General features: G+C 35.8%; 21 protein-coding genes, 1 long non-coding RNA gene, 1 other non-coding gene and 1 pseudogene across 36 annotated transcripts in view; 16 read left to right on the top strand and 8 right to left on the bottom strand.

Annotated features, from left to right (window-relative positions):
- The window catches only part of LOC133674435 (uncharacterized), a 7,898-nt gene extending 7,475 nt beyond the window's left edge, over positions 1-423 (top strand). For all 3 annotated transcript variants that reach the window (XM_062095533.1, XM_062095532.1, XM_062095534.1), the window contains one exon: positions 1-423. This exon is cut by the window's left edge and continues 656 nt beyond it. In XM_062095533.1, coding sequence (XP_061951517.1) covers positions 1-255 — 255 coding nt within the window. In that variant the 3' untranslated portion in view covers positions 256-423.
- Positions 424-491: 68 nt separating this feature from the next.
- On the top strand, positions 492-1,848 carry LOC133674624 (putative pentatricopeptide repeat-containing protein At1g10330). The gene is given in 2 exon segments (XM_062095838.1): positions 492-510; positions 597-1,848. Coding segments are annotated over 2 exon segments (996 nt in total). The 3' UTR covers positions 1,574-1,848.
- Positions 1,849-3,639: 1,791 nt separating this feature from the next.
- On the top strand, positions 3,640-6,498 carry LOC133674623 (putative disease resistance protein RGA3). Its single transcript, XM_062095837.1, has 2 exons — positions 3,640-4,675; positions 4,949-6,498. The coding sequence occupies exons 1-2, from the start codon at positions 3,640-3,642 to the stop codon at positions 6,496-6,498; spliced, it is 2,586 nt and encodes an 861-aa protein (XP_061951821.1).
- Positions 6,499-16,463: 9,965 nt separating this feature from the next.
- On the top strand, positions 16,464-27,558 carry LOC133674122 (L-arabinokinase-like). Its single transcript, XM_062095108.1, has 29 exons — positions 16,464-16,731; positions 16,948-17,055; positions 17,155-17,223; positions 17,379-17,462; positions 17,628-17,704; positions 18,396-18,462; positions 18,873-18,930; positions 19,056-19,123; positions 19,203-19,265; positions 19,450-19,503; positions 19,594-19,696; positions 19,790-19,899; positions 20,048-20,167; positions 20,255-20,311; positions 20,729-20,901; positions 20,998-21,166; positions 21,451-21,534; positions 22,046-22,171; positions 22,390-22,520; positions 22,599-22,680; positions 23,053-23,140; positions 23,935-23,978; positions 24,059-24,154; positions 24,247-24,323; positions 24,905-25,105; positions 25,718-25,883; positions 26,008-26,079; positions 26,615-26,818; positions 27,256-27,558. Exons 1-29 carry the CDS (start codon positions 16,627-16,629, stop codon positions 27,370-27,372), a joined length of 2,973 nt encoding a protein of 990 aa, XP_061951092.1. The 5' UTR covers positions 16,464-16,626; the 3' UTR covers positions 27,373-27,558.
- Positions 27,559-27,910: 352 nt separating this feature from the next.
- Positions 27,911-30,551, bottom strand: LOC133674123 (AIG2-like protein D). The gene is made up of 5 exons (XM_062095109.1): positions 30,357-30,551; positions 30,102-30,174; positions 29,799-29,891; positions 29,231-29,314; positions 27,911-28,228 (listed from the first exon to the last, which is right to left on the bottom strand). Exons 1-5 carry the CDS (start codon positions 30,479-30,481, stop codon positions 28,082-28,084), a joined length of 522 nt encoding a protein of 173 aa, XP_061951093.1. The 5' UTR covers positions 30,482-30,551; the 3' UTR covers positions 27,911-28,081.
- Positions 30,552-32,717: 2,166 nt separating this feature from the next.
- Positions 32,718-35,427, bottom strand: LOC133674953 (gamma-glutamylcyclotransferase 2-1-like). 2 transcript variants are annotated; one of them, XM_062096261.1, is made up of 9 exons: positions 35,130-35,427; positions 34,573-34,694; positions 34,393-34,469; positions 34,169-34,225; positions 33,845-33,901; positions 33,688-33,728; positions 33,495-33,566; positions 33,309-33,388; positions 32,718-33,196 (listed from the first exon to the last, which is right to left on the bottom strand). In XM_062096261.1, the coding sequence occupies exons 2-9, from the start codon at positions 34,679-34,681 to the stop codon at positions 33,018-33,020; spliced, it is 672 nt and encodes a 223-aa protein (XP_061952245.1). In that variant the 5' UTR covers positions 34,682-34,694; positions 35,130-35,427; the 3' UTR covers positions 32,718-33,017. The 2 variants fall into 2 exon arrangements, with proteins under 2 accessions (XP_061952245.1, XP_061952246.1); XM_062096262.1 differs by lacking the exon at positions 35,130-35,427 and adding an exon at positions 34,802-35,106.
- A 5,973-nt stretch (positions 35,428-41,400) lies between these two features.
- On the top strand, positions 41,401-43,837 carry LOC133674115 (uncharacterized). The gene is made up of 3 exons (XM_062095101.1): positions 41,401-41,645; positions 41,959-42,495; positions 42,806-43,837. Exons 2-3 carry the CDS (start codon positions 41,967-41,969, stop codon positions 43,621-43,623), a joined length of 1,347 nt encoding a protein of 448 aa, XP_061951085.1. The 5' UTR covers positions 41,401-41,645; positions 41,959-41,966; the 3' UTR covers positions 43,624-43,837.
- Positions 43,838-43,950: 113 nt separating this feature from the next.
- On the bottom strand, positions 43,951-44,023 carry TRNAR-ACG (transfer RNA arginine (anticodon ACG)). The gene has a single exon. It is a non-coding gene; the product is annotated as a tRNA-Arg (tRNA).
- A 245-nt stretch (positions 44,024-44,268) lies between these two features.
- LOC133674186 (uncharacterized) lies at positions 44,269-46,190 on the bottom strand. The gene is made up of 3 exons (XM_062095200.1): positions 45,095-46,190; positions 44,742-45,015; positions 44,269-44,538 (listed from the first exon to the last, which is right to left on the bottom strand). Exons 1-3 carry the CDS (start codon positions 46,052-46,054, stop codon positions 44,402-44,404), a joined length of 1,371 nt encoding a protein of 456 aa, XP_061951184.1. The 5' UTR covers positions 46,055-46,190; the 3' UTR covers positions 44,269-44,401.
- Positions 46,191-47,976: 1,786 nt separating this feature from the next.
- Positions 47,977-50,776, top strand: LOC133674622 (probable LRR receptor-like serine/threonine-protein kinase At4g31250). Its single transcript, XM_062095836.1, has 4 exons — positions 47,977-48,006; positions 48,148-48,844; positions 49,131-49,694; positions 49,917-50,776. Exons 1-4 carry the CDS (start codon positions 47,977-47,979, stop codon positions 50,591-50,593), a joined length of 1,968 nt encoding a protein of 655 aa, XP_061951820.1. The 3' UTR covers positions 50,594-50,776.
- A 1,760-nt stretch (positions 50,777-52,536) lies between these two features.
- LOC133674621 (probable nucleoredoxin 3) lies at positions 52,537-58,572 on the top strand (annotated as a pseudogene).
- A 369-nt stretch (positions 58,573-58,941) lies between these two features.
- Positions 58,942-63,573, top strand: LOC133674620 (U-box domain-containing protein 52-like). Its single transcript, XM_062095832.1, has 10 exons — positions 58,942-59,436; positions 59,800-59,882; positions 60,084-60,205; positions 60,594-60,802; positions 60,891-60,948; positions 61,188-61,482; positions 61,806-61,907; positions 61,983-62,411; positions 62,704-63,423; positions 63,514-63,573. The coding sequence occupies exons 1-10, from the start codon at positions 59,244-59,246 to the stop codon at positions 63,571-63,573; spliced, it is 2,271 nt and encodes a 756-aa protein (XP_061951816.1). The 5' UTR covers positions 58,942-59,243.
- A 722-nt stretch (positions 63,574-64,295) lies between these two features.
- Positions 64,296-69,135, bottom strand: LOC133674063 (RNA-binding protein 208-like). Of its 2 annotated transcripts, none has more exons than XM_062095022.1 (12): positions 68,946-69,135; positions 68,705-68,769; positions 68,479-68,581; positions 68,077-68,153; positions 67,663-67,724; positions 67,482-67,569; positions 66,824-66,899; positions 66,344-66,374; positions 66,121-66,240; positions 65,400-65,488; positions 64,930-65,103; positions 64,296-64,846 (listed from the first exon to the last, which is right to left on the bottom strand). In XM_062095022.1, the coding sequence occupies exons 1-12, from the start codon at positions 69,018-69,020 to the stop codon at positions 64,526-64,528; spliced, it is 1,281 nt and encodes a 426-aa protein (XP_061951006.1). In that variant the 5' UTR covers positions 69,021-69,135; the 3' UTR covers positions 64,296-64,525. The 2 variants fall into 2 exon arrangements, with proteins under 2 accessions (XP_061951006.1, XP_061951008.1); XM_062095024.1 differs by having other exon boundaries at positions 65,400-65,485.
- Positions 69,136-69,617: 482 nt separating this feature from the next.
- On the bottom strand, positions 69,618-72,718 carry LOC133674525 (uncharacterized). 2 transcript variants are annotated; one of them, XR_009835253.1, is made up of 6 exons: positions 72,450-72,718; positions 71,575-71,692; positions 71,396-71,453; positions 70,945-71,118; positions 70,766-70,861; positions 69,618-70,666 (listed from the first exon to the last, which is right to left on the bottom strand). It is a non-coding gene; the product is annotated as an uncharacterized LOC133674525 (long non-coding RNA). The 2 variants fall into 2 exon arrangements; XR_009835252.1 differs by having other exon boundaries at positions 69,618-70,861.
- Positions 72,719-72,843: 125 nt separating this feature from the next.
- Positions 72,844-77,573, top strand: LOC133674524 (uncharacterized). 2 transcript variants are annotated; one of them, XM_062095682.1, is made up of 4 exons: positions 72,844-73,015; positions 73,248-74,199; positions 76,060-76,343; positions 76,541-77,573. In XM_062095682.1, exons 2-4 carry the CDS (start codon positions 73,268-73,270, stop codon positions 77,293-77,295), a joined length of 1,971 nt encoding a protein of 656 aa, XP_061951666.1. In that variant the 5' UTR covers positions 72,844-73,015; positions 73,248-73,267; the 3' UTR covers positions 77,296-77,573. The 2 variants fall into 2 exon arrangements, with proteins under 2 accessions (XP_061951666.1, XP_061951665.1); XM_062095681.1 differs by having other exon boundaries at positions 72,845-73,015; positions 73,263-74,199.
- A 2,988-nt stretch (positions 77,574-80,561) lies between these two features.
- On the top strand, positions 80,562-84,687 carry LOC133674582 (serine/threonine-protein kinase STY13-like). 3 transcript variants are annotated; one of them, XM_062095772.1, is made up of 5 exons: positions 80,562-80,723; positions 81,205-81,286; positions 81,404-81,473; positions 81,808-82,778; positions 84,022-84,687. In XM_062095772.1, exons 4-5 carry the CDS (start codon positions 81,859-81,861, stop codon positions 84,359-84,361), a joined length of 1,260 nt encoding a protein of 419 aa, XP_061951756.1. In that variant the 5' UTR covers positions 80,562-80,723; positions 81,205-81,286; positions 81,404-81,473; positions 81,808-81,858; the 3' UTR covers positions 84,362-84,687. The 3 variants fall into 3 exon arrangements, with proteins under 3 accessions (XP_061951756.1, XP_061951755.1, XP_061951754.1); XM_062095771.1 differs by having other exon boundaries at positions 81,797-82,778; XM_062095770.1 differs by having other exon boundaries at positions 81,794-82,778.
- Positions 84,688-85,295: 608 nt separating this feature from the next.
- LOC133674583 (serine/threonine-protein kinase STY13-like) lies at positions 85,296-89,566 on the top strand. Of its 6 annotated transcripts, none has more exons than XM_062095774.1 (4): positions 85,296-85,521; positions 85,848-85,923; positions 86,392-87,405; positions 88,877-89,566. In XM_062095774.1, exons 3-4 carry the CDS (start codon positions 86,486-86,488, stop codon positions 89,214-89,216), a joined length of 1,260 nt encoding a protein of 419 aa, XP_061951758.1. In that variant the 5' UTR covers positions 85,296-85,521; positions 85,848-85,923; positions 86,392-86,485; the 3' UTR covers positions 89,217-89,566. The 6 variants fall into 6 exon arrangements, with proteins under 6 accessions (XP_061951758.1, XP_061951757.1, XP_061951760.1 ...); XM_062095773.1 differs by having other exon boundaries at positions 85,828-85,923; XM_062095776.1 differs by having other exon boundaries at positions 85,296-85,532.
- A 304-nt stretch (positions 89,567-89,870) lies between these two features.
- On the bottom strand, positions 89,871-91,147 carry LOC133674584 (uncharacterized). The gene is made up of 2 exons (XM_062095780.1): positions 90,206-91,147; positions 89,871-90,125 (listed from the first exon to the last, which is right to left on the bottom strand). The coding sequence occupies exons 1-2, from the start codon at positions 90,950-90,952 to the stop codon at positions 90,078-90,080; spliced, it is 795 nt and encodes a 264-aa protein (XP_061951764.1). The 5' UTR covers positions 90,953-91,147; the 3' UTR covers positions 89,871-90,077.
- Positions 91,148-94,774: 3,627 nt separating this feature from the next.
- Positions 94,775-96,391, top strand: LOC133674052 (acetylglutamate kinase, chloroplastic-like). Its single transcript, XM_062095012.1, has one exon. The coding sequence runs from the start codon at positions 95,178-95,180 to the stop codon at positions 96,237-96,239; it is 1,062 nt and encodes a 353-aa protein (XP_061950996.1). The 5' UTR covers positions 94,775-95,177; the 3' UTR covers positions 96,240-96,391.
- Positions 96,392-101,065: 4,674 nt separating this feature from the next.
- On the top strand, positions 101,066-103,732 carry LOC133674619 (uncharacterized). Its single transcript, XM_062095831.1, has 7 exons — positions 101,066-101,108; positions 101,206-101,312; positions 101,468-101,638; positions 101,762-102,063; positions 102,346-102,409; positions 103,396-103,526; positions 103,684-103,732. The coding sequence occupies exons 1-7, from the start codon at positions 101,066-101,068 to the stop codon at positions 103,730-103,732; spliced, it is 867 nt and encodes a 288-aa protein (XP_061951815.1).
- LOC133673824 (uncharacterized) lies at positions 103,723-106,608 on the top strand. The gene is made up of 4 exons (XM_062094725.1): positions 103,723-104,101; positions 104,787-104,879; positions 105,712-105,836; positions 106,189-106,608. The coding sequence occupies exons 1-4, from the start codon at positions 104,006-104,008 to the stop codon at positions 106,280-106,282; spliced, it is 408 nt and encodes a 135-aa protein (XP_061950709.1). The 5' UTR covers positions 103,723-104,005; the 3' UTR covers positions 106,283-106,608.
- Positions 106,609-110,275: 3,667 nt separating this feature from the next.
- LOC133674184 (putative protease Do-like 14) lies at positions 110,276-114,637 on the bottom strand. Its single transcript, XM_062095197.1, has 9 exons — positions 114,369-114,637; positions 114,141-114,287; positions 113,890-114,059; positions 113,494-113,792; positions 113,213-113,318; positions 111,910-112,040; positions 111,446-111,566; positions 110,932-111,024; positions 110,276-110,620 (listed from the first exon to the last, which is right to left on the bottom strand). The coding sequence occupies exons 1-9, from the start codon at positions 114,460-114,462 to the stop codon at positions 110,489-110,491; spliced, it is 1,293 nt and encodes a 430-aa protein (XP_061951181.1). The 5' UTR covers positions 114,463-114,637; the 3' UTR covers positions 110,276-110,488.
- A 6,596-nt stretch (positions 114,638-121,233) lies between these two features.
- Positions 121,234-129,694, top strand: LOC133674618 (putative protease Do-like 14). The gene is made up of 10 exons (XM_062095830.1): positions 121,234-121,354; positions 121,452-121,578; positions 121,670-121,805; positions 121,897-122,171; positions 122,473-122,533; positions 124,584-124,714; positions 125,475-125,595; positions 127,272-127,364; positions 127,491-127,615; positions 129,468-129,694. Exons 1-10 carry the CDS (start codon positions 121,342-121,344, stop codon positions 129,478-129,480), a joined length of 1,095 nt encoding a protein of 364 aa, XP_061951814.1. The 5' UTR covers positions 121,234-121,341; the 3' UTR covers positions 129,481-129,694.
- Positions 129,695-135,007: 5,313 nt separating this feature from the next.
- On the top strand, positions 135,008-135,547 carry LOC133674616 (uncharacterized). Its single transcript, XM_062095829.1, has one exon. The coding sequence runs from the start codon at positions 135,008-135,010 to the stop codon at positions 135,545-135,547; it is 540 nt and encodes a 179-aa protein (XP_061951813.1).
- The last annotated feature ends 503 nt before the right edge of the window (positions 135,548-136,050 follow it).

Below are 136,050 nucleotides of genomic sequence, written 5' to 3'. Positions count from 1 at the left end.
AGATTTAGTTCAAGTGATGGGTCCTTTTATGGATTTGGGCACTCAGGTATGGGTGGATCCACAGGTTTTTGTGATATTAAAAACAGGTTCGCAATTGCAGTTACCTTGAACAAAATGTCACTCGGGACTGCAACAAGAAGAATTGTTCAGTTTGTTTGTTCAGAGCTAAATGTTCCGCTACCAGACGAGTTCTCTGTTCTTAGTGAAACCGCACCTGACGAAGAGTTAAGCATAGCGAGACCTCTGATTAACTGAAGAGACTCTTCTCGTTGTCACTTTATATCCACTTTATACTCAGCCCAAAAATACATAAATTATTTATACTGAATACAATCGTGTCAACAGGAAATTGTAAGACATTTACAGCCATCATTTATAAGGTTATACGAGCAGGTTTATAAACCTACAAGCTGCTTTTGCTCCTTTGCACACTTTGATACATTTGCGTTTTTAGTCTTTCATTGATGCCTGTTGTGTTTTTTAGGGCTTGCATGACTGAGTGTCGAACGTGTGATTGAAATCGTGTTTTTTTAAATTTACTCGCACCCATGTATTGTTGCGTGATGAGAACACACTAACATATGTGGCCTCATTAGGTTTGTACATACTGTTGTTGGGTATGTACTAGCAGTTTGGTGACATACTTAATGCCTGCAAGGTGTTTGATGAAATCTCGCACCCATGGATTGTTGAATATAATGCAATGCTTGATGCTTATGCGAAGAATGGTGACATGGGTTCTGCTTGTTGTCTCTTTAAAAGCATGCCTAAGAGAGATGTAGTCTCGTGGACTAGTGTTATTAATGGGTTTGCAAAGAATGGACTTTTTGGTGAGGCAATTAGGCTGTTTAGGGCGATGATGTTGCATGATGATGTAAAGTGTTGTTTTGTTAAACCTAATGAGGCCACATATGTCAGTGTGTTCTCATCATGCGCTAATTTAGATGAAAGAGTGGTCCTTTGTATTGGGAAGCAAATACATGGGTTTATAGTAAGGAATGAGGTTTTTGTTACTGTTTTTATTGGGACATCATTGATAGATTGCTATGGAAAAGTGGGTTGTTTGAGTAATGCCATTAGAGTTTACAACCAAATGGTGGTTAAAAAGGTTTGTACTTGGAATGCTATAATTTCTTCACTTGCTAACAATGGTAGAGAAGAACAAGCTCTGGACATGTTTAAAAAGATGAAAGGGGAAGGTTTGTGTCCCAATGAGGTCACCTTTGTTGCTGTACTTACTGCTTGTGCTCGTGCCAAGCTTGTAGAGATTGGGCTGGAGTTGTTTCAATCAATGGCTGGTGAGTTTGGCCTGGTGCCAATAATGGAGCATTATGGGTGTGTTGTTGATCTTTTGGGAAGGGCAGGGTTATTGGGGGAAGCTAGTGAATTTATAAGGAGGATGCCTTTCGAGCCAGATGCTTCAGTTTTTGGTGCACTTTTAGGTGCTTGTAAGATTCATGGAGCTATTGATTTGGCAAATGACGTTGGAAGCAGGTTACTTGAATTGCAGCCACAGCATTGTGGTCAATATGTGGCTTTATCTAGCATAAACAATGGTGGAGGCAAGAGTTAGGAAGGTTCCTGCCTGCAGTTTGATTGATTGCATATGAAACAGCAGCTTGGATTTGATGGAAGAATTTGATTGATGGATGCCAGGACCCCCCAGGCTTCAAGGATGCTGGTGGCTCTTGGATTTAACTGATTGCTTTATTTGTATTAGTCCCGTTCTCTCTTTGGCCGCTGTGTGCGGAAAGAAATGGTGAACACTGGAATTATGATTTATTTTTTTTCTTTAAATCGAACAAGTTACTTAATTGAAGAATATCAGGAACCTACAGGTTTTTGGGAGGTGTGCTGGGTCTAGGATTTCTCTTCACTGCTTTATTTGTTATCTAGCAAAACCTTCAAAAACTTTTCATCCTCCCATTCATGCCACCTCCAAAACTACTTAACTGCATCATTGATAATAGTACCACTTTTTCCCCAGCAATTTGCTCAATCTTCTTTCAGAAAGTCTTGCCACCAGCACAGGTTTTATCAACAAGGTCCTTCTTTTTGCTTGAACTTGTCTCTCGTGTTTTTGCTTTTGTCTTGTGATTCACAGGCCTTTTGCCTCTCTTTTATTAATCAAATCGTTCTCTCTCTTTCAATAAAAAAAGAAGAAAAACCATTATTAAAATATCCATGTAGATCAAAGCATGGCCAACCATGTAATAAATAAATACAGTAGTGGCAAAGAAGAGAGACTAATCAAAGCAAGAAACAGTGGATGTTTGTCAATTGGTGAGATTTGTTAGTTAGTACTGAAGGACTTAAAAATCTTAACCCTCAATTTTGATGAGTTGTTCGTTGGCTTTCACGTCACTTTCAATTCTTGCTACTGGGATTTAGAAGTTGAGTGATCACATCAAGTTGGTCCAGAATTAAGAACAAAATCAAACTAGTAATTTTCTACTTGATCTTTCCCTGCTTTAACCTAGGCAAGTTATTGTGAGTTCTGGCTAAGAACCATACATTAATCACCCAAAAGAATAGCGGCATTTATATTTTTTGACATGAAAAATAACTGGTACATAGTTGAATCTTGGAATGGCATGAACCTCATTGAGAAACCGAACGGCTCGACGTGATCTTTCATATATATTGCTAATCAAATGTTAGAGTTCAGCAAATTCTTGATCTACTTTCTATTTTTTGTGTTAAATTAATTACCTTTTACCTGTGATTGCATACATTAATTACTGATAATCTAATCTTTGTTTTTCTAACAAAAAACTTCTATGATAGTACAGAAGATCAACCGAGGTAAGAGGTTGATACACTGAACTACATTTGATAAATGAAGCACTCACGCTGCATAGACAGACCAACAATAATGTAAGAGAACATGCCAGCTTTGTCATGCAAGAGATCAATCAGATCAAACAGAAGTAATGATAATAAAATGGGAGTGAATTTGATCAACACCAAGGGTTTTACAAAAAGTTGGCGGAACAAGTTCACAATCAAAGAAAGAAATTCTAGTAAATGATACGTTGTTTCAGAAATCTTAGAACAAACTGTAGGCTGGAGATGTTTGCATTTGCATCAGATTCCATCCGTGTTTCCCTTCTCTTAGTTTACTTGGTTGTTGCACTTGCACAAGATTCTTGCTTAAACTACTATACGTCCCGAAATATTGTATGAATTGAATGGATCAAGGTCGCCATTGGCCATAAGCATTAAGCAATCTTAATGACTATAAGGGGGAAAAGAATTCCCATCCAAAGTAAAAAAAGAATGATTTACGGAGTAACATGATTAGCTTGCTCTTGTAAATATTGGAATATTTCTTCTGAGAACTCGAAAGGAAAGAATAAACGGCATTTCTTGGGGAAGACGAGTATCCCAAAAACCATCATGAAAGCAAAGCTCTTTTGCATCAGCACATGAAATTAAGAGATTCCATGGCCTTTTCCAATGCACTATATATACATCAAGTAATAGATCATATGAAGCACCATCAAATCATAAGCTCCCCTTTTTTATTTCTCCTCTTTTCTCAACCAATCAATTACTGCCTATATTGCACATTCCCAAATTTATAATCCTTTTATTTCAATTTTATCCTCTCTCAACCATTCCTTAGTTCTGAACAATATGGCTGATGCTCTTGTTTCCGTAGTATTGGAGCAGCTGAGCTCAATCTTTATTCAGGAAGTGCAACGAGAAGTGAGGCTCGTCGTTGGTGTCAAGAACGAGGTTAAAAAGCTTACCAGCAATTTCCAGGCCATCCAAGCTGTGCTTGCCGATGCAGAGGAAAGACAGTTGAAGGATCAGTTGGTCAAACATTGGTTAGATCAGCTCAAAGACGTATCTTACGACATGGATGATGTTCTGGATGAGTGGGGCACTGCAATTGCAAAATCGCAAAGCAAGGTAAATGAGCATCCCCGCAAGAATACAAGGAAGGTATGCTCTTTCATGATCTTCTCTTGCTTTCGTTTTAGAGAAGTTGGTTTGCGTTGTCGTGTTGCTTATAAGATAAAAGAACTGAATGAAAGAATAAATGGCATTATGGTTGAGAAAGATAGGTTCCACTTCAAGTTATTGGAAGCGGGAATTAAACAGCTTGAACATCATGAAACCGCTTCTGTTATAGATGTAGAAGAAGTTAAAGGTAGAGAAATGGATAAAGACAGGGTTATAAAAATGTTGTTAAGTACTGAGAGTAGTCAAGGACCAGCCCTCCGTACAATCTCTCTAGTAGGGATGGGAGGGATAGGAAAGACAACCCTTGCTCAACTAGTTTATAGTGATCATGAGGTGGTGACCCATTTTGAGAAGAGAATATGGGTTTGTGTATCAGATACCTTTGATGAGACAAGGATTGCCAAGGAAATCCTTGAAGCTCTTATGGGGTCTGCCCATAATTTAAACAAATTAGAGACTTTGCTGGGAAAAATACAACAATCATTTAGGGAAAAGAAATTCTTGCTTGTCCTAGATGATGTGTGGAATGAAGATTCTACAAAGTGGGAGCAACTGAGAAACTCCCTCAAGTGTGGTTGTTTGCCTGGAAGTAGTATTTTGGTGACCACACGTAATAGGAATGTTGCAAACTGCATGGGCTCCTCACGCACTGACATTTTAGAACTAGGACTTCTCTCTACAGATGAATGCTGGTCACTGTTCAGTTAGCTTGCATTTTTTGATAAAAATAGTAGAGAGAGAGGAAATTTAGAAGATATTGGTAGACAAATCGCAGCTAAGTGTAAAGGCTTGCCTCTTGCTGCAAAGAGTCTAGGAAGTCTTTTGCGCTTCAAAAGAAGCAGAGCAGAGTGGCAAAGTGTCTTGAACAACAACATTTGGGAGATAAAAGAAGCTGAAAGTAATCTTTTGGCTCCTTTATGGTTGAGCTACAATGACTTGCCCTCTGAAGTGAGACGATGTTTCTCATATTGTGCAGTCTTTCCCAAAGACTTCAGACTTCAGAGGGATACTTTGATCAAACTGTGGATGGCACAAGGTTTTCTTCGGGAAACACATAATGAAGAGGTGGAAGTAACGGGTGGTGAGTGCTTCGAAGCTTTAGCCGCACGCTCTTTCTTTCAAGATTTTGAGAAAGACGAGGGTGATGGCAGCATTTATGCATGTAAGATGCATGATATGCTGCATGATTTTGCTCAAAACTTGACAAAAAATGAATGTTTTAGTGTAGATATCGATGGTGCCACAGAGTCCAAGATAGACTCTTTTTCTAGAGATGCCCGACACTCCATGATAGTTTTTAGAAATGATGAAACCGACCCATTACCTGCAACTATCCATAGTTTCAAAAAGCTTCGCAGCCTGATTGTTGATGGTTATCCTTCATCGATGAATGCAGCCTTACCTAAATTAATCGCTAATTTGAGTTGTTTAAGAACATTGAAGTTGTCACGATGTGGAATACAAGAAGTCCCATCCAACATAGGAAAGTTGATACACCTGAGGCATGTTGACTTGTCTAAGAATGAGATCAGGGAGTTACCTGAAGCTATGTGTGAATTGTATAATATGCTAACTTTAGATGTCTCGGATTGTAAGAAACTTGAAAGGCTGCCTGATAACATAGGAAGACTAGTCAAATTAAGACATCTCAGTGTTCTTAACGATCAGTTTGTGAAGATGAGAGGATTTGAGGGGTTAAGTTCTCTTCGGGAATTGGATGATTTCCATGTGAGTGTCAGTGGTGAAGTGTCTAATATTGAGGATTTGAGAAACTTGAACCACCTTCAAGGATCTCTTACGATAAGTTGGTTGGGAGATGTGAAAGATCCTGATGAGGTTCGGAAAGCAGAACTTAAGAGTAAGAAACACCTCACTAGGTTAGATTTATGGTTTGAATCGAGGACAGACAGGAGGATAATTCGCGATGATGAAGTCCTTGAAGCCTTAGAACCACCTCTAAACATTGATTCGTTGAGGATAGGTGGTTACCAAGGAGTCATCCTCCTTCGGGTGTTTCCTGGATGGATTAATAAACTAAGGGTTGTTTCACTCAGGGAGTGGGGTAAGATTGAGAATCTGCCTCCTTTGGGGAAGTTGCCATCTCTTGAAAAATTGAGAGTAGGTCGGATGGAATGCGTGGGAAGGGTGGGGCGTGAATTCTTGGGATTGGGAGTTGATAGTGACATTAGTAATGGAGAAATGACATCATCATCATCATCAAATACTATTATTGCATTCCCCAAGTTGAAAAGTCTTTCCTTTTGGTGGATGGGAAATTGGGAAGAGTGGGAAGGAGGAAATGAAGATAAAACAAACATCTCCATTTCAACCATAATTATGCCCTCTCTTCGTTCCTTGGAAATTTTAAAGTGTCCAAAACTGAAAGCACTTCCGGATTACGTGCTCCAGTCAACAACTCTTGAGCAACTAGAAATCTATAAAAGCCCAATTCTAAAAGAGGAATTCAAAGCGGGGGGAAAGGGCTGGCCCAACGCCTCTCATACCCCAAACATCAGATTTTATTAGTTAATACCCACAGATTAGATGAGGTAAAGTGTTCTTTTATAATTAATTAAATCTGACATCACATTCTTTTTTTATCTATTTATTTATTTATTAATAGAAAAGGGTTGCACTTAATTTTATGTATAATTTTAGGAAACTAATCTTTAACTTAATTTCTCCTCTTAATTGGCAGTCTTCCTAATTATGGGGCAAGGTTTAATACGACAATAGATAATTGGCTGCAGGTAATTAACTTCTATATATGTAATTAGGAACTAACTTCCTCTTTTATTTATTTATTTATTTGTTTGTTTATTTTGGGTGTTCCTATTGGATTAATTGCCTATATTAATATATATCCATTAAGTAGACATCTTCAGCTAATAAGAACGTACGTGTGGTTGAACTGTATAATTAATTTTAATAAAAGAATAATAGCTTTGATCAATGAATTAAGAGTATATATGATCCATCAATTTCCTATATAATCAACTATAAGTATAATCATCTTTCGTGTTGCCATGCAGGCACCCGACAACTTGGGGAAAGGAAATATTGCCAGTGCTCAAATCCATCGGAGGAGGAGGAGATGTGTATATATCCTTTAATTAATTAATTAATTATATTGTTTCTGACTTTGCTTCTTTTTATTTTTTTACTTATTCTCTCTCTGTTTCTTATAATAGTTTGAATATTATCTGTACATTAAAAAAAAAAATTGTTACCTTAGCATTTAAATTAATAATAGTGTTTCCGTGATTCTCCCGTGGGTTTTCCCCTCATTTTGAGAGGGTTTTCCACTTAAAATTATTGTCTCCTTTCCCTTGTCTCCTGTTCTTCTATTTTTGTTTTTTTCCCCAGCTTTCTCTACAATGAAAACTTTACTTAGTCCGTTTATTTACCGAAAAGTAATTTTTTTTAAAGTAAATTTCAAAAAAGTAAAATATTTTTTAATATTTGATAGTATAATAAAAAATAAGTTGGAAAATATTTTTCAGTATTTGGTTATGTCATAAAAAATAAGCTGGAAAATAACTTATTAATGTTTTATTTTTTTCAAGTTTATTAAAATAATGATGAACAAATCTTACAAATTAAAAGGTTGAATGAGAATGAAATTGAAAAAAATATAATTTTATAAATTATTTCAAATAAAATAAATAATAATCAAAATAATAGAGATCAAATCTAAAAAAATAAAAGATGAAAAGATGAAGAAATTAAATTAATAATAATAAACATTTCATAAATTATTTCAAATAAAAAAAGTAACAATCAAAAGAATGAGGACCAAATTTGATAGATAAAAAATTTCAATTAAAAAATGATAAGGGAAAAGCAAAATAAAAATCATGATCAAAGTTAATATAAAAGTTAAATTCTAAGGGATGAAATTGAAAAATAAATATTCAAAACAAAATATATGTAGCAATCAAAAGTTTAAGGACTCAATTTGATATAATCAACAAATAATATGACTTTTCTAAATTTTTAACAACTTTCAGAAAGTGTTTTCCATCCAAAATAAAAGGAAAACATTTTCTTGAAAACCAAGCAAAATTTTTCTTTGACCGGAAAATGTTTTTCGTTGGTCAATTTTTCTAATATCAAACAAATATAGAAAAATTTAAAAAGTAATTTTTCAGAAACTACTTTGCGAAAAAAAAATACACCTTTAAAAAGCAGATGTTGCTTGATAAGAGCCAATTGTTGACATTAAGAGGATCAGACTCCATAAGAGTTCTAATTTCTACCATCGTGTGATTGCATTAAGCCTATTGGAAAGCAAAAGAGGCGTAAGAGCATGCCATCCGATTCTTTTACATTTCCTCCATCCCCATCTCTTAAAACATAAACATGTTTTGAGCCTTTCAATCAACATTGTATATACACCAGAGTTACTCAATACTTTCATTGACTTCTACCATCAATTGGGGCTTGATATGAATTTCTGCAACAATCAGTCGAATTTGATTTCCGCGGGTTCGTTAACAAGCACTACCAAAGCAATCTGGCTAGCTAGTTACAAATGCTTGAAGATGTTGATACTTAATTTTCTAATACAAGGATACCGATGGTTACAAGAATTATCACACCTGTGCGGCATAGGAATCAGCCTCGTTGAACACCAAACAGTTAATGAAATTATTAAGGACAGATCTCTGACACTCACAGCTTGCGGCATCGCTAACGATGCCCTTCTTAAGATTGCCATTGCCGATTTTCGTAGTTCCAAGCCCAAGTCCTTGGATTCTATTTAATTTTACTCGGCCAAACAAGAATGAAAAACAAGAGCAGTTGCAATCGCCATCACTGGAGTCACATACCTCATCAGTTTAAGTGGATTTCTCAAACCTGAATACATCCCAAAAGCACCATTATTTTGTAGGAATAACTGTATATCTCTTGCATTAAAATGTAGAGAGTTACTAACCAAGGCCAAAATGTTAGGATATAAATTGACACTTACAATCTATGAGACTTGATGCGGGCACTGTTTGTGGCCCGATGTAATCTTGGTGCGTAATGCCACAGTTGCTTCATCTTTGCAATTATAGAACCTGCAAGTATGTAGGCTCGTCGTGTTTAAGAATAAACTGTACTCAAATCAAACTTTCAGTTGGTGGAACATGACCCTCTTAAGATGCTCATGAACCTCATTGAGAAACAGAATGACTCGACTGTAGGAAAGCTGAACTTATATTCATGTATATTGTTCGTGCTTTTAAATAGGCATTTCATACATTACAGGTCATTGATTCTTACTATATATATACATGATTTGATGCAGGAATTATGAAAATCATGAAGTAAATAAAATGAAGAATTATAGCAGGGGATCTCTCAACAGAGTGATGAATGCAGAAGATCCATGCAGGATTTCTGCACTTGAATCCTGCATGGAATCTCTGCATATATTTTCATATTTCTTCATCCCCCCTCAAGCTCAAGGCGGGGCTGGACCGAGGCAGAGCTTGTCACGATTTAATGCAAACATTACAGCATAAAGTGATTTGGTGAAGATATCCGTAATTTGATCGGATCCTGGAACATAAGCCAAAGAAAGAGCTCCACTTGCAACTCGTTCTCTGACAAAATGGACATCTATTTTAATGTGTTTTGTACGATGATGGAATACTGGATTCTTAGCCATATGGATGGCACTAATATTATCACAATAGAGCTTAGAAGGAGGAACACAGTGACCAATATTTTTGAGTAAGTGGACGAACCACATGAGCTCAGCTGTAGTGGAAGCTAAGGCGCGATACTCTGCCTCAGCGGTGGATCGAGACACAGTGGCCTGCTTCTTAGCTCCCCAGGATATCAAATTGGGGCCTAAAAATATAGCAAACCCAGTAGTGGAACGTCTGTCATCCCTACAGTCAGCCCAATCTGCGTCACAAAAACCACGAAGTGCATGAACAGGAGTGCGAATGTAGTGAAGTCCAACATTGAGTGTCCCCTTCAGATACCGAAAAATCCTTTTTACAGCAATAAGGTGAGTATCATGAGGTGCTTGCATGAATCTGCAGACATGATGTACAACAAACGAAATGTCTGGTCTGGTCAGGGTGAGGTATTGCAGAGAACCAACCAAACAACGATAGTGAGAAGGATCAGCTAAGGGAACACCATCAATGGCAGACATGGAAGCACCTGATACTAGTGGAGTGCTTACTGGTTTGGCACCGTCAAGGCCAAACTTTTGAAGAAGAGATAACAGAAACCTTGTTTGAGTGACTGTGAGTGTGGACTTATCACAAGCAATTTTAAGTCCTAAGAAATAATGAATGTCACCAAGATCTTTCATATGGAAGACAGTAGAGAAATGGGCAATAAGCTTGGTAATCTGTGAAGATGAGCTGCCTGTTAAAAGAATGTCATCAACATAGATGAGTAAGAGGAGAATGTCGGATCCTTGAGTGCGATAAAATAAGGATTGATCAGAGGGGCATCGTGTAAATCCCATTTGCTGAATATAGTTACTGAATTTGAGGTACCATGCACGAGGAGCCTGCTTCAATCCGTATAGAGCTTTATGAAGATGACAAACATAATCTGGATGAGATGAATCTTCAAAACCTGGAGGTTGAGCCAGATACACTTGCTTCTGTAGATCACCATGAAGGAAGGCATTGCTGACATCTAGTTGTTTGACAGACCATCCTTGAGACAGGCCAATGGTGAGAATAAGCTGAATGGTGCTTGGTTTGATAACAGGACTGAATGTTTCATCATAATCAAGTCTTGGTTGCTGTGAAAATCCACGAGCCACCAGCCGAGCTTTATATCTTTCAATGGAACCATCATATCATGTTTTGATTTTAAACACCCATTTTAAACACCCTGTCTAGGTACCAAGGTCCAGGTTTTGTTGCTGTGAAGGGCATCCATTTCAACTTGCATTGCTTGAAGCCAATGTGGATGTTGGAGAGCTTGTTGAACTGAAGATGGCTATTGTGGTTGGGCAACAAGGTCAGCAACAAAACAGGCAGGGATGGGATGTCGTGAAGAAATAAATACCTTGGGTTTTAGCTTCCCTGTTTGAGTTCGTGTAATCATATGATGTTGTCGCTGTGAAGCTGGAGCAGATGGACGAGAGATCACTGGGGGTTCAGGAGTGATTTCTGCTGCAGTGGATGAAGATAGTGAAGCAAAAGTGGCAGGTTGAGGTGCTAATTCTTCTTGAATATGTTCAGCATTTTGAACAATTGTTGCTAAATCGTGATGCCTGACTGGTGGGGCTATGGCAATTGATTTTTCTGCCACAGTTTTGAGTAGTCGAGGAAGTGCCTTAATGTTAAACAACTGAGAGGCATGTGTATGAGGTTGCTGCATGGACTTGTAGGGAAACTGGAGCTCATTAAATTTCACATGGCGTGATATGTAAAAACGATGTGTTTGTGGCTCAAGGCAGAGATAGCCTTTGTGATTGGTGGAGTAACCAAGAAAGACACATCGTGTGGATTTAAAATCCAACTTTGATCGACCAAATGGTGCAAGCAAGGGATAGCAGGAACATCCAAATACTTGTACGGAGTCATAAGTAGGAGCAGAGCCAAAAACCACTTCATGCGGTGACTTGTAACCCAAGACTGAAGTTGATAAGCGATTAATTAGGAACACTGCAGTACGAAATGCTGCAGTCCAGAATTTGATTGGAACGAAGCATGTGATAACAATGTTAATCCTGTTTCTACAATATGTCAATGATGTTGTTCAGCTAATCCATTTTGTTCTGGTGTTCCTGGACATGAAATTCTATGAATGATGCCATTAGTTTTGAAAAGATTCTGCAGACTTTGATTAACAAACTCACCGCCTCCGTCGCTTTGAAATATTTTAACATGAGTATCAAACTGTGTTTCCATTTGCTTGAGAAAGGAAGGAAATATTATTGCTACGTCAGATTTTCGATTCATAGGAAAGAACCATACATGCCGGGAATACTCATCAATAATAATTAAATAGAATCGGTTTCCATCATAAGAGGGGACAGATGCTGGACCCCAGATATCAGAATGCAGTGTATGCAGAAAAGCAGTAGCATATGATTTTCTAGATTCAAACGGTAACTTTGTTGATTTTCCCAAAACACAGCTTTCACAGAAAACATTTTATTTATCCATAGATGGTAAACATAACTTTGTGAGAATTCTGGCTTGAGGGTGGCCCAGTCGTGCATGCCATAAGTTGCTGGACACTTTATTTGCTAAAAAACTGACTGGAATTGTGGAGAATTGCTGCAGATTGATCGGATATAACCCATCCTTCATGAAACCTTTAAGAATTACCTGCTTTGTCTTCATGTCCTTAAGAATAAAACCTCATGGATAAAACAGAAAATAGCAGTTATTATCTCTTGTGAATTGAGATACAGATAATAGTTCTTCTTAATGGCAAGAACCACAAGAACATCATTTAGCTTGAGATTGGTAGTGGGAATAGTAACGTTTCCAGTACCAGTGATAGGCAAGCCCTGACCATTTCCAACCATAACAGAGTCATTTCCAGTATAAGAAATAATACCTTGGACTTCATTTGTGTCAGACGTCATATGCTGGTTTGCTCCAGTGTTAGAATACCATGGATCTTCTGCAGTTTCACCAATTTTAATTACAGCAAAGGCCTTGTATTGATCAGCTTCTTCATCAGATGCAAAGCATCCATCTGCTTTGTGATTAGGTCCCCCACATCGAAAACAAGTGATGCTACCACGTCCACGATTACTGTTATGTGAGATTTGTTTCTGACGAGTCTTAGTGAAGCTTCCATTTTGGCGAGGAAAATGAGTCTCTTTAGCTCGTGATGGAGTGTTGTTAGTGGGATTTCTCCCAGTGAAGTTGCGATGATTGTGACCACGAGTGCTGGTGTTTATCCATGGCTTTGAGTTCGTGCGGCCATGATTTGTATAAAAAGCCACAGAAGAAGCAGTTGTCTGTGCTCCTTGAATTCGAATTTCAAAGTCACGGAGTTTGCCAATAACTCCTTCAAGAGATGGAAAGGTATCTCTAGCATTTAATGCTGCTACTATAGGATCAAATTCAGATCCTAATCCTCGAAGAATACAAATGATGAATTCATCATCATCCATTGGTTTACCTGCACCACAAAGAGACAAAGCCAAAACTTTTGCTTTGTGTAAATAATCTTCCAGTGAAGTGTTACCTTTTGTCAAGACTGTAGTTTGCCTTTGATTTGTTGGATGCGATCTTGAGTGTGAGTGCCATAAAGGGTCTCTAACACTTGCCATGCATCATGCGAAGATTCACTATTGATGACTTGAAAAAGAGGTCCATCAGAGAGTGAATTGTTGATCCATCCAAGGATCAATTGATTCGCACGCAGCCATATTGCTGCAGCAGGATTTGTTGGCAATTCACCATTCTCATCAATGATAGTTGATTCTGGGCAGAGAACTTCATCCTTCACATATCCAAGGAGTCCATAGCCACGTAAAACAGGAATAACCTGTGCTTTCCACAGAAGATAATTGTTTGAAGCTAGCTTGATGGAGATATCAGACAGATGTGATTTTGGGAGTGTAATCTCAAGAGAAGAAGCAGGGAACATTGTTTGAATTGAAGAAGAAAATGCCATAGTGATAGAAGGCTCTGATACCATGTAGGAAAGCTGAACTTATATTCATGTATATTGTTCGTGCCTTTAAATAGGCATTTCATACATTACAGGTCATTGATTCTTACTATATATATATACATGATTTGGTGCAGGAATTATGGAAATCATGAAGTAAATGGAATGAAGAATTATAGCAGGGAATCTCTCAACAGAGTGATGAATGCAGAAGATCCATGCAACCTAGGATTTTCAGAATCTCAGCACTCTTTCTGTTAGGTTCTAGAATATCTAGCTTTGTGTAAATGTACTGCTGTGTAAAACTGCATCAGAGGTGACGTTAGTGTTCACCAAAATTTCTTCTTTCTCAGTGAGGAGTGGATAAGTTTTCTAAATTCAAATTAACTAGACTATGCTGAATATGCTGAGAAGTTAGTGATGATGCTTGTCGTCAATCTTGTCAGTAGGGAGATCATTGAGGCATCCTCCCTGTTTAATCATTTGAAGGCATGTTGATATCCGTTTAATGATCCTTTTGTTTCGGATTAAGTCTTGTAACTGTTGTCTTCAAAGGTGGTTTTTCTATGAATTTATTATTATTATCAGAAATTCGACGTGTCTTTAACATTTTTTTTCTTCTCTTTATTTTTTATTCTATATGTTAATAGCTATTGGATTATTTTTGTTTATTTTATAGCCATTGATTCTTTATACAACATGCATGTTGACTTTTAAGAGCATAAATTAATTTGCTAAGAAAAATTAAAGTTTAAGATTGTGTTTAGAAGTATAGTTGCGGTTATTTTTTAAAATATTTTTTACTTATAAATATATTAAAATAATATTTTTTAAAAATTATTTTTAATATTAGCATCTAAAAAAACTAAAAAAATATTAATTTAAAATAAATTTAAATTTTTTAAAAATACTTTTAAAAATCAAATCACCTTCACATATTAAGTAATATGCTAGTTTTCAATCATGCTGGTTTGGAAAATATTAGGTAAAGCCTCGACACGCACTCTCCATTGTCTCCTTGTTGATAGAGAGAAACGGTTATTGTCGTTATCTATTAACAACGCGTGGGCAACGCCTCCTACTCACCGTCGACTCAGCATGACATGGATTGGGGTTAATAATGTAAAAGCACGCCATTTTTTATCGATCTCAATCGCCATTGATAGTCCTCCCAGCTGGTTTCGCTAATAAGAGAACATTAACATATTTGAAGCGTGCTAACATCCTCTGTCCACCATTCGATCATCTTACCATCAATCAATGTTGGACTCCAAAAAATCTCAACCTTCTATTTTTCTTTTCTTTTCTTATTATTTTGAATGTTTCAGCCAAAATTAAGTTTCCTTTTCTTTTAAGTTAAATCATCTTAATAATTTGTTTTACTCTCTTACTTATCATTTTACATCACCCTATTTCATTTTTTCTTTCTTTCTTTTCTGTTTATTAATAAGAATTTTGTTTGGTTTATTCTCTTACTCACCTATATATAAAAATACTTCATACACTATTTTTTTTATCAATACAAAGAATTCATGGATAGAATCATTTGCATCTTAATTAAATACGAGTTATGAAAATACATCTAATTAAAAATACATTAAATTTAAATGTATGAGCATTGATTTTTAGATATCTTTGATATTGTTATAATCAATAAAATATCATAAATGATATGCTTTCATTCATTTTAGAGATAAAACTAAATGTCATGCTTGCGCGCTGCTGCATGCTTGTGTGTTAGCGTGAACTTATAAAAAAAATAAAAAAAATATACGAAGAAAGACTGTTGTAATCTACAATGTTTTTAAGAAAAAACTACAAAAATAATTTTAGAAAAAAAACATAAAAAAACGAAAGGAAAAAAAACCATGTAGGGAAACATTGTAGCAATCTATAGTGTTTTGTGAGGAAATATACAGTTGTAATTCTCAACTAGCTTGATATTAAAAAAAATAAAATTGACAAAGATAATTTTAAAAAAATTCATAACAAAAAAAATATGTGGAGAATGATTGTAGCAATCCACAGTGTTTTAAAGAAAAAAAAATACAAAGCTAAATTCTCAAGTAGCTTAATATTAAAAAAATAAAAGCAACAAAGATGATTTTAAAAAAAATCATATAAAAACCCATGTGGGAAAACACTGTAGCAATCCACAATGTTTTGTGAGGAAAACTACAGTTGTAATTCTCAACCAACTCAATATTAAAAAAATAAAATCGACAAAGATAATTTTGGAGAAAATCATAAAAAAAACAAAATGTTTTAAAGAAAAAAACTATAAAACTAAATTCTTAACCATCTTAATATTAAAAATATAAATTCAACAAAGATAATTTTAGAAAAAAACATGTGGAAAAACATTGTAGGAAAGTAAAAACTATGTAGAGAAACACTGTAGCAATCGATAATGTTTCAAAGAAAAAAACTATAAAGCTAAATTCTCAACCAGTTTAATAGTAAAAATATAAAATTGACGAAGATAATTTAAAAAAAACATAAAAACATTAAAAAATAAAAAAAAAGAAGATAATTTTGGGGAAAAAATGAAAAAAAAATGTGAGGAATGAAAAAAAACAAAAAAAATGAAAAAAAAACATGTAAAAAAAAATACAGTACTTTTTCGACGCATTTTAAAGTATCGTTAATATGCTCTTATTTTTCACTGCTCCTTTCTTTAGTCCATCTTAATTTGTTAAATGTCCTTTTCAGTCTCTTGTTAGTACATATAAAAATAGGCCAGAAAAAAAAAATTATATGACGAAATAAATCGTCAAAAAAAAGAAAAAAGAAAGATAAGAATGCCACATCGGCCAAACATACTCTGACAGCTGTGGCTAGTCAAATCTAAACTTCTTGATCTGGAGGTAAACAACTCCAACGGTCCAAAATGCACAGTGCTCGTTTTGATTAAAATGCGAACGTTCTCTTTTGATCACTCCTGATCACACCCGCCATCAGCTTACTTTGCTGGCTTAAATTCCCGAAATCAAGGCAGCAATTTGTCTCCATCTTTATCAGTTTCTTTTGAAGTAGAAGGAGGTGAAAATGCGAATAGAGGAAAGCGATGGAGTATCGGCGTCGAGAAAGCACCTGGTGTTTGCCTATTATGTTACCGGTCATGGTTTTGGCCATGCCACTCGTGTTGTCGAGGTCTCTTTCACTGCTCTTATTTTTTCTCCATATTGCAATTCCTCGTGGTTCTCAAATTTTTTTTTTTAAAAAAGATCATCATTATTTTCGAGACAGCTTGATGTTGATGATCATAGCGTGATTGCGATGATCATGCATAGTATTTTTCTGTTTTATTTTTTATTTTTTTAGGAAATTTGGGTTTGAGCTTGAAACAGTGTGATTTTGCTGGAATAGGTTGTTAGGAACTTGATTTTGGCTGGGCATGATGTGCACGTGGTCACTGGTGCACCTGATTTTGTCTTCACCTCTGAAATTCAGTCGCCTCGTCTCTTCATTCGCAAGGTTTATTATTATTATTGTTATTGTTATTGTTATTTGGGAATGTGGAAGTAGAAAATTGATAATTCCAATTAATTTTTTTATTTGTGTTTGAATTCATAGGTATTATTGGACTGTGGAGCAGTACAGGCAGATGCATTGACCGTGGATCGCCTTGCGTCGTTGGAGAAGGTATAAAAACACTAATTATTACCCTTTTTCTTTCTTTTTTTCGCAATTATAGTTTTGGTAATTAGTGCTGGCTCATACTTCCTAAATATCAATTGAAGTGATGGAATTTTTCTTTTGCTATGCTAATTACACTTTCTTGCTTTTCTGGATGTTAGTATTCGGAGACGGCTGTGAAGCCCCGGGAATCTATTTTGGCTACTGAGATAGAGTGGCTGAACTCCATCAAAGCTGACTTAGTGGTATTGATCTTGTTTTTCTCATATTTGTTATTATAGTTGAACTCCTGCAATGGCTATTTATCTGGACTATGGTGTCAAGGGTTCACTTTAATTTAGTATTAAAAGACAAAAATGGTGAAAAATGAAGAGAATTGATGAATTGCTTTTTTGCTCATATGAAAACAGGTTTCTGATGTTGTTCCAGTTGCGTGCCGTGCTGCAGCTGATGCAGGAATTCGATCTGTCTGTGTCACCAACTTCAGGTAACTTGTTGCTAGCATTCTTGTTCATTTTACAGTTTCTAGAATTTCTTTTATCTGAGTCTAATTATCTTGGAGGGTAAATGTATTGAGTGTTATCAATAAGCACTATAGCCTTCGAGGACGAGAGATTTTAATGGATAGCTCCACAAGAATTTATGTCTTTTTGTTCTTCTTCTTTCCTTTTAAGGAAAAAAATACGAAATATTGGTTTGGTGAAAAAGCATAATTGCATGAAAAGATTTTAATTTTATCCACTGAATAAATATTCTTTATTGTAACTTACTTTTTTGTCATGTCAAAAAATTAAAACTAGATCATAAGGTTGCCTGACCTTAACTGAGATACTTGGATGTGAAATTTTGCCTGACCTTATCTAAATTTAAAGTGTGAAACAAAAAAAGTTTGCTTCTTATAGCCTATTATCTATTTTACTAAAGATGCTTCTTTCTAGATGAAGTTGCTTAGTGGAGTGGTTGATACATAGTGCTTAGGTCATGTTATAAACCCTAGACTTGGTTTGATGTTTGTGTTACCATTCCATGGTTGAAAATATGATATGATGTGCAAGGTCATTGGTATAACTTATGGAAAATTTAAAGCCCCTGCTTGAAATTTTGCTAGCCACATCATCAATCCTTGTGATTTTATGAAAACCTGTTATGATATGATCTTTGTCTTTTCACTGTTGCAGTTGGGACTTCATCTATGCAGAGTATGTCATGGCAGCTGGAAATCATCATCGTTCAATAGTTTGGCAGGTGACATATTGTTTTTATAGAATTCCTTTCCCCTCGTGTACTCATAATTGTCCAATTAGTGTTTCCATTTCCCTAGTTCTTGTGACCTTTTGCCAATGCCTTCTTTGTTTGATATGTTCTGGTCATAATTCCAATATCTTCTCCCATTATCTTTATTCTGTTGTATCCAAAATTCCAACCAAGTCAATTAATCACGCAAGGCATAGAAAATACTCAATATAGTGATTTTGCTGTCAAACCAATTGTCAATGACTCTTCATCTCAAGAATTTATATGAAATTTGAGATGGCTGTACTTTTTCTGTGTACCTGCACTGTTTTGGCATTCAGGATTTACCCTTTTGATTTGGAACTTGTTTTGGTGTGATTTTAGTAGTACTAAATTTGCTTATGCTCTTGAAATTATTACAGATAGCAGAGGATTACTCTCACTGTGAATTCCTAATCCGCCTCCCAGGATATTGCCCAAGTATGTTGGTTCTTACACAGCCTCAAGACGAATCTCCCTGTGTTTCCTTTCTCATTTCCATATCTGGTGCAGGAACATTGTTTGGTTGCTCTCAAAATATTAATTTGGTTCTCTTCTGTTTTCAGTGCCTGCTTTTCGGGATGTTATTGATGTACCTCTTGTTGTGAGGAGGTTGCACAAAACCCGCAAGGAGGTTTGGCTTCTGAACACTGTTGAAACCCTTCTTTATATCATTCAGATGTTGATCCAAGTCTTCTATTTTCTTAACATAGGCAAGGAAGGAACTTGGCATCAGTGATGATGTGAAGCTGGTAATCCTTAACTTTGGTGGACAGGTGAGGATATTAAAAGTTTTTGTAGATCTGATATGTGTGCTCAAATTTGCGTGAAGTAGATTTCTCTTTCTCCATTGAATGTCTACTGCAATGTTTGTCCCTGATATGCTTTGATGCCTTATGCATTGGTTGGAAATGTACAATAATTTCATTCTTACTACAAACTTCTTTCCCTCTTGTGCAGCCATCTGGGTGGAAGTTGAAGGAGGAGTACTTACCTTCTGGTTGGCTTTGCCTGGTACCTTTTTCAGTAACAATGTCTATGTCTTTGTAATGTATAAAAACACATTTTCATAATGGTTATTGAAGCATGTGAGTTTTGATTCAGGTTTGTGGTGCTTCTGACAGCCAGGAGCTTCCACCAAATTTCATAAAGCTTGCAAAAGATGCCTACACACCTGATCTTATTGCAGCATCAGACTGCATGCTGGGTCAGTATTGACATGATTTCATAGAGTCATTCGGTCGCTGAACTAAGTTAAATGGTTTGAAACAGAAACTTAATGGGATTTCCATTTCTTCAGGGAAAATTGGATATGGCACTGTCAGTGAAGCCCTGGCATTCAAGCTACCATTTGTCTTTGTGCGAAGAGATTATTTCAATGAAGAACCCTTTTTGAGAAATATGCTTGAGGTGCAATAATTGTTTTCAAGTGTCATCATAATCTTTTGTTTTCTTCCTTTCTTCCTCTTCATCTTATTCTTCAGTTCTCTCTGTGATCTTTTCATGTAGCTCCTTTCACATTATTTTGATACTAGTGAAATATGATGTCTTGAAACAGTATTACCAGTGTGGTGTTGAGATGATTAGGAGAGATTTACTCACTGGCCACTGGAAACCTTATCTTGAACGTGCAATTAGTTTGAAACCATGCTATGAGGGAGGCATTAATGGAGGCGAGGTACTAACTTCCTTTCCTGATTTCTGTGATTTTCTTGACATGTTGTTTCTCAACACTGATATGCTTTTGAATATTTTGAAATTGTAGGTGGCAGCTCACATTTTGCAGGAGACAGCTATTGGTAAAAACTATGCTTCAGATAAGGTAAGCAAAGTTTTGATATCTAGTTTTATGTGGGGTGTAATCAATAGTGCATGTGTTTTGCATCAACATCGTTGTGGACAAGGTTTCTGTAATGATAATGTAACTATCTTCAAAGAAAATGTACAAGACAAATGTTAAGAATAATTAATCCATGGATGTTAATCCTCGTATTCCTTCAATTTTCAACCTTTCATTCCTTTCTGCTGAGTTTTTGAGAGGTTTTGCATATGGCCGAGCTGCCTTGATTCTTTTCTCTGTGACAATTTTTGTTTTGTCAAACACCTTGTACATTGTTAAAATGGTAGAACTTTTTATGAAAAAAATTGAGTTACTAAATTCAGATTTACATTAAAATATCATTTCCTTGTCTTTGAATGGTCTAAAACAATTGTTCTGTTTTTCCTTGTGAAAGTGTAGTTCAGTGGAGCAAGAAGATTGCGAGATGCCATTGTCCTTGGTTATCAATTACAAAGGGTCCCTGGACGAGATATCAGCATCCCAGAATGGTATTCAAGTGCTGAAAATGAACTCAATAAATCTACCGGGTCTCCAACTACCCAAATAATTGAAAATGGATCCCTAACAAGCATGTGAGTTGTCTTTCTCCATTTAACTTGGCAGATTCTTAATTTTGATGAGACATTCAATTCTTTATTCTGTTGACATTTTTATGCGACTCTTTCCAGATGCACTGATGATTTTGAGATTCTACATGGAGATCTTCAAGGCCTTCCAGATACAAAGAGTTTCTTAAAGAGCTTGGCAGAGCTAGATACTGTATATGACTCTGAGAAGAACACTGAGAAGCGCCAAATGCGGGAACATAAGGCTGCTGCAGGACTCTTTAATTGGGAGGTCTGTATCGTGTCCAATAAAACACATTGATTTTAAATCGTGTAGTCTTTTAGTGTTTTCACAAACCAGAATGCTTAGCATTAATAGAAACTATGTACAAGGTTGACTCTAGGCATTGTAGTGATTTGCAGTTTCTTCTCATTCAGTTGCATTCCTGCACTATGAATCACTATCATCTTCAAAATGGATGGATTTAAATGTCATTTGGAAATTAAAGTAGGTCCTCTTTATGTGTTTGATACAAACATGGAAGGGGTTTATTTGCCTATGTTGTATTTGTACAGGAAGACATCTATGTGGCAAGAGCACCTGGGAGATTGGACGTAATGGGAGGGATTGCTGACTATTCAGGAAGTCTTGTGTTGCAGGTTAGACTTCTCTATTTTTTAGCTTTGCCATCACAGTAAAATTTTGTGCTGCCTTTGTTCCTTTTTTTTTGTATTTACTTAAACCTTACCGCTGTATTTTATCCTTTTTGATCCAAAAAGTTACTGATGCCTGGAGGCAACACCACAGTTCTCACCAAGTCTTGCTTTGGGTGCCTGAGCAATATCCATTTTGTGAAGGATTAATACACTTTATATTAATTTGGCTTCCCAAAATGCTTTGGTGCTAATCAATTTATCTATTTCTCTTTCTGTCTATCACATCTGAATCCTATTTCCTCCATATGTTGACTATTTCTTCCTTTCTCTTTGTTTTCTTTAGAAGAATCCTAATGTTGACCATGGTCCTGACAATCAAACCACTCCTATATCCTTAAGTGTATTATCATGCACCAAGTATGAATGTAGTCATAGTGAGGAAAAACTCCACTTCTTTCACATCAGATCTGTCACTATTGAGTTGATCAACCATCTTCCGTTTCTTTTGTCATAGATGCCTATTAAAGAAGCCTGTCATGTTGCTGTGCAAAGGAACCATGCGAGTAAACATAGGCTCTGGAAACATGCCCAGGCTCGGCAAAATGCAAAAGGACAGGGGCCTACACCTGTTCTTCAAATAGTAAGTATGACATTTGAATATTGAACCATTATTTCCACACACACTCATCCATCCATCATCCCCTCCAGTCACTCTCCATATACGATGTAGATTGTTGGTTTATGCTGTTAATTCAGCTGTGATGACTATGATTTGAACTCATTTTGTGCAGCTTAAAGCTTGATATGTGAGATAGATCTTTAATTGCTATTGTAAACATCTTTCTTTATCTCAATCAGGTATCCTATGGGTCAGAATTAAGCAATCGTGGTCCAACCTTTGACATGGATCTATCTGATTTTATGGATGGAGAGATGCCAATATCATATGACAAGGCAAAAACATATTTTGCCCAAGATCCATCACAAAAGTAGGTCACTGTCACTTTTGTTTCTTATTTAGATATATTGAGAACTCATTATCCTTACATTCATGGTCCCTCTTTTAGGTGGGCAGCTTATGTTGCAGGGACAATTCTTGTTTTGATGACAGAATTAGGTGTACGCTTTGAGGATAGCATTAGCATGCTGGTATGAGTTGCCTTCTTGCATTCTTTCTCCATTAGAAGATTCTATTGCTTCTTTTTTTATCTGTTGCTATATTGGCTTTCTTTGTTTTTTCCCCTTCCTCTTTCCCATTGACTTCAATATGCATGAAAATATAGACGATAAGATTGCTTTCATGTATCTTGCTGTCATATAACCATAAAACTGCTATACTATAGGTTTACAATGACCCAAAGCTTAAGGTGAACTAGGTAAACTGTGTCAAATTTCTGGTTATTGTCTGTTGCATGTGGACCTTTTTTTTCCTTTTCGTTGTAGATCATCTGTGTACCATAACCATGCACATTCTGGGCTTTGCTCATTTCAGATCTTAATTATTCCTACACGGAAATACAGGTTTCTTCAGCAGTCCCCGAGGGAAAAGGGGTATCTTCTTCTGCATCAGTGGAGGTTGCCAGCATGTCTGCTATAGCTGCTGCTCATGGTAACTGCTATTCTAATTCTCCTAAACTCATTGGCAGTTCATTTTTTCTTTTAATATATCTGTCATGTTATAATTTGGTCCTTGCGCTAGCTGCCCAATTAATTATCAAGACTAATGACCTTTATGTAAACTGTATTTTGAAATAATCAAGATGGTTCAACAACAGATCAATGGGATAGTGGATGGCTAAGTGGAAGCACATGAGTTTTAGGACAGAATACTAGGTAGGAAATAAATAAATAAATAAAAACTGTGAATTTGTAATTTTTTACCCTGAATCAATGGATACGAAGATCTTTCTCCATTGTTTGAGACTTTTTCAGGGTTTCTTGAAGATTAATTAATTTGGTTTTACTTCCAATTACCAGAATAAATGCCTTGACACTTTGGAGAACTTGCCAACGTTAAACAAAATGCTAAGCTTAAATAATGTAAAGCTTTGAATTTGTCACCATATATTTTTGTTAGGAATGTTCCTTGCAGAAGCTAATAATCTACTTTGTAAACATCTGCAGCTAATGAACTCTGTAAATATCTAACAAGGTTTAGTTCTTATTTTTCAAGCTGTAGTCTTGTTAGATTGAATCCCAGCAATTTATGAAGAATACTGCCTGCATCATACAAAAAATTCTGTTTCTTACAGTAAGCTGTTGTATAAAGCCACTATCATCTATAAAGCCACTATCATTTATTTTTTCACTGGACCATGGATACTCTTGGATATTCATGAACTGATATTCTTGATGTTGTTAAACAATTGACTTTAAAGTTCAACCTTCATGTAAATGTTGCAGGATTAAGTATCAGTCCAAGAGATATTGCTTTGCTCTGCCAAAAGGTTTGATTTTCAACAGATAGAAGAAAACTTCTTATTAGCAAAATATGTATATCAGTTCTGACATAAGAAGTGTTCAATAGGTAGAGAATCACATTGTTGGAGCTCCATGTGGTGTAATGGATCAGATGACTTCAGCATGTGGTGAAGCCAACAAACTTCTTGCAATGGTGTGCCAGGTAAGGATTATTCATGTCGCTGGCTAAACTTTTGATAAAGATGTTCCAAAGGATAAGAAACAATGCTATACCTGTGTTGATTATCAATGCAGCCTGCAGAGGTTATTGGGCTTGTAGAAATTCCTAGCCATATTCGTTTCTGGGGAATTGATTCAGGAATACGACACAGGTATCCAGCCCCCTGAATGCTTTTAATTAATTCTCCTGCCACTCATTTTACAAATTGGCATTTGCATGTAATGTTCATTCATTCTAAGCACTCTTTCATATTCTCTATTTCAGTTTTTTTCTTGATTGCTTTCACTAATTGATTGTTAAGTCTTCATGGATGTTTATCTTATTTGATTTGAGGATTTGGCATCTTTTCATTTTAGTAAAAGAAACTGTGTTGTGGCTCACTACCAACCTCTCCAATCTCTATTGGACATGGCATATTAGTTGTTTACAGATCAGGCATTATGGAACTTAATAATGGTTGTTAATTCTTGTTCTTGCCAGGCCCTTGACTTGCTCACTTTCCTGCAAGCAAGCAAATATTTATTACATGTTCAAGAAATTAATGGTCTATGAAGCTCCTTTTAATAGCTACATTCGCTTCTGGATTATTGTAGTAATTTTTTGGCATTGCTAATGGCTTAGATAATGTAGTAATTTCACCACTTTGATAACTTTTGTAGCAAACCACGCACCTTTATCTTTTGGCATTGCTTAGCTCCTATTTTAATGTAGTAAAATTTTTTTCTTCGGCAGTGTTGGTGGTGCAGATTATGGATCTGTAAGAATAGGTGCCTTCATGGGTCAAAAGATGATTAAGTCTATAGCATCATCTACTTTGTCCAGATCACTGCCCAGTGCTAATGGGTTAATCCATGACGAGTTGGAGGATCATAGTGTGGATCTAATCAAAGCTGAAGCTTCATTGGATTACTTGTGTAACTTATCACCACACAGGTAACGGTCTTTTGGGGTCCATTCCATAATTTGTGTAAGGTAGGTAGTAATCCACACAGGTAACAGTCTTTTGAGGTCCATTCCATAATTTGTGTAAGGTAGGTAGTAATCCATGTGATGTGTGGGATGCTTTGATTAATTTCTCTTATGTTGATAATGTTTTTATCCTTACATCCTGTAGTTATCTTACAGAGCCCTGTGACTGTTTTGATTAAAAAAACTCCCTCTCTTCTCTTTGTGGGATGAATTAAATACTCTTACATTGCTTAAGAAACATGGCCTCTTATTATAGTTGAAACGCACATTTTAAATAAAATAGAGGAAAAACAGTTTTTACTTGTCATAACCTCATGCTTCCACAATCGACAGGTGATTCCCCGCTTCTATAATATATTATCACAGTGTTAGATGGTTCTAACTTGATGTTCTCTTTACTTTCCATTCCAAATGCTGTATTTCTTTGTGAGTTTTACTTCTTAATGTTAGTTTTCTGTTGTCATTCTCCATTATCTTGTTTTATGATTATGGTTATGGAACATCTGAATCTTGTCCTGCAACTCTGAAGTAAATGTACGTGCATTTTTTACTTCTATGTTAAATCTGATGATACAGATATGAGGCTCTCTATGCTAAGATGCTTCCTGAATCCATCCTTGGAGAGACCTTTCTGGAGAAGTATATTGATCATAATGATGCTGTCACGATAATTGATGAGAAGCGCACATATGTTGTGAGAGCACCGGCTAATCATCCTATATATGAAAACTTCCGTGTCAAGGTCAGCAATAATTTTCATTTCATTGTTTCAAATATAGATTGAACAACTTTGGAAATTATGTTTGGTGGATACAGTTGTCCATGCTATTTCTAAAATCCTCTTTGTTCTGCGTCTTGATGTTTAGGCCTTCAAAGCATTGTTAACTTCCACCAGTTCAGATGAGCAACTTACAGCTCTTGGAGAACTATTGTATCAGGTATATTCAAATTCGTTTGACATCACTGTGATTGAGATTTTCATTGGTGGAAACTTCAGATTTGATTTGCCAGATATTCATGATCCAGCTATAGGAAATGTTACAAAGATGTTCACTGCTCTATATTTCTGCCCTGTAATCATGATAAAGTGACTGGAAAAACCATTATTAATGTGTGAAGCCAGCCATGTTTGGTTGACAGTGCCATGTCCCCTCTCCTTTAGAGGAACTATTGACTTATTGACCACAGTAAGCATTATTCTGAAAGTAGATAAACATCCTGATCGTTAACTTTTTACACCAAAGAAATCTTACTATTTTTTAACGTTAAAAGAAATAATAACAGCCTGCTCAATGAATGGAATCATGACAACACGAGAACTATGAAATAGATGAAAGTGGATTAAAAGTATTGTTAATGTGCTATGTTATTTTACAGTGTCATTATAGCTACAGTGCTTCATGACAACCCGAGAACTATCAAATAGACAAAAGTGGATTAAAAGTATTGTTAATGTGCTATGTTATTTTGCAGTGTCACTATAGCTACAGTGCTTGCGGGCTTGGTTCTGATGGGACAGATAGGCTTGTGCGGTTGGTACAGGAAATGCAACATGGCAAACCATCAAAATCTGAAGATGGGACTTTATATGGAGCAAAAATAACTGGTGGGGGTTCTGGTGGAACAGTTTGTGTAATCGGTAGGAACTGTCTTAGAAGCAGCCAACAAATTCTGGAGGTAATTCTAGACCAGCATGATCATAGAAAAATGTTAATTTTTCTCCTTTATGCATTTGTTCCTTTTATCATCGTGCACATGTTCTTGTTGTTCTTCGAGGTGGCCAATTACAAATAGAATAATCTTGAATTTGATATTTGCCGAGATACTTTCCTTTCCCTTTCCATACATGCCCTGTTTATTTCATGCTCTTGCACTTGATGATAGGCCTAGGACACCGAATTAACTAGAGCTTATATTTTTGCTTTCTATTGTCATTGCTCATATTTAACAAGTAATTACAATTGCAAGCCATTGTAGATTGATGAGTGTATTTCCTGTTGCTTATCGCTGCTAATCATTTAGAAGGGCAAAAAAAAGTAGTATTTTTCTTGTTCCTTTATAATTGCTATTGGATTTAACTTGTTAATGAGCAATCTGTCATTTTGAATTTCCAGATTCAGCACAGATACAAAGGCGGAACTGGCTATTTGCCATTTATTTTCGAGGGTTCGTCGCCTGGGTCAGGAAAATTCGGATACTTGAGAATTCACCGGCCGGTGTCCAGAACTTAGTCAATTGTCTCTCATTGTGGTTAGTGGTTACTATATTAAGAGACAGAACATTTCTGTATTAGTAAACTGTAGCCACAATCCAGCTGCATAAATTATTATCATTATTCCAGGAATTTGTATTTCGGATGTTAATTTATAAAATCCAACTGCTTCCTCCGAATAATAGAGCATGTTTCAGACCAAAAATTGTCACTGATTCACCAGTGTGCATTAGAATCTGATGGGATATCCCTTTATGAAGTTGATGTGAAGGACTCGGTACAGTAGTTTGGATCGCCTCTGTGCCATCTGTTTTTTACCGCCGCAATTTATCAATACGGAAACGAATCGTTTAATGACCCAAGACATACAGTTTTATTGCCTGACGCCCACCAGTTACTTTTTACCTCAGAATTATTCTATGTTGATTTATTTACTGGGAATTTAAACTTGATAGTTAAATTTGTCAACTTAGGAAAACGAAAGGGGTTTTCTAAAATGACTAGATACTTGTTCCAATCAGAAAAGGAATAAGGTGATAGCCTTTGAAGCCTACAGATTTACATCAAATGATTCTTTTGGTTATATATTGTCCAGCAATGGCTCCCAACATCCATTATAATGCACGTCTGGGATTATAAATCCCCACTCGCCTTTTATGAACAATTTACCATAAAATCATAGTACTACGCCTATGCCATTAATAATTGTTCAGAAAGAATGTCTGCTTTCAGGGGGCGAGGGGACTGTCGCTGCCATCCTGCTGATAGTAGGATTCGTAAGTGGCTATTCTTGTCTTCGACTCGGGCAGCTCCAGATCTTTCCTAAATTCAGCAGACATCTTGGCGAAATCCGACATCTGAGTCCTCTTCCATTCCTTTCGACAAATACAGTGAAAACAAATAAGCAAGAAACAGAGTTGAGGAAAATGATGGGATGAAGGCATCGGAAGTAAAACAGCAAATGCAAATGGTGGGGCTAAAAGGCGGGATTGACTGGAGCATTAAGAACATATCCAACAGATTTACAGCAAAATCCTAGATGCTCTTTTAAAATAGAAACATAGAAAAGAAGAAACCTGGGCGTGGGCTTGGTTACATGTTGGGCTCACTTCAGCTGAGACAGCACAGTGGCTTCCCACATAACCTAGCTGGCAGCGATGGCAAACCTATAGCTAACCCTGACCAGCTAATACTGTTGTTGGCCAGGCATGAAGCAATATAACCTTGATGATTCTGTGGTTGAGACGGGTCTCATACTTTCAATTATGAATTATAGGATTTATTATTAATGCTCCTCCAAAACCAGAACAACAAAGACTAAGAACAGGTAAGATGACAGGATTTATCATTTCAAGACTACTAGATTTCCAGAGCCTGATTCTCACAGATTTAGAGAGAAAGTACATTGAAATGAAGCACAGCAAAACCTTGGTTGGAGGCTTGAAAGTTCAATGGCTGTGTAAATTCAAGACAAGTGGGCAAAAAGTAAACATAGCTATCATGTAAGGAAAAGAAAAGACATGCAGTATATGAGAAATGTGTGGAATCTATTCCATTTTGACTTTGCAAACAAGGTTATTGACCTTGGCACTGACCAATTAATTAACTGATTTAATTACATGGTGAAACAAGAGGAAACTAGCTGAATCAATCAAGATTTCAACCATAAAAAAAGGGGTACGAATAGAGCCAAGCACAATTGCCTTGACCTTCTGATTTTTGAAGTTTGCTGAAAGCAAAAATGGGACTCTTGGTTCACAATTCATATTCTAACATTCCTCCGTTCTCGAACATCTTTTGCCCGAAACTACATTAAAGCATACAGTAGCAACCTATGCAAAGGAGATTTTCAAGAAAATAAAATATAGCATGTTTACCTCAAAATCCCACTCCCCGTACAAGTTGGGATCATTCTTGTCTGACCAAACATAAGCAAATGCTTGTGACTTGTTAGATGAATCCTGCAAAATATCATCACCGTCTATTACTTTCAGCAACAATATAGCACAACTCCATGAGAGCCACATGGGACGATCTTTCTCATCTGTTTGGAGACCTTCCCCTTGAAATGGACCATGCATTTTCAAGAGTATCTGGCTTTTCATTTGAATTTTAGCCCATGCATTCGTTTAAGATGCAGACTCAAAACCACAATACTTCTTTTGCATCCACCCATGAGACACTATTCAAATTCGAAACGTCCAAAGAAAAGTATGACAAAACTAAAAGAGCGACATGCCACTTAACCAATCGATCATGAATTAGAAAAAAAAAAGATAGTTGATGATCAACAATGTTCTTGACAGTCAATTCCTATCCTGCGGAGAAGGAATTGGCAGCTTACCTTCTTAGCAACAACAAGGGCATGCAATCAATGAAGCATGAACATCCCATTTAAATTCGTGACAAGAAAACATTGAAGATTGTTGAACCGAACTCACTTACCATCAAAGAAACATCAACAGTGACTCTTTCATATTCAACATCCTCAAATTCATCTAAAATATACAATTCCAGATCAGTGATGCCCTGGAGAACCTGCACTAACAAAAACTCATGCATTAGATGCAGCCTAAGACACAAGAATCAAAATCACTAAAAAAACACGTTCATTAAATTTAATATTTTTTTAAAAAAAACCAAATGGCAGCAACCAAAACTTGAGATTATACATAAGAAAGATTTCTGCTTAGATCAAGAAGTGAAAAAATTAGGACTTGAACATAAAAGTGAACCGATGAAACAGACCTTTCCAGTAACTTCCTTGTTCTCCACAGGTAGAATTGCAGGGTAGACACGCCCTTTTATGCTAAACCTGTGACTACAAAACAACAAAAACAAAAGGTAAGCAAAAATAAATTGTGGGTTATGATCAGTGATGATTGAGCATTAAAAAAACTGGAAAAAAGAAGAAATCGATACAATGAGAGGAAGAGTTAATATTGAAATGAAATCACAGGCCAATCTTAATTTAACGAAAGAGAGAGAGAAAAAAATACAGACTGGCCGTTGAGGATGGCTGGAGAAGATTGAGGGATGCGGCTCAAGAGGGCACGAACAACGTCATCAGCAAGAAGGCTTCCATACACGAACACGTTGTGGACCTGATTGCCTCCTACCATTGCCATTGCCGTTGTTGGCTTGTTGCTGACCAAATATCACCCTCTCTTTCTCTGAACAAGACAGGACAAAATGGTCTACTTATTGCCACCTAGGACAACTCATTTGTAATGTGAGATGTTCATTCTAGTCCTCAAATTAAAAACAAAAAAACAAAATGAAATGTTATCCAGTCAATTGCACACAGTCCATATACTTCACTGGTTCGATTGATTGAGGCCCTCTCGGGTGTTTTCATGTGTTTGATAGTTTTCGTAAGATTGGGATTTGTTTGAGTGAATTTTTTAGCCTAAATGGAGTATCTTTCTCTGTTGCGTCAAGATATATATAGAATTCCATCACTGGCAACATAACTTCATATGCTCATTGGATAAACACAGATGCATTTAACTCTTCATGCCACAGTGGTAGAGGGTCAACGGGGTAACAGTTTCTTATCGCTCCCTCAGAGTTAATCCTTGAAAACAATGAATAAAAAGAGCAATAGGATTGAGTTTGAGCAACTCTGTGTGCAATGCAATGAAGAAAAAATCTGCTAGAAATAACAAGTCATCAAGTCTCACAATGACAGCGCAAATAACAGCCCCATTTGAACCATATCGTGAACGGGAGGAAACTGCCTTTACCACCAATTGCTGCAAGAAAGTGCCAAAGAGCCGTTGTTACTCACAGCTCAAGCACAAATTCGCATGGAAGGAATGTGCGCTCTCTGTTTTGGTGCCCGCAGGTTGCTTGGCTATTGTAGATACCCCATTTTGTCAAATTAATTTGAAATCATATTTCTTGACAATTTTTTTGTAGATACATACCCCTTCAACACTTCAAAACCTTTTTCTTCAGCTCCCCTATGTATCCTATCAGGTTGTTTATGGCAGCTATAAAGCAAAAGGTTTGTAGGGGGTTTGAAAGCGTGGTAATATTGTTTTTTAAGATGATTTTGGTTTGAAAAATATATTAAAATAATATATTTTTTATTTTTAAAAAAATTAATTTTTACATTAACATATTAAAATAATACAAAAATATTAAAAAAAAATGATATCCATGTTTGGTCTATTTGACTAAGTTTCCGAGTCGATTCAAATCAAAATCTTTCCGATATGGAAGGAAACAAAATCTTTCTAAAAGCTATAAGCTATTAAGGGTCTGTTCATTATTAAAATCAATTATTTTCTTTTTCCTTTTTCATTTTCAATAAAAAAATTGAAAAACATATTCATTTATTAAAAATAAATATGAGTTTTTTCAACAAAAAAAATTCATCAAAATTAAAAGTTCTTTTCATAAAAAAATCATATTTTATAAGTCATCTAAATACTTTATTTCATTTAAACCAAGAAAATATTGCTAACTAAGAAAATATTTGTAGTTAAATTTATGATATTATTGAAACATGAAAATGTGAAAAAAATAATTTTAATCTTTTGCTTGCATTTACAAAATTATATTGTATGCTGTCTTTTTTTCTCATCTCAAAAACTTGTAAAGAATAAATGTGAATGTGGATAACCTCTAACATGTGTGGTTTTTCAAGCTTAATAGAAATTTGAAAAATTGAAAAACTAATCTTTTAGTTTCTAGATGGAGAAATGTTATATTAAAAAAAAGTTTACCTTTTTTTTTCTGATTTGAGTTCTTTTTTTTTTTTGTAATCTGATTATTACTTTGTTCAGAATTTAAGTACTGCTTTGTTTTTGCAGCAATAAATAAATGGATGGGTATTTTGAAGGCCTGGCGAGTTAAATGATTTCCTTTTTTTCTTCAAAGGCACTTCATTTTTTTTTTCTTTCCTCGTACAGATGACTCGCTTGTTCAGCGCTCCTAACCATTATCATGACTAGCAATAGTTTCGGCTGTGAATCTCACGCAAGTTAGGTTATGGTTGGGAGCTGTAGGAAGTGCTGACCATACGCTCAGTTATCCCCAAGGTTCAACAGTAGCAGTCTATGTACTTCGAATTTGTCATGCTGTTGGAAAACAAAGAAAAAACTTGGAAATTTTTGGCACTATTACAAGATCAACAGAATTCTACAACCAATATTCAAAGCTTCGACTGCTTTTCTAGTCTCCTGAATCGTCAACGTTATTGACCTGTGACCAATGACCAATTTGATGGCCTCCTTGTTTCATCTCCCGGGAAATTTCCAGCAAGAAAGCAAGCTAGGCATCTCAAAACATTCTACCCTTGATTCGATCAAAATCAAACATTCAAGACATGCTTCTGAAGATAAATTGGCACTCGCATGAAAGAATGGAATTGAATTATTCCTTGTTATTTTCATTGGAAATAAAAGGTTGAATAAAAGAAGTTGTTCCATCTACTTTCTGTCATTTGGCCAATAAGAACAAGCAAACATCTTTTGCCGTTTGGAACTTAATCTAATTGAAGGTTAGAGATGTGGCACTGTCAAGAGACTAGATAGACTGCTACAGACTCTACTATAAAAAACAGCTCTTCCTCTGGTGTGGAAAGGTCAACGGAAGATTCAGAAAGGTTGGGCTAACGAAGCTTGGTTTAATCTCTAATGTATAGGTCTTCGACTTTCAAGAGTCCATTACGACGGCTTCTTGGAGTGGACGAAGTTGATGGACTGGCATATGGGATATGAGCGCTTTCGGGGATGTCCCAGTTATCTTCTTCTCAGTGGGAATACCATTCCCTGTAATTCCAAGAACCTTCCTCACTTCTTTTGCTAGTTCTATCACCATCTCGTCCTCATGACCTGTGTACACATTTCAGTGCTCGATCATTAGCAAGAGCAATTCAAAATGGATATAAATAGTATGGTATATTCACGAGGAACGATCACTGTACAAAAAGAAATTAAATCTTACCAATAGCAAACATGGCTTTTTCTAGCAGGAAGAGATAGTCTCTGTTGTTCCCACATGGTCCATGAGCAGTTGCAATTTGCCTGAAATGGTGAGAAAGAATCTATAAGGTAATTGTTTATGGGCTGCACTTCATTCAAGCAGAAACAATAATGGTTATAAAGGGTTAGATTATGTCTTCTAACGTACCTAGCCATTTCCTCCAGCGGGGCAGGCCCTAGGTAGTACTTGTTTGACACCTTGTCTGGAGTCGATGTGAAACTGCACATGTGAACACATTCCTTTAAGAAAATCATGCCCAAAAGGAGGATGAATGTCATAAACATCGTCTCTTTTAACTAAAATAAATGCGAATTCATAGATGTCAAAGTGGTTAACTTACACTATAACTCCAGTTAAAGCAGGTTGTGAGGGTTCCCCTTCCTATATTGAGGAAAAGCACAAATGGATCAAAAATATGAGGACAATGAGCATAAAGACAGACCTAGAAATCTTTTGGCAAATTCAGACACTTCAACAAAAACAAACCATTATCTTACCTTATAAAAGTCTACGAGGGTCTTTTTATCATATTCGCATTCTCTCCTCTCCAAATACTACAAAAAAATTAAAATCAATGCATATCAATACATGTAAGAAATGACAATTCAGTAACTGCTTTCAAAAGAAGGGGAAAAGATTTCCCACTATAATAATATATGAATATGGCTGAATTATGTAAAAAGGCGTATTAATTGCAAATTAATTTCTTTTGTAATGCCACTCCATCTTAGATCATACCCCCTACATATCTCCCATCAAATCAGTACATAAGTCAGCTCTGCTCAGCAATGTTAAGCTAGAAATACTGCAACAGGACATACCTCCATAGCTAATCTTTCCCTTTCAGGACCTCCCCGTACACAATAGGCAGCTCCCCACTACAAGAATTGAAAAGAGAGGAATAAGAAACAAAACAAGGAAGAACGCAAGCCTATTGAAAGTGAGAAAGAGCAACAGTACAAATATTTAAATGAAAAGGAGGCCGACCACCGCCACCAACAAAACCAGGTCAAAGGCATAAAAGTTGCTAAAGAGTTGAACTTACGCAAATTGCTCCTTCAACATTTTCCAGCGTGCAAGTTCTTGCAGGACTCTCAGGTGTACCTCTGTGATCAATGCACGCTGACATCCAGAACATGAGATTTGTTAACAACAGCTTAACTAATTAGAGACCATGAATATTACTGTAATTGATAAAATGAATTCAAATTAACAAGTAACATACCAAGATCAAAGACACGCCTGTAGTCCTTGATAAATCCAATCACTTTCTCATCATATTCAAAGCCTGGGTTCCACACCAATGAACCATAGCCAAAAATCCAGAAAACCATTTTCGCTTATCTCCTGAGAAAGGTCACCATTCACATAATTAAAAACAAACTACAAGGCTAATCCCAAATCATAACATTATAATTCCCGGAAAAAAAAAAAAGAGGTTCAGGAATCAATACAAATAACGGTAGTTCTGATCGGCTATATTCTCCAAATTCAAAGAATTACTGCAAAAACACAAACCCCAGTTCCTATCCTACGGGATTGCATCTAAAATGTCGATCAGAAACATTTCCCTTGGTAAAAGATTCTCAGTTTTGGCCACACCACATAAGACTGAAGCAAGAATTACATTACATAATATAATCAATGTTCGAAAAGTAAAACGACAATAAACAACCGACACTGTTTCATGGACAGAAAATGGAGAGACAAAATAAAAAGAAAATGAAATCTTAAAGAAAAAAAGACGAGATCGAAAAGGAAAGACAAAAGGATGGTGATTACAAGGAGTGAAGCAAGAAGGAGACAATGTTGTGCGATCCAAGAGGGCAAAATGTGAGATTTATGATGATGGTGGCTGAAGGGCAATGGCCAGTCAGCTGGTTGGCGGGATAACAGAGAGGAAACAAAGAGGGGAGAGAGAGATGAAATCGGGGCTTAAAGGATCCTCTCTCTATCTCTCTCGCCTTGGTTTCTTCTGGTTTTTGAGGATGAAGCGATTGTTAGAGGGGCGAAGATAGAGCCTATTTATCGAGGAAGGAAAGGAGGGATGAGATTGAGAGGCCTCTTCAAGTTGTTGTGCGGCCAACTCGACCCAACCCCTCGACCACAATTCCATGCCTATGCCACCTATGTGTATTATGTATGTATGTATGTATGTATGTATCTCTCTTGCATGCATTTTTTTTCAAAAAAAAATCAATTTAATTTTCTAAATAAAAAACACTAACCAAAGTAATTTGAGGAAAAACATAACCAATTACTATGGATTTTCATGCTAGCTTTTATATAAGTAATGTCCGTGACCTAGTTCTTATACATTGAGATTAAGTCTATCTCTTTGATTTAATCAAAAGAAAGAGATTATATAATAAGATTAACTTAATTTCTTGAGTGATAATAACTAATAAATTGTATTTTTCAGCCAATCTTTACACACATAGATTAAGCCTACCTTTTGTAGCTTAGTGAACAAAAGGATATTTTGTATTTGTTTGATAATGCGATGTAAGATGTTTTTTTAAAGTATTTTTTAATTGAAAATATATTTATATATATTTTTATTATTGTTTTTTATATTAATACATCAAAACTATCGAAAATCACCTAAAAACATTAATTTAATGTTTTTTTAGATAAAAAAATAATTTTAAAAGCAAAAATACCACGATAACAAACCAACACTATCCATATACTATATTAGTACTTGGAATTATTAATATATTGATTGTATAATGATATTATTAATATATCCATGCATAAACTAACAAGATGACAAACCTTTCCTTTTTTTATCTTGAATTGCCAATGAGGTTTCAGCACCTCAAGTTTAAGATAAGAAGAACAAGTTCATGGTGGCCCTCTGCGAATATCCCATTAATTTCTCCATTGATCTTCTTGTTTTCTTTTCAATTTATTTTTTTATTTTTTATCTCAATGTATTATTATTATTATTATTATTAAGTGTCTTTGTAGAAGGTAAAAATGAGCAAGAAAATCTATGTATATTTAATAAAAAGATATTGCCTTGTAATATATATATATATATTTGTTTTTTTTCTCCAAATAAAAGTGTTAAATATTATTTAACAAAAACTATAGAATAATGCAACCAGCGATCATCATGCATGGCTTAATTAGCATGAAAGCATCCTGATAATGGGAACCAGTAAGTGTACTGGTGGAAGGCAGGGCAGATGCAATGAACGTGGACAGCATTTTAGATGGATGGGGTGTTTCTTCCGTTTTCCATTGAAAGCTTCAAAAACAAGTTGCTGCTGCAACAACGCGTGTTCTGCTCTTTTTCCAAGTCAAAGTCAAAACCCACGACGAGAAGCTACCACCGTCGAATGACGGTCATTCCTAAGGTTCAATGAACCTGGACGTGCTCTCCCTCTTTTTTGCGTTGTTTTTTAGCTTCTTAACCGTGTGTTTGGGATTATGGGTTATTACCTCTCACGTCCATTTATTAGTGGAATTAATTAAAATTAATTAGTTGTTTGGGACTATTTCTCTGTACTCTTAATATATTAATATTAAAAATAAAAAATATATTTTTAATTAAAAACCATCTTTTACCACAACATCAACTTATCCAAAAATCTCATGTTGGGGGGGAGGGGAGGGAGGGAGGGGCGAGGGAGGGAGCAGCAATAGCGTCATGATCAGAATTAAGATGGCCACAAAACGGACAAGATTTCACAATATCTGTAATGAAATGTAATTTAATAATTAAGATTTGTAGTTTAATGGCCCCACATAGCTAGCATGCATCTCTATATATTTCATGCGTTAATTCCTCGTCCTATCACTAAAAGTAATTACTACACTCCGGTTAAGTGTTTTTTATATATATTGATTTTCATGTAAAATTAAAATATTGAATTGAATTGATGATTTTTTTTAAAAAAAAAGTGTTTTAAAAAATGTTTTCAATCATCTTACCAAACACATAGTAAATATTGTATTAGTACTACAACATAAGCACAATTATTTTTAGCTATTTTTATTTAAAAATAATGCTTGTTTAATAGATTTTTTGTTTTGAAAACAATGTAGGTTTTGATGTCCAGTTGTTTTTAGCTATTTTTATCTTAAAACAATATTTGGTTAATGATAATAATTTAAAATTTAGAATATTTACAATTTTAAATCTGGACATACTAAGAATTTGAGCTCGAGCTCCACATTCAAGCAAAACAAGACATTAAACACGTTTAGCATTAGGCTCGAGGCATGATACCCGAGCTCATATGCTGATCATGGGACTATAAATTGAGCCTAACATCATGCATGGTTTGAATCCAAACCATGTTCTTAAAATCCATCTGGAATCTAAGTTATCTAGAACTTGAGTTGTTTGTTGAAATGATTTTGAATCAATTAATTTATATATATATATATATATATATATATATATATATATATATATATATATATATATATATGAAAACAAAGTAGGTGTAATTTAAAATAAAGCAGACACCTTTGCTTTAAACAAAAACATAATTGATTATAATGAGATTATTTTTTATTATTAAAATGACTTCTTTCTCCACTGATTTTTAAAATTACATACACATCAAATACCTTAGATTTTTATTGATTTTACTAATAACTTTTTCTTATTATTAAAATAATATGTGTGTCTTCTGTGTGTTATTATCACCTTAGTTTAACTTTTTTTAAAAAAGAAAGTTGAAAAAATAAACTCAAGAGCTATATATTCTAGTAAAGGATATACATGCATACACATGGACGACTCATGTAACATATAATATTAACGAGATATAAATCATTCGACATGACTGAAATATATTTATTAAATTATTTTAGATATGCGACAATCCGTTTTGATCATTTTATATATTAAGAACACGGCAATATAATTTAATATGAAATTACTTGATTGTTTCAAATATTACAAAACAATAAGTTGTCATTATCAAACATTATCTTCACCCCTTCGTACAGGCTTAACATAACTATCACAGTACATCAACATGTAATTAATAACACCAAATTGACCCTAGTTTTTGTGCAAATCTAGAAGAAGTCGACTTTTGACGGGATCTATTTCTTGAAATTTAGATTTTGCAATGCACGTTCTTGTGAAGATATTTGGTGTGGTGCCCTTGTCGCTTGGGTTGCCTGCAAGGGTGTTAATGATTCAGTATCCTTGCGAGCTAGATAGCAATGGAAGGTTCACTTCCCTGCCTTATAGCAGTACTATGGGTCTAATTTAACTAGTTAGGTTACCAGTTTAAATATCATAAGCTTTTAAATAACTGAAAATTTATATGATCGTTAACTTCAGGATCTCAGGAGATTAGTCGAGTTGTGCATAAACTAACCCAGACACTCACACGATTAACAAAAAAAAAAAGGAAAGGAAATGAAATTAAGCCACACTTGATTCCGTTAACTAATCATAGATCAATGTATTTTTATTTTGTGCTTGGATTTTTATTTAAAAAAATCAAAAACATGGTGATAACTTAATATAGTAGAGCTTAACTAAATACCGAACTCAAGTATATATGAGTCTGATATACAATCACATCCGGTATCCTTAGGCCCGGACAAGTATTGAAACTATACACACAAGCATATATGGCTCAGGCAAATTTCTAGATTCAATATCATTAGGCTCTGTCAAAGTGTCGAGCCCAAATATAAATGATTACAGAGAGCTACCAAACTCATCATTTTTATATAGCTACGACAATCTTGTTAGGCTTTATTTCGAATCACAAGATTCTAATCGGTCAAAAATGTTTTCTTTCTTTAACACATAAAGATTTGAATGCGATTAGAAAATAAAGATTTTTTAGTCATTTTCTTCGTTAAAGGGTAAGAACGATAGGTTATAAAAACTCATTGGATCCTTAAAAAAAAAGGTTTTGAATCTCCTTTTAGAACAACATATTTATTTTCAAAATCTCTCTAATATTATTGTTTTTTTTTCAAAACAAAAAATATTTACTTGAGCATTAGAGAGTCTCTAAATTTATAAAAATAAATCTTTTGTAGGTTTAAGACACCAACCACTAATAATCTTGGCTTAAAAAATAAATTAAATTATCTGAATCAAGAGATTGATGGATTATTCAACTCATAAATTTTATTTTTAATTCAGCTAGTTAGATTGTTTTTAAACGTCATCAACTACCATAATTAATCAGTTGAATTTTTATTACTTAATTTTTATTTTTAAGAAAATTAAGAAAATTAATTCATAATATATAGGTTCACAAGTGCACGATAAAAAACGAAAGATGTTACTTATACATCAAATGAATTCAGTTTCTTGAAACCCAAATGTCTAGAAGGTCAACGGCCTCTTCAAAGCTTCATGTTACTGACACGACGAGAAAATCTTTTTATAATTCTTTTTTTGTTTTTGCGCTCAACATGAATTAGGATTCAGATACTTTTCTTTCTCTGTAATTGTTAGTTAAGGTTTCATTTGAAAAAGAATAAAAATGTCTTTGACTTATTATTTTATAATTAATTTCTAATAAATAAATTGTTCCAAAGAAGTAAAAATTAGAAGCATATTTGCAAAAATAAATAAATAAATAAATTATATTTTTTAATAAACACACTATAAATTAGAATCAATTAAAACAAAATCTTAACTCAATTTCATAGTGCCCTTTTAAATATTTCAATCAAAATTTTCTTATAACTTTTACTTAATCATTTTGCACAAAACATATCAAAGGTAACCTTATGGGTTTGATTTGGATTGTTCGGCCAATCAACATCGCTAAGCTTTGTGGAAATTGAACTTCTTGGAAAAAGAAGCACGACGTCGGGCAAGAGCAAGATGATGAGCCGTCGGGCCATGGTCGGTCTCCTGCATGTACACGGAGGCAGGGGGCCGACAGGACCCCGGTCCTTACAAGAAAATTTGTTTTGCAGCCTCTTTCTTGAAACAAAATCTCAAAAAAATAATCCTTCCCTATAACATTATTTAATTTAATTCTTCTTGATTTTTTTTTTGCTCCGCCCCTGCACACAGGAGTTGATGTGCTAGCCTGAAGAAATGGTGGGCAGATGTCCTCGATACCGTCCATCAACAACAACATTTCAACTACCATGGCCTCCGGGTTTATTTTAAATTATAGTAATTTAATTTAAAAATATATTAAAATAAAATATATTTAAAATAATTTTAGAGTAAATTTTTATAACTTTAAAACAAAAAATACATAATTCTGTTTCATTTATCTCCATTAATTTTTTATTATTATTATAAAATAGTAACTATACATTACTTTAATAATCTACACCATTCAATTTTACACTTTAAGCCTCTAAAAGTTTATTTCATAAGCCAACATGTTCGGTTTTTTTGTCTTTTTATAAGTCAAAATACCATGAAAAGGTCGTGTTTCATATGCAATGTCAATCACGTGTCTTGACCATGATAAATGAGATAATAGCACTATGAAATATAAATACATTTTTGGAATTTGAATCCAAACCCAAATTCAATTTTTTAAAATAAAATGGGGAAGAGAATTTCTATCCCCGTCTAATTCAATAGATCCTCTATTAATAAAAATATATAATTGCCTTTTTAAATCAACTTAGCATAAAACTAAACTCTAAATTTTATTTAATCTTATTGCATATTATTGATAAATTTATTTTAAAATATCAAAATATACCATTAGGTTTTGCGAATTAAAACTTTGTATTAATATATATCAGCATGGTTATTCAATTTTAGAGTTAGATTTTAAATTAAATTGATTAAAAATTGATCTGAATGATTCAATAAATTAAATATTTAAAAATTATTTTATGTATTTTTTAAACATATTTTAAAATAGCATCTTTTAATATCAATCTTTTAATGATTGATATGATAAGTTAATGATTGATATGATAAGTTTATTGCTTAAAACTTATTATATATTTTTTTTTTCGAGTCATGTTTGGATAGTTTTAAAATAAAAAAAATATTAAAATGAAATTGTTTTAAATTGATCGGATTAATCCATATTAACCCATACAATTATGATTTGAACGCCGGCCGGGTTTAATAACTTTGTTTGCTAGAATCCATTGGAGTGGTAATTTTGCCATCGCTAGACCTGAGCAAGACATGCCTAGGATCACAAGACCAGAAGTGTCACGGGTGAAGTGTGCAAACACAACAGAAGAGAAGCTCCACCGCAGGTTCAAACCGAAGACCCTCGTCTCCGAACGTCCTCATTTTCTCCACCGCAGAATGGCCATCTTCACGGTCACTTTGAAACGCTGCCACGGATCACTGCGTCATCACCGGTACTTATCTTAAAGAAAACCCAAATGCCTCTTTTGCTTTTCTATTGAAAATTTAACTAAATATTTTTCTTTTTTTTTCTTGTTTTGCATTGAAGTTTAAATTCATATTTTTTCTATAACTCATGAACTGAAATTTAGATTCTTTAAATTATTCTTTGATCAGCATGTCTCCACTTATATTTGTTACAAAAATCCTGGGTTAGTTTCTGAATTACAAAAATTGAACTCTGGATCAAGTCTGGTTTTGCCACCATCCTGTAACAACTCGATGAGCTTTTTGGAATATGGGGTTTGATTGATTTTAACATGGCAGATATTGAAATGGAGGCAACACAATCAACCACAGCAATTAATAATAAGAAGCGGAAAAAGGGAAATCAAGACTGTAAGAATAGTAATTCATCTCGTGTTTTGAGCACTCCACGAACGCGTTCTCAGGTATCCCCGGAGTGGACTGCTAAACAAGCACTCATTCTAGTGAATGAGATTGCTGCTGTTGAAAAGGATTGCTCAAAAGCGGTATCGACCAATCAGAAATGGAAGATCATTGTTGGTAACTGCGTTGCGCTGGATGTAACGCATACTCTGAGTCAGTGCCGGAGTAAGTGGAACTCTTTGGTTATCGAGTACAACCAGATTAAAAAATGGGATAAAGAGTCGGAGTCGCGGAGTGACTTCTACTGGTCTCTGGGATGTGAAAGGAGAAAGGAATTTGGACTTCCGGAGAATTTTGATGATGAGCTGTTCAAAGCTATTGATGATTATATGTGGAGCCAGAAGGAACAGCTGGATACGGATCCAGATACCGACCTTCAAAAGGCTGACTTGCTTGATGTAATTGCAAACTTGGGTATGCTTCCTCTCCGATTTAACATGCAGTAATTTAGTTGTTGCTAGTTAAATCATTGATTGGGCATGCATATCATATTGTCAGTAATTACGAATGGTGCTTTACAGTGTTTATGATCAAGTTTTTTTTTTTTCCCTCCTGTTTTTGTTCATTTTAGATCAATTGTCATTTTATTTTATGTGTGTCACAAAAGTTCTTTAATGTTTGATTTTGGTATTCTGCTATGAAAATCATGAAATTAAGCTACTATGAAATTAAGGTGATAGATTATATTTCTAGCTGTGCTCTTACAATCTCCTATGCCTCTCAGGGGCCAAGAAACAAAGGAAGTGGTTAACATCTCTGAAAACCCATACGGAAGAAAAGACTCACAAATGCTGCAGAAAGGAAAACTCTCAAACAATCCACGCAGAAGAAGAGCCTCAGAAAAGAGACGAGGAAGAAAATTCTCAGATATACTGCACTATGGAAAAGCCTCATGGATTCCATGCTGAAGAAGAATGTCAGGAAAGTCAGGTGCAAGAAAACACTCAGACATGCTGTGCTGAAGGAAAGCTTCAAACAATCCATGCAGAAGACGATCCTTGGGAAAGTTGCGCAGAAGAAGAGCCTCATACAATCCATGCAGAAGAGTGGCTGCAGCCATGCTGCTCAAAGGAAAAGCCTCAGACAATCCATGTACAAGAGGAAAATCAAGAAAGATATGTGGAAGAAAACCATCAGACATGCTGCACAAAGGAAAAGCCTCAGACAATCCCTGCAGAAGAGGAACTTCACGAAATTCAAGTGAAAGAAAAGCCTCAAAAGCGACTTAGAAAAGAAAAACCTCAAATTGGCAATGGGGATGAAAAGCCTAAAATCTACAGCGGACGAAAAAAAATGCCCAGCACAGAAGATATGGAGCAAATGATGGTGGAAAAACTCAGTGAGAATGCTGAAATGATCCAGGCTGTAGTTAATGGCAACGTTCCTGAGATGGCAGACCTCGAAGCTGCTGATTCAAACAATATCGAGGGCTTCAAAACTGATCTTATAAGAAGTCAAGGGGACAAGCTTATTGCATGCCTTGAAAATATTGTCAACACTATGAGGCAGTTCCCTTGGCTTCTCCAAGATGCAACTAGTTGATGTATCTAATGTTAAATTTTCCTCCCATGGGTTAATGTAGGTAGTAGCCTCCATGACCGGGATCATCGGGCATAAGACAGCTCCCTCTCCTTCAGGTTTGAGCACATTTCCTTTGTTCAAAGCCTTAAACTTTCACATGTATTGTACTGCGTTTGAACGATGTAGAAATGGAACCCCGGTTGCGGAATAAAACATAAATTTGTTCATCAAGCTATATTCTGGATCCCCCGATGAGGTTTAGCATATTTCATCTTGTCAAGGTGAAAGAAAAAGAGAAAAAAGAAGTGAAGAAAACGAAAACAGGGGTCCTCTGGTTTACACAATGGACGACTCCACTGGGGATCGAACCCAGAATCTCTGGTTCCGTAGACCAGCGCCTTATCCATTGGGCCATGGAGTCTGATAGCTGTCAGCCGTTAAGAACGGTAAGTTCTTAAAGTTACCATGCCCAACAAAAACATTCAGTTTCTACAGGTGTCAGGATTAAATAGGCTAATCTTTATTTTCCATTCCATGACTGTGCATCTAATTCATCATTTAACATTTTTTCAATTAGCAATCATCAAATTAACGTAAGATCCTCTAAGTCTCCCTACAAAACATTCATCTGAGGAGAAACATGGAAATGTGTCATCGAACTTCAACTAGCAATAACAAACATGAAGATCTTATTATTCTTCAATAAACATGATTCCAAGTTACAAATTCAGAATAAAGATTTAAATTTATAACATCTTAGGCATTGCTGGGGTAAATTAAATAGTACCATAACAACTTCTTAAGACAAAACCACCACTTTACTCATAATCCACATCCCCAAAGAGAACTCAAAAGCAAAGAGTGTATGAAGCAATCCTCGATCAAGTGCAAATCCAAACAGTGTGATCCCCCCATTGTTGTGTTGCAAATAAGCCACTGCAATTGAGAACGTTAATTAATATTGCAATCATCTGCTGTTAGATTCAATAGCGAATCCAGAACAAGATTTTAAGCGAGGTAACGAGATAGGTAACCGACTGCTCTCCCCTGCCTCTATGTCTAATCAATCCTACATTGATTCTCTGGACATAACGATTGACAAGGGTAAGTGAGAAATATTTAGGTCAAGTTTTACCCACCTAAAGCCTGCCTGGTTTGGAAAGTGCATGGATCCTGTGAGGAAATTGCAATGAAAAAGTCTGAAGAATCGGACTCGCTGTCTCCAGCATTGAATGCTAGACTCCCATCAGCTTCCGGCACATGGTTTTTTCCCTGGTCTACCCTGGCAAATGCAGATGTAACATTCATATGCCATCTAGTGGCTATTGACACAATACCTTGAGCTCTATGTGTAATTCTTGCAGCTCCAAGTAAACATAAGAAGAATCCACTTAGTTGAACTGCTGAACATATCTGCATCAATCCCTCAAAGTATTAGGAATCATCAGTCTTGTAGACTGCAAAACACTTGGTATAAAGGCAAACTTCTTACCACAAGGTCTCCGGAATTGAAGAAACTCTTTTGAGTGCTGAATCCCAAAACCAGCAACAATGCTCCAAATTGACTAACTGTAATGGTAACCAAACAGGATATGATAAAGAATCGATATCTATGGCTTGTAAGAGATAATTGTTTCTTAATCCTAACATGCTCCCTGAATATGACACCGGCACCCGATCCACAACCCTCAAACAACTTATGAAGCCCTTCAAATCTGAGTATCTGAAGCTCACAAGTCAACCGAAACAGGACACAAACCAACAAGAACACTCCTGTCCTGTAAACCCAAGACGCCAGCACCAACACAAACATGATGGAATTCAATGGAATACTGTGAGGACTAATATTATAAGGTAACCATATTTTGACTGTGGAGAAAAATATGATTTTGTGTGCAAGTTCGACAAAGAAAGATGGAAGCAATATGCAGGCTAGGTACCGAAAAGCCTTATCGAGCTCGCGCGAGTATCCTTGTCTAACGAACAACGAGTCATCCTGTAAGCCATCGAGGAACAAGAGCTGGCGGAGACCGTATCTCTTAAAGAAACGGAAAAGAGTAAAGAAAGCTATAAAAGCCAAGGCAGACTCAGGACCCTGCACCAGCTTGTTGTAAGAAATGGGGTCGTCAGCTGGTGCTGAGGATGGGACTCTAATGGAGAGGGAGCTCACAATCGGGACAATAATGGCAAGGAAAATGAAAACAAAGTAGGACACAGTTTTTCCTATGCAAGAGGAATGATCAAGTGCACACCATCTAAGGCTCATTCGGAAATTGCGTAGCTCATCGAAGAGTAGTGATTTTGATCTAGCATATGAAGGTTGAAGTAACAAGGGTACATTAGCCTGCAGCTGGTCTGATTGATCGTTTTCCTTGGTGAACGTTACATGCGGACCGGAGCAATGAGCTTCTATAAGGGTATCGCCAGAGGTGGTAGAGGTGTTGTTGATCATTGTTGAAGTTGTGAGGTGGAGAATAATTACTCAGGTTGGCAGTCTGTGTAATTAGGGCTGGTACTTTATAAGTGACTTGAGAGAAGCTGGCAAGAGGTCTGTGACACCATGCAACTTTTGTAGCTGTGAAGAAAGCAACATTTCACAATATAGGAGAGAGTAAACAACATCTTGCTTGGGAGTTTAAGCTAAGCATAATATATATGCTTTGTGGAGGGAAAGAATACAGATTTACTAGCACTCATTATAAATCTACATTGTGAAAGATTCTAGTATCCATGCGCCAGCTACACGGCTTTCTGACCTCAAAGATGCAGGAGTAGCACAGAAAACTAGCCAAAAGCACTTGCTGTAAAGCAGAAAGGCTTAAGTTTATCCCGTGAGCTCTCTTGGCCTTCAATGAAGTGAAAGGGAAAAAAGACATTGAATGAAGTGAAGAATAAAGGGTTGCTACTTGCTCCGAGTGTGAAGGTGGAGAACTCTTTTTTTTTTTTTGGGTTAATTACCTTTCTTCACTTCTCAAGTCATTATCGTATTCTTTGCTTTGCTTGAGGTGTCTGATAAACATCAACCCAGAAAATAAATACACCTTTATTAAATTTATTATTAATTATAAGATAATAATTTGTTTTCATTAACCCAAAACATAATAATTTGGATATTTAAATAATTGGGCTTGAAATTCACGATTTTTTGATGACCTGGACAGGTTATTCAGTCAAACACTCTTGTGTCCACATGATCTGATGGGGAAATAATTTGTTTATCCTTAAATTAATTAAAACCATTTTGATCCAATTTCCGAGTTCATGTAAAAGGTTTTGTATCAAACTGCAAGATAACACGTAAAGACTATAAAAGTCCTAAACACAGAGCCAGCTTAATTGGATCAATTTTTTTTTTTTTTTAAAAAGTCCATAATGACTTACTAGAAACCATAGTTTTGAAATCCGACCCGGTCTAGGGCTGGAACCGGGCCGGGTTGAAGAAAAAAAAGAGGAAGAAAAAACCCGGTGTGACCCAGTGACCTTGTTAACCCGACAAGACCCGGTTATAAACCCGTTGACTTTTGTTTTTTGTTTTTTTTACTAAAATGACATTGTTTTGATTTTAAAAAAACTGACCTGATCAAAATCCGGAACCCGAACCTTGGACCGGATCTTAAACTATGCTAGAAATGGTTATAATTCTGTTAAAGCTAACCTGGTCAATCAAGTCCAAACTCAACCGATCCAAATATAGGGTATTTAAAAAAATAATGTTGTTTTAATAAGTCATTAAAAAATAATATAAGAAGTGTGTTAACTTAGTCATCCAAACCCTTCATTGGATCGGATTTTAGATTGAGCATTGCTAATTACTTGTACCTATTTTTCAATTTCATATTGCATTTATCACAATTATACACACACACATCAAATTAAAAAAATTAAAATTAATTCGAGAAATTACTAAATCTAACTTAAATAGTTATCCTATCAAACTATTAGATCATATATTGTGTGTGTACGTGTGTGTGTGTATGAATTGGCAATAATCTTCTTGTGATGAATTAGAATTAGCGTAATTTGGTGCCTGAAAAGCATTTAACAAAAATATTAATTTAATATTTTTTAGGTAAAAAATAATTAAAAAAAAAACAGATTGAATGACAAAAACAAGGGTTATACATGCAAATTAACCATATCTTCTACTATACCATATCGTCTAAAAGGAAACACACAAATCACAAAGATTAAAGACATAGAAGTCATAAATCAATGTGTTTTTCTTGTCATTATCACACTGATTACAGACTTCTTGATGCCTTGTTAACAACAAAAGACACCCATATAAATATAATCATATGATCTTACCAGGACATGCCATTAGTTACCAATCAAGAAAATCATTATATATTATATAAAAGAAAAAACATCAAAATGGCCGGCCTCCTTGGTAACACAGCTCATGCTTCTTCATAGGAAGACTTCGTCAATTACAACCTTAACTTGTACCCTTTGCTTTCTCCAAAACTCTTGATTTCCTAGTCTGACACCCTCTTAAACCATTTCCCATCCTCTCTTTTTTGTTCAATATTTGATGCTTGAAAGAAAACTACACACATCTTCATACTGGCTCATAAGGTAGCTTGTTGGCACCTCATGATGCTGCTATTTTACTTTTTGGTCACGGCGAGCCATTTTTTTGTGACATCACACGGTGCAACTGATGCTGAAATCCTCGTCAACTTCAAGAACTCCTTGTCTACAAACTCCTTACTCTACGATTGGAATGCGTCAGGCATTCCTCCGTGCACCGGTGGCACTGACAATTGGGTTGGTTTGCGTTGCAACAATGATAGCACGATCGATAAGTTGTTGCTTGAGAATATGGGCTTAAAGGGTACCATTGACATAGACATCTTGATGCAATTGCCAACGTTGAGAACGTTAAGCTTCATGAATAATAGCTTTGAGGGTCCAATGCCTGAAGTGAAAAAACTTAGTTCCTTGAGAAACTTGTATTTGTCCAACAACAATTTCTCAGGAAAAATTGACAAGGATGCATTTGACGGAATGAGTTCGTTGAAGGAAGTTTATTTGGCACATAATGAGTTTACTGGTGAAATTCCTAGATCACTTGTTTTGCTGCAGAAGCTAACAAAGTTGAGCCTTGAAGGGAATCAATTTGATGGGAACTTGCCTGATTTCCCTCAAGAAAACTTGACTGTGTTTAATGCTGCAGGTAACAATTTCAAGGGTCAGATACCTACCAGCCTTGCTGACTTCAGTCCAAGCTCTTTTGCAGGTTAATTCCTATAGAAACTCTATGCCTTTCAATTTCAATCCAATATTCACCTTTTTTCTTGTTCTCATAAATATATATTGGATGCAACTGGAAATCTATTTCTGTGTTTTCCCTTGATAATTATGTGAAAACTGGTCTAATAATTTTGATGGATTTGTATGTGGTAAGCACGTTGTTGATCCGATTCTTGTTGTAGAAGTCAAATTATGGGCTGTAAAAAGAATCTCTTCAGAAACATTAGGCTGTTGCAATATTTAAGGCATTCATTTGTGTATGCATGATGCAGGGAATCAAGGGTTATGTGGAAAGCCACTGCCTGCATGCAAATCATCCAGGAAAAAGACCGTCGTAATTATTGCGGTCGTTGTTGTATCTGTGGTTGCATTATCTGCTATTGTTGTCTTTGCCTGCATCCGCAGCCGCCAAAACAAAACACTCAAATTTAAGGATACCAAAAAGAAATTTGGTGATGATAAAAAGGAAGCTCAATCATCAGATCAGTTTGGTGATGGTAAAATGGGTGATAGTGGGCAGTACTTGCATTTCGTAAGATATGATAGGGATAGATTTGATTTGCAAGACCTCCTTAGGGCCTCTGCTGAGGTCCTGGGCAGTGGTACTTTTGGGTCATCTTATAAGGCAGTTCTTTTAGATGGGCCTGCTATGGTTGTGAAGAGGTTTAGGCATATGAGTAATGTAGGTAAGGAAGGATTTCATGAGCACATGAGAAAGTTAGGAACATTGTCACACCCTAACTTGCTCCCTCTAGTGGCATACTACTACAGAAAAGAAGAAAAGCTTTTGGTCTCTGACTACGTTGAAAATGGCAGCTTGGCTTCTCATCTTCATGGTAACTAAGCCTCTCTCTAACACTTTCCATACACCTAAGGGAATTGTATTAAGAAGTTATCATCCACGCAAATGTTTGTGCTTTTACTACGAGGGACAGACATGATTGCCTTAACGTGTGGATGATTGTTTTTTATCACATTTATCATACAAGAAATAGAAGGAAAGAGTGCTAATATTGTTTATCAAGACTGATTTGTTGATTTTATGGATTTATCTTCAGGTAAGCGTTCCCCGGGAAAACCATGGATTGACTGGCCAACTCGGCTGAGGATCGTCAAAGGAGTTGCCAAGGGGTTGGCCTATCTCTACAAGGAGTTTCCAACATTAGCTTTGCCTCATGGTCACCTAAAATCCTCCAACGTTCTTCTAGATGATACATTCGAGCCCCTCTTGACAGATTATGCCCTAGTTCCCGTGGTTAATAAAGACCATTCTCAACAAGTTATGGTTGCCTACAAGTCGCCTGAATGCTCTCAATCCGACCGTCCGAATAGGAAGACTGATGTGTGGAGTCTTGGTATACTAATTCTGGAAATCTTGACAGGCAAGTTCCCTGAAAATTATTTAACGCAAGGAAAGGGTGGTGATGCAGATTTGGCAACTTGGGTTAACTCAGTTGTTAGAGAAGAGTGGACAGGAGAGGTATTTGATATGGATATGATGAGGACCAAGAATTGCGAGGGTGAGATGCTGAAGCTGTTGAAAATTGGGATGTGCTGCTGTGAATGGAATTTGGAGAGGAGGTGGGATTTGAAGGTGGCTGTAGCCAAAATTGAGGAATTGAAGGAGAGAGACAATGACAATGATGACTTCAGTAATTCCTATGCTAGTGAAGGTGAAGTCTATTCTTCTAGAGCAGTGACTGATGATGATTTCTCCTTCTCAGTCAATGGTTGAATTGAATGAATAAAGTTAGCTCTCTTGCTGTTATTTTTCCCAAAGTCTGCATTGGAACAAGGGTTGGAGTAGCTACATAAGATGAATCGATATAGTTTGTTGCAAGTGTCTATTTATTTTGCCTTGATTCATAACTGTTTATGTAATGTTACTGATCAAGTCCCATCAGTTGTTTATGCTCTCTGTTTCTTCTCCCACTCTCTTTTCTCCCTAATCTTGCTGCTATATGATGGTGTCAGAAAATCTTTTGATGTTTTTGACAAAATTTGGGAGGACAAGACAAGATAATAACTGTTCAAATAATTTGGTTAGGACTTCAAAGAGGATCTAATACCTGCATAATTATGGAATATACCTGGCGAGGTTAATAGTTGCTTTCTTAACTGTAACCTGTCACTGTCACCTGTCACCTGTCACTACCCCTGTCTGAAGATAGAGATCATCTCCATCTGAGGATACACTTGATTGCCTACGTACATATTCCTTCACAAGGGATCCTCTCTGAGTTGGGTTTATCCTCTCACACGTCTCTCTTATCCCTTCTTTTGTATTGGAATCTGACCAGCTTTCTCTCCCTCCTTATCTCAAACTCCCATCAAAGGATATCATTAGAAATACTGAAGTGCTTTTGCTTGCTGTTCTTTATTTTCCAAGGTAAGTTTTAGTAGCTGGAAATTTTGTGTGATGGATAAGCAGACTTGGAGTTAGTATGCCAGGCAGTTTTGAGAGCCATCCGCAAGAGAAATAAGACATTTTAGTTTGGTTTCTTCTACTTGAGTCCTGCTTTATGCTTATGGGAATTACTGAATCACATCCTTGTCTAATTCTCATGATATCAGCCTACAAGAGTTTTTTGTATTCTGATGATGAAATAAACCAAAAGGAATTCCAAGGAGTTTCTTGTCATGTGTTGAGGCAATTGATTCTGTGTTCTTAACATGAACATCCCTGGTTTTTTCTACTATTGGGTTGTCAAATGCTCTCTTTTTCCAACCTTTACTTGCTAAATTGTTGCCTCGATGCTGCTGCTCTTCCTGTGATGTTTGAGGGAACCTGCTTTAAGTACAGTGACAAAACAGAAAACCCATAATTTATAAGAACACTATTAAGTCACACGATTCTAAACAAAACCATTATAATAACTGATATATTCTATTCTCAAGTTGTCTTTAGCAAAAACTGAGTGCAGAAGAGAGCAAAGAAGCTAGACCTGTTCTAGGCCATATGCAAAGCAGTTCCCTTTAACAGCAGTTAGGTTCCAATTTATGGGGACTCAAAGCACTGACCTAATTTGACTAAAACGTACAATATTTTTCCAATTTGTGTTACATGTGGTGTAAATACAGATGAAGAGTTACTATTAGATTCTTGCAGTGCCACCACTTAGACAAGTGGTTTTGCTGTACTTCTCATTAGGACAAATGCTTGCCACGATTCTTCTAAAGGTTCGGAGCATTTTAAAAAGTGACATTGAGCTCATCCAATGCAATTTCAGTCCTTTGATTGCACATGTCAATCACCCTTTGTCAAAATTTGGGGGCCTAATGGAAAAAAACAATCATAGAAAGATAATATGTGAGGCTGGTGGTTCTTGTTTCTTGATAAAAATCTTGCGTGGGCTTCCCTCTTTCTTGTTTATTATTCTCATCAATCATGTCTTCTTTAACTCTTTATATTTTATGATAGATATGTTTTTCTATAATTCCATGATAATTATCATGTTATTATTCTAGCATGACTTAAATGTTCTTGCCTTTTTATAGAAAATACCAATGAATAGATAAATAGTTGATACTAGTAGGGTAGGTGACGATCAAGATGCAGTTTTTATTATGCGGTTGAGTATTAAAAGGTAGAGGAGAAGAAGTGGTGCACCCATACCTCAACATGTTGAGAGAATACCTCCACCAGTAGAGGAGAGTCTCAGGAGTTAGAAGACGAAAATGTGGTTGGTGAAACAGGTATAAGGGTAGCAAATCCTTAGCCTGTTACAGAGTTTCAACAACTTAACTAGGCTATGCGGACCTGGATAGAGTTTACTATGGAGAGAGATATGAGAAGGGATAAAGATGTATCATCGTTATCCCACACTATTCAGGGAGTCATTGTGTCATTGAATGACTTCATGAAGTTGGCACGTCCTCTCTTGATTGGGATGGACAGTTCAAAGGATCCTTAAAGGTTTTCAGACGACATCTGATGACAGTATGAAGCTTTAGGATATATAGACTACCGAGCTATGAGTTTAGCGTCGTTCAGGTTAGAAGGAGATATGACAATGTCAAAGAACCATCTCAACCCAAAAGCTTAAGCTATTAGGTGAGGTCCCAGGATATGATTTATATTATTCTCTAACACACCCCCTCAAGTGAAAGCCCTTTTGGGCTTGAAACTTGCACAGGTCCATTTTACCTTGTGCTTAATTTTTATCAAATAAATGGGGATGGTGAGATTCGAACTCGTGACCACTTGGTCATCAAGGCTCTGATACCATGTCAAAGAACCATCTCACCTAAAAGCTTAAGCTATTGGGTAGAGATGGTTCTTTGACATGATATCAGAGCCTTGATGACCAAGTGGTCACGAGTTCGAATCTCACCATCCCCATTTATTTGATAAAAATTAAGCACAAGGTAAAGTGGGCATGTGCAAGTTTCAAGCCCAAAAGGCTTTCACTTGAGGGGGTGTGTTAGAGAATAATATAAATCATATCCTAGGACCTCACCTAACAGCTTAAGCTTTTGGGTTGAGATGGTTCTTTGACATGGTATCAGAGCCTTGATGACCAAGTGGTCTCGAGTTCGAATCTCACCATCCCCATTTATTTGATAAAAATTAAGCACAAGGTAAAATGGGCCTGTGCAAGTTTCAAGCCCAAAGGGCTTTCACTTGAGGGGGTGTGTTAGAGAATAATATAAATCATATCCTAGGACCTCACCTAACAGCTTAAGCTATTGGGTAGAGATGGTTTTTTGACAGACAATATTTTGGTTTGAGTTTAGGGAGAGAACAAGGTCAGCAAAGGTTCAGTGGACATGAAAAGAGTTTAGCACTATGTTCTTAGACAAGTTTATCCCTTAGAGTGTTAGGGATGCTCGACTTTATGAGTTTGAAAGACTATTTCAGAAGAGCATAACAGTGGATGAGTATAATCTGAAGTTCACTTATCTGTCTAGGTATGCATAACAGTGGATGAGTTTGAAAGGCCTAAAGAAGATGGTTATTCTTTTAGACAACAAGGATCGAGTACAGGTCCATCTAAGAGACGAAGTGTCTATCAAGGCTCATGGATTTATATGAAGTTTAGACAAAAACCTTCAGCTAGTGGCTCAGACAGTCAAAATGACATTAGTGGTGCTCAGAGCTATAAACCCATGAACCGCTAGCTGGAGGTCTTTATTTATACCTCCTATAAATCTATAAGCCCTCATGGCCACTTTGTCCCTTAGATGGACCTGCATTCGATACTTGTTGCTTAAAAGAATAACCCTCTTCTCTAGGCCTTTTAGACTGGCCTGCAGCCATGTCCTTCAATTCTCGCGCCCCTGTCAACTTGACATTATCAATAGCTAAGAAGTAGGATGGAAACATATGTGACACCATCACGACATACATCGAGGATTTGAGTCCTTTAATGAATCTTCACCTTTCACTCTTTAGTGGATAGAAGATGTTCCGCATACCTAGACAGATAAGTGAACTTCAGATCATACTCATCCACTGTCATACTCCTCTAAGATAGCCTTTTAAACTCATAAAGTCGAGCATCCTTAACACTCTAAGGGAAAAACCTGTATAAGAACATGGTGCTAAACTCCTTCCATGTCTATTGAACCTTTGCTGGCCTTGTTCTCTCCCTAAACTCAAACCAAAAGATTGCCACATCTTCCTCTAACCTGAACAACTCCAAACTCACAGCCCGGTGCTTTGTATATCATAAAGCTTCACACCACCGCTAGATGTCGTATAAAATCCTTTGAGTATCCTTTGAACTGTCCATCTCAATAAAGGTAGAACATGCCAACTTCATAAAGTCATTCAATGTCACATTAACTCCCCGAACAGTGTGGAATGATGATGATACATCTCTATCCCTTCTCCTATCTCTCTCTATAGTAAACTTTATCCAGGTTCGTAAAGCCTAGCTAAGCTATTGAAACTTTGTAACAGGCTCAGGATCTGCTACCCCTATACATGTTTCACCAACCACATTTTCCTCTTCTAACTCTTAAGACTCCTCCTTCACTAGTGGAGGTATCCCTTTAAAATATTGAGGTGCGGGTGCACCGCTCCTTCTCATCTACCTTTTAATACTCAACCGCACAATAAAGACGACATCCTGATGATCACTTACTTTTATAGCACCTGTTATTTCTCTATTCCTCGACATTTCCTATAAAAGGCAAGAATACTTAATTCATGTTAAAACAATAACATGATAATTATCATGGAATTATAGAAAAACATATCTATCACAAAATATAAAAAGTAAAAAAAGACATATTTAATGAGAATTTTTCACAACCCGATTTCTGAATCCATGACCGGCACATAGGTAAAGTCCCCTTCTAGGTTTCCATACCTATACGAACCTAAACTTACATACATACTTTTTCATCTATATAAATAAAACAAAGATCTATGCAACATGATAACATAACTAATTTCATAATATAAATTGATTATCTTAATACAAAAGTTAATACAAATATCTTAGTTATGGAGCACTAAATGAACATAAAAAAAATATTAATTACAACTAAAAGAGTAGGTTTTAAAGGTCCAACAAAAGTCACATGCTAATAAGCTATAAGTCTGAAAAGATAAATAACAAAAACAACTAAAAGAGTAGGTTTTAAAGGTCCAACAAAAGTCACATGCTAATAAGCTATAAGCTTGAAAAGATAAATAACAAAAGAGTGAGTCCAACAACTCATTGAGTAGATAACGTTCAATATACATACACGAGGTAATACAATAATGAGAAACACACACACACACACACAAACACAAATATGACTTTAAGTTCTTACATGAAAGTTTCTTAAATAGGTCATAACAAGAATATCATAAGGTAAGGCTCGTCATAAAATCAAAATACAATGAGCATGACGCTCCGTACTGTGGGATGATCAGTCACCACAAGTTAGTGACTCCCCCTACCAACTAGGATTCAAATACGATGTGCACAAAGACTAACACTACCTTGTTAACATTGGTATCTTGACTAGCATACCATATGTTCATATTATAATCAAATAGATAGGTTTATGTCTCAAGATTCTGAAGTGCATAATGGTTCATATTAAAGATTTAATTTCAATAAGTGATCATATTTAATCATAAACAAGGAATAAATAACATTATAAGAATAACCAAGAGAAATGATCAATTCCATGTTAACAATTCAAGTATTTATACTAATTCTTTAGTATTTTGAAAATTATTGACTCACTTAACTAAAAAATAGAAATAATACGAAAGCAAATACTGAAGTCAATCTTATTGATGTGCCGCATGTATAATATTAGGATTATCTGAATATAAAAAGAAACATACTAAAAATGAATGTAAAATCTATTTAATACATTTAACTAAGGATCTAACTCATAATCCTATATATTTTTGAACCAAACTGGTCTTTTTCTCAAAAAATCTAAAAATCAAACGATTTTCTTAAAATCTAATTCAAATGAAAACAAATTATAAAACTTGATAATAATCACCAAATAAACCTCAATTATTTTTCAAACCAATATGAAAAACTATAATTACACTAGGGACCAATCCAGAATTTTATTAGAGTTTTAGGGGTTAAATTATAATTTTATCAAATTGAAAGACCAAATTGAAAATATCATATATTCATAACTATACTGAAATTTTGCTAATAATTCATCCTTAATTCTATACAGAATCTTGAATTTTGATGCAGGGACCAAACTGTAATGTTTTCAAAGTTTGGGGATTAAACTGTAATTTTTACAAACTGAGGGACTAAACTAAAATTTTATCATCTTCAACCTCAAACCTGGATATTTCTACAGATCATCTGCTGATGTACCAAAATCTCTAATTCATATTCATTATTTAAATAAAACCATAACTCAAAATCATTAATCTTATCCAAAATCTTTCAAAATCAACTAAATAGATCATTATCATAACAATTAACTCATAATATTTCAATCAACTCATCAATCAAATCTAAATTAAAATCTTCAACAAATTCATAATCTTAATTAATACCAATAATTATACATATCAAAACATAAATCTTACCTTTTAAATTTTTTTTCTCCAACTCTTTTTTACTTCCTTTTATCTTTTCTTTTTTCTCTTCATCTTCTTCTTACAGTTTTCTCTCTTTGAATCTCAGTCTTCTTTTTTTCTTCTTCTTCCTTTCTTTTATATTTATCAACTTTTTATTTAATTATTAAAATGTTCTTTATCCATATATAACTAAGACTTACTCTTCTAAGGGTATTGTTATCATTTCTTGTTAAACCTTCTTATTATATTTCAAAATCTTACAGACTTTTGTGGCCATCTTATCAGCCCAAGGGATAGATTATCTTTTATCCGGTGAAGTACTTCCTGTGAAACTCACTTTTTCTGTAATTCTTTTTTTTTTCTCCTTTTCCTTCTCTTAATTGCAGATATTAAATCCTTGCTGCAGAGCTTTTATGTTTATGTTTATGTTTGATTACTGAGAAGGTTGATGAAAAAAGAAAAGTTACGGTTTATTTAGCTTCTAAAAAGGAATTGGTCAACGCAACGAAGAAACTAAAATGCCAAATCTTGTTTTTATTGAGCTTGGGTGCCCTTGTCATCATGTCATGGTAAGGTAATTTCCCCCCTCTTCTGGGCAAACTGGCGCAGGCCATGTAAATCATTTGCTCCCCAGCTAGTGAAAATTCATAATGGCCCAAGAGCTATTGGCAAAAAACTAGAGATTGTCCTCACCTCCTTTGATCGCGACGAGGATTGATTCAAGGAACACTTCCAGTGCATGCCATGGCTTGCAGTCCCACTTGAAGTATACTTGCATAGACCATAGACATTTGAGTGACATCTATCACTTTAATCACATTACGTCATTTATCTCATTGAGCTCTGATGGAATATCAGTTGAGGACGTTATGATTGGTTTGATTGAAGAGTATGGTGTTGAAGCATTTCCCTTCACTAGGAAACAAATCGAGGAGTTGAGGTCTATCGATGATGCAAAGCGCCAGGGAGGACAACTTCTTGCACTAGAAGGACGAAACTATGTTTTATCAAGAGATACTAGAAAGGCGATTTAAGTTTATCCCTGTTGTTACAAGTGGCACGCCAGTCATAGCTTTGACATTTTTTAATCTTATCTGAACTTGTTGGCAAGACAATAGGCCTTTACTTCGGTGCACACTTGTGCCCTCCAAGCCGTGTCTTCACTGACAACTTATCCAGGCTTACAACGAGATCATAACCACCGAAGATGGATGCTTTGAAATTATTTTAGTCTCTACAGACCGAGACCTTAATGAATTTAATACCAACCTAAGTAACATGCCATAGCTCGCTATTCCATACAAGGATAAAACATGGCAAGGCCTTTGCAGGATCTTTAACATTAAAGCGATTCCAGCTTTGTTCATTATAGGACGGGATGGTGAGACCATTAGCACATATGGGATGGCCATGATTTCCTTGTATAGTGCTAAGGCTTTCCCACTTACAGAGTCAGGGATTACAGAGATGAAAGTAGCTTTGAAAAAGAAAGGAGATGCATTGCCCCGGCAAGTGAAGAATATAAAGCACCGACATGCTCTGAAGTTGGACATGCAAAAACATATGTGAGTGACTGTTTCAAAGGGCAAGGCAAGTTCTGGGCATTCTCTTGTGATTTTTGTGATTATGACCTTCATCTAGCATGTGTAGAAGAGGCATGCTCAGAGTGTTTAGTGGGAGTGGAAGATATTAATATAACAGCTTAAATGTAGTACTTGAAATACTTGAATGAATAATACATTACCTTTCCAAGAAAAAAAAATTCTGTCCATCGATTTAATGTAACAAACTGATTTTTTATATACCACAGACCAATTGGGTGCATCAATTTAAGACTAGTTGATTGAGTCACAAGGCCTCAATTCACTAATCCTATGCATGCCATTTAGGATAACAGAACCATAAATCTGATGGCAGCTGAGTATTTATAGTCAAAGCTCAAACACCAGAGAGCAATTTGTGGAGGAGAAAATTTAGAGGGTATGAATTTAATTAATTAATTTAGTTAGAAGAGAGAAAATAAAAGGTTAAAAAAAGAAAAAAGAAAAAACTAGCCTAATTTAGGAAGATACAGCTAGAATTGTGGAACTTGAGGAAAAAGGATATTGCAGTGGAACCACAAAGAGGTAAAGGTCCCTTCCTGGCTCTCTTCTTCTAGAGAGAGGGAAATAGATAATCAAAGAAAAGAGAAAAATTCCCATTTGCATAAAATTTTGATATGCAGATTGCATTTCTGAGTTTCTTGTAGAGAAAGTTAAAGGTTGATCAAAAGGTTCTCATCAGCTTCTGATAAGATACCAGAAGAGAAATCAATCCATTGAACGTTTTGAAGGTTCTGTTATTAGTTTCAAGGATAGAAAATTGTTGATTGAGAGAGATGTGGATGCCCAGGTCTTTGCCAGAGAAAAGGGTTGGAGGAAATGGATTAATTGCAGTGGCAATAGACAAGGATAAAAGCAGTCAAATTGCCCTCAAATGGGCTATTGACAATCTTTTGGTTAAAGGGCAGACTGTTATTCTCATCCATGTCAATCTCAAATCATCTCTTTCTTCACATTCTTCTTCACCAAGTAAGCATCTCCCTTGCAACCATAGTCCTGCATACATATTGCAGATGCAAATGGAAAATTGTCGTGGATTCCATTTTGTAATTGTTAATAGCTTGATTTCATAATATTTTTCTGAAAGCATCATCTTAGCAGGAAATTCTATTTCCCTTAGAAAGTCTTACATAAAAAAGGGATGGAAAATTGGAAACAAATGAAAACATGTCATGGATTTGCATGCTAACAGAAAGATGCCGCGCAAAAAGCAGTAAAGCTTTAGCCTTGAGATGAAAGCAATATTTCTGTATCGTAGTCTCGTATAGGAGAAGTTTCTTAACCATGTTACTGATCATATTATTGAAATTTGCATATTCATTTTCGATGCAGAGAAGAACCAATTTGTTGGTTCCAAAGATCCTGATTCCAAGGATTTGTTCCTTCCTTTCCGCTGTTTCTGCACACGTAAAGATGTAAGTGTAGAAGATGAAATCTTCATTTTCTTTCAACGTGAACTTGAATGGAAAAGCCTATCCTGCATACTTGTCCAGAAATTCTCTATGAATTGAATTCGTTAAGGCCTTCTAAGGATGCCTACACTTTAAATTTATAGTTAACCATACTTGTTTCATATTTTCAAGTCTTTAAGCTTCTGCATTCAATTTTGACATCAGATTAGCTGCAAAGATGTCATGTTGGAAGACACGGATGTCGCAAAAGCATTAATTGAATATGTTACCCAGACTCTAATTGAGACTTTGATTGTTGGTGGGTCGGCGAAAGGAGGCTTTCTGAGGTATGTAACTCTCTTGTGAAGTCACTAGCAGGAAAATAAATCTAGCAAAACCTTTTCAGATAGAAAAAAATCATGTTGGTGAGAGATGAGAAGATGAGTGCTTAGAAGTTAGAGTTCTGAACATGGTGCTTCAAATGGCACGTAACAAATGCATCTGAAATGCTATCAAAGACAAGACAGACTGACATCAGATGCTATGATAAATTGTTCAAATTTCTTTTCCAGGATGTTGAAATGTGATGATAGGCATGTGAAAATGGCTAACAAGCTTTATATCAATAATCCGTTTGAGTGTTTTTGTGTTTCTGTAGAATGTAAAGCTAATGATATTATGAAAGCATAAATTTCTTCCGAGTTCCCTAACCTCCAAAAAATTTCTTCCCAAAAGATTCAAAGCAGCAGATATAGCAGGCAACGTGTCAAGGGGGGCACCGGATTTTTGTACTGTTTATGTCATATCCAAAGGAAAGATTCAGTCCATGCGACCTGCCTCCCGTCCTGCACCAGTTACCTCAGTGCACAGCCAACTTCTTAACCAAAACGGCACAATGCCAGCTTCAATGGACACGCATATCCCTCCAACTCCTGTTAAAAGAGGTTGGGGATTTTGTTTTTGTTTTTATTTTCTATGCTCTGAGTAAACTCCCATTGATCATAAAATTAATAATGTGTATTCAATCGGTAGCTGAGAAGCCACCACTGGAACCACCCCGAAGATCAATTGGTGAGACAGAATCCTTCAGGCAAGTGATGCTCAGCGCTCATTTTCCTTGTTTTGTATGAGAAGAACAATAAAACTGTGAAAAACATAAATTATCTATATAGCTAGTTTTCTAGTGAAGGAAGACCTGAAATTTTCATCAAAATCGTTCTGAACTCCTATCGATGACCTACTGTGTCTTTTATAGTCCCCAAATGAGAAAAGGGAAAATCTATCAGTCTCTTGAAGAACAAACATAAAATTTTTTGCTTCTGAAAACAGGTCACCATTCACTAGGAGAGGTTTGAATGGAAAGTCATATGGTGAGCTCTCGGTTCCAGATAGCGATATATCATTTGTCAGCTCTGGCAGAGCAAGCATCGACAGCATATTTCCAGCATTCTATGACAACACAGAAACAAGCCGCACCCCTCCACGGCTGTCAAACATCTCTGACTTTGACAGCAACTATAGCTTTGAGTCATTGCATTATGGAAGGAGATCAATGGATCAAGGTGGCTTTTCACCTGAATTATCACCCTTCTCACATGAAAGTGACCACCTGCCATCAGCCGCGGTAAGAGCATGCAGTCATTCATTTCAATAGCAGAAATATATAAAAGTAGGATCTGCATTATCTGTAGATGAATAAGCATACATCTATAATATTATCTTTCATAATTAGTGTAACAATGAATAAACATAGATCTAAACATTGTCGCCCTGGAAATAAACTAATCTGTGAAAAGTTCCAGTTTAATCCACGCAGATGAAAGCACGTTCCGGTAAAGCTGGCAACAATTTCTGACTTTTCTGAAATGACAAATAATCCACTGTCTCCATTAGTGTTTGTGATTTGTGAGAGCTAACAATTACATTCAATATTCTGTAAAATCTCAGGAAGATGTGGAGGCTGAAATGAGAAGGTTAAAGCTGGAGCTCAAGCAAACAATGGAAATGTACAGTTCCGCTTGCAAAGAAGCACTCACTGCAAAACAAAAGGTATAAGAAATTTCATCTTCTTGTCATGTGGCCTTAAGAACTCCACAATGAGTTTTGAGATTAACGTCTTTGCAGGCAAAAGAACTCCAGCGCTGGAAAATGGAAGAAGAGCAGAGATTAGAAGAAGCACGATTAGCCGAGGAAGCTGCGTTGGCAATTGCAGAAAGGGAAAAAGCCAAATCCAAAGCAGCAATTGAGGCTGCAGAAGCAGCTCAGCGAATTGCTGAGCTGGAATCACAAAAAAGGATTAATGCAGAAATGAAAGCAAACAGAGAAGCAGAAGAGAAGAGAAAGGCTCTTGATGCTCTAGCAAATTCAGATGTCAGATACAGGAGATACCCAATCGAAGAAATTGAAGCTGCAACAGATTACTTTTCAGAATCACGCAAGATTGGTGAAGGGGGTTATGGTCCTGTATACAAGGGTTATCTGGACCACACGTCCGTAGCAATTAAGGTTTTACGTCCGGATGCAGCTCAAGGAAGGTCACAGTTTCAGCAAGAGGTACGTAGCCAAAAAGATTCTCTACAGGTGCTTCAGTTTTAAAAATTTTCAAGCTCTTACTTCTGAACGACTTTCTCGAAAGGAAAAATCGGTATTGTAACTTTTCAGAAAGAAATTTCTCCAAAAACAAAATTTTAAATTCATTAAGCAGCTTAGGAGTGACCCCCTTTGAAGATTTTAACCCTTTCATGGGTTACAACAATCCAACAGAAGCCTTTCTGAAACTACACTAGACAACTCTTGAAAATTACCTTTTTAGATTTTCGATTAACCTGGTGAGAACTGTTTTCAGGTTGAGGTATTGTGTTGCATAAGGCACCCTAACATGGTCCTCCTCCTGGGAGCCTGCCCTGAGTATGGATGCTTAGTATATGAGTTTATGGCTAACGGTAGCTTAGAAGATCGTCTCTTCTGCAGGGGAAACACTCCACCTTTATCATGGCAGTTAAGGTTTCGCATAGCAGCTGAAATTGGCACTGGTTTGCTGTTCCTCCACCAAACGAAACCTGAGCCACTCGTACATCGTGATCTAAAACCTGCCAACATCTTGCTTGACCGCAACTTTGTGAGCAAGATCAGCGATGTTGGGTTGGCCAGGCTAGTCCCACCATCAGTTGCTGACAACGTGACGCAGTACCGCATGACATCCACGGCTGGAACTTTCTGCTATATAGATCCAGAGTATCAGCAAACAGGCATGCTAGGTATAAAGTCAGATATATACTCTCTAGGGATCATGTTTCTACAAATATTAACAGCGAAACCGGCAATGGGATTGACTCACCATGTTGAAAGGGCACTTGAAAAGGGTACTTTTGCTCAGATGCTGGATCCAGCAGTGCCTGATTGGCCGATTGAAGAGGCAGCATACTTTGCCAAGCTATCGCTAAAGTGTGCAGAGTTAAGGCGGAAAGACAGGCCTGACCTCGGAAAGGTTGTCCTGCCAGAACTTAAGAGATTGAGAGCAATTGCAGAAGAAACTACGCATCGCTCATTGTCAACACCAAGTGCAGTAAGCTCGCCAGAATTAATTCTGCATAAAAATCTACAAGTATGCATAGCTACAAATTACCACATTAACAAATACTTGATGTTTTTGCAGAGTGACCTTCCTTCTTCAAGATCCGAAGTAAGCTCAAGAAGCTCTTCAGCCCATGCATGAAATGTCAAAAACAAACAGGACTGTTAATAATTAAGGAAATTAAAATGGAAGTTCCATTGATTTTTTTTTTTTGATACTGTGTAGATATAATCAATCAAGATGAGGTCAGAAGTTCCTCTGACGTTTTTCTCTCCTTTTGTGCTGTGTTTCAATATTGTCACAGATTAGTCGTCCCATCTCTTTGAATTGCCAAGGGAAGTGGCTAGCAAAGAGCTTAATTAAATTTGTAGATTGTCACTACAACTTTTTGCAAAAATCCTGAAATTTGATTTTGCTGAAAAGGTACCCCATATTGGTACAAGCATAATCACATAATACCTAAGAATCTGTTTACCGATAGATGTTATGTCATCAAATTTTGATACACTCCCATGTATTTGCAATGTACTCTCGGTTGAATATTAGGTCTCCTACTCAGCTTCTGCTCCATATTTCTCAGCCCATCAACTCCTAAGACGGTGCTTGAATGGCTTGGACTTTCCCTTTTTACTTGGTGGTTTAGTTTTATAGTTAAAAAAACTATCATAACTCAAAAGTTAAAGTTGTTAAAAATAAAAACACTAAAAATCCTTTAAAAATATAATTTATATTTACACTACACTTTCTTTTGACCACAAGATTCACATATTTACGTAACGAAAGTGCTCTGATTTTCTGTAACAATGAAGTGAGGACACCCATAACTTGGAGTTATGGTAACAATCAACTATTCTAGACGAGGCTTGTTAAATGATTGATAGATTAAAATAAACTTAATCCAGGAGATGGACATTGTTTTAAAGTACGTGCTAGAAAACTCAAGAAATTCCAAGTTTGAATTACATGTTACATATACAACTCGGATAAGGTAATTAAAACTCAGTTAAATGATGACGCATTGATCTCAGACAAATCCATATCTCAAACAAGAAAAGGTGTCCAGAAGAAAAATCATCCAAAAATGGTCCTAGAACTAACGGTAATACATGAGCTGCTGAGCTGCCAAACCGTTATGATATCCATCATACATAGCTTGGGACCCACCAGCGCTCAAGTCCATTGAAGCAGCAGCTAGGCCATGCTGTCCGGTCAGCTGGAGAAGAGCTTGGCCTGAAAGGCCGGATGCAGCAGCCTGGCTCAAGGCAAGTTGGCGCTGATAGGCCAACAAATCAGCTGCAGAGTAGCCTTGGTTTATACCAGTTGATGGAGCGATTTGATATGGTTGAGCTGGAGGTGGAGGTGGCAATGGATTTGAAGCTGTTCCAGGAGGAGTTGGCTTGCTACCCCATGAGCACTGCACATGAAAACACCAATGTTGACATGAAAGGAAGCAAAAAACAAAGAAAAGAAAACCCATCAAGTAATATCATGTCTGACCTTCACGGGCTTTCCACAAACTATCTTCCCATTGCCCGTTTGAATGGCTGAGGCTGCTTCTTCATGAGTGTTGTATCTGACAAACCCAAAACCTTTATCTCTCTGCACTCGAACATCCTCAATTACACCAGCCCCAAGAGCATGAAAATGACGATGCAGCTCAGCTTGGGTGACCTTATCAAACAGGCCAAATTGTCAAGCAAAAAGTACAGAGCCAAGGAGCCAACATCTTATCATTTCCATTCAGAAGTAAGAGCGATCAAAATATAACATGAAACCAATCACTCTCAAAATCAGAATTTCCTGAACAGATAGCATGCTTTTTATTCAATCTGTTGCCTATAAAGCACTTATTTTATAAATGCAATATTGGAGATAAAAGTTGCCACTTCCAAAACAAAAGAGGGTTCAACCTAAACATGTAGAAAGCAGTAAGATAACTGTAAATTCCTTATTCATCTTTTAATTACCTCATGGGAAAGATTGCCAACATAGACAGTGGTGTATGCAGGATTGTTTTCAGGAGCCTCCTCATTTGTGCTTTCCTGACCTCCTTCTGCTTACCAAGAGACAAGAGCAAAACTCAGTCAGCATTCAACTCTCCAACCATGCATTTACAAAAGATATCTGTCTCACAAACTCAATACAACAGGAAATTGCTCAGCTCAAATTCAGAACTCTGGAGTGGAAAATGAAGTTCAATAGTGATTACAGCTGAAATAAATTCATGCCAAAATGAAGTTCAGTAGTGATTACAGCTGAAATAAATTCATGCCAAAATGAAGCTCACATATGGCAAATCAAACTGATAGTGATCACACACACACGCACACACTATATATATATATATACCTGAGTCCACTTCATGAAAACAGGGACTAGCAAAATACTTCGGACTTTGAAATCAGCTAGTCACCTATCTACGCATGCTTGGTAAATAACCTATTAACCGTAAGTGCAGATATGAAATATGGGAAGAATACAATTTCTTATTTAAAGTCATTTGCCATTATCTCAAGTGGCATCGGATTGAATCCATCTCATAGTTGAGATACAAAGGACAAAAGGAGGGAGAGAGCTACCCCATTTCTAGGTATTACGTAAGGCTCAATGACCTTTTGGATCAAGCAAAGAAAAAAAGAGATTATTTTACATAACGTGGGCTGAATTACCAGAAAAGGTTTATGCTACCTGAAGATCCATTAGTAAGTACAACTGCATTTTGGTTATCACTGTTTTGCTTATCTTCATTGGATTCAACACCTTTAGTTGCCCAATTACATCTTATCTGCCTGTTTCCGAGCCATTTACCTACAGTTCAGAATGGAGCAAAACTCAAAATCATGCACCAACTCTTCCCAGAAAGCACAGAAAAGTTAAACCAGGGAACCAAGGATAAAGTTATGTGCCTTACCAGTTAAGTCATTAATAGCACTTCGTGCCTCCTGCAGATTCGAATCATAAGAAAATTAGTTTATGGCTTAAGCAACTTCTTAAGAAATTTTAGTCAATATCCAAATGGAAAAATCAGAACATAAGGATATCCATGCCACCAGACATCTAAATCAGTCTTCAATTTGCTGTTGGAAACCAATCATTATTCACTCAAAAACATTGAAAATAGATTCGTCAAAGAGAAATTAAAATGGAAAATAAAAGCAAATAATTTCTTCTTGAATCTTTATATCCCCAAATAAACTAGACAAGTACAAACAATTCTAGCAGAGGACCTCAATACTTCAAGCTCCAAGCAAAACATTGTTAACTCATAAAATCTTCTATCAACTTGAACACACTGTGTAACAAGAAGTCCATAAAGCGTAAAATGGATTAAGAAAAAAATCCACAACCCTGAAACTTGATTCAGTAGCTACTCATAACTGGAAAGCTGTACCTGCTGATTACGGAATGAAACAAAGCCATATCCTTTCGAGCGGCCAGTTTTGTGATCCCACATGACCCTTGCATTGCTGGAAATGAAACAACATTGTGAAAACAAACATAATGTTTTTAGAACAAAAACAACAACCTGGTATTTTTACACAGCCGAAAAAGAGCATAAGACATGAGTAACATAAAAGAGATGGTAGCAGTCCACTTTAACATGTTAACCAAGATTGTTAACATCAATCAAAGAGAAAAATCGTGTTGTAACAAATACATCTGGAGTTTTAGACAAAGTGCATAAGAGTACAGTGTGATTTAGCCATTTACATTTCAGTGATATCTTCTTTTCCCACTTGAGTGACATGTGTTTTGTTCCTCAACAGTGTCATTAACTGTTTTAGCAGCAAGAAATATGTCCCTGACACTGCATTTAACAACTACTTAAATGGATGAGCATAATTGGGTTTACTTAAAAGTGTCACAAATAGCAAAAGGGCATCATTACCTTTGCCTTATTTTTCTTATAGTATTGACACATTTAAGAGCATTGCTTGAAGAATAAAACACAAATAAGTGCAAATGGCCAAATTACAAAATACTTCGTTTGCACTTGACCCGAAACATTTTGGATGAAAAAAATGATAAACAGAAAACAAGGAACTTACGAGCAACTAGGAAAGACTGAGAAGCACGCAAATAAATTAGCATCAGTAACCTCTGGACTCAAATCACCAACAAATACATGGAAATGCCCTGACAAGATGAAAGAATAAACCCATAAAAAACCGTGAACAAGCAAGACACAACCAAATAAAAAACAGCTGAAACAATGAAACTGAAAATAACCTGATGTATCCTCCCTTTGGCTATTGCCATATGCCCAATTCACTTTAAGCGCCTGACCATAACTGGAAAATTATATTAATAAAGCACAAAATCTATGATGTCCAAAAAAAAAAAAAGTTTACATTGAAAATAAGGTAGCATTTGCTACAGGGTAAAAATTGAATAAAGTCATACTCATTATTTGCAAATCTTAATTACTCAATACACAACATGCAATCAAATCAGTATTTCGACAAATAAATAAGTGGCTTAGTCCAGAAGAAAATGATAGAAATTAGGAAAAAGATTCAGTGGTACAAACCATATTATTTAAAATCATTTCCTTGCACTTGTTTTAGATTGTCAGCTGAACGAATCCATTGGGCTAAAGGTACAAGATTAGCCAAGCTTAATCAAGGAGACACAAAAACTCACAGTTGGCGTCCATGCAATGTCATTATTGCAAGTGCTGCAGATGATTGGTCATGGTAGTCCACAAAACCGTATGATGACTGCAATTAGCACAAACCAAATGAACCATTAAAAAAAAGTGCAGGCAACATTATGGAAAAGAATATTGTAAGAAGACATCAGGCAAAACCAGCACAAAATCAGAAGAGAAGAATTTTTCGGAGTAAGAGAAATACAATATCTAGAACAAGTCATCCTCTATTTCTAACACTAAAGTTTCTTTGTTTGTTTGTTTTTTTTCCTTCCCATCTGAAATAATACTAGGAAGTGCAAAACACTTAAAGAATTCAACGAAAAATGTCGGAAAAACAGGAGGCTGGGGCAACGGGGAGTTGAATTGATCGGTAAGGAAAGAAAGAAAGAAACCTTATCCTTTCTGATGAGCTTGCATCCAGCAAGAGGGCCAGCAGTTGCGAAAACTTCAGCAAGAAGTTTGTCAGTGACGTTTACATGAATATTTCCTACATAACTAATTGATCATCCATGGAAGGAAAGAGTGTTAGAAATTTTTTTAAAAAAAATTCAAATCCAAGGGAAGGGAAATTAGGATAAAGATGAAAGAAAAGAAGGGGAGAAAATGAAAGAAGCTTACACTCTGCGACAAGAAGAAGAAGGATCAAAAGCAGGAGGCAGATTACCACCTAGGATAGGCTCCATCTGCACCAACCCAGCACAATAAAATAAATATTTATATTAAAATAAATGAAAAAAAGAATAAAATTTGAATTTAATTAACTGAAGAATGAATGAATGAACTAAAAAAAGTGATTGAAGCGGAAAAGAAACATCATAAACAAAGATTGAAAATTTAACAAACAGAGGGAGAGAAAGACCTGAGACATGGCAGAAGCAACGAGAGCAGGATGATGATACATGTGATGATGTTGAAGCAGTGCTTGCTGTTGCATTCACGCTCTTCGAGATGAAGAAAGTGACGGGGACAACGGTTCTCGCTCTCCCTCTCCTTTTCTTCCAACCTTTTTGTCCCTCGGTTACGTTATGCCCCGCTTTTCAGCAGCTACATCAACGATCCCTAAATTTATATTTTTATGTTACTGCTCCAACCATTTTATTTTTTAAGTTTATTATTATTATTATTATTATCCCCCATGGAAAAGATTAAACTCCATGGCATTTAGTTATTCGGTTTCGATTTTAATAAATTTAGTTCCATTAATTAAACCTTCAAGAATCAAAATGTTATTTGATATTTCTTGATTATTGAAATAAAAATATTTTAAATGGTTTTCAATGAACACCATATTTCTCTCTACTTTTTAATATAAAAATTGATTTTATGGTTTTTAGTTCTTTGAAAAAACATATTTCTCTCTATTTTTTAATATAAAAAATGATTTTTTGTTCCTTGAACACACTTTTTTTCTGGAGTTGGATCTTCTATATTTATTGATGTATTAAAACACAAATTTTTTGTATTTATCACCAATTTGTTTCCAAAACAAATTCCAAAGCTTCAATTAATTACAAAGATAAAAACATCCAAGTTAAATAATATAACGCATAAATATAAACATGCCCCAAAAAAAATATTCAGAAGAAGAATTTCCATGGTGAGTGCATCATTTCTAAACTTAAATTACCACACAGCAGCTTTCCAAGATTTTAAGCAATGGCCAGTCTGTTGAATATTGTGAAACCGGCAACCAGACTGTCCTAAAAAACCCCAACAAGACATTTCAATTGCTACCTTACAATATACTTGCATATTCTTACACTGCTGTACAAAATTATATTGTAAGAAGAATCTCTCTTTTGTCCATACAGGGGCTGGAACCCTTCTCAGAAGAGCAATGCTTTCTTCTGTTGAAACTAAAAAGCTGCCTTCGTTCAACAGATTCATTGATCCATTCATTGTGTCAAGGTGTTAGCCAAAAATGATTCCATGTATTTACTATTTACCAACTCCACTCTCCCTAGCCTCAACAGCTTCTTTGACTTTCGATTTGCTCTTAGGTTGGCCGGATCGACCAACATTTTTACCCGATAAAAGCTCCATAGCTTTCTCCAGTGTGACGTCCTCTGGCAATGTTTCAAATAACATTCTGCATATGTTTCAAATAAATGCAAAGAGGCACTTTGTATGGAGTGCAATAAAAGAGAAGGTTTTTTTAACATAGATCCATCAAGGGGAAATGGTAAAGAGATACCGTGGATGTAGTGCTATAAAAAAAGGGTTTTGGTTTAAGAAATTAATAGTGTTTTATCTTCATCACTTACAAGCAATCATTTCATGCAAATAACTACTGTTTATAGTCTCCCTCCCCAATTGCACCGGTATTCCCCAACTTCGCTGTGATCATAAGCAGTGATTGACCTTGAGGTAGACAGGAGCCATAACGGTTCACAAAAATGATACGTCCCCCTTAATATGCAATGATCCTCGGTTGCCCTTATCTCACACTAACTTAAAAGTGTAATTCGCTACAATGCTAATCCCCTTAGGGTTCCCCCCGCGGGGTGGGGAGGGGGGGGGGGCGCAATCCATTTGGGGTGACTCTTTACATTCCATTTTTCTCCTCCAACTTCATGCAAACTATGCTTGCCAACATGGATGAGAAATTAGGCTAGATTGTAGTAACATATGCAAATCACTACTCAATACAAACACAAAGAAATGCTAAACAAGACATACCTTGGGAACAGAAGCCATTGTTTGATGTTTTTTAACCATCTATCCGACCCTTCCGATCTTTAGTATCACAGGATTCCTGTCCTTTGGATGGTCACCCTAACAAAAAGAAAAAATAACTGAGTGCAACAATAGCCAAAGATGAGGGAAAGATAAATCTGTAGAGAAATTAACAAGCATACCAATGTCCGCGGGAAGCGTAGCAAGTCGAGAGCAACTTCAAGAGCAATAGCATCCACATCTTTTATCTAAAAAAAAGAACAATTCTGTCCATTTAATACTTGTTTGCTAATTACAATTGATAGCATGGCACCAAGTGTATTTCCAAGAACAAGTTGGACCCATCCAAGCAGATGCTAACAGGAAAAAAAATAGAAAAAAAGACTCAGAACAAAACTTCAATGAATAAAAGATACCAACAATGACAACAATATGCTGGTGCAGAGCAGCAAGGCAAATGACATCACTAATTTTGCCCCGAAGAAAAGAAACCAAGAAATGGACAATGCACAAACGACACTGCATCACCATAAATGGTATCAGAAAGAAAAATGAGGTTCCAAAACAATTGCATGTATCATGCAAGCAAATCTAAACACACATGGGAAACAGAAGATCTTTTAAGCGTGCAACCTGTCCTGTCTTCACCAAGCTGTACATAGAATCCATATGGACCTTTCTTCAAAACAACCTAAAAAGGAAGGAAAAAATTTCTAGTCAACTTGAAAGAAACAGCAAACAAACCAGTTGCACTGGTTAATGGAAGTGGTACCCTGACTATGATGCAAAGAACTAAAATTTTCAAGGAAAACCTTCTCTTCGGAAGTTGGATGAACATCAAGCAGTTTTGTTTCATCAACATTAGTATCATTAGTATCTTGAGGAGTTTCTTCTTCCTCATCATCACCATATAATGTCTTTGCAATGTACCTGTTGCATTGAACAGCAAAACTCAACATTTGCTACCAAATAAAAAAAGGGATGCGGGGGTTGCGAGGTCTGGGGGGTGTTCTCAGAAAACTAAATCCGCTGTCATGATTAAGAGAATCACTCAACTGGAAAAACAAAAAGAAATAATAGGTTATCTCCTGCCTGAATTATCACAAATTAGTGACAAAAACTAAAGATATGATGTGGATCCAGCTTCTCTATCTTTTGCCTCAGATTTACTTCAGAATACAACAGTAAATCAAACTGAAGTACCATTATTAAAAGACCAATGGTTTAAGAGACTTCCAGTGTTTAAGTGTGAATTAAAGGCTGACCGAGACATAGACATATACATAGACCATCCATTGGTGAGATTTTGAGAATGGTTGATGGAGGTAATAGAAGAGAGTCCATCTCTTCTTAGTTTAAGATGTGAGCATTGCGTGTAAATACGACAAGTAGTACAAAATGATAAATAAAATGCTGGATAATTCAGAAATGCCCGGCTTTGTAACTGCAAACATCGATGCAAAAGGCAAAACAAGAAAGACATGAATTAATTTAAAGTTAGCATCTTTATCACTGTATTATGCTATGCAGAGAACAGGAATCTAAGAATGAAATGCTTTGTTTTTCGTTTTCATTGACTAAGTACACAAAGAATCAATTTTTATCAAATGGAGCATCAAGAATCACAGATATGAGAGTAAAAATAGAAAAATTAAACTGAAACTAGAAGAAGACAAAAAGAAGGAACCTTAGCCATGAGAGGACGAAAATGGAAAGCTGTAGCAGAAGAAGTAGAGAGTGACAAAAAGCTCTTTATCTCCCACCTTCTATTCCTTCATTTCCTTTGCTCTTTTGTTAATAAAGTTTCAAGCTTTCCTCCTTAACTTGTCTTTTTCCCCTTTCCCTTTTTGCAGTGTCTGTGTTTTCAGCTTGCTGGCGGTGGAAGAGAGAGAAACCTCAGGGTCACAGTGGGTGAGGTCCAAAATCCAGGGCTTTGCAAAGGTTTATTAGTTATTATTTCAGTCCTTCAAAATACAAAATTTTTGCCCCCGTGTATCGTCACGGGGTCGAGCCGGGTCAAATATAGTGGTCCGGGCCAAGCCCAACAGAATATATTCATAACCTTTTCGGGTCGTCAATCCAACAAAGCGGAGTACTTATTTAGTTATCGGGCCCCCGACTCCGATAGCCAACCGGTTCTCTCTCTCTCTCACTCCCTCCCTCGTTCGATCGCTCTGTCACTCATTCTCCGATAAGCTCTTTGCCGGTGTTCGTGTAGTAAGATTTGGCTCTGCTTTGGTTATATCACAGAAGGTATGCTTCTGCTTCTCCTTCTCCAGTATTTCCTCTTGTAGTAGTAGTAGTAGTACACGTCATATTTAATAGCTGTTTGTTAGCTGAGAAAATTAGCAAGACTCTCAAAGTTTCAATTTTTAATTACTTAGCCTACTAATTGAGTATTGAATGAATGCGGGATTTTAGGGAATTGTTGTTTCTTATGTGAAATCATGGTGAGTTTGAGGATGGGTTTTAAAAATTTATTTAGATTTTTATTTGCTAGGTTTAATGGATAGGCAACCGCCGCCTCCACCCCATGATTATGCCGCAATGGCATATGCTCAGCAGCAGCAGCAGCAGCCACAATATGGATATCCTCCTCCTCCACATCAACACCAACAATACCCTCCCCCACCTAATCCTTTCATGCCTCCTCCTCATCCTTCTGTGCAGCAATATCCCTACACTCAACCTCCTCCACACCCTCACCATCTTCAACACCCGCCACAGCAACAGCAGCACCCTCCGCCTTTTGCACCACATTTACCGCCTCACCTTATACCTCCACCTTTTCATGCTCCTAATTATGATTCTCCCCCACCGCCGGCTCCCCCTCCATCTGATCCTGAGCTTCAGAAACGTATAGATAAGCTTGTTGAGTATGCCACAAAGAATGGGCCTGAATTTGAAGTCATGATCCGTGAAAAACAGCAGGATAATCCTGCTTATAGTTTCCTTTTTGGAGGAGAGGGTCATGCATATTATCAGTATAAGCTTTGGTTATCTACGCGTGGTCCTCTCAATCCTCCTTTCCAAGCATCTTCTATGATGCATCCACCACCAAACCCAATGATGAATGCCACCGTTGGGCCTCCTCCTCAAATGCACCAACCTCCTTTTCCACCTTTTTATGATCACCATCACCAGCACACTCCACAGCCCTTTGGTGTTCATAGTAGATTAGATTTTGATCAACCATCCAAGTCCTTTAAAGGACTCTCTGGTCCACTTCCTCCTGATGTTGCAGTGGAACTCAGTAATGTGCTTAACACTCTAAATGGTACCAAGGAGTCTATCAAAGGGGCCAAGACTTGGTTCATGCAAAGGTCTCCATTTGCACCAGCTCTTGCAGAAGCACTTAGGGACAGGATTTTTTCTCTGGATGATTCTGAGAGGCAATTGCACATCATCTATCTCGCCAATGATATTCTTTTTGACAGGTATGGTTATACTTCTGCATTGCTGTCTGAACTTACTGCAACTTGATCACTCCTTAACAAAATCTGTATTGTTCAACAACAGCGGTTTGTCTCTGTTGTTTGTTCATAAGCTCCTTACATCATACACTCATGTTTGATTCATTTTCTTTTCATTCGTCTCTCCTTCCCCTCTTAAGGATGCATATATCTTTAATGGAATTGATCTTTGTAATTGTGTGCCTTGTGCTAGAAGGACCTCTTTAGTCAAATATTGCTATAATCCTTCATGAGTCGATTCCTTGTCAATATTATTTTAATCTGAGGTCTTCTGTTCTTAAAGAAGCTTAAACTCTGTGTTTTCATTGCTTTGAAATCTAGTCCCATTGAGGTAAATTACTCAAAGTTATATGGTTGATCAGAATTGGATGCTTACTGGTAATCGAACTTGAAATGGTTCATCAGAATGTAGATACTTACCTATAATCGAATTTGACAAAGATGGAAATAAGATAAATAAGTATTGCATCGCAAAGTAGAGAATGAAGTTGTTGGCTTTCAGCTACCAGAAGTAGATTTTTCCATTTGAAAGCACCCTTGAATGATAGATTTATAAAAATTCAAGGAACCAGAATTTCAGAATACTTTGACTTGTGAAAGCGCCCTTGATAGTGTAAATTATTTGAAATTTGTGGTCCCAGCTTCCTTCCTAATTGAAAATCTCCCTCTTTTACATAGCATGTGATGGCTTAAGATTTTGGTACGTGTAGATAGGATTTATTAAAAGTATTGCCATTGCAAAGATATAAACCCAAAGTTGCATATTTGTGGCCTATTCATAGTTTTAAGCCCCACTTGTTAACCTTTTTATCCGTCTCACAAATATTAGTGAGAGAACATTATATCTTACTGCCCTCTATAGTCTCTACAGTATATAATTGGAAAAAACTCACAAACAGGGCCACAGATAAAAGGCCACATAATAACATTTTTTGTACTTTGGGAATAGATTTCAGAAAGCTGAAGTATCTCTCTCAATCTCCGATGCTCCTTTTTTTAGCATTGTCTCTTCAGTCTGCAATCTAGCTCCATGATTGAGCAGCTGCTTCTCCTTGAATTCTAGCCCTAAAAGGCCAAACTCAATCCCAGCTTTAGGCCTTCTTTGTATGAACTTGAAAGCAAATGACAAGCAAGGAACACAAACTTTTGCAGGAGGTGATGGCTTGTTTTCACATCTTTGTATCATTAGGAGATTCTATGAAGTGGCACTGGGGGGTGCTCCACCTGTATTGGGAAAAAAAATAACATGTTCAAGTTTACATCATCAGCTAAAAGTCTGAGCACAGTTTCAGATAACATTATTGGCAATCCCTAATGTTATTGTAGTTTCCTTTTTGCCACTGGAGCTCATGTTAGATTCATGTTACATATCTAATATGTAAAAGCTTTGGAATTTATGTGTGCACCTTGAAAGTTGACATTAATATGTAAATGTGTTATAGACTTATAGTTATATCTCCAAAATGTGCAGTTTCTCCGAAAGTCTTTTATGTCAGTCTTCTTTTATCATCCTAATTACCCTGTGGCTGACTCTCTGCAGCTTCCAGTCTGTTAGGTCCTTCATATTTGTCTTTTGAAATATTTGACTATTTTTATTTTAAGAATTATCTTGTATGAATCTTCAAGCCTGCTTGATTTTTAATGCAACCACCTGTAGATTTCCATCTCTGCTTGGTTGTATTTTGTTTTGATTTTTTTACTTTCTTGCTATGGCATTGTGAGCCATGATTGCTTTTTTTTTTCTTTGGTAGAAATGATGCTTTTGTTCATAGGGAAAGAGTAGTCTGAAACTTCCTTGACCTTTTTGCTATCCATTACCTGCAGTTTGCAAAGGAGAATTAATCCCCATGATCTTGATAATGAAGCCCTTGCATTTAAGCCTGTGCTAGGTTCCATGCTTGCAAGGATTTATCACTACCCTCAGAATAAGGATGAAAACCAGTCGCGGTTGCAGAAAATTCTGCAGTTCTGGGCCTCGAAGGAGGTGTATGATCAAGATACCATTTATAAACTTGAAGGTGAGATGGTTAGCGGACCACCAGTAAATTCTTTTCCAGGGCCTCCAAAAGAATTATCTACTGGCTCAACAGATTCCGTGCCTGCTGCAGGTAGCTCCTTCCATCCTCTTGCTATACATGCAGAGCATTTTAAACCAATAGTGTTATTGTACCAGGGGTAGTTGTGACTACTGATTGAGTTTTAGGGGCAGCTTAATAGCATAAAGTGATTTGTCTTAGGATTTGTTTTGAAGAATTTGGCAATTTCATTCTCGTGAGAAATGTCACAGAAGTTCCTTTTCCTGCAGGCTTTACTCAACACGCAACAAGCCACAATGCTCCACAATGGCCACCTGATAGGCAAAGTGTACCAGATCAGGAGCATCTTGATAAACAAATGCTGCCCGTCATGCTTCCAACCCTAGGAAATCAGCAATTTATTCCAAATCCAGTCCCTGCTGCTACTTTTCCAGGTTCCCTGCCCATAAATTCTTCTGTTCTGCCAGCAGGTCAACAACCTGCACCACATTTATTGCAAGCACCTCCTGCTAACATTGCTGAAAACTTGTCACCATATCCCCTGTTCCCACCCGGTCTTATTCCTGGAATGGTCAGAAAGATGCAGATTGGCAGTGGGGTGCCCTACTCACCTTTGAGCCCTTTGGACATCCCGACAACCATACCCCCATCCAATGTACCCCCATCAGAAATTCTAGATAGAGTCTCAAAGTTCTTTAAAGAGATTGGAGAGGTTAACCCATCTGAGGGACCTATGAGAGCTGACCCAAAAGATGAAGATGATGAGTATGAGAGAGAGTCTCCCATTCGCAAGGGGGGAGCTTGCATCCCTCCTCCCCCAAACTTACAGGTTGAGCCAGAGACAGGAGCTTATGCAGATGGAACTGTGGAGCGGAAACATGGAACTGGCTCGGGAAGATTGGGACTTGGGGCAACAGCTGATCCTAACGAGCCAAGTCAATACGACGATGTTTACACATCTTACAGGAAACAGAGAAGCACCAACTATCACTCATGCATGAGTGTAAGGGCTGCTATTAGGTAGAACACCGGGCATACGCATGTCTCACATTGATTTGTTGTTAACTGGAAAAGCTGGAGTACCTGTACTGTCTGCCTTCTTCCCATCTTTATCAAAGTGTTGGGTGTATTCATGGGAACTTGGATGTGTAGCAGGTCGTCAACCTTTGGATTATGCTAGTTAAAGTTTTGATTCAGAAGAATGTGGTAGCCTGCATTAGACGGTCCTCCTTGCGAGTGTTGTAATCATTCAACCAATACCAACAATGGCGTAGAAAGTTCAATATAATTACCCGTTTGTGAGTTTTGTTGCCTGGATGAAAAAGAAAAAAGGAATTATGAAGTGCATTTTTTTTCTCTTTTTTAATATCTATTTTAATAATTCAATAGCCTTTGATTTTCCCGCTAGTAATAAATGGCAGGCAGTAATTAGCATGAAATAACACAGTTCGCATCTAGCATGAAAATGATGCGACACAAGTAGTGACTTGAATATAAAACCAGTCCCAATAACAATTTATGGAGTTACGTTCCTTTCTTTAACTCTCAGGGTGTAAACCTCAAGATTAATTCTTAAAATCATGCGGGATAAAACTTGATCCTTAAAATCATCTGTGATGGAACTTAATCTTCAGTTGATGAACAAACTGATGATTGATATTTTTTTTCTTAATTACTGTGCATTATTCTGTTTATTTGCGTGTATTCCCCACTTGTTTACAACAACTAAACAGTGTGGGAAAACTTCCTGAAGTGTGGGAAACGCAAGGAAAATATCTTTTAATGCTGGAAGAAAAAAAGTATAGATGACCAATGGAGTATTATTAAATTGGAGTGTGAAATAGGCCCAAATTAATTGTTTTTGTTTTCTTGCCCTATCAAAATTTGTTAGCCAGAAATTGGCTAATAATAAAAATTACTTAGAAAACTAAAAGGCATGGGTTTTTTGGTGGAAGATTGCACTGTTCATCCTCTTGAATATTATTATAGATAAACTGTGCTGAACTTCTTTGTTTTTTTTTAATTTGATCCTCAAGATTTTTTTTAAACGTGGTTTCATCCCTTTTGAACTAGATTCAAGGGCAATTAAATAAATTTTATTGGCTAAGGATGAGATTGAAATATTGGGGATTAAAAAAAAAGACGTTTTAGATGGGTGATAGTTTCATAGTTAATATAAAAGTTTAATTTGGTCCTCGTATTTTAGAAACTATAAATGTTCAGTACCTCAATATTTTTTTTCAATTATATTTTGGTATAAAAGTTTATTTTTTGTTATTTTTGAGTCTCTAATTTAAAAGAAGAGAAAGATCGTCGAATTCCAACGAAAAAAAAGAAAATATTGTTGACGCTGATTTACGCCACCGAAACAGTTGATCTTTGTTTCAAATGATTTCATTTGATGAATGGAGGTCATATTAGGTGATTTTTTTTTTAGTTTCGGGTTGATTTTGGGTTTTGTGATGATTTTTGAAGTTTATAAAGAGCATGGATGGGTTTATCACAGCTTCTGGAGTTTTTTGTAGGTGTTCTAATTAAAAAAAAAATGTCAAAAATAGGTTTTAAGTCAAAGAATCATTTGACCTGATTTCCCAGACACCAAAACGAGTGGATTTTGAAAAAATCAAGCAACACGTTGATTGATTCCTTTTTTTTATTTCAAAAGAAAATGGGGCAAACAACATATCCTAAATGCAACATAAAAAGGGCTCATGCGCGAGGACCCTAACAAATGGGCCAAGCAGGCTGATCGGACCTTTTTTTTTTTTTTTTCTAAAATATTTTTTTCTTGTTTTTTTTTAAATTAATGCTTTTTTAAGAATTATTTTTTTATTTATATTTAGATTAATGTACTTTTTTTCTTTTATTTTGTTTATAGAGCCTTTTTTTAAATGACAATTATTTTTTGGCTGTTTTTTTTTTGCTATTTTTTAATAAATATATTTAGAATCAATGCATTTTTTTCAAAATTATTTATATTTATATTTAGATTAATACCCTTTCTTCTTCTTTTTTTATTTTGTTTACAGAGCTTTTTTTTAAATAACAGTTATTTTTATTTTATATTTTTTTTACCTTTTTTATATATATCTATATATATATATATATATATATATATATATATATATATAGAGAGAGAGAGAGAGAGAGAGAGAGAGAGAGGTAAAATGTAAATTTAAGAAAAAAAATATTATTTAACATCACAAATTTGACAAGTTAAACCACAACACTATAACTATTATTTTTTTATTTATACTTTATTTATATATTTTTTTAAAATAATTTTTAAATTTATGTTTCAATTAACACCACTCATTTGTGATTTTTTTAATTCACTTATTTAATGTTTTTTGGATAGAGTATTTTAAAAAAAATTATTTTACGTGTTTAATTTTTTGAAGCGATTTTTCCAATTCATATATATCTTGTATAGATAAACTTTACTTTTAAAAATAATAATAAAAAATTCAGATATTTTTTCTAATATATACAGCCTTGCATGCTTTTTTTCCTTTTATTTTATTAAAACAAATTAATGTGTTTGTCTATTTCTATTATTGTTTGATGAGATAAAAATATATTTTGATTAGCAAGATTCAACAAACACAACCAGGTAATACATATCGTATTGTGAGATTAAATATCTTGATTTACATTTATTTCTTAATTTTTCTGGTTTTATTTTTAATTAGCGTTAATGTTTTTCTTTTCTTAATTTATTTATATATAATTTTTAATTTATTTGATTACATGTATGTATAAACTTTTTAATTTATACTTGAAAAATTTATTAGCTATAAAAATATGTAAAAAAAACTAATATATTTATTTTTTAATAAAAAATAAAAATATTTGACACAACAAATCACGAAGACAGACATATAAGTAGTTGATAGCCTTAACATAATAATATAATGAATGAAAGCAATTTTCCGGCTCTTATCTGCTAATGTTTATTAGGCTGCCAGTGCCATGCACTCATTCAAAACATGATCTATAGATACATAAAACCATATGCAGTCTGCTCTCCAGTATGAAAAATACTGCAGGAATCTGCAGCTGCAGAAGGTGAAGGTGAAGGTGAAGGTGAAGGTGAAGCAGGTGCTTTGCCTCTCCTCTCCTTTGTTAATTTCCTCTCCAGTAATTACTATAAAAAAAAAAAGAGAAAAAAAACCTTGAGTTCTTAGGTAGGCTGGCTCTGGGCGTAAATTTGGAAAATACATAAGGGCAATTGTGTCAATGGAAAACCACGAGAGAAGACAAAAGAAAGAAGGAAAAGAAAGAGAAAACCGAAGAAGCATTGAAAGTACAAGCAATGAGCAACCAAGCGGAGACTGGCTGACTGACTTGCTGTTTAGCTTGTTTCTTTGTTTTTGTCTAAAAATCTTCTTCCTCTTCTTCTTCAGCTACAACATCATCATCTCTGACTTTGTGTTGATGATGGAGATGAAGGTTATGCATTTTCTTTTATCGTTGATTGATTGATTTCCATTTCATTTCATTTCGATTCGCAGAGAATCAGACGTAGGCAGGCAGGCAGCTTTTTTCTATTTTTTTTTTAATTTACTGCTGTTACTTTGTATTTATTTCTTAATTATTACTAACAACTATAATAGTCATAATCATAGGATTGCTAAAAGAAGGAAATCATCTTCTTTTTTTCCTTTTCTTAAGTGTGATTGTGTTCAAGACAAATTAATTCTATTAATTAGCTGATCAAATTTCTGTCAGACCCTCTTCCTCTTTTCCCATTTCTATATCGAAAGCTCTAAGCTTTCTCCCGATCCTTTTTGTTTCCCTTGAAAGAAAGAAAATATTTGAAGTTTAGCTCACAATATTTGCATGGGTTTTGATTGATTTTGAAGGGTTGTATTATGTCAAAAGCTTCTGACTTGTTGTGTGACTGATTTTGTAATATGAATGTTGATTGCAGACAGTGACAGAAGAATACTGACTTTGTGTGGGCGTGGTGGCTTCAAATCTGTTGAAGAATGCCTTAACTAGCTCTTGCAAAGGTATAATCCTTCTCTTTACACTCTTAATATGATGTAGTAGTGGCAAACTTCATGGTTCTTTCTATTTTTGCTTTCTCATATTATGGCTTTTATTTAACCCCATTTGTTGACAAATAGGTTTCCAAAGTTGCCTGCTTTTCACCTCTTCCGTCTTTAATTCCATGATAATTAGAGAGTGATTTCGCAGGTACATGTCAAGTTGTTTCATTTTCTGCTTCTTAATCATCACTAATGATCTTTTGAGTCTTATAATCATGTCTGGCTTTTTACGTTCTGTCGTGTTCTTTTGCAATTAATGTGAGTGCAAGCTGCGTAAATCGTAAATGGTTTCCGATATCATACCCCACTTAATCTTGATTTCCTTCACCCATTTCAGTAGTAAATACATCACCAGGCAAAACAATGCATTACTTACCGAAAATTGTTGAAGGATTTAGATCAAGATAACTTAAAATGCTCGTTTTTGTGTTTTGTTCTGGGGTACACGTGCTGGACACTCTGTAACAGTAGATGAGTTGCAGGAGTTTATGATAAGACAAATTGTGCGTCTCTGATTTTATCTTGACAAGTTCATGGTTGGGAAAATGGTGGAGGGTCAAAAATTTACTGGACTCATAGGAGCAAGTAACAACAATGGTAACAACTACTATGGCTTTACACAAGGTTTTTATCAAGAACTTGGTGATGGTACAAACATGTCCATTGACAGTTTACAAACAAGCCATGCCGGTGGGTCTGTCTCAATGTCAGTGGATAACAGTAGTGTCGGATCCAATGATTCTTTAACCCATATGCTAAGCCATCCAGGTTTAAAACCTGTCAACCACCATAACTATAGTGTATCAGTAGGACAGAGTGTGTTTCGTCCAGGGAAAGTCACCCATGCACTAAATGATGATGCATTAGCTCAAGCATTGATGAATCCTAAGTATCCAACTGAGGGGTTGCAGAATTATGATGATTGGACAATTGATTTGAGAAAACTCAACATGGGTACAGCTTTTGCCCAAGGTGCTTTTGGAAAGTTATACAGAGGCACGTATAATGGGGAGGATGTTGCTATTAAGATATTGGAGAGGCCTGGGAATAGCCCGGAGAAAGCACAAGTGATGGAACAGCAGTTCCAGCAGGAAGTTATGATGCTTGCAAATTTAAAGCACCCGAACATTGTGCGGTTCATTGGTGCCTGCCGGAAGCCCATGGTTTGGTGTATCGTAACAGAGTATGCGAAAGGTGGGTCAGTTCGGCAGTTTTTAACCAGGAGGCACAATCGGGCAGTACCGTTGAAAATAGCAGTTCAGCAGGCTTTAGATGTTGCGAGAGGAATGGCATATGTTCATGGACTCGGGTTTATACACCGTGATTTGAAGTCAGATAACCTCTTAATAGCAGCAGATAAAACCATAAAAATTGCTGATTTTGGTGTTGCACGGATTGAGGTGCAGACTGAAGGGATGACACCCGAAACCGGGACATACCGTTGGATGGCTCCGTAAGTCTCAACACCTTTTATACACGAAGGTTTCTTTCTTTTAGGTTACATTGTGATTGTATTCATATTTTTTTGCTGTGAGCATGTGATAGTTTTCCCTTTCGGGGTTCTTTTTCTGATAAATGCATATTATTACAATAGATCTCCTCCCCTTTATTGCATGAATAAAGTATCTGATTATGAAAATGGTTGTAGATATAGGTTTTTAAGGAAATATTGGTAGTCCACATCATTGTTTGGATATGTCACTCAAATAAAGTAAAGAACTGCACAGTGAATGAGAAAGAATGTCTTAGGAAGTTGAGGTTTTCATAAAGTTTCTGGAAATGTATTCATTCTTTTGCCTTTCTTCTTTCAAAGGGGGTAGGGAATGGCTCGTCCCTCTTCATTGAGGTTTCTCTTTTACCCTGATTCCATTGAATGACAATAGTGGTAGCTACTTCTATTAGGAAGAGTTGATTATGGCAGGGGGAGTAATGGTCATCAACACCATTTTGGCAATTAGGAGAATTTGGGAAGCTTTTCTTGAGAATATTGGAATTCTATAGCAACATTGTTTGCAGTGCTATGCTGCCCTACGATTAGAATGGAGGGCCAGCAATGATATTCTATTTTCCTTTCTTATTTTAACCAGTGGATATACTGATCTCTTTTGGTGAGGCCTGAAATACAACTTAAAAAGTAACTCCATCTTTCGTGTCTGGCACCAGAACTGGCTTATGCTGATTAATGCAATGTATATTATACTGAGGTGTGACAGCTTGCATTATATTGTCTCTAAGAAGCGGTTGGAGTATTGGTAGCATGTAGTACCTAAAAGGCAATTTTAATTATTTTAGATGATTGGTTATGCTGACAGCCATGCTCGCTCCAAGTAAACTCCTAACTTGAGTTTTTTCTCAATGAAACAGACACTTGATCAGAGCATACATTCATAGGGAAATGTTAAGTTTATATATATATATATATATATGATTATTTGGATATATTCTATCTGAAAGGAATTTAGTTGGTAGTGAGTAGAATTTGATGCATGTTCTGGAAAATTAATTCATTTATCGAACTATAATAAAACTAGATCTTAGTGTCATTGTCCGATCTGGATTTGAAGGCTGGTACTCGACTGCAACATGCATCAGTTTTTTCTGATTTTTCTTTTTCAAGAATCTACATGCTTTTGCTGATAACAAGGGATCGTGATTGTAACCACCCTCTAAAGTTTTAAATGTCCCAATTCATGCAGAGAGATGATTCAGCATAGGCCCTATACACAAAAGGTGGATGTGTACAGCTTTGGAATTGTTCTTTGGGAGCTCATAACAGGCTCGCTTCCCTTCCAGAACATGACTGCTGTTCAGGCTGCCTTTGCTGTGGTGAACAAAGGAGTAAGACCAATAATCCCGTATGATTGTCTGCCTGTTCTGAGTTACATCATGACCCGCTGCTGGGATGCCAACCCTGAAATTCGCCCCCCTTTCACAGATGTTGTCAGGATGCTTGAGAATGCCGAAACCCAGATATTGACCAATGTGCGCAAGGCACGCTTCAGGTGCTGCATAGCTCAACCCATGACAGTTGAATGATCCACCAGAATATAAGACTGAAAAACAGACGTTTAAGATGATACAAATGAAAATTGTATTATTAAACCTATAAGCTGTATGAACTGAAGCTATGTCATGTATCAGTTTTCTTTCCCCCTTTTCCACCGCTAAGTAGGAAGATGTTAACCGTTTAGAATGCTGCTTTTTTTTTTAACCCTTGTTGGTGGCAGTTGTACTGATGTATCTTTATCGAAGGTCGTAGTGGTGGGGGAGCATTGATGTATCTTCCCATAGTAGCTATATATGGAGACCTGTCGTTTGTATTGTCTTGCTTGTCATATAACAAACGAGCTCAGGTTCTGTCATTTGTTGTTGTTGAGGCTTGCGAGGGCATGTTTTACACGTTGCTATGCGTTCTTGACGGGGACGAATTTGGGTGACGTCGTCCAAGGAAAAACGAGGTCCACTTGTTTAGGGCATCAGAACCTGATGATATTAGTGACATAAATATAAATAACAGTAACTGTTGTTGTATAATTGCTCCATGATTTTGAGCATATGGTAGCTGTTTTCTAGTTTTATTATGATTAGGAAACATCTAAATTTATGAGGTGAATTGATCAAATTCTCAGCTCTGCCAGGGAGTAAATAGTGTCAACTTTTATGAAGCTGTTGCTCACCTCCTCATCCCGGAGGGCCACTTGACCATATACCAATTAGCATCCAAAAAATGAGGAAACACACGCGCGCTTGCAACAAAAATTGTGAGAAATCAAAGGTTGCGACTCAAATTGAAGAATTTAAACACTGAAGGACTTGGAAATAAGTGTCATGCATGGCCCATAACCATTTGCAATATTAGATTATTAAAATGAAAGGGCAGTAAAGTATTTTCACAAGCATTCCAAGGACATTTATGTCCTTGGAGAAATTAAAAAAAAAACAAATAAATAAAAACTGAGACTTTGAAAGTAAATGCAAAGAGAAGACTGGTCTCTCTCTCTCTCTCTCTCTCTCTGTAGTTGTTGTAGCTCATCGTCTAAACATCTTGTCTTCTTCTTCCTCCTCCTCCTTTCCTTGTTCTTCTTCTTTTACTCTGCGATTCTTTATTGTAAAAGGCAGCTGAAGAATTGAATTCACACATTGTTGCTGCTGCTGATGACCCCTCCTTCCTTTCACTAATTATTAGTAACCACCAGGTGGGTAATAGGTATGCAACCATTTCTTTTTATCTATTTCACTGGTGCTCTTTCCTGATTTCTTTTAAATTACCTGATCTAATATCTGTCAGACCCTGCTTTTCATCTCTGGGCCTCTTACTCATATATAAAGCTCTAAGCTTTGAATTTGTCAAACTTAGTCTTTAGAAGTTGAATTTGTCATATTTCAGCTCAATGTTTTTCCGTTTAAGTCTTTCTCAATTAGTTGTTTCGCTGGCTTGATGGGTTTGGATTTTCATGGTCTTGACATGTGAAAGTTTGTATCTTTGTATGTGACTGTAACAGCTATGATATTTTGGTCACAGATAGAGTTTAGGATCGGGATAGCTGAATCTCTTCGAGGAGTTTCAGTTTTCATTAATTCATTCAATCATTGCAAAGGTATCACCTTTTCATTTCAGAAATGTAAATTTTCTTATTATTATGTTTCTATATTTGTTTTCTGGAATAATTAGTTTAGGTCATTTGCCCCCAAATAGGTTCCCATATTGCTCTGTTTCTGTGGAGATTGGTTAACGATTTCACTGTTGCTTGTCAATTTGTTTCATTTTATTAGCTTCCTAACCATCACTACAAGATTAGGTTTTCAAAAAATTTATTTCTTTTTATGTTCTGTTGTGATCTTATCTGGCATTAACTGTGGGTAGTCCTTGGGAGAACCGTGTAAAAGATTTTTGATGATGCCCCCACATAATCTTAATTTGTAATACCTATAAATGATAGATGACCATTTCAACGAATACTAAGAAAATTAGTGCATGCAACACTTTTCAAATGATAGCATTACTAACTGCTCATTGTCGTTTGATGTTAATCATAGCTTAAAAGTCCTCATTTGTGTGTTTATAGGGTCCATTTAGTGGAGATGCTGCCCATTTAATTAGCGTGACTAATTTTGGATAAAAAGAACTGGGTATTGTTGACTTCATTTTGACGAGTATTCATGATTGGAAAAATGGTGGAAGGGCCAAAATTTACTGGAATCATAGGAGGAAATACCAACAATGAGAACAACTACTATGATTTCACACAAGGGTTTTACCAAAAACTTGGTGAAGGTACCAACATGTCCATAGACAGTTTACAAACAAGCAATGCCGGTGGATCTGTCTCAATGTCAGTGGATAATAGTAGTGTGGGATCCAGTGATTCTTTAACCCACATCTTAAGCCATCCAGGTTTAAAACCTGTCAATCACCACAACTATAGTGGGACAGTGGGACAGAGTGTGTTTCGTCCAGGGAAGGTTACCCATGCACTAAATGATGATGCATTAGCTCAAGCATTGATGAATCCTAAGTATCCAACTGAGGGGTTGCAGAATTATGATGAATGGACGATTGATTTGAGAAAACTCAATATGGGTACAGCGTTTGCCCAAGGTGCTTTTGGAAAGCTATATAGAGGCACATATAATGGGGAGGATGTTGCAATTAAGATATTAGAGAGGCCAGAAAATAGCCCAGAGAAGGCACAAGTGATGGAGCAGCAGTTCCAACAAGAAGTTATGATGCTTGCAAATTTAAAGCACCCAAACATCGTGCGGTTTATTGGTGCCTGCCGTAAGCCCATGGTTTGGTGTATTGTGACGGAATATGCAAAGGGAGGGTCAGTTAGGCAGTTTCTGACAAGGAGGCAAAATCGGGCAGTGCCATTGAAATTGGCTGTTAAGCAAGCACTAGATGTTGCAAGGGGAATGGCTTATGTTCATGCACTTGGATTTATACACCGGGATTTGAAGTCAGATAACCTTTTGATTTCGGCTGATAAATCTATAAAAATTGCTGATTTTGGTGTCGCACGAATTGAGGTGCAGACTGAGGGGATGACACCAGAAACTGGGACATACCGTTGGATGGCTCCGTAAGTCTCTACTCCTTCCATATATTGAGGTTCCTTCTTTGTGTTATTTTATGATGTTATGCATATTTCTGTTGTAGCCAGATGAACTTTTTTGTCCTAATTCTGATAGATATGTTTTACATGGGCAATTCTTTCCCTTTACTGAATGATTAACCTATCTCTGCGCATATGGTAGTACTCGTAAGTTTTTTAGGAAATGGTGCTGTTCTCCCTAGGTGTGGTGGTGTTGTTGATTAAATAAAGGAATGAAACATTGATAATAAATGAGAGAGGCATTCTAAGAAAGTGGGTCATTTCTTCCCTTTTCATTCTTGTGCACACTATGTGTATAGCTTGTCTTACCTGGATTTCTCTTTTTGCAAATCAATTCAGCATAACGGTTTTTAGTTCCATGGATGTTGGCAAGTGAAGCAGCATCCATTTTTATCGCGTGGGAAGATTTCTTTTAAGTTTTTGGATTCTGTGGCATTGTCTTGTGAAGTGTTATGGTATCCTACCATTAGGATGGAAGAGCTAGAAACTGGTGTTTTTTTTTTAAAAAAACTATTTTCTCTCTTTTAAACAGTGACTTCAGGACCTAAAAAAGTCGTTCCACATTTCACATCTTGACAGTGGCGCAAGAACTTTTAGTTTTGTTTATAGTTTCTCTCGATGGAGCAACTTGTTTTAGTTATTTGCAAGATGGTTGTGGTTTTGTAAAAGTTACCTTAAAGGAGAACTCTGTCTTTCACTTGTCTTCCTAAGTGTTTTCGTAGATTTGTCATCTCTCTTCTAAACCTCCCCTCCTTTTGATGTTGAGCTTAAGTTGCAAATCAGATTAAATTTAACCAAGTCATGTGGCAGGCAATATGTTTTGGGGTTAGATTTCTTTACAAGGAATGGCCATTCCTAGATTTCTGGTTTGTGGCTGGCTAAACGAGCTTGACCTAAATCTTTTTACATAAGCAACATCCAGATGAGGTGGGTTTTTTTGTCATTTGTGGGACGCTAGAAGAAGACCAGGAAAGAGATGTAGATTGGAAATCTCATTTCATTCCTGTCTCTCTCTCGGGAACATTGAATCTTATGTAACAAAGTAAAAAAGACTTCTACCCTTTTATTCAGCGCCTCATGGTTTTGAGGCCATGCTTTTTATAAACTATCATATAGACGATGTTTTTCTGATAGACATGCATGCTGCCATAAGTGACATTTATGCTTGTATACACGGAAGTTCCTTGTGCTTAAATATATTTTTCTTAAAGGGGAATTTAATGATTATTAATTGGAGTTTGCTGCATGCTCTAGGATATCAATTATTGTGCTCATTTATAGCACCACAGCAAGGTTTATCTTCTTAGTTCCATCAACTGTCAGGCATATGAGTTTTTCTGAATCGCCGTTTTCTTGAATCTACGAACTTCTGTCATTTGCGACAACAGATTGTGGTTGTAATTATTCTCTTACGTGTTTGACTTGCCAATTTGTACAGAGAGATGATTCAGCACAGGCCCTATACACAAAAGGTGGATGTGTATAGCTTTGGGATTGTCCTTTGGGAGCTCATAACAGGTTTGCTTCCCTTCCAGAACATGACAGCAGTGCAGGCAGCATTTGCTGTTGTGAACAAGGGGGTAAGGCCAGTTATACCAAATGATTGTCTCCCTGTGCTGAGTGACATCATGACGCGCTGCTGGGATACCAATCCTGAAGTCCGTCCCCCCTTCACCGAGATCGTCAGGATGCTTGAGAATGCTGAGACTGAGATCTTGACCACCGTGCGCAAGGCACGTTTCAGATGTTGCATGACTCAACCCATGACAGTTGACTGATCCAGAGAACATAAGACCTGATAACAGATCGTAAAGAGGATACAAATGAAAAAACGAAATATAAACCGAAGCTGTATGGATGAATTTTATGTTTGTGTATGTATCAGTATTTTTTTTTTCTTTTTCCAGATAGGGAAAAGTTGACCATTTAGACCGGATGGTTCCTGGTGTTTGGTGTCAATTGTAATGGAGTAGCGTGGTTGAAGGTCATGGTTTCCAAGCTGTAGTAGTAGGGGAGCATTGGTGTATCTTCCCTCTGTAGCTATAAATATATATATGTACCTGCCATTTTCATTGTTGTTTGTTGTTGTATCTTATATAACAAACGCAGGTTCTCTTTGGATTAATAATGCTTCAATTAGTTCCTTCCTTTGCTTATCAGTTCCATAACCACCCTGCCCTATTAGCGTGGGAGCTGGCGTATCAGCCAATCGTTCTCAAGTCAGTTGGCATGTGTACACTTTACAGGGATGAACTGTATTGTATTATACTTGTAAATTGGTAGTCTCTAGGACCCGAAATCGTTTTGCTTGTAAATTTGAAGTCGCTAGGACAGTCATGTCCAGGTTTTCAGTAACAATGGCACAAAAGTTTCTGTTTTTTCGGTAATACCTTCCCAAACCAGAAAGGGGTTAAAATGCACTTTGCTGCCAGTTAAACATAAACTAAAGACCAGTAACATAAACACCAGGACAGAAAAAGGGGGTTTTGGGGGTGGGTATTGTCAATACAAAAGAAAAGCATAGATGGAACAGGAAATGAACATTAATAACAAGCATCAGAGACCAGTCATGCTAAAACTAAGTGTTGTGGTAGCAATATGATGAATTGGTCACCGGTCACCACAGCAGCCGCCGCAGCTTACATAGCACGCTGCCCCCCAGATTGAGAACCGGAGGCCAATCCGTCCTAAACATAAGAACATATAAACACTTGTATTAAAAAAGAAATGCAATGCTACAAACAGATGGAATTAATTAAGAACTCACGGAGGTAAGTTTGGTCCGCCTTGCTGGTTGACACTCGGTTATCTTTTCCTCCCAAGCAGGGGACATCGTCTCCAGGTAATCCAGATTAAATCCATAAGCTAGATTAAAGGCACTGAAATAGTAGATGCCAACAACAGTCCCATTCTTGCTAAAAAATGGGGTGCCACACACATGCTCGCTGCCATAAATAGCTCCTACCTCCACAAATTGTATCGGAACTCTCTTGTGATAAGCATGCTTAATGCTAGGTGCAACTATTTGTTGCACTTCTTTACTCATGATAACAGATGACAAGTTTCTGTTCGGACATGAAACCATTCCTTTAAGATATCGATACGCATTATTAAAAAAGACATGAATAAAATGAATCTCACTGCCTTGTACAGCTGCAGAGGTAGCGAGGCGTGCATAGGGAAAGTCCTCCCTCTCTGACTCCAACTTGAGCAATAAAAATGGATGATCAGCATATTCATGACAGATAGCCGCCTTGAATCCTTCATCATCATCTTTAAAACAAACATGCATTCCTGTTCTGTTAGTGCCGGTGTCGGTGTTGATAGTAAGGATGTGGCCATAAGGTGAGATCACAACACCAGCTGCAAACAAGGATAGCGTGCCGGATTCAAAAACATTATAGATTCGAGCAACAGTGGGCACCATGGTTTTGAAAAAAGTTGGTATCTCAGAAGCATCCAGGGATGGATGATCGTCTCCTGCATCATAGGATCGAGCATCATCCGGATACATTGTGATTTGGAGGATAGTATTTCACAGAGGAAAGATCTAGCGGTTGAAAATAAGGGATCTAGGGTTTATTACAACGGCAATCTAGCGATCTAGCTATGGACGGAGAATGGAGTGGATAGGCATTAAGTAGTGACGAGGTCTCAAGGGCGAAAAACCCGCCTTTCAGTCGTTCACGTGAATACTGTGTTGGTTGGAATTTCGTTTTGTACAATGCGCTTTTGGTTACGAACAACTGCCTTCCTTTATCTCCTTGTGATTTATTAATTTAGTTTTTATTTAATCCCTATATCCTTTATAAATTAATCATTTTCGTCTATTTCATCTAATTTATTTTGATTTTTTTAAGTTTAAAAAATAAAAGTAATTTTATATACGATGTTGGAAAGTTTAAGGAGGATTAATTAAAAACAAGATATTATTAAATTAAACATGATCAACACTTATTAAACAACTATATTATAATTAAATCTAAAATAACAAGGGAAATTATTGTGCAGCAGAGGATATAAAACGTTATTCCTTGTAGTAATATAAAAATTAATGAAATTTGAACTATAAAATCTTTTAACCATGCATGGGAGGTTAGGTGATTTTTTTCATTATAATACAATTGTCTCTTACAAATTATAAAAGACTAGACTTGTTATTTTATTTTTTTGTCATGGTAAAATTATTAATTTAATCCTAAAATAAAAAAAAAAGTTTATCATTCAGTCAAGGTGTTCTGGTATTTTTTATTTTTTTAAAATAATAAAATTACTTTATTAATCTTAAAGAAAAAATCAACTAAACTTTTTACTAATGTTTTTTTTATCCTTTTACCTTTTTTTTTTTATATCAAAATTATTTATGGATATTATTTTATTTGATAATATATTAAATATTATTAAAAAAAAAACAGTTGAAAGAAAATACGTTGATGCATGCAAGATTTGAATAGTCTTGGCGTTTTCACCGTGTTCTCTGACACCAATAACTTTTTTTTTTCCTCTCCCTGCCTCGATTTCTGCCAGACCACTGAAAAATTGTATCGGAATGATTTGCTTTATCCGGGCAATGGCGCGCTGTACGTGCTTGTTCCGTGGTGGTCCAGTACTATGAGTGTGTTTATTTTTACTGTAATGGTTTCGGTGCGGTTGTGTTGTGATTGAAAAAAAATAATTCTTTTAAAATATATTTTTTCTGTGATTTGTGTATATATTTTGAGTATTTGGTTAAAAATATGGTTTAATTTTATTGTTGTTAAAAACATGTTTAGTTAAACCTGTAATTGTGGTTGCTTTTGTATCCAAAATGACGAAAAAGGACATAAATAAAATAATTCTTTGTATTAAGAGAAAATAAAACATTTTGTCCACATAAATACCGGCAAAATAATAAAAGTGTGATTTTTTATTACAATTAAATATTATTGTCCCATCAAACTATTTGCAATGCCATCACGAATATAATTCATACGCGACGCTCTTTGGTGTCTAGTTGTTTGTGATTGTGGAATGACATCGAGAAAAATATTTAAAAAACAAAATCAGGATGGTTATCAAACTTGTTGAATGCAACAACTTTAATGCCATCATGAATGCAAGCCAATGCTTGCATTGCCTAGTATTACAAATATTTCTTTAATTTTAATGCCAATAAAGATAATGATAATATATTAATATATGATGTATAGAGAGCATTACAGTTGGTAGAAGTTTTAGACAAAGAAAACCTTCAGTTTATATTCTACAAAAGAAACCTTATATGTCACTATGAGACCTGTGAGCGAAGACTATTTACAAGTATATAAATTACAAACACAAGAAAAATGACCGTGATGTTGAGGACAGATAGAGCTAATTAATTTCTTGGTAAAGGTTGCAGCGTTTTCTGAACAGCAGCCACGGCAAAAGCAACAGCAAGTGGCTTTTGCTTATTCTGCGTTTGGAACATAATTTATGTGGGTTCCATGGAGTTTGAAAACGTGAGTAGATATTAACCAAACAGCTTGAAACAATAGAACCACAAGAAACGTGGACGCTCCCACGTAACCAAACAGATTCTCTATCATCTGAAGGATGAGAATGGTGTTATTGGGGTAGAATGATTGGTTGGATGCCTCAAGTTCAAAGCCAAGAAGACACTGGATATATAAAAGGGTTCTTTTTAATGCAGCTATTTTTGCATCAAATAAAAACGGCACATCTGCTGACAGTTTCCTCGCAGTAGAGGTAACTTCGATTTAGGGGAGTAAAAAACTTGAAAAATTAAGAAATTTGAAAAAAAAAAAAAATTAAAAAAATCGAACCGTAAAAAAAAATAATTAAAATTTTAAAAAAATCGACCGGTTCAGTTTTATAAATCTAAAATTGAAAAAACCGAACTGAACCCGAACCGAAAAAAACAGAAAAAACCGAGTCAAACTGAAAAAACCGAGCAAAACCGGTTTAAACCGGTTTTGGTCCTAAAAACCAAACCAAAACCAGCCGGTTTGAACCGGTTTCGGTTTTTTTAAAAAACTCAGTTTAATTATTTTTTTTAATAAAAATCAAACCGAATAAAAAATAATCACTCTTCTTCGATCAATCAAAGATAAGAATCTATCCTTTCATTCATATGGTAACTGTAAGCTTTGCATTTTTCAATCTTAGTAGCTGTCGTGTTTAATTAGTAATGAGATATTCTATTGAAATTAAGATAATAAAATCCTATCAATAAAATATATTCAATTTTTACTAAAAAGATGTGTGTGTCTGTAGAAGATTGGCTGCGACAGACGTTTGAGTGTTTACAACAATATTTGCATAAGACATGTATGATCCTTGTAGAAAAGCAAAGAAACCCTATGTGATTCATCAACAATTTTACAGTGTGTATTTATGCGAGGGAAATTGCAAAACTTGCAACTCAATATGCATGTGATCTCCACACAAGCCACATTCTACCATGATATTGCCGCGGCTATAATCATTACAGAATTTCTACCTAATAATTAGATTGCTTGCAGTTATTCCTTCAATATGAGCTCGCAAAACATCAATATTGCTTGCAATTATTATTCCAGAAATATTTTTTTTTCGTTAGATTCTTTTTAAATTTATATAAATTTTTGTTTTATCCATTTTTTTAATTAGTATTTTTATATTTATCTCTAATTATTTTGATTAGTTAGAATTTTACATTATTATTTTTTAAAATTTGTCTTTTATATTATGATTTGATCTCATAATCTGTGTTAGAAATTCACAAGTTCGATTATATATTTGTAAGTGATGGTCAAGAGGATTATGATGATAGTAGTTGCTTCAATCTTACAGTAGTGGCGAGGATGACGATTTTGTAGGCAATGGTTTCTATTAAATGTTTCGTCATTAATTATCAAAATCCTCAAATTGCTATTTACAGTAGTGTAGATCATGTAATTATTGAACTATATATAGTTGCGTTCAAGAAAAGAAAGGCATTTTTTTTTAGATTTTCCCACTTTCCCATCTGTTGCTGTTGTACCATATAGAAACCAAAGATCACAGGTGTAAGATGTGCAGAAAAATGGATGGCTGCTTGTTGATGAACCAACATACACGCAGAGGATTGAAGTGTTTGCAAGAACAAGAAAGGCTCAATCTGGTATAAACGAGTCAAACTGTTACATGTGGGTACGAAGATGGGCAGAGGTTGATTCATAATTTCGTATCTCACTCATGGCGGCCTCAGATAGGACTGGTCAAGCAAATGAGCTCAAGTGAGCCATAGCCCCTAACCACTCGAGGACTACATTGGAATGGTCAACATTAAACACTCTTGTTTTCAACTCACGAATTTGAGGTCAGGGGTCAATTAAGGTATTATGGAGCTAGTCTTTGCATATTCGAGAGAGGAAGTCTCTTTTTTTTTGTTTTTCACAGACAATTTTTCCAGGTTCGAATCCAAAACTAACAAGCAGAGTGGCGAATAAAACTAGTTATGCCCGGTGAGATCAGAACCCTAAACCAAAGAAAAGAGTGATGATGGTGAAGAGACGAGATGTAAGAAGGCACGTGGAGATGAGGAGGCAGCCAATAATGCAATCAAATTCAGACTTGGCTTGATGAGTCCTGTTTTGTCCTATAAATACAAAGGAAGGACCAAAACCCCATTCGCTCATCGTTTTCCTTACAGCCCCCTCTAGTCATCCTCCTTTCTTCACTTCTTACGTGCAGCAGCAGAGCTAAGTGCCCAATACAACAACAACAACAAGAAGACGATGGCCAAATCCTTGAATTTATCAGCATCACCTTCAACACCCACCCTTTCTCTCTCTTCTTCTTCTAAATACTCTACCCTCCTCGAAACCCCAACTACCCTTTCCTTCCCTTTATCTCGCCACCACTCCCACTCTCACTCTCTAACCGTAAGATCCTCCTCCTCCTCCTCCTCTGCTACAACCACCGCTACCCCAACTTCCACCACCTCTTCCAACCAATTCCGAGTAGACATACTATCAGAATCCCTACCTTACATCCAGAAATTCAGGGGCAAAACCGTTGTCGTCAAATATGGTGGCGCTGCCATGAAACAACCTGAACTCAAAGCCTCTGTTGTGAGCGACCTTGTCCTCCTCTCCTGTGTTGGTCTCCGCCCTGTTTTAGTCCATGGTGGCGGCCCAGAAATCAACCACTGGCTAAAACTCCTCAACATTGAGCCTCTCTTCCATGAGGGTCTCCGCGTTACTGATGCCAAGACCATGGAGATTGTGTCTATGGTATTGGTTGGAAAGGTCAATAAAGACCTTGTTTCTTTGATCAATAAGGCTGGTGCCACCGCGGTTGGCCTTTCTGGCATGGATGGCCGCCTTCTTATGGCCAAACCAACTCCTAACTCTGCTAAACTAGGGTTTGTTGGAGAGGTTGCACGCGTAGACCCCACTATTTTGCAGCCTCTTGTTAATAATGGGCATATACCAGTGATTGCGTCTGTGGCGGCCGATGAGTTGGGTCAGTCTTATAACATCAATGCTGACACTGTGGCAGGGGAGGTGGCTGCGGCATTGGGGGCGGAGAAGCTGATATTGCTGACTGATGTGGCGGGGATACTTGAAAACAAAGATGATCCAGGGAGTTTGGTGAGGGAGATTGATATAAAGGGGGTGAAGAAATTGATTGAAGAGAAGAAAGTGGGAGGTGGGATGATACCAAAAGTGAATTGTTGTGTGGCGTCACTTAGTCAAGGTGTTAGAACTGCTAGTATTATTGATGGAAGAGTACAACATTCTTTGCTTCATGAGATTATGTCTGAAGAAGGCATTGGTACTATGATTACTGGCTAACCCACTGTTCTGTTTTTGGTTGCTTGTCTGTTTGATTGTGGAAGAATAATGACTCAATGCTAGAGCTCTGTACTTATCAAGTGAAGTCTTTCTTTGATGTTTGTTGTTTTTGCTTGATGGGTTTCTATTAAATTTATTTCTTTGCTTGTCAATGGTGATTGATTGATTTGATGACTCAAGCAATTAGTGATCTTCAGTTGTAATTGATTAACTGTATGACTTGCTAGTGTTCTTGCTCATTTCTGTAAATTCTAATCCATTGCTCCGGCGACTTTGAAGGCGTTCAAAAGACACCTGTTTGATGTTGAGCCTGATGCTTAAATGACTGAGTCAGTGCCTCCGAGATCTGATCACCTACATGACCGGATCCGGACATGCCTTAGGTCAACATGGAACCGGAGCCCCAGTTCCGGTGCTCTCTACAGTAATTTAGTTAGTGAATTGCGATTATCAACAATTGTTCCAGACAGCCATGACTCCTTATTCTTTGTTTCCAAAAAGGGATAAGAATATGTGAGTTATTGACACCTCTGGGTTCATATCATATGGTATCGTTTTTATGATTTAGAGCATTGGATTCGGAGCGTGTAAAAAGATTGGTTTGAGGTTTAGCAGTGAACTAAAAACTCTGTGGTGCATGTTAAAAGATTTGTTGCTAATGGCAGAATCATTGTGTGTGAATAGACAAGGAGTAACTGCACTGCAGAGCATCAGAAAATAGCCGTCTAGTTCCGGTTATTTTTCATCTCACTTCTGGAATTAGATTCTGTGGTCAACTGGAATTAAGCTTAAATAGTAGTGATATCTATTCGTCTAACAATTAATACTGCTTGGTTGCCCCAATATTTTGACCAAATCAAAGTAAAAAATCTACTCCTTTCGCCCACAGGATTTTCCTTTAAAGACTGGTTATTTCCTTTGCATACTCCAAAGGTGCATTTCTATTGGCTTGAACCTCTGCTGGTTTTGGCAGCTTCTCGCCGGATCAACTTTGGAAATATTTGTAATAACATATGGATCCTGGAGACTTCACTCAGCACAGGGAGACAATCATTTGGGATAACTGGCCTTACCCCCTTGTTCACAACAGTAAATGCTGCCTGCACTGCTGTCATGTTCTGGAAGGGAAGCAAACCAGTTATGAGCTCCCAAAACTATACACATCCACCTCGTGTATAGGGCCTATGCTGAATCATCTCTCTGTACATATGGGCAAGTCAAACACACAAGAGAATAATTACAAACACGATCTGCAGTAGAAATTGACAGAAGTTAGCAGATTTACGAAAACATCAATTCGAAAAAACTCGTGTACTTGACAGTTGAAAGCGGTTGCAGGTTCCCAAATAATCTTTCTGTTGTTACAAGCAATGACCCATCTACCGGGACTTGCAAGTATAGGATCATGATTCAAGGTTAAACAGTCGCCTCTGTTGTTGAAGGTGGAAGAAGGTTTTCAATGTCTAGTTTGGTAGCGTTTGTCTTCGTGTCTCTTTCAGCGTTTTTGTGACTTTTAGGAACTGATTGTATTGGATTGTTACTTGTATTTCCTTGATTGGTATGTCTAGACGAAGCTAATTTGAGCATTTCACTTTTAAGTCTTGAAGCATACCTACTAAACAAGAAAACTCAACATGATCAAATTTAGCTGCACATTTTGTATTCAAGTCGAAGCGCACTATTTTCCACCTGCATTAGTGGACTTCTAATTGCAGATGAAAAGAAAACGTTTACTACATTTTCATTGATTTCATCAAACAACTGGAACACAACAGGATCATAACAGCTAGCTGGTCTCATGCTGCTGGTCGAAATAGTCATGCATCCAGACCAGAATGATGAAGATAGCCTGCAAATGCCTTCCAAACACTGAATCAACTCCTCCATGAATCACAAGTCCTCTGTGTTTATAAAAACGAAAGATGTCACCTCTGAAAATCAATTTTACATATTCCTATCATTCGTAAATTAAAAGGAAGCCATAGCAAGAATGTCAATCAAACAGCCACCCCTGTAAAAGACCATAGAAATGGTATAGAAGTGAGGGGAAAAAAAACATTTGCGAGGGATGGCTTGGAGAGAGCCTGTCTCGTCACAGCAAGATCAGATTCATTAATCTCATTTTTCTATGCCGTTAGAGTTTGAGACCTGGACAAACAATACGGTAATGGGTTAAGAAGTTAAGGCAGTATTATAAAACCTATTAAAAATCGGCTAAATCGACGCCCTTTGTTAATGCAAACTGTAACCACAACAGAAGACAGAAAAAATGGATGAAAAAAGGGTTATGGAGTAGTAATGACAATGCATCCATGCAAATCTCAGATGAGAAGATGCAGAATTTGGGAACACATTTAGTTTGCTAGGGATATGGGTTTCTTGTAATGCGTAAGCTGTCATTGTTAAGAGCAACATTTAATCTATTCTGTCAACGTATTAAGAAAATGGATTGAAAACAGAAACAGAGGATGCAACAGAGTGTAAATAAGATGGAACAAAGCAGAACCAAACTAATTTCTGGTTAGTTTTGATTATATATGAAAGGTTTCGGTTTAGTTGGATTTTTCTAATAAAAAACCAAATGTAGCCAAAAGAAAAAATGTTCACCCCTGTTTCAAATGATATACATATTCACTCCATTATGGATGAATCACTGCCTACCACCTTAATAAATCATCACCAGTGCAAAATCAACCCTCTTTCCCTGCAACGTCTTCTCCAATGTGCCCGGCCCTCTTCTCTCTTTTTTTCTTTTGTCTGTCTAGTATTCCCATCCTTGTTCTGGCTTTTTTTTTTTTTTTGAATAATCACCACTAGAACCGCCATTTTAATTGCAACTGACATGAGAGTCGCGCCACTTTCCCTACAACATCTTCTTCTTCAATATATAATGCCCTCTTCTCTCTCTCTGTTTTTTTTTTTTTAATTCTTAATTTACCACTGTTTTCTTTGGCCCATCACAAGCCAGATCATGCGAGGGCATCACATGATCATGCATCCAGCTAATACACATATAAAAGGGAAATCTAGGGGATGATAAAACAAATGAAAGAAGAAGAAGAAGAAGAAGAAGAAAACAAGTACTAGCAAGGGCTTAAATTCTTTCCAATACCAATGGTGGAGTGCTAGCCTGAACACTAAGATGGCAAGGAGAAACTTATTTGTATGGAATGCATTATAAGAATTGAAGATCCGACGGCAAGCCAAACCGAAACTTGTAAAGCAAAGCCTAATCCAACCCCTTTTCATCTCTAATTAGCCTTTAATATACTTCCCACCCAAATACAATCTCAATGTGTTCATGCATCAAGGGTATTCACAATACAATAATAATAATAATAATAATAATAATAATAATAATAACAACAACAACAACAACATGACACAAATGTTTGTTGCTTATAAATAAGACAACAATAATTGAAGTAATAATATTGTTGTATGCACTATTTAGTAGGTGGTCTAATAGTAAGAATTTGGAACTAAGAGGTTTGCTCTCTTTGTATTCTCAAGTTTGAACCCTATGGTTGCTAATATAATAGCCACTGAAGGCTTATAAAGTCATTAACTTCAGGACCCGTGGGATTAGTCGAGATGTGCATAAGCTGACCCGAACACCACCGTTAATAAATAATAATAATAATAATAATAATATTGTTGTATGTTTGTGGCGTCGAGACAAATATCCTCCCATATTGGTATCATCAAGAATGAAATTAGTATCGTTGTCTTGTATTTCGATCATTAGAAACCTTAACTAGTTATAGAGTCTAGATAAGATAATCGATTATGTACAAGAAAAACGCATCTCTTAACTATTATAAAGCTCAAAACATATAAAATAAAAAAAAGACTGCCATTTTATTTAATATTTGAAACACATCATATGTATAAGTTTAAAATCTCAAATATTAAAAAGAACAAAATAAAATTTTGATGTTTTTTTTTAGATGTAAATTAAATTCTCATAACTTTAATAAACTAGGTATCAAATCCAACACTTATGTAAAATAAAAAATAAAAATTATTTTTTTGTGATTTTTTAGTATGCAAAATGATGCAAATATGATTTTTGAAAAACTTGGTAATATTCAAAATTAAAATATTTAAATGTATTTTTTAAAGAAAGATTTTTTTATGTTATTTTTAAATAATAAAATAAAATAAAAACTAGTTTATTTAATATTAAAAAAATATTTCGCATGTAAATTATAATTTTAAATATAAAATATAGAAGGGTTAAAAACATTGCAAAATTGTCAAATATATATATATATATATATATATATATATATATATATATATATATATATATATATATCTGACAGAATTCTTGTAAGCCAAAGATGGCCTTGAGGCTCTACATGTGCTTAGTTTAGCCACGCGGGCAGGGCTTCTTAACTGGGCCATAAACATAAAATTTATGTTCTTAAAGATTTTTAATATATATTTTTTTTAATATAAATTTATTATATTTTTCCTTAATTATATATAGAATATTGTTACTTTGTCTAAATGTTTTTTTTTAATAAAAAATTTACCTTTAATGAATTGTTGTTCAGGAAATGTTGCTTGCAGTTTATAAGACTCCGTTTAATCCTCGGTTATGCAAGGTTTTTTATATATATATATTATTAAATAAAAGTTAATTTAAAAAAGCACAAAATTTTTAAGTTTGACCTGATTAATTAATTTTAATATCAATATATTCCCCAAGACTCATACAGCGCCGGAACTATCCTAGGCTCCTAGCAAATTATATATATATATATATATATATATAAAATAGAGGATCCCCGCGTCAAGGGAAATACTGAAAAGTAACGATGGAGTCTGCTACCTCTTCTAAGCGGCAACGAGTTGGTAATGGTATTGACTGAAATCTTCCTCATTGCTAGTTATAGATTTAGATTCGGTCGGTAATGGTGTTGAATATAATTTTTTTTGTTTTTTTTTAATAAAACAGTACAACGTGCGGCGAGGGATACAGAGGATGAGGAGGAAGCGAAGATGATTGATGTACGGAGTGTGAACAAAGATTTGGATATTGATTCCAAAATAGCTGCTCTCAAGGTTTCTCTGTCTGTTGTGTGCCTCTTGTCCCGCACAGGTATCAATGAATGAATGATAATCTAATGAATGCTCTTGCAAATATTTAACTACTACAGAGGAGTTGTTTTTGTTTGTGATTGATAACAATAATAAACAAAATTAATTAATTAATTCAGGTGGTAAGAATTTTCTGTAGATGCTCGGGGACGGTCGTAGAATGTGAGCGCAAACAAGAGAGTGGCGGCGGGGGTGGCGGCGGTGAATTTGTTGCTACCATCCTCACTTCTGCTAACCTTCTCAGATTTCCTTCTTATTCTAGATATACTTTTTTGGCCCCTGACATCACCGTAATTCCTATCTTCACCAGCTAATTTAATTTTTTGTTAATTTAGTATGCCGGGGCTGGCCTGGACTATCTTTTTTCAGAAGGCATCAATTCATATAAATTTATTAGTATACAATTCATTCAGGTTGAGGTTTATTTATCAAAGGGCAAGCCATTGAAGGGACAAGTTCTTGGGTATGATTTCCACTACAACCTTGCCATCATTCAAATCACAACCGACTATCCCCTTCCTACAGCAATTCTCACAGACATAGATGTTTCGATGCCTCTAACTCCTACACCTCTGCTCACTGATTCAAAACCATTTGGCCTTCGTCCTCATACGGTAGATTCAAGTTTGTTTAAGCTCCGTGGCGGTGACAAGGTAATAGCCTTGGCCCGAACTCTTACCTGCCAATGTCTTCTAGTTGAATCTGGCACGTTAAGGTATGCAAAATCAAACATGGACTTTAGTAGTTTTTTTTGTTTGCACCAATTTTCTGTAATGCGTTTTGTGCGTACCCATAACTTCTAATTATGCTTTCAAAATCATTACCTTTAAATATCTCTAAAATAATATTTATGGCTTCTACATACGCTCTTACTGACTTTCCTTCCTTTTTTTTTTCCTAGTGTGGTAGCACTTGGATATCTAGCAATGAACGAACCTTTTCTTTTCTTTTCTTGTTATTTACACTTAGCTTCTTTCCTTTCCTTGTCTCATCCCAGTATCTATAAGAGCAGCGGGCTTCATTGTCAAGAGCTCCTCTACACTTCTTGCAAGACTACTCAAGTAATCCCATCATAATCTCAATCTATTTTTAATGTTAGTTATTCTTGGCACGCCTTGGTTTTTGTTGTGAAATTGCAATACTCATTCTCGCGCATTGTGTTGCGAGGATTTACTTTTGGTAGATTAAACACTTGGCCCAAGTGTTAAATCAAATATGGGTTTGATGCATAATTGAGAGGCATGAATAATTGCACGCAAACACTATTGGAGGAAACGGGTGCAATGAAGTGAGATTTCGAATACAAATTTCCTTTTTTCTCAGGGAGTTTTTGTCATTTTGTTAAACTTCTCCTAGTGTTTTGGTTGAAGTAAATGTCAAGGCATAAACACAACTTTTGACATTTATCACTTTCCCTAAGCATGCCTTAAAAGTGTCAAAACTCACAAATTTATCATTGCGCTGCCCTTTTCTTGAATGAATTCCTCAACTGAAGATCTTGATGCCCCATGCTGCGTGCAATCTACAATAAACATGGCTTTTATACTAGTTGTGCGAATCCCACCAAAAAACAAGAAGCTCACACACTTTTACTCGTGAAAATTAAAAACTTGGCTTCTATACTAGTTGTGATAATCCCACCAGAAAAACAAGAAGCTCACACACTTTATTGGTTCGGTGAATTGCCTATTCCAATAAACAAGAGACTCTAAACAAAATCATTGATCTCAACATAAAAGGATTTTCCAAAATCTTCTCTATAAGAAAGAACTTCACTACCAAAAAAAAGAAGAAAAAAGCTATAATCGGTCGCTTGTTACATCTTACAAGTAAAAGAAGTGAGGGGTAGAGATTTGAGGGTGAGTGGAAGTATTTTCCGTGCCAGTAGGATAATTATGTTGGATTATGTCTTAAAACCCTCTTTTCTTCTTCTTCTTCTTCTTCTTTTTTTGTGTGCGCGTGTGCTGTAAAATTAGTATATTAATTTATTTTGCAAGCTGTATTTGTTATGCAAGAATCCTTGACGCTAATGCTGCTTTTATGCTAGGTTTATATTGGTGGGCCTATTATAAATTGTGATGGAGAGGTCATTGGGATTGTTTTGCATTATGATGGCTATGCTGCTTTTTTGCCCATCAACATAGCTTCTAGATGCTTGCAGCTTTTAAAGAGAGACAGGTATGGTGCACATCATTGTTTTGAGTACATGACAATTTATAGTTTGTCCATGATACTCTGACTTGGGTTTGTAAAACATCGAGCTCGTAATGGTGGTTTAGGTTTCTTTAATTTTAAGTGTTCCTTTATTTTTATTTGCTATTTATTTCGGATGTAGAACAGAAAGGAGAAGGGAATTGGTAATAGAAGAGAGGAGTTATGGGTAGAGAAAAAGGGGCAAAAATAAATAAATAAATAAATTATATAGAGGCACCAAAGAAACCCTAGATTTTTAAAATAAATAAAATTAAATAATAAAACTAGTTATCAATGTCTTTCCTTCATAATAGAAAAGTAATGAAAATCCCTAACAGGTCCTCTATCAATCTCATTCTACATGCAATTGGGTCTAAGCATGGTTTTGCAACTATTTAGATTGGCGAGGTGCATCTAATACTTTTCTATTGCTGCACAAGGGAGTCTGTCATCCTTGGTTGGGGATGACCCTGACCAATTCTTACGCTGCCAAGGCATCTGTTTTGGAGGAAATAATTCAAAAGTTCCCTCATATCAGCAATGGAATTATTGTTAAAGACGTATGTTCTTGCATCTTTTTTCCCTCTTTTTTTTTCTTCCAGATGCTCTTTAGTTGCTTCATTTGTGGTCTGGATGCCATGAAAGATGTTCATGTGTTGCTTAGTCACTTAGGAGGTATGCATTCTTTTGCTCCTCAATGTCCCTTCATTTCTATGATGCTGATGAAACAAATAATTGTTGTTTTGAGAAATATTTCTGCAACAGCTTCTAAACAATATAATTTGGGGTTCTCATAGGTTGTCAATCTACTGGCTCTGGTTGCGTGGTAAATTGCGCTTATATTGGTTAAATTGCGCTTATATTAGTTAGTGTTTCATGGAGAGTTTGGTTTAAAGGACATATTGATATCTTGAGTAGCTTGTTGGTGAGTGTCTTAAGCGCACCTTATGGATACATAACTATTGATAATTTGGTTTAAAGGACATATTAAACCCGTACCTGACTAATTAAATTACATCTCTAAAGATTAATAAAAACACACTAAATCTTAAACTAGATTGTTGGTGAGTATCTTAAGCGCCCCTTGTGGCCTTAGCTCATCATAACTGTATTTAACTATTATCAATGAGTAACAATTGCAGTTTTAGGTGATGTGTAGTACGTGGTAACTGGTTTTGAATGATAGATACATGCTTGAGTTTGTGATTGCTTGTTTTATCAATCTTTTTTTGTTTTTTATTTTAGGTAATGAAAGGGTCTCCTGCAGCACATGCTGGAATAGTCTCCAAAGACATTATAGTGGAATGTGATGGAGAAGTTGTTAGATGTTCCTTAGAGGTATTGAATCGCATTTATTTATGCTATCTCATGTAGGACTTTATTGTCATCATGTAGGCATTCTCGTAAGAAACCCACATACATGCATGTGGGCTAACAACCCCATATTTTTTTGGAGTGGGCTGTCATGACAGCCCATATTTACACAACCCATTTTATACCCTTACAAGGCTGCATAACAGCCCCATGTGTTACTTAATTCCCACAACATACTCCTAAAAGTCTAGCCAAATACTCTTTAATCCCTATGTTTGCCAACATTTTAGATCAAACAACACACACACATACACTCTTATTTTCAAACAATTGCACTTATTTTATCAAACACTCGGAGAGTATTCTTAAATAATCCTTTTACATAAACTTTAACAATATTCAAACCTCCACAATATATTTATTCATAACTCAAATCTCACAATTACTTTTTTGGAAGAAGTTGATATATTGAATAAATCCCACAATTACTCTTATATATATACCATATATAATGAAAGAATAGTAATATAACAATAAAAGACACTCGAGTGTGTAATTCTTTGGATCTATTCTTTATCAAAGGGCAAAGTGCCCTTGTTATCTATCGGGATGCCTGATGAGTGCAGCGAAACTTTAATCTAAGTGGTTAAAAGGTTTTGGTTTCCTATGGTGCCTTAATACTTAAGTGCCATTATATAGTTAGAGAAATCTATACAAAGGGTGGACCACCACATAATAATTTCCACAGCTTCTTAGATATTGTCACTAGCTTATCTGTTTCTTTTATAGTTACTATTCTTTGCAAGTGATTTTTAGAATTCTGTCTATTGATTTGATCTTTACATCGTGATTTCAGTTTTGTAGAATGGTGTGGAATAGGGCTAGCCAATCCGTGGAAGTGGTTGTGATGAGACCAAGTTCCAGCAAGCCTGTAAAGCTAACTATGGTTGCTGATGAGTTAAAACCTGCTAGCTATAACTGGCAAGTCCCTTTTCATTTGTTTGCATGTTGGTTTTCGTATAGAAATACAAGGTGGCACTAAAATAGAGAGTTCATTAATTGGTTTATCTCAGGTGTCATGATGTTTTTGGGTAGGCTTATCCCTGCTTTATATATATATATATATATATATATATTCCGAAACAATTAATTTTCTGCTTGTTCATTTTAAAAAATATAATTAGGTCAACATTAACTCACTGAATGATTGCATATTTGTATGAGCTTTCTACAAGTTTCTCTCATATGTTTATTCCTTGTTGTTTTGGGTTTTGTGAGCCTTTTGTATTCGATTTGTGCTTCATTATCATCTCGTCCAATTTGGTGCTTTTAGTTGGCCAGTTCCCGCAGATAAAGAGTATGCTGCAGTTATATGGAGATCAATTGATTTAGCAGTGCAAAAAGCTACCACGTGGCTCGATACTTAATGTGTCGGATTGTTTCTCTGCAAGTATCACAGGGCGGGGCGCTGCTCCATCAAATGTTTATAACTTTAGAAGGAGAAACTATCTGGTTTACTTGCTAAAATACGTGTTTATTGTTTTTGACACATCTCAAGCAAAAAAGCAAAGTATATTTTTCATGATTTAAGTGTGGCAATCTTGGGCTTGGGGTGTTTTGTGACTGCATGTCTAGGACAAGATGGATGTTTTGTTATGTTTTCACTATAAACAACCAGAAAACACCTTAAATTTGGTGATGTTTTGTTATTGTGAAGATTATTGAAGTAGATCATAGATGGTTACTTCTTAAACTGATTAGAAAACATGATGTAAATATTAAACTTGTTTGCGAGTGCAGGTTGCCTACTTTGTAAATTCCCGGCCAGACAGAAACAAGTGAATTCGCGATGATGATGATGGCTAGACTATATTGTGGTAACCGAGAAAGTAGAGGCTTTTCCTAATATTTTCCAAACCAACGTAATTGAAAACTAGCATATTACTTAATATGTGCAGATAAAATTTGTACAACTTAAACTTCAATTTTGCTTGGCATCACAACTTTAGGATGTTGATCACGATCAAATAACTCATTAAAGAAGACTGCATTGATAAAATTTCTCTTTTTCCTTAAGGGATGAGGAGCTAACCTGTAAGTGCTTAATGAGAATTGACAGATAAGTTTTTTGATTCATAAAATTTCTTTATCTAACAGCAGTACACATTATCCAAATCCAGGAAGAAGAAGACAACATGAAAACCAAGAAAGCATATGGATCAACTAAAACGAAAAGCATATAAAAAAATACCTCTTAAACAAGAACACCTCCGCTGATGTGGCCAAACTTTTTAATTATGTTTTTCAACATATTTACACTTATTGCATTACAACTAGTCACTTTAACCCCAAACAAGGAAACATTAGTTACTCTAAAAATACTAATGTTGCTTTAACAAAATTTACTACAGGTATAATAATACATCAGAAAAGATAACCCTGAAGGGTATAACTTAACTAGTTAGGTTCTGGGTTTACTTCTCAAAGATCACCAATTCGAGTGTCACAAACCTAAGGGCTAGTAGAAGTTTACATAGTCGTTAACTTCAGAGTCTTGGGAAATTACTTGAGGTGCATGTAAGCTGACCCGGACACCTATGATTACCAAAAAAAAATCAGAAAACATACAAGGATATGACATAAACACCCTCACCTACAAGGATATGACATAAACACCCTCACCACTTAAATTATATTACAGGAAGCAAGAAAATAATAAATCCATATATGACAATTACCTAGGGATAAATATACCAAGCAAAATATAAACGTGGAAAGTATCACACCATCATTTGTGGTGTGATACTTTCCCAATCCTCAAAAGCAGTACATATAGACAAGTTTGATTCCTAGGATGATTTCTTTTTAATGCAAAAAAATATGGATGTTGTTAATATTTTTTTATTTTAAAGTTAATATATTAGTTCAATAAAATTTAAAAATAGATATATTAAAAATTGGTAATAAATATGTTAATACTAACTCAATATTAAATTTTTAAACTGAAATAAATATGCATATTATATTATATTATGGGGCTATTTATATATTTTTTTATTTAGTTATAAAACAATAAAATTAAATTTGAACTCTATTGAAAAAATAATCTAGTATAGCTCCTCCCTTTTTTTTATTAATATATTTCTTTAACAAAGAAAAATGTTTTTTTTTGTCATGGTTCTTAATTTAAAAAAAAAACAAAAAGAATTAGAACAAATATCATCCTACATGAGACCAAGTACCAGCAAGCTTGTGAAGCTAACTATGTTCGCTGATGAGTTAAAACCTGCTAGTTATAACTAGCATGTCCTTTTTAATTTGTTTGCATGTTGGTTTTTATATAGAAATACAAGGTGACACTAAAATAGAGAGTTCATTAATTGGTTTATCTCAGGTGTCATGATGTTTTTGGGTAGGCTTATCCCTGCTTTATATGTGTGTGTGTGTGTGTGTGTGTGTGTGTGTGTGTGTGTATGTGTATTCCGAAACAATTGATTTTCTGCTTGTTCATTTTAAAATTATAATTAGGTCAACATTAACTCACTAAATGATTGCATATTTGTATGAGCTTTCTACAAGTTTCTCTCATATGTTTATTCCTTGTTGTTTTGGGTTTTCTGAGCCTTTTGTATTCCATCTGTGCTTCATTATCATCTCGTCCAATTTGGTGGTTTCAGTTGGCCAGTTCCCGCAAATAAAGAGTATGTTACAGCTATATGGAGATCAATTGACTTAGCAATGCAAAGAACTATCACGTGACTCGATACTCAATGTGTTGGATTAATTGTATCTCTACAAGTATCACAGGGCGAGGCGCGCCCAAAAAGAGAGAAGGAGAAGAGCAAAAATAGAGGAAAGAAGGACATCGTCCATCAGTGGAGAGCAGCTCTTTTTCATTACAGACGTACATTGTTTTCACCGTTCCTCAGTCCATCACCGTCACGCTGCTCTTCTTCTTCTTCTTCTTTGTCTGGAGACACTCTCCACTGTTCTGCAAAGTAAACAGTGATGAATGAATTAATTCACTCTCCACTGTTCACATTGCATGTGAACAATGGAGAGTGACCGGCCTCTATCGTTTCCACCGTCCCTCAACCATCACCGCGACGCTACTCTTTCCCTTCCCCTTCCCCTTCCCCTTCTCATTATCCTTCGTCTGGAGACACTCTCTACTGTTCTGCAAAGTGAACATGGAGAGTGTCTCCACTGTTCATGGCCGGACTGAGTCTAACCCAAATCTAAATGCATTGGATCGGTTTGACCCAGTAAAATAAAAAGATCCAAAATTTTTTTCTCAGATATTGTGTTTTATTAAAAAAAACTAGTGTTTAACATTAATCAATGACACTATATAATTACATTAGAAGGAGATCGTATAATGATGTAGCATTTACAGAATATGATCGCAATCCTAATTTTCTTTCAATGATATTTTACCTGATGTTGTTGCACGCTCAGAAAACCATGAAAACTGTAGTCCTTGTCGGATGGATTTCGTACATGATGGAATTACATATAGTTTAATGAAACAACAAAAAATATTTTATATAAAGTATTATTTATTTCATGATGTAATAGCAGTAGTTAAATCTATAATATTTATATTAAAAACCATCAATATTAATATATATCTTTTTTAGTTATTTTATAACATTAATTTGAAAAGCATTCTTAACCAAACACATTAAACAACTTTTTGTTCAACCTTAATCTTAATCACAGTTTTAACCAAACATATATTTTACCAAAATAACCTCAACTAAAATTGTTTTTTATAAAATAATTTTTTTCAAATCATGACCACAAAAGTTACCACAATATCAAACACACTTTTTAACTGTAGAAGACCAACATTATCTTTTCTGTTCTTTTTGTTTTTTGGCAAGGGTCATTTTAGCAGCCGCCTTTGTCAAGTCTTGAATGTCGTTTGCCAATAATAATGGCTATACTATTTTATTTTTTTAATGTGCTCGTATATTTGGTTATAGTTTGCACTCTTAAATTTTTACTTGATCAATAGAAAATAACCAAATTTTAGAACAAATGATCAATAACCCATAGCATAGCGCGATCACCTCATATACTGCTTTTTATATGACAGTAACATTTTCCATTTCATTCTTAATTTCCAAACAATATCATATATTTATATCCAAGGATAATTCCTTCAAAAAAATGTCAATATCAATTTATTGATATCATTAACCATCCCTCACCGGATAGCTAATCATATCTTTTTTATTTATTTTTAACTGTGTATATTGCGCAATCAGAACATAAACAAAATAAGTTCTTGAGCAGGTACACATCATGTTCGACCATAGCCAGGCCTCAAAATGCCTCTTCTGGAACCGGCCATCTGAAATGACCACCACATTGACAGATTATAATACAGACGCACAAGTAATAGAAGCGGAGAATTAAAAACAACCTCCCAAGGCAAGGAAGATTCACACAAGATCTCATTGATGGACAATAAACAAGAAATACAAGAAACTTATCCATCATTATTAAATTTTCCAAAATTCAAAAAGGAAAAAGGATTCTGCCTAAGCGTTGACATGAGACACAATTCTTATTTTAAAGCCATATGTAAGCTAGAGCTAGTTTGTATAATTGTTTGCTTGTAGATTTTACCTGTAATATTTCTTTGGGTTTGTTACATCGATGACCTTTATGGTTAGACTCAAATCTCTACCAAGACATGGCCTCATCACAATTACCTCCATGGATTCTCCAGTATTGTCGAGCAAAGTTCCATAGAACTGACATTAAAAACCAAAAAGGTTATAGCAACAACAAAAACAAAGCAACGGTATAATAAATTAATCATTTAGTACTGAAGTTATTGCTTACGATCGAGTGTTCACCATACACAACAAGAACAGATAAGGATAAGCTGAATAAATAAGAGGGACCAGGCTAACAAAGCAAATCATCCATATAAAAAAAAATCTTTCAATTTCAAAAGGTTAATCTACATTGAAGCATTCTTCAATCTTTTTTTAAATGAGACCCAATTTCCAAAGGATGCAAGTGAAACTCCCCTAGCAATGAAAACAATAAGGTGGCGTACCTCGGAGGAAGATACAACAGCCTGTTTACCACATCGAATGATGATGTCATTAGGACGCACGCCAGAAGAACAAGCAGGAGATTCTGGTATAACCTGTGGATTGTTTAAATGATGACAAGAAATAACAAAATTAGTGAACTTGTTAATAAACTAGAAACAACCTTTGACCATGATGATTCACTGTATTTATAGAGAAACCAACTAGTTTAATCCAATTATGCCCAAATTTAAGCCCTTTACGGGTTAAATTAAAAGATTTTGCCCGGCATCACAACTTTAAGATATTGATCACGATAAAAAAAGACTGCATTGACAAGATTTCTCTTTTTCTTTAGGGGATGAGGAGCTAACCTGTAAGAGCTTACTGAGAATTGACAGATAAGTTTTTTGATTCACAAAATTTCTTTATCTATAACAGCAACACACATTATCAAAATCTAGGAAGAAGACAACACCATGAAAACCAAGAAAGCATGTGGAACAACTGAAACGAAAAGCAAATAAAAAAACATACCTCTTCAACAAGAACACCTTCGATGATGTGGCCAAACTTCTGAATTATTTTTTCAAACATATTTGCACTTATTGCATTACAACTAGTCACTTTAACCCCAAACCAAGGTTGAGGAACTCTCCTAATAAAATAGAGAGATAACAACAAATAAGAGGGAGAAGTTGGAATATATCAATAGTAAAAAACCTTATATACAATTAAATAGAATGGGAATTGCTTAAAAATTTAACATAAGAGAACAAAATTAAGTGGTTGAGATAAAATGATAATTTAAAAGTAGATATGTAGTTTTATCTTCTTTTTAATTAGAGACTTTAAAAACACGGTACAATCTGGGTTTTTAAAAATTCAGAAACCACAAAAACATACTTTTGCTGCTTTTCATAATTTTTTGAAACGCAAGTTGTATAACCACGTTCCTAACCAAACATATAAATTTTAGAGAAAGAAATAAATGTACATACCCATTATTCTCCAAGCATTCCAAGCACCTAGAAGCAATATTGATTGGCAGAAAAGAAGTATAAGAATGCTCATAGAAATTGATTCCAATGACTTCACCATTACAATTGATAAGGGGTCCCCCAGTACCACCCTGTTTGGAAATAAACAAAAACACCATATTTCAGATATTCTTGCATGAAGCCACATTTGTTAAATAAATAAATCCGCATGCTAGTGGCATCTAGTGGCCAGATTAGATGGCTAAATAAAAAAAAATTGTTTCTCTTGGCAGTAATTCGTGATTATCCAGCTATGATATCGTTGTTTTATTTGTTTTCAAATGGTTTCCTAAATCCCTTTAAGAAATCCTCTTGGTTGCCTTTTAATATTGCCTCTCTTTACATATCAGACAGATACATGGGATGTCGCGTGGTAAAATGACATTGATGTCATGAAATTAAAACATAAGGTTCATTCTGAATTATGAGTATTAAAGAATATACCACCAAAGAGCTAGAACGAAAAGAAGAAGGAAGTGTAAAGGTGTGTGTATGTGTATTAGTACTATGATCTGGATTTCCAAACAGAAAAATGACCAGGGAGAAGCAAAACACAATTTTAAACCAATCGAGAATCTATGACACTTAAAATCTAAGCATGGTGTGCACCATATTGCTGTACTGTTATGAGCCTGCACTGAAACCTACTCTTGATAATTTTTCGATTCATAGGTCAGACAATGAATATCGTTCTTATATAGATAAAGGTAAGAGGGAAAGGTGAAGTGTTAGAATTTAACCAGCAGCCATCGACTGCGCAAATGCATGTTTATATACTGCTAATTAAGGGAATATTTGAAATTCAAATGAAAAAAAAATAGTCTTAAATATCTGAGAGCTAAAATTTGGCCATTGTGCAGCAAACATTTACTAGACATTTTTTCATTCTCAACCTAACTAGGTATTGATTTCCTGCACACTCAATTTATGCCATTGACTCTCTATCACCTAAGATTTGCCCTCCTTTAATATTGAAATAATGACTTCGGTAAAGACAGCAGAATTTAGCTCTGCCTTTTCAAATGGTAAGGCGAAAACTGGTCAGAACAGCATGCATACAAGGAAGAAGCATATGTCATCTGGGGTTGGTGTATACTCGAGAGAAACTAACAGATCATGAAAGCCACCAGGAGAAAGTTGTATGTAAACTTTAAAATGAAACAGACCACTAATATACACACAAAGGCTAGCTGGTGCATATAAGTGAGAGAGAGAGAGAGAGAGAGAGAGAGAGAGAGAGAGAGAGAGAGAGTAATGTCATTACTACAGTAATCCTGCAACTTGCTGTGAGAAGCTCTACGCAATCACAATCACGGAAACCAGGTCCGGAAAAACGTGGTCTGAGCAAACCTGGTCTGCGCACACCAGGTCTTCACAGCAGAATGAAGGAAAGACAAAAACCAAGTGTAAGTAAGTAACAAAATTGAGAAAGCATTTTCATAAAATGAGCACGAGTATTTAAAGCACCAGGAGACTACAATGTTACAATGAGTTTAAGATCATAGAGAAAGTCCCTTTTTGGCATTAAAAAAAGAGAGACAATACCTGAAAGCACCTGGCGCAACCATGAGACTGTGGGATAAGTAATGGCGGCCAAGTGCTATTACCTTCTCTCCAGGACAAAGGTTGAATAAATCTGAAGGTTCGGCGTGAGGACGGAGTCCAAATGACGTGTACTGTAGCTCAGCTTTGGTAGTTAGAGGAATGGAACCATCTATGTGCTTCAGAATTGCAGTCGGGAAGCGTGAGCTGGACTTGAATTTGATGATGGCAATGTTGTAATGAAAATTAAAACCAAAAATTTCACCCTCAAATGAATCACCGCTTGATAAATACACATAAACCTGCATGCAAAAGATTAAGCCAATGAAAAAGATTGAACAAATTTGTTTTAATAAAAAAAAATAAAAGAACTCAGAGATAAAAGAAAATCAGCAGCACCTTGATACCAGGTTCAGGAGCCAGAGGAGGATGATCCTCCGAAGTTGAAGCAGCGCGGGTAATGAGGAGATTGGCAGAAGTGAGGATGGTATGGGTGAATGAACCATTTTCTTCAAGCTTGGATCCTATGATGGTTCCCGAGCAAGGAATTACTAATTTATTTTTCACGCCTACACAAGATCAGTCAAATTATTATTTGGCCACACGTACATACATAAAAGCATGCATGCATGCATACACGCCTAGCATACCTCTGCGAGCGCGAGACACGAGACTGACAACAGATTGGGAAGCTTTAAGAGCCGATAATTTGGTTGGAAGGTCCAAGTAGAAATTCTCCTCTATCCTTTTATCAAAACTCTCGTTGAAAGAATGGGAACGGAATGCAACACAACCAACTATAAATCCATATTAAAATAAACAAATCTAGCTGAAGAAGAAGAAATTACAGTAAGTGCCTAGCTAGTTAACTAACTAACCAGTACGCCGGCGTGCTTTCCGTTGCCATGGTGACCGAATCTCTTTTTCCATTACACCCTGTAGCCTGTCCCTGGATTCCATTCTAATGGCCATACTTATCAATCAGTTTAGCTTTCGGGACTGGGGAACGCCCCGGCCGCCTTATATATCTTTTCTGATAGACAAGTGATCGGCACCCTTTTCTTTTTTGATTTGACAATTCTACCCTTCAAAAAATATGGTGGTCCAGAGCGGCAAAAACCCTAGTTTCCCAATCCTCAAAACCAGTACATGTTGTGCATACTGGACCGAAAGCAAACACAAATAAAACACAAACAAGCAGATTTTACGTGGTTCCCCAAAACCGGGTACGTCCACGGAGGCAGCAGATTGTATATTAATGGAAGAATGATACATACACTCAACTCAACCCAGTACAATCCCTCAAACCCAGTGTTTCACTCTTTTCTCAGTATTTCTCTCTCTCTCACACAGTTGCACTCTCTCTTCTTCCTCTGCACACACACTGCACTCTCTCTTCTTTCTTGTTTTTCTCTTCTGTCTTGAATTTACATGAGAAGGGGAAACATCAATATAATGGCTGAAAAGGAGAGGGTGGTTGAGGGTTGTTGAGAAAACAAATGTTGACAATTTGCTACAAATCTCCACCTTGGCAAGATTTTTCCATCCAATCCTCGTGATCAATCAATGCTGCCTCTAACGCGCCATATGGCGCTGCACCCTGAAGGTGCTCAACACCGAGAGATGTTGACCAAGTTCAAACAATGTTGGAACTTGATCCCTGAGACACATTTTGTGAGCATGTCAGCTGGATTATCTGTGGTACTAATCTTCTGTAGCAGAATATCCCCTTCATCCACAATTTCTCGAACAAAATGAAATCGAACATCGATGTGCTTGGTGCGGGAATGATGAACCTGATTCTTTGCAAGACAAATAGCACTTTGACTATCACAATGGACATCCACGTGCTCTTGAACAATTCCCAAATCTTCAATCAACCCATGTAACCAAATAGCTTCCTTGAAAGCTTCCGTTACTGCCATGTACTCTGTCTCAGTTGTTGACAAAGCTACTGTTGATTGTAACGTTGACCTCCAACTTACAGGCCCTTTAGCAAGTGTAAACACATAGCCTGTTGTGGAACGACGCTTGTCTAAGTCACTAGCATAGTCCGAGTCGACATAACCAACTAAATTTTGTCCGAGTCTATCATCCCTCTCAAACTTCAAACCAATATCAGTTGTGCCATGAATGTACCGTAGAATCCACTTAACTACCTGCTAGTGACCCTTTCCAGGATCATGCATATACCTGCTCACCATACTGACAGCATGTGAAATATCTGGTCTCATACAAACCATTGCATACATTAATGCACCAACTGCATTTGCATAAGGAATTTGAGCTATATGCTTGCGCTCTTCCTCTGTGCATGGAGACATTGAAGCACTTAGCTTAAAATGAGGAGCTAAAGGTGTGCTTACAGGCTTGGTCTTACCATCTACCCCAAATCTCTGTAGAATTTTCTTCAAGTATTGGGTCTGTGTCAAACAGACTGTGCCTTTTCTTCTGTCTCTCTGAATCTCCATGCCAAGAATCTTCTTAGCTTCTCCAAGGTCCTTCATTTCAAACTCAGTTCTCAGTTGAGCTTTCAGTCTATCAATCTCCACCTTGCTCTTCGATGCGATCAACATATCATCCACATATAAGAGCAAATAGATGAAAGAACCATCAAGAAGTTTGCGAAAATATACACAGTGATCAAACTGACTCCGTGTGTATCCATGTTCTGCCATGAACTTATCAAATCGCTTATACCACTGGCGAGGAGATTGTTTCAATCCATACAATGACTTCTTCAGTTTACAAGCCCAATTCTCTTTCCCAGTGACTTTGAAACCATCTGGCTGAGACATGTAAATTTCCTCTTCCAAATCTCCATGTAGGAAGGCAGTTTTCACATCAAGTTGGGCTAACTCCAAATCAAACTGTGCAACCAAGGCTAACAGAATACGAATTGATGAATGCTTAACAATTGGAGAGAATACCTCATTATAATCTATCCCCTCCTTCTGAGCATAGCCTTTTGCTACCAATCTTGCTTTGAATCGGATGTTGTCTTTTCCAGGATTACCTTCCTTCTTGGCATATACCCACTTGCAACCAATTGTCTTCTTTCCTTTAGGGAGTTGTACCAAATCCCAAGTCTGATTCTTGTGGAGAGATTTCATCTCTTCATCCATTGCCTCTTTCCATTTTGCATTTTCTACACTCTGTACTGCTTCTTTGTAGGTGTAGGGGATTCCATCATCAATCACCGGAAGTGCATAAGCCACCATATTACAATACCAAGCAGGTTTCTTGATAACCCTTTTTGGTTTACTCGTTGCAATGGATTCTTGTTGTGTGGTTGCTGGAGTTGTTGCATCCTCTTCATCTGAACTTTCATCTGAATCTCCTTCAGTAGGGATTGTCTAAATAGTCTTTATAGGGATAAGTGAAGTCTCCAACTCCACCTGTTGTGCATCACCAGACTATTTTTCCTTCTCCTGTGATTTCTCTTGCTGTAACATGCCAGATTCATCAAAAGTGACATCTCTACTCAAAATCACTTTCTTTGATTCAGAACACCAGAGTCTGTAACCTTTCACTCCTCCATTAAAGCCCAAAAATATAGCTTTCTTGGCTCTAGGATCTAGCGTAGACTCAGTAACATGATAATATGCTGAGCAACCAAATATACGCATAGAGTCATAATCATTTGTAGGAGAGCCTGACCATACCTCTAAAGGGGTTCTTCCATTTAATGCTGCTGAAGATAGCCGGTTAACAATATGACGAGCATAGTTTAATGCCTCGCCCCAGAACACTTTGCTTAGTCCCGAATGTGATAGCATACATCGGACTTTCTCCACCAATGTGCGGTTCATGCGTTCTGCTACTCCATTCTGTTGTGGTGTTTTGCGAACAGTAAAATGTCGCTTGATCCCTTCATTCTGACAAACTTCAAAGAAAGGATCTGAAGTGTACTCGCCACCATTATCTGACCGAAGAGTCTTAACTCTCCTTCCAGTTTGAGTCTCCACCATTTTCTTCCATTTCAGAAAGATATCAAGGACCTCATCCTTGTGTTTCATCATGTACACCCATACTCGTCTTGAGAAATCATCAATAAAAGTAACAAACCAACGATTACCTCCAATAGATTCATTCTTTGAAGGTCCCCATACATCTGTGTGAACATAATCTAGGATCCCTTTTGTGTTGTGTACCGCAGTGCCAAACTTGACCCTTGTCTGTTTTCCAAGAACACAATGCTCGCAGAACCCATGCTTCCCAGTCTTGACGCCTTTTAATAGACCTTGCTTCACTAATCCTTGCAAAGCCTTTTCACCAGCATGCCCTAAACGCATGTGCCAAAGTCTGGAATTATCTGCTTCATCATCTTCTATGCTTTTGGAGACAGCTGCTGTACCAGTAACTGTAGATCCATCCAGGAAATATAAGTTTCCTTTCCTCGTGCCTCTTAAGAAAACTAATGCACCACGGATTGCTCTCAGAACTCCACCATGCATGATAATCTTATAACCACTGGATTCTAGGACTCCAAGTGAGAAGAGATTTTTCTTCAAACCAGGTACATACCGTACATCTGTTAGTGTCTTGACTACCCCATTATGCATCTTCAGATGGATAGTCTCAATCCCTTTGATCTCACTAACATCATCATTACCCATCAACACAACTCCTCCATCGAACTCCTCGAGTCTTGAGAATAAGTGCTTGTTAGGGCACATGTGATAGGAACATGCAGAATCAAGAATCCATTCACCAAAATGGTTTTCTAGTGATGAGACCATGAATGCAGAGTCTCGTTCATCCTCATCTCGTGCAACGTTCACAGTTGGTTCATCTTTTTCCTTGTTGCCCTTGATTGGACAATCTTTCTTCCAGTGTCCTTTTTTGTGACAAAAGGCACACTCATCTTTTGCAAGATATCGTCTGTTTGATGATTCTCCTCTAGATTTTGAGCAAGATCTCCCTCGCCCTCGAAATCTTCTGGGGTTTGTTCTGCCTCTAACTGTCAATGCTTCTGACGTTGACTCCTTGTGAACAATCTGGTCCTTCTTCCGGTACTCATTTTTCACCAAAGCATTTGACACATCAATGAATTTAATCTTTTCTTTACCATACAGTAAAGTGGTGACAAGATGTTCATATGTGTCAGGCAGTGAATTTAATAACAGTAGAGCTTTATCTTCATCATCAATTTCCACATCTAAATTCTTCAAATCAGCTATCATTTTATTGAAATCATTCAGATGCTCATTCATAGAAGTACCTTTCTTATGCTTTAACCGGAAGATCCTTTTCTTCAAGTAGAGACGATTCTCTATACTCTTCTTCATAAACTTGTCCTCCAGTGCTTGCCATAATTCCTTTGCAGAGTTTTGTTCTGAAAAGGCGTACTTCTGATCCTTTACAAGACAAAGTCGGATGGAACTGCAAGCCAACCGATTTATCCTTTCCCAGCTTTTATCATCCAGATCCTCTGGTTTATCTTCTAAAGTGAAATCTAAATTCATTTGGACAAGTATATCCATGACTTCACATTTCCACATGCCAAAATTACCTTTCCCATCAAACTTCTCCACCTCAAATTTGGTATTTGATACCGGGATGTATTGTGGAGGTATACTAGCATTCCCCACTGATTTTTCTTCTGAAATATCAGCCATTATGACGTCTTTGGATTACAAATGGAATCCCGAACTTGTTAAAACACACACTTTTATGCTCAAAAGTGCCAAAACAGTAACTTCGGTATGCTGTTTAACAAAACGGACACCACGGTTGCGTTCGGAATGGTTGAAAATGGTAGGAACCAACTTGACTCGGCCAAAAACGGGTCAAAAAATCACTGAGTTGCCCAAAAAACCAATCTGACCGAGTTGACTCAAGAAAGGAATATTCTGTCTCTGATAAAGAATATTCTGTCACAGAAATATTCTCTTACTGTTAACGGAATATTCTTATTCTGTCAAGAGAATATTCTGCCATTGTTGGATGACGTGGCTGATGATGTGGCTGATGACAGGGCGATGTGGCCCTCTGTTGGTGACGTGGATGATGACTCAGCGCCTACGTGGCTGATGACGTGGTTGTCTTCTCAGGCGAGAATTCTGGCACTGACTGGTTTTTCCGACGGTTTTCCGGCGAAACTTCGGCGAGCTCTACAGGGCTCGTTTCAACTTCGATTTCGACGATCTTTATATCGCCGGACTCGTATCGACGAGAGGAATCTCCGCAACTGGTCAAAATCAAGATCTGAGAACTTTGAAAATTCTGCAACTTTGAACAGAGAGCTGAAAAACGTGTTTTTCTGTGTTTAAGCTTCCCTAATGCTCTGATACCAATTTGTTGTGCATACTGGACCGAAAGCAAACACAAATAAAACACAAACAAGCAGATTTTACGTGGTTTCCCAAAACTGGGTACGTCCACGGAGGCAGCAGATTGTATATTAATGGAGGAATGATACATACACTCAACTCAACCCAGTACAATCCCTCAAACTCAGTGTTTCACTCTTTTCTCAGTATTTCTCTCTCTCTCACACAGTTGCACTCTCTCTTCTTCCTCTGCACACACACTGCACTCTTTCTTCTTTCTTGTTTTTCTCTTCTGTCTTGAATTTACATGAGAAGGGGAAGCATCAATATAATGGCTGAAAAGGAGAGGGTGGTTGGAAAGGAGAGGGTGGTTGAGGGTTGTTGAGAAAAAAAATGTTGACAATTTGCTACAGTACATGTATACAAGTTTGATTCCCGGGGTGTTTTTTTTTTTTTAATGTGCTCATATATTTGGATACAGTTTGCACTCTTAAATTTTTACTTGATAAATCAAAACTAACCAAATTTTGGAACAAATGATCAACAACCCATAGCAGAGCGTGATCATCTCATATACTGTTCTTCTATAAGACACTAACATTTTTTATTTCATTCTTAATTTCCAATTAATATCACACATTTATATCTAAAACAATTCCTTTAAAAAGATAACTAATCATATCTTTTCTATTTATTTCTCCCGACAACCTTGGGATGACAATATCAATACTAATTAATCTATTAGTATCATTAGTCTCCTTCATCGGGACCAATTAATCAAATTTATCGTAAATGTTGATATCAATACAACCCTTTGATATCTATCAATAATTATTTATAACCCATAATAATTAATTAAATCCCAACAGTACTTTGAAATATCCTAAAAAATGTCGATGTCAAGGTTTCTTGACACCTCCATATCAGGAATAGCTAATTAAGTTGCATGGAAATGCCAATTTGATGTAACCCCTCGATATCCTTAATCTATATTTATCTCTTAATTAAGTATCCCTTACTTGGGATAGTTAATCAAATTCAGTATCCCCTATATTTTTTAAAATAAAAAATATGATATTTTTAATATGCGTAACCTTACATGTTATTTTTTTATTCAATCAATTTAATATTTTATTTTTCAATATTGAATAACTTAATCTATATTTATCTTTTAATTTTTCAAGTTTTGTTTTTAGATATTATTAACGATTTTTATCAATTTATTAACGTATATAATTCTTAATTTATTTAATTATATACATGCATAAAAATTTTAATTTGTTATATTTTTTAAATTTTCATTAAAAAAATCTACATGGATAATATTTGATAAAAAAAAATGCAGGTCCCCTAGCTACACCCTAGTATTTGCCGTTGAAAAAAAAAAGGCCTATTTTAGAGCAAGGTGGCAGAAACCTATTAAAAGGCCCAGCCGTTTTTTTTATTGTTCTTGGAAAAAATAGGAGGATTATTTACTCCAGTCTCTACTGCTGCCTGCCTTTTCCACGTCGTCTACTGATTAATAATCCCTAGTGTACCCGTCTCTCCTATCTGGTATCGTTGGGAAGGAGAAAACATGAATTTTTCAGGCCGGTGGTTTCTTCTTCTTCTTCTCTCCCGATCAGTTTCTTCCTTCATCTGTTTTTATTTAATCTGATTTTTCTAGTTCTGAATATTTCCTTACAGTTGATAGAATTCCGCCTCCGCCTCCGTTTTTGAAAAAGCGGGATGATGAATTGAAACTCAATACAAATTTAGCTGCTTTGAAAGTTTCTCTATCGGTTGTGTGCCTTGTTGCATACCACAGAGGTAGGTATATCATATACTAACTTTATGCTTCCTAACAGGTATGATCTGCCTGGGTAACATAAAGCTTTATGCTTTGCTGCGTTTCTGGCAGGTAGCGGAGAAAAGTGTTTTGCGTGCACCGGCACAATTGTAGAATGTGAAGGTGCAGCAGGAGATGATGGTAAATTCGATGCTACCATATTGACTTCTGCTTCTCTCCTTCACTCTTATAGAGACCCTTCTCAAATCACGGTACAGCACCGCGACTTTTATTATTATTATTATTATCATTACCTTTTTAGTAGAATTGAAAATTTCTCAAAATATTGTATTGCAATTGCAGGTTGAAGTACATCTATCAGATGGCAGTTCGTACGAGGGAGAGGTTTCAGCTTTTGATTTACACTACAACATTGCTACCGTCAAGTTCAAGCCTGATAAACCTCCTCAAAAAGCATGTCTTAAATGGATAGATGATTCTATGTCTTTACAACCTGATAATGATCACAACATGGTAGAGGCTAACTTTTTTAACCTTTGTCCCGGGGATAAATTAATAGCTTTAGCCCGGGTGCAAGATCATCACCACCAGCTTCTTGTCAGTTCTGGTGATTTCAGGTATGCCAAAATGAACCTTGTCTTTTCATTTCTTCTAGCAACGTTGGATATATAGGAGGTTAGTGTTTCAAGATTTCATCAATATCCTTACCATCACCAGGATATCTTCAATTGCATTTTTCTGCATCCTTACAATTACCTTTTATTGTTATATGTTTGCTTGCTTACCAATCATATATAATTAAGCTAGTAGTCTCCTTTTCAATTCTAAATATCACCTCTCGCACTGTTTTGACCACAACGTTTTTTTTTCCGAACTAACTGCTGTGATGTGATCTTACCCTACTTTCTTCCCATATAGTATTTATTGCTGCGGATTGGATTGCCAAGAGCTCCTAATGACAACTTGCGAGATTACTACAGTAATAACACTACTCTCTCTGTTTCATGCATTAATTTGTTTTTTGGCTTATTAGTCGTATCATGTATGTTTGCTTATATATATCTCGTGTGTTACTCAGGCTTAAGCATAATTTTACCCCAGAGTATTTGCATGTGTCGATGAAATGACTCATGTACAAGCATGAATGCCTTTTCTAACTCTTCTATTTGCACTTGGACACAACCTCATCATCTCTATCCAAACTAAAAAAGCAACATATTGATAACAATGGCTGCTTGTAATAAACTCAACAAAGGTTTTTTTAGAGAAATGATGATGGAGAAATGCGAGAGATGAAGAGTAGAGAGGTATTAAAAGTAAGCATACTTCTTGCTTGGTTTGGTTCGTAATATTGTTCTAGAGAAGGTATTAATGACCAGTCAATTTGACTTTGCATGGAAAGAGGAAACCAGTGAAAATGGAAACGCCAGCAGAATATTAGCTGAAATTAAGATTAAAATTGAAGTTGGAACAAAAATAATACAATTTAGGTTTCCTAGGAATCCTCTAGAATCTGAATATATCAATAAAATAACAAAAAAAATTTGTAAAATACCCCTAGCAGCTTATTAATTATATTAGTTTAAGTCGTATATCCTCTTAGGAAAAAAAAAAAAGGACTTGTAATCTCATTCTCCAAGTAAAACTATATAAAAAAAAAAAAATTAAATGATCACATGCTAATCATCACACGACCCTAAATTAATTAAGTAACTCTAATATCATAAATATAATAAAATAAATTATAATGAAAGCTTTGGCATCAAAATTAGCATAATTGTCGTGGGCGTGCGTGGACATAAAGTTGGCTTTGTATTTATACCCTTAGATTCTGCATTAGCCCAATAAATCTTATTCACTTGAGCATTAATTGATTTAATGTAATTACTTTGATGCTCAAACTAACTTTTCAAAACCCCTTGGTCTTGCTTACACTTGAAATAGATGAAATTTATTTTCCTTATTGCCTTCATTAGCATTCTTTCAATCTATTCCCAATTTAATTTTATATACAAGCCAGTACTGCCCTCTTGTTTGAATTTAGGACTACGAGTTACATGATACATGGAACATCCTTTGGGCAATAGGTCTCAATTCAACTATAATTGGAGGTTACATCACATTCGTGTACTCATGACATCCAATATTTTAACACTTTTCGGTCAATTTATCGTATTCAAAAATTTTGAATTAATCTTTTCTGACTCTTGGGCCGATACTCGGACTTGACGCCCTGAATTATGTATCTGAGCAACATGGCTCAACACTCATCCTCACATGCTATGAGGAGATCAAGCTCCTGTCTAGAGAAACCTAGAATGAGAGTATTAAAGTCAACTAGGATCACTGTACAACTAACTACCAAGAGAAGTGAATGAGAGTATGAAGGAAAGGAGTGGTGTTTTTATGCAAAAAGCTTGTTTCTTAGATAATTTTTTGTTCCATGACTAAAAGATTTCACTTTCAAAGAGAGTCCAAAAGATATATCCCCATAAAAAAAACAAAAAAAACCCTTTCAGAGACTGATTTTCAAAAGACTTTTAAGTTGTGCCTATAAAATTTTCACTGCACCCACCAAGTCCTACTACTTGAATTTGTGATGAGCCCATAATTGTTGACCTTCCCATGCCCAATTTAAGGTACCCATGAAACAACTCTTAATTTGATCCATTAACGTTGTTACAAAATGGAATTAACCCTCTTTTGTTATTACATCCACCCAAGTGCAATGCCTAGACTTGAACCTCGTTTTGAAAGGGAAAACCACCAAACCACAAGTTTAGTGACTAAACCACAAGTTTGGTGACTAAACCACAAGTTTGGTGACTAAATCATGGTTCATTAACTCCGCTTTCACCATAAAACAGTCTTTGTTGCTTGAGGATAGCAAGAAAGGGGCAAACAATTGTTTGTCCAGAGCTTGTTCTAGCTTTGGCATGTTCTTAGACTGACTAAAAGATCTATGCTTTGATGTTATATATTTGATGAACTGATACCAAACTGTAGCATAAACTAGTTCTTTATTGTAGCATTTTATTGGGGGGCCTCTCATTAATTGGGATGGAGAAGTCATCGGGATCAATTTCTTTTGGAAGGGCCAGACTCCTTTTCTGCCAATCAACATAGCTTTTAGATGCCTGGACCACTTAAATAAGAAAAGGTATGTTCCTCACCATTTTTACAGAGTATTTATTGCTTTCCATAACATTTTGGCATGTTCATGGCACCGTTCCACAATTGATTTGTATTTGAGATTCCTTTCATAATTTGTATACCCTGTTAACTTACTGATCATGTTGTTCTCAATGGGTTTGAGCATTCCAAATCTTTTTTTTTTTTTTGATTATCATAGGGTGTCCGGGCCAGCTTACGCGCACCACGACTATTCCCCACGGCCCGCTGGACATCCTGCAAGCCCAGGAGCAGGTAAGGCACCGCCGGGGTGACAGGCGTACACATAGAGAGTTGAACCCGGGACGGGGGCGGAACAAGTCACACGAATTGACCACAGTAGTTAAACCCTCAAGTGCTGGGTACACACGAGAGCTCAAACCAGGACACTCAGGCAGAGCAAAGCCTGCCAAGGCCACTAAGCTACAAGCCTCGTGTGTCCAAATCGTTATATTTATTGGTAGATGTGGTATGGGGTGTGTGAAGAAATCGCCAGCCAAAAAACAACAATTCAATGTTCTAGACACAGAGGACAATTAAAGCTAAACTAAATTACTAAGAAAATTATTTAATTCTTCCAAAATCACCTGCTGCATCGTGGTGCACATGCTGTATTTTCTTTTCCCATCCAGGGCACTGCATGGGGATGGAAGTTATTTAATCTTCTCTTCTTTTTTTGTCAATATCCAACCTGAAATAAGATATTGTGAAAGAATGTTGGGTGCATCTAATGTTCTACAATGGCGTAGGAGTATCCCTCATCCTTGGCTTGGGATGGAATTTACTAATCTTTATGCTGCTGACGTGGTCACTTTGGAGGAAATAGTTCAATTGTTCCCTCTTGTTTGCAAAGGGGTTATAGTTGAAGAGGTATGGTCTTTGCTGCGCTTTTTTATTTTCTTCCTCTTTATATTTTCCCCAAATACACTTTTGGAGCAGGTGTTTGCTCCATGGCTTGGTCCATGATGTCCACTTATTATTTGCTCATATATTCAACAGTTTCATCCTTGAGGCCCTTTCTTCTATTCCATGATTTCTTTTAAGGCTTGTTTGATGAGGCAAATATATATATATATGAAAGATGATAGCTCTCGGAAATATTCTTTTTGTGCGTCTTGTAACTAGCAGCTTCCATACTTATGAAATCCTCATAACCCTAGCCCAAAGCTACTGCTTAACTGACCATGCTGAATCAAATGTTTCTTCTTTGGGCTAGGCATCCAAGTTCATGCCCCCTGTTCTGTAATTATTAATGTAATTTTCTTTCAAATGGAAGCAATTAGGAGTTGAAATGATACAGGACAGCCAATGGGCTGTTCTGAATCTGACTTCAGAGGCTGTTTTAGGGCTGTTAGAACTGTGTTAATGTTGATCTCTGATGGAATAAGAGGAAGGACATGGGATAGATTTATAAGAGTCACACTTGGAGGATATAAAAAAAATAAGCTTCACATCTAGGATTCTTAGTAGTCATATCTAAGGGAGATCGACTCAGAGAATAAAAAACAAAGTGAAATATTGAAAGACTATATAAGATGCTAGTACTCCTAGTCCAACAAAGACTTAATTTTCCATATAAGAAATCTATTTAGAAGTAAAAACCTATAAAAGCTAATTATTTTAGAACCAGTAGATTACTAGATAGAAAATAACCCAAGACAAATTTTCAGCAGATCTGAATATTACAGAAATACTCTTGTCTACAAAAAGACATCAATCTTTTCTTTTGTTATCTGCATCATTTTCCCCTGGTTGGAGAAAACTCGACCTTGAGTTTTAAAGTGTCCGAGCAGCAAAAATCACATAGCTTGCAATGACATCCTGCTGCAATGCAACATCATTGATATAGGAACTGGTTTGTTGGTGACAGTAGTGATAATATGAGTTTTGTGCTATCAATTTGACAATCAAAATCAGGAATAGTGGCCATTTGTGTTGACAGCAGCACTTTGTCCTCGATATCCTTGCATTCATAACTTTGTGCTCATCAACATTTTTCTTTTGTTCATCTACATCAAGTGTAACACAGGGTTCTTTAGGCTTTGTAATCGCCTGATTATAGATTGATTTATCTTCTCTTTGCTCTCCACAGTGTCGCCAATCTGAAATTCCTCACTTTCTTTTTTAATCTTCCCTATGGTAAACAACACCAGATTTTTCTTATCAACAAAAGCTTGCTACTCTGTCTCTGTTTTGTTAATCAATGTGATTTATTTATTTTTCTCAAATCCATTTCCATATCAGTTAAAGAAAGAAAGCAGGCAGGACACTCTGTCCTGCATCATAAAGTTCAAGGTTTGGTCTCATTACAAACCTACCCAAGTATTTGTGAGTGTTGTATTTCCATGGAAGGGTATTGTTCCATCCAAGGCATTTGTGTGGAGAGCTGCGTTACAAAGGAGACCAATGAGAGGGATTTAGGACGCATTCTTGGTGTGCTGTTGCATGTCATAGTGGATCCCAATCTTCCAAAACTAATAATTAATGAATTTGAGAAGCTGGCTTATAAATCTTCCAAAACAGTAACATTTGAGCACTTGTATCAGGTAACGGAAGAGTCTCCTGCTGATCGTGCTGAGATACAACCCAATGATGTTATAATTAAATGCGACAGAGAGGTGGTTAGCTGCTCCTTAAAGGTACGTGACTTCAGTTGCTTGGGTGTAGAGCGCCCCGCCTCTCTTGTAGTGTTTTTATCATTCAATGTTTGTCCCAGAAAAGGGAAAACAAGAGTGAGTTAATCTTTTTTTAATTCTTGGCGTCAGTTCTTTGGAATGATTTGGGACAAGGTTGGGAAATCTATGGAGTTAGAGGTGATGAGGGCAGGTGTTTGTGGGCCTTTGAAGCTCGCTATACTCGCCGATGACCTTCTTCCAGACAGTTATAACAGGTAAAATCCCTTTCTACATACTTTGTGGCTGTTTGGTATTGTGGCTGCGGGTGAGGTTCACCCGCAGCCACAACTTTTCCCGTTTGGTAACATTCCCATCACAATTTTTCAATGGTGGGTCCCATCATTAACTGTGGTGCAACCACAGGTTACAAGAAGTAGCTCTCGGCTGCTTCTTGTAATTGGAAAATGGATGAACAGTGGTGCAACCACATGTTACAAGATTTGTTCCAGCTATTTGTGCCCCCGTGTGATGTTGAGCAGCAAAAGGCATCTGTCTGGCATAGTTGACAATGGGAAGAACCTGAAAACATTATACATAAACATCAAGAAAAACACCTTGAATGAAAAAAACATGGAGTTTAAGAGGAGCAAATTCGATGAACACAGATGCTGAAAAGGAAGAATTAAAAAGCAAAATCCTCAGCCAATGACAAAAGTAGATTAATAAAATTTATTACTTATTTCTTTCTCTCTTTTTTCAGGTTCCAGAAAGCTAATTCCCCATCAACCCATCCCAACCAATGCATAAAATGTATTTGTACTGCAACCAGAATTTTAGAAGAAAAAGGCAAAGAAAGAATTGAATTCATTCACATTCATTTCTTGCATTCTCAGCGAGAAAACAAATTAATAGCAAGCTGATACCCTTTAAATAAAAGTCTTTATGGAAAAGGGGTATCAAAAACTGAAGTGCCTTTCCTAATGTCTTTCATATTAATACATTCTTCTGATTTGCAGTGGACTAAGCAAAGAGGCATCAAAACAGAGCTAAGAAATAGAGCCTTTCTCCGAAACACAAAATGGGTTTTCAAGAAAAGTGTCGCTTTTTTTTGGGTCGGGTTCGATTCTTGAAATCAATTGGGGGGGGGGAGCATGCACGCAACGCACCCTCATTAACAAACAAAAAGAAGAAACAAAAGCATGAAAAGAAGGTCATAGTAATTACCGACTGAAAGCAAAGAAGCAATAGCTGCTGCAGCGATCACCATGAGACAGAGAAGAAGATGCGATGGGAAGGGAGGAGGGGAGAGGAGGGATATGAAAGGGATTGTGTTTGTGTGTCGTTTGTGTTATGTGTTAACCATGCTCCACTGTTCACGTGAACAGTGTTCATCTACATTTTCTTTCACTGTTCATCCATTTTTTTTCTATGAACAGTAAAATTGATCTGATTCAAAGCTAAAAATGTATTGAACTGAGTCCGATCCAACAAAATATTTTTTTTATTTTTAATTGTGTTTTATTCAAAAAATTAGTGTTAAACATTATTCAATGACTACATGAATTAGACAGAGATCGTTCGACGACGCCGCATTTACAGAATTTGATCGCAATCTCAATTTCATACGTGATGGAATTGTAGGTAGTTTAATGAAACAATAAAATATATTTTAAATAAAGTATTATTTATTTCATGATATAATAGCAATAGTTAAATCTACAATATTAAAATTAAAAATCATCAATATTAATATATATTTTTTAAAATTATTTTTTAACCTCAATTTCAAAAGCATTTTTAACCAAACACATTAAACTATTTTTTGTTCAACCTCAATTTCAATCACAGTTTTAACCAAACACTTATTTTTTCAAACCAACCTCAACTAAAAGTATTTTTTATAAAACAACTTTTTTCAAACCACAACCACAAAAGCTACCACAATACCAAACATGCTCTTTGGGTGGTTTGTGTATCGATGCATGGTGTTGGCATAGAAAACTTAAGCAATGAGCTCTCTATGTACGAAGTTTGCTGCTTTATGTTCGTTTCTTGCCATGATTGGGTCTTCTGACATGCCAACCTGTTTTGTGATTTATTCTAATCTGTAGCTTTTGGTGCTTTCAGTTGGCCAATTTAATCGAGGAGAGGGTTTCAGGATGACAAATACATTTGTTCTGGTGGGTCACTTCCTTGAGATCATGGAAGCAGGCTTTCCTGCTTTGCTTATCAAATGCCGCCATGCATATATAGTTTTGCATCTTTTCTTTGCTCTTTTCCTAGCTAGTATTGCATCCTGTGTGATTTAGCTTTACAAATTGGGAAGCAGCTTTATATTTATTCGATTCTCTTCATCTGCGTGAATAGTCTAACAACTAACAAGATATTTGAAGTAAGAATCTTTGGCTTTGACACGATCTTAGTATATTCTTAGAATTGAGTTTGTTTACAGTTCATGTATGAAGTGGCTAAATAAGACCCCTTTTCGATATTGTAATAATTACATTAATTCATTGTCATGAGCGTTATCAGTCTTTATAACTAATAATTGAAAAATTAAATCAACTTAATATTAAAAAATAAAATTTATAAAAAAATCAAGATCCACTCGGGCTAATTTTTAAATTCATGACCTGAATCATTAGATTTGGATAACTTCATAAAAAAAAATTAACAAATTTAATTTTCAATAGATCCAATATTGAAAATTGAAATCGAGAAAAAAAAACTAAATCTATAAGACCAGGATAAACATAAAGCAAATAAAAAAATTATGGAGATTGAGTTGTTGGAGGGTGAAAATGAAAAAAAATATTCTATTAAAAAATAACCCAAAAAAATAAACCGAGTCAATTCAGGTCAACCTACTAACCCTATGATTCAAGTTATGAGTTTGGGATAAAGTCATAGAAAGAAAAAAAATATGAAGCTCAATTTTAAACCAACTCAATGTTAAAAGATGAATTGGAAAAAAAATCAAATAGAAAAGGAGAAAACAAAATGACCATAGTCAACTTGGTTTAACTTGTTAAACTTGCGATCCGAGTTATGAGACTGTGATAAATTAAAAAAAAAAAAAAAGCAAACCAAACAAAATTATGAAGCTCCATTTCTATCATATCTAATGTTAAAAGTTAAAATTAATAAAAAAATCAATAAAACTAGTATATAATCAAACATATAAAAAAATAAAATAAAAAAATATGAAGTACAAGTCTCAAAACAATTAAAGACTAAATGGTAAAATTAAAAATATATAAATGATGTAATTGTTGAAGGGTGAAATTGAAAAAAAATACTAAACAAAAGAAAGAAAAACGATATTATTATAGTATGTAGTATTTTGTGGATGTGACCACACTCTTTAGTGTTTCGGTAATTAATAATAATTAATAATTTTGTAACTAATGAAGATTTGTACCAAAACTAAAATTCATTTTGTTAAGAGAGAGAGAGAGAGTATTTTGGTTAAAAGAACATAAATAAAGATATAAAAATAAATTTATTTTTAAAATAATTTTAAAGTAAATTTATATTATTTTTTAGAAAGACATGTCCCATCTGATTTCATCTTTTTTATCTCCAAATTGTAACATATACTAAAAGGAATCAGTGTTTTATTGTGGACTGCACAGTATAGTCTACAGTAAAACACTCTTTAGTTTTTTTTTTTAGTTGTCTTTTTTTTTTTAATTTTTTAGCAGTTTTGTTTTTTATGCATTTGGGGTTTTGTTTTTTTTGCTTTTTTTTAATATTTTTTTTGTTTAATTTAGTTTGTTAATGTTAAATTTTTTTTATTTAATTATCAGACTTTCATGATACGAATTTTGGGTTTAACATGTCAACCTGGTTTGACGAGTTAACCGGAAATTTTTTTTTTGTCTTTTTAATTAATTTTTTTCATTTACTTTAGTTTGTTAATGTTAAATTTCTTTTTATTTTGTTATCAGACTTTCATAACACATATTTCAGGTTTGACGGGTTAACCCAGTTAATTCTGGGTTAACCTGTCAATTGTTTTTTGTTTTTTTTTAATAATTTTTTTTATTTAATTTAGTTTGTTAACGTTAATTTTTTTATTTAGTTATCAGACTTTCATGACACGGATCCCGGGTTTAACGGGTTAACCAGGTTTGACGAGTTAACCCATAATTTTTTTTCTTTTTAATTAATTTTTTTTCATTTAGTTTAGTTTGTTAATGTTAAATTTTTTTCTATTTAGTTATCAAACTTTCATGACACGGATTCTGGATTTGACGGGTTAGCCAGTTAATTCTGGGATAACCCGTTAATTTTTTTTTCCTATTTAGTTTTCAAAGTTTCACGACACGAATCTCAGTTTGACAGGTTAATCTGATTTGAAGGGTTAACACGGTTAATTCATATTTTTTTTCTTTTTCTTCATTAGTTTTTTTCTTTCTATTGGTTTTTTTCTTTGTTTTTTCTTTTTAATTAATTCATTTAATTATCACGCTTTTATGACACGACCTTGCAGCCAAACCCATATCCAAAGCTATTGGGTCTGGTATTGCAGCCAGACCCACTTAAACCTGGGTCATGCAAGTTTAATGTTGTTAATAATATTATAAATATTGCTCTTGGATCAAGTGTTGCAGCCAAATCCAAGATTTTTTGGTATAGCTATGCAGAAAGACCTAACACTCTTGATCTTAGCTTTTTTTGATATTTTTTATATATAAAAAAAATTAATTCGCAGCATCGCGCGGATCAATGTAACTAGTAATAACTAATTGTTAACTAAGATTGAGTTCACTAGTCACAACCCAGCCCATTTAGAACCCAATGTTTTTAATACAAAGCACATTATTTTTCTCCAGCCCATAAAATAAATTTGAAGCCCATCCCATTGTGTAGAAAACCCATTGTTAGTCTACAGCCCATAACATAAATTTGATGTCCATCCCATCATGCATAACACGTCTATAGCGTGGTGCATTGTCTGATTTAGCAATGCCAATTGTACGAGTCTCCCCCTCGGTCTGATCACTCTCCCCTGACTTCTCCTCCAAGGTAAACATGGTTTTCATTTTTAAGGGGTCTAAAAAACTTTTATGATCATTTTATTTCGAACATGCCCCAGAAAATAAGTAAGTTTAGTCGTGAAGGGGCTTATAATAAGCCAAGAAAGAATATTATATTATTTCTTGTTATTTTTATGGTGAACTAAAATATTACTAAGATGAAATTGCTTTCTAATATCTTTTTTTCATAAAAAAACAAGATTTATAAATTATAAATATGCCATGAGATCTTTAAAATAATTGTCTCTCTTAAAATTCAAAATAAAGGCTAATAATCTTCATTATACATGCAGTAATTCTCAGGGGATTTTAGTTTTTTTCAATGGATACCCAGAATAAACCGAAGGAACACATGTATATTGTAGTCATGTTAAAATGTGATAATTGTTTCCTGACAAGAGAGTTTATGGCATGATTAGAATAGGTACAGAGGGGCACATGTATATTGAAAACAATCTTGGGAATTGTTTAGTGGCTTAGAAGACTTCGTTGATCGAATAAATACTATTTACATGATTAGTGTGATATTGCAGGTTATATATATATAAAATATCAAAAAAAATACGATTTAAAAGTATTAGATATTTCTACAAAGTTATACCTAAAAATTTTGAATTTGATTATAATGTTTGACCCAAGAGTAATATTTATAAAATTAATAATAATATTAAACTTGTATGACCCGAATTTAAGTGAGTTTGGCTACAATATCAGACCTAATAGCTTTAAATGTAGGTCTGACTGCAAGGTTGTGTCATAAAAATGTGATAATTAAATAAATTAATTAAAAAATCAATAGAAAAAAAAAACTAATAAAAAAAAAGAAAAAAAATCTGAATTAATTGGGTTAACCTTTTAAACCAGATTAACCCGTCAAATCTTGGATTCATGCCGTGAAAGTTTGATAACTAAATAGAATAAAAAATTAACGGGTTATCGAGAATTAACTGAGTTAACCCTTCAAACCAGGTTACCCGTCAAACCCGGGATCCGTGTCATAAAAGTTTGATAACTAAATAGAAAAAATTTGAACATTAACAAACTAAATTAAACAAAAAAAATTAATTAAAAAGAAAAAAACAAAAACAAACAAAAGACACTAACCTTTTACTAATGATGAAAAAGAAAAAAAAATCTAAATCAACAGGGTTAACCTGTCAAATCAGGTTAACCCGTCAAACCTAGGATTCGTGTTATGGAAGTGTGATAACTAAATAGAAAAAATATTTAATATTAATGAACTAAATTAAAAAAAAGATTAATTAAAAAGAAAAAAGCAAAGAGAAAAAAACATATAGGAAGAAAAAAAACTAATGAAGAAAAAGAAAAAAAATCTAAATCAACTGGGTTAACCCGTCAAACCCGGGATCCGTGTCATGAAAATCTAATAATTAAATAGAAAAAATTTAATATTAAGAAACTATAGACAAAAAAAAATTTAAAGATATTAGTCTTTTCACTATGGACTGCACGGTACAGTCCACAATAAAAAGCTTAAAAAAAAGGCATACGCTATGGATTAATTTTTTTTTTGTATAAAAAATATAAAAAAGGCTAAGATCTAAAAGTGTTAGGTTTTTCTATAAAGATATACTCAAAAGCCTTGGGTCTAGCTGCAATGCTTGATCTAAGAGTAATATTTATAACATTAATAATATTATTAAATTTACATGACTCAAGTTTAAGTGTGTCTGGCTGCAACACCAGACCCAAGAGCTTTGGATGTGTGTCTGGCTACAAGGTCGTGTCATAAAAGTGTGATAATTAAAAAAAAAAACCAACATGAAGAAAAAAAACTAATGAAGAAAAAGAAGAAAAATCTGAATTAACTGGATTAACCCTTTAAACCAGGTTAACTCGTCAAACCTAGGATTCACGTCATGAAAGTTTGACAACTAAATAAAAAAAATTGATAGGTTAACCTAGAATTAATTGGGTTAGCTCGTCAAACCAGGTTAACCCGTCAAGCTCGAGATACGTGTCATAAAAGTCTGATAAGTAAATAAAAAGAAATTTAACATTAATAAACTAAAATAAACGAAAAAAATTGATTAAAAAGAAAAAGAAAAAAAAATAATTCTGAGTTCACTTGTCAAACCAAGTTAACCTGTCAAATTTAAGATCCGTATCATGACAGTATGATAATTAAAAAAAATTCACATTAAAAAACTAAATTAAACAAAAAAAATTCATTAAAAAAAATACAAAAAAAAAGCAAAAAAAAAACCATAAAAACATAAAAAAAAACGAAAAAAAAAATCAGCTAACAGTTTCACTGTGCACTGTGCACTGTGCAGTGCACAGTGAAACACATAGAAGGCGTGGGAAAGCTACAGTACTTTCCCACGCCTTTGAGTATTGTACCATGGAAAATGCCAAATGCATGAAGAGCTATATCATGTAAAATGCATGAAAAGCAGTATCATGTGCATGAGTTATTGTTATTTAATCTGCGGGTGCGTCGTTTAAACATTATAGTATTTAGTGGCCTCTCTCTCCCTCTCTCCCTCCCCCTCTCTCTCTCACAGAAAATTAATGGGTTTAAAAACTTATCGGAAGGTTACTGAAAATCAAGGATACCTTGATGATCTTAAAGGTAGTCAATTAAAAGAATTTTTCGACTGCATGGCTCCAACAGTTGTTAACGTTGAGAATAAAAAGGGTGGCAGCGGCTCTGGTGTTATCATCGACGAGGGTCGTCATATTATCACCTGTGCTCGTGTTTTGGAGGGTGATTTGGAGCCTACAATCATCACAGCTTCACAAAAACGTGGAACGAAAGCATCCATATCTAAGTATGATAGAGAAAGTGATTTTTGTGTTCTGAAGTATCAGAAGAATGAAGATGTTGATTATGCTGAAGTGTATCTTGGAGATGATACAGTTAAAAATATTGGACAAGAGGTCTACATTATTTCCATGTCTGCAACTCTCCCTCACGTCTTCACTGCTGGCAAAATCACTGGTTATGGTACCTACGGCACCCTTGGGCTCGATTTCGGGAATAAAAGTCAGCCGATGTTTATGGTTAGTGACATATCAGCTGTGCCGGGATGCTCTGGAGCTCCAGTGTTTGATGCAAGAGGGAGAGTTCTTGGGATAGTAACACATGGACACCTTGGATATAATGTTGTGAGGAAGTTTGTCGGAAATGATTTTATTTAAACTTGTAACCTTTGCAGACTTATAGCTAGCTTGAAAAAAAGGTCTGTATATCTTAATTAGTTCATCATGTGATCGAGACGACAGGGTAGAAAGTAAGATGGTTACTGCTTTTGGCATTTTGAAGCAGCACTTGTGTGTTCTGCTAGCTGTTGTTGATTTTGGACCTTTTCCAGTTCTAAAATGGAGTCCCCTTCGATGTCAATACCTCTGTTGTTGGCATCTTGCTTGTTTCAATGAACACGACTCAATATCATTATAGACTGTATTGTTTTTTCTTTTGCTTTGTTTATTGAACTTTTATTATTTTCAGTTTTATGATTCCAAGTTACAATATTACTATATCTTTGTGTATTTTTTATTTTTTTATTTTGCATTCTCTTGCATACATGAAGTCTCAAGAAGCACTCGGGAATGATTTAAAAATTAATTTTGCAAGATAGGATTTTACTTTTAGTTACAAATAGAAATTAAAAGAAAAGGATCAACTCTTACAAAGAAAAACA

This window comes from Populus nigra, chromosome 15 (genome assembly GCF_951802175.1).
Source record: "Populus nigra chromosome 15, ddPopNigr1.1, whole genome shotgun sequence".
NCBI classification, from domain to species: domain Eukaryota; kingdom Viridiplantae; phylum Streptophyta; class Magnoliopsida; order Malpighiales; family Salicaceae; genus Populus; species Populus nigra.
This window is presented reverse-complemented; position numbering and strand designations above follow the sequence as displayed.

What these genes read in the sequence shown, in the direction of transcription:
- LOC133674623 (XM_062095837.1), top strand. Translation starts at nt 3,640, where the DNA reads ATGGCTGATGCTCTTGTTTCCGTAGTATTGGAGCAGCTGAGCTCAATC. An exon ending in TGAATGCTGGTCACTGTTCA is followed by an intron (nt 4,676 to 4,948) that starts GTTAGCTTGCAT and finishes CATATTGTGCAG; the next exon opens with TCTTTCCCAAAGACTTCAGA.
- LOC133674122 (XM_062095108.1), top strand. Translation starts at nt 16,627, where the DNA reads ATGCGAATAGAGGAAAGCGATGGAGTATCGGCGTCGAGAAAGCACCTG. An exon ending in TCCTTAACTTTGGTGGACAG is followed by an intron (nt 19,266 to 19,449) that starts GTGAGGATATTA and finishes CCTCTTGTGCAG; the next exon opens with CCATCTGGGTGGAAGTTGAA. An exon ending in TGCTATAGCTGCTGCTCATG is followed by an intron (nt 23,141 to 23,934) that starts GTAACTGCTATT and finishes TAAATGTTGCAG; the next exon opens with GATTAAGTATCAGTCCAAGA.
- LOC133674123 (XM_062095109.1), bottom strand. Translation starts at nt 30,481, where the DNA reads ATGGCAATGGTAGGAGGCAATCAGGTCCACAACGTGTTCGTGTATGGA. An exon ending in CCAGCCATCCTCAACGGCCA is followed by an intron (nt 30,175 to 30,356) that starts GTCTGTATTTTT and finishes GTTGTTTTGTAG; the next exon opens with TCACAGGTTTAGCATAAAAG. An exon ending in ACGGGGAGTGGGATTTTGAG is followed by an intron (nt 28,229 to 29,230) that starts GTAAACATGCTA and finishes ATTTGTCGAAAG; the next exon opens with GAATGGAAGAGGACTCAGAT.
- LOC133674953 (XM_062096261.1), bottom strand. Translation starts at nt 34,681, where the DNA reads ATGGTTTTCTGGATTTTTGGCTATGGTTCATTGGTGTGGAACCCAGGC. An exon ending in CCCTCGTAGACTTTTATAAG is followed by an intron (nt 33,729 to 33,844) that starts GTAAGATAATGG and finishes TCCTCAATATAG; the next exon opens with GAAGGGGAACCCTCACAACC. An exon ending in AAAAGCCATGTTTGCTATTG is followed by an intron (nt 33,197 to 33,308) that starts GTAAGATTTAAT and finishes ATGTGTACACAG; the next exon opens with GTCATGAGGACGAGATGGTG.
- LOC133674115 (XM_062095101.1), top strand. Translation starts at nt 41,967, where the DNA reads ATGGAGGCAACACAATCAACCACAGCAATTAATAATAAGAAGCGGAAA. An exon ending in TGATGTAATTGCAAACTTGG is followed by an intron (nt 42,496 to 42,805) that starts GTATGCTTCCTC and finishes TATGCCTCTCAG; the next exon opens with GGGCCAAGAAACAAAGGAAG.
- LOC133674186 (XM_062095200.1), bottom strand. Translation starts at nt 46,054, where the DNA reads ATGATCAACAACACCTCTACCACCTCTGGCGATACCCTTATAGAAGCT. An exon ending in TCAATTCCGGAGACCTTGTG is followed by an intron (nt 45,016 to 45,094) that starts GTAAGAAGTTTG and finishes GGATTGATGCAG; the next exon opens with ATATGTTCAGCAGTTCAACT. An exon ending in CCAAACCAGGCAGGCTTTAG is followed by an intron (nt 44,539 to 44,741) that starts GTGGGTAAAACT and finishes TCTCAATTGCAG; the next exon opens with TGGCTTATTTGCAACACAAC.
- LOC133674622 (XM_062095836.1), top strand. Translation starts at nt 47,977, where the DNA reads ATGGCCGGCCTCCTTGGTAACACAGCTCAT. An exon ending in TCCTTGGTAACACAGCTCAT is followed by an intron (nt 48,007 to 48,147) that starts GCTTCTTCATAG and finishes GATGCTTGAAAG; the next exon opens with AAAACTACACACATCTTCAT. An exon ending in CAGTCCAAGCTCTTTTGCAG is followed by an intron (nt 48,845 to 49,130) that starts GTTAATTCCTAT and finishes TGCATGATGCAG; the next exon opens with GGAATCAAGGGTTATGTGGA.
- LOC133674620 (XM_062095832.1), top strand. Translation starts at nt 59,244, where the DNA reads ATGTGGATGCCCAGGTCTTTGCCAGAGAAAAGGGTTGGAGGAAATGGA. An exon ending in GTTTCTGCACACGTAAAGAT is followed by an intron (nt 59,883 to 60,083) that starts GTAAGTGTAGAA and finishes TTTTGACATCAG; the next exon opens with ATTAGCTGCAAAGATGTCAT. An exon ending in TCCAACTCCTGTTAAAAGAG is followed by an intron (nt 60,803 to 60,890) that starts GTTGGGGATTTT and finishes TTCAATCGGTAG; the next exon opens with CTGAGAAGCCACCACTGGAA.
- LOC133674063 (XM_062095022.1), bottom strand. Translation starts at nt 69,020, where the DNA reads ATGCAACAGCAAGCACTGCTTCAACATCATCACATGTATCATCATCCT. An exon ending in CCAAAGGGAGGATACATCAG is followed by an intron (nt 67,570 to 67,662) that starts GTTATTTTCAGT and finishes TCATCTTGTCAG; the next exon opens with GGCATTTCCATGTATTTGTT. An exon ending in ACTTACTAATGGATCTTCAG is followed by an intron (nt 65,489 to 66,120) that starts GTAGCATAAACC and finishes TCTCTTGGTAAG; the next exon opens with CAGAAGGAGGTCAGGAAAGC.
- LOC133674524 (XM_062095682.1), top strand. Translation starts at nt 73,268, where the DNA reads ATGGATAGGCAACCGCCGCCTCCACCCCATGATTATGCCGCAATGGCA. An exon ending in AATGATATTCTTTTTGACAG is followed by an intron (nt 74,200 to 76,059) that starts GTATGGTTATAC and finishes CATTACCTGCAG; the next exon opens with TTTGCAAAGGAGAATTAATC. An exon ending in AGATTCCGTGCCTGCTGCAG is followed by an intron (nt 76,344 to 76,540) that starts GTAGCTCCTTCC and finishes CTTTTCCTGCAG; the next exon opens with GCTTTACTCAACACGCAACA.
- LOC133674582 (XM_062095772.1), top strand. Translation starts at nt 81,859, where the DNA reads ATGGTTGGGAAAATGGTGGAGGGTCAAAAATTTACTGGACTCATAGGA. An exon ending in ACATACCGTTGGATGGCTCC is followed by an intron (nt 82,779 to 84,021) that starts GTAAGTCTCAAC and finishes CAATTCATGCAG; the next exon opens with AGAGATGATTCAGCATAGGC.
- LOC133674583 (XM_062095779.1), top strand. Translation starts at nt 86,486, where the DNA reads ATGATTGGAAAAATGGTGGAAGGGCCAAAATTTACTGGAATCATAGGA. An exon ending in ACATACCGTTGGATGGCTCC is followed by an intron (nt 87,406 to 88,876) that starts GTAAGTCTCTAC and finishes CAATTTGTACAG; the next exon opens with AGAGATGATTCAGCACAGGC.
- LOC133674584 (XM_062095780.1), bottom strand. Translation starts at nt 90,952, where the DNA reads ATGTATCCGGATGATGCTCGATCCTATGATGCAGGAGACGATCATCCA. An exon ending in GGCGGACCAAACTTACCTCC is followed by an intron (nt 90,126 to 90,205) that starts GTGAGTTCTTAA and finishes TCTTATGTTTAG; the next exon opens with GACGGATTGGCCTCCGGTTC.
- LOC133674052 (XM_062095012.1), top strand. Translation starts at nt 95,178, where the DNA reads ATGGCCAAATCCTTGAATTTATCAGCATCACCTTCAACACCCACCCTT.
- LOC133674619 (XM_062095831.1), top strand. Translation starts at nt 101,066, where the DNA reads ATGGAGTCTGCTACCTCTTCTAAGCGGCAACGAGTTGGTAATG. An exon ending in GTTGAATCTGGCACGTTAAG is followed by an intron (nt 102,064 to 102,345) that starts GTATGCAAAATC and finishes GTCTCATCCCAG; the next exon opens with TATCTATAAGAGCAGCGGGC. An exon ending in CAGCTTTTAAAGAGAGACAG is followed by an intron (nt 103,527 to 103,683) that starts GTATGGTGCACA and finishes TTTCGGATGTAG; the next exon opens with AACAGAAAGGAGAAGGGAAT.
- LOC133673824 (XM_062094725.1), top strand. Translation starts at nt 104,006, where the DNA reads ATGACCCTGACCAATTCTTACGCTGCCAAGGCATCTGTTTTGGAGGAA. An exon ending in TTGTTAGATGTTCCTTAGAG is followed by an intron (nt 104,880 to 105,711) that starts GTATTGAATCGC and finishes TCGTGATTTCAG; the next exon opens with TTTTGTAGAATGGTGTGGAA. An exon ending in AAACCTGCTAGCTATAACTG is followed by an intron (nt 105,837 to 106,188) that starts GCAAGTCCCTTT and finishes TGGTGCTTTTAG; the next exon opens with TTGGCCAGTTCCCGCAGATA.
- LOC133674184 (XM_062095197.1), bottom strand. Translation starts at nt 114,462, where the DNA reads ATGGCCATTAGAATGGAATCCAGGGACAGGCTACAGGGTGTAATGGAA. An exon ending in CTCCTGAACCTGGTATCAAG is followed by an intron (nt 113,793 to 113,889) that starts GTGCTGCTGATT and finishes TTTTGCATGCAG; the next exon opens with GTTTATGTGTATTTATCAAG. An exon ending in AAGGTGTTCTTGTTGAAGAG is followed by an intron (nt 111,025 to 111,445) that starts GTATGTTTTTTT and finishes AACAATCCACAG; the next exon opens with GTTATACCAGAATCTCCTGC.
- LOC133674618 (XM_062095830.1), top strand. An exon ending in GAGACCCTTCTCAAATCACG is followed by an intron (nt 121,806 to 121,896) that starts GTACAGCACCGC and finishes TTGCAATTGCAG; the next exon opens with GTTGAAGTACATCTATCAGA. An exon ending in GACCACTTAAATAAGAAAAG is followed by an intron (nt 124,715 to 125,474) that starts GTATGTTCCTCA and finishes ACAATGGCGTAG; the next exon opens with GAGTATCCCTCATCCTTGGC.
- LOC133674616 (XM_062095829.1), top strand. Translation starts at nt 135,008, where the DNA reads ATGGCTCCAACAGTTGTTAACGTTGAGAATAAAAAGGGTGGCAGCGGC.